At 40.8% G+C, this 108,563-nt stretch overlaps 2 protein-coding genes across 4 annotated transcripts; one reads left to right on the top strand and one right to left on the bottom strand.

Annotated features, from left to right (window-relative positions):
- Positions 1-45,656: 45,656 nt before the first annotated feature.
- LOC130563203 (uncharacterized) lies at positions 45,657-61,014 on the bottom strand. Its single transcript, XM_057348633.1, has 4 exons — positions 60,871-61,014; positions 56,481-56,529; positions 54,511-54,567; positions 45,657-47,340 (listed from the first exon to the last, which is right to left on the bottom strand). Exon 4 carries the CDS (start codon positions 46,881-46,883, stop codon positions 45,657-45,659), a length of 1,227 nt encoding a protein of 408 aa, XP_057204616.1. The 5' UTR covers positions 46,884-47,340; positions 54,511-54,567; positions 56,481-56,529; positions 60,871-61,014.
- A 2,293-nt stretch (positions 61,015-63,307) lies between these two features.
- On the top strand, positions 63,308-106,687 carry cmc2 (C-x(9)-C motif containing 2). 3 transcript variants are annotated; one of them, XM_057347548.1, is made up of 5 exons: positions 63,308-63,424; positions 63,577-63,655; positions 63,898-63,964; positions 104,656-104,805; positions 105,114-106,687. In XM_057347548.1, the coding sequence occupies exons 4-5, from the start codon at positions 104,725-104,727 to the stop codon at positions 105,207-105,209; spliced, it is 177 nt and encodes a 58-aa protein (XP_057203531.1). In that variant the 5' UTR covers positions 63,308-63,424; positions 63,577-63,655; positions 63,898-63,964; positions 104,656-104,724; the 3' UTR covers positions 105,210-106,687. The 3 variants fall into 3 exon arrangements, with proteins under 3 accessions (XP_057203531.1, XP_057203530.1, XP_057203529.1); XM_057347547.1 differs by having other exon boundaries at positions 63,898-64,019; XM_057347546.1 differs by lacking the exon at positions 63,898-63,964.
- Positions 106,688-108,563: the final 1,876 nt, after the last annotated feature.

Here is a 108,563-nt window from a genome sequence, read left to right as displayed (position 1 = left end):
CCAGCATATGCTGGTTTTTTCAACAGGGAAGCTGGCAGTCCGACAGTATATCTCTATAGCATTTATGAAATCTTTTGAAAAAAGTGGAGAAGAGGAAATAAAGCTCAGTCACCTGAAGTCATTGTGCTGAAAACTGCCCGGCTCACAGACGCCAGGTAAGCGGGGTCGGAGGAGGCCGGGCTCATCTCGTTGAAGGTGTCTGTGTTGTAAATGTGATCTGTTCCGAACTCTTTAACGACCTGAGATAAGAAAAGAGCTCCGATGCGCTGGAAGAGGGGGTCTCGAGGGTCCAGCATGTGAGCGCAGGAGTAGCTACAGTTAAAATGACTCCAGGGACTCAACTTGGTCACGTTTGCTTTGGGAAATAACCTGAAAGACATTACAGCAAATAACTGAAAGAACATACTGAGTTACAATAAAAGTGAATCTACACTCACCTAAAGGATTATTAGGAACACCATACTAATACGGTGTTTGACCCCCTTTCGCCTTCAGAACTGCCTTAATTCTACGTGGCATTGATTCAACAAGGTGCTGAAAGCATTCTTTAGAAATGTTGGCCCATATTGATAGGATAGCATCTTGCAGTTGATGGAGATTTGTGGGATGCACATCCAGGGCACGAAGCTCCCGTTCCACCACATCCCAAAGATGTTCTATCGGGTTGAGATCTGGTGACTGTGGGGGCCATTCTAGTACAGTGAACTCATTGTCATGTTCAAGAAACCAATTTGAAATGATTCGAGCTTTGTGACATGGTGCATTATCCTGCTGGAAGTAGCCATTAGAGGATGGGTACATGGTGGTCATAAAGGGATGGACATGGTCAGAAACAATGCTCAGGTAGGCCGTGGCATTTAAACGATGCCCAATTGGCACTAAGGGGCCTAAAGTGTGCCAAGAAAACATCCCCCACACCATTACACCACCACCACCAGCCTGCACAGTGGTAACAAGGCATGATGGATCCATGTTCTCATTCTGTTTACGCCAAATTCTGACTCTACCATTTGAATGTCTCAACAGAAATCGAGACTCATCAGACCAGGCAACATTTTTCCAGTCTTCAACTGTCCAATTTTGGTGAGCTCGTGCAAATTGTAGCCTCTTTTTCCTATTTGTAGTGGAGATGAGTGGTACCCGGTGGGGTCTTCTGCTGTTGTAGCCCATCTGCCTCAAGGTTGTGCGTGTTGTGGCTTCACAAATGCTTTGCTGCATACCTCGGTTGTAACGAGTGGTTATTTCAGTCAAAGTTGCTCTTCTATCAGCTTGAATCAGTCGGCCCATTCTCCTCTGACCTCTAGCATCAACAAGGCATTTTCGCCCACAGGACTGCCGCATACTGGATGTTTTTCCCTTTTCACACCATTCTTTGTAAACCCTAGAAATGGTTGTGCGTGAAAATCCCAGTAACTGAGCAGATTGTGAAATACTCAGACCGGCCCGTCTGGCACCAACAACCATGCCACGCTCAAAATTGCTTAAATCACCTTTCTTTCCCATTCTGACATTCAGTTTGGAGTTCAGGAGATTGTCTTGACCAGGACCACACCCCTAAATGCATTGAAGCAACTGCCATGTGATTGGTTGATTAGATAATTGCATTAATGAGAAATTGAACAGGTGTTCCTAATAATCCTTTAGGTGAGTGTATGTGTGTATATATATATATATATATACACACATAAAAGATATGATCTTTTATCAGGCCATTTATTTTATATTTTGATATCCACAGTAGGCTCTGTGGCTTTAGGGGAATGCACTCTTAATGGAAGTCTGATAATTAATATTTGTAAATAAAAAAAACTACTGACAACATACAAACAACAAATGTAATGTAATTAAAACGAAAATGCTCTCATCATAAACAGAAAACTAATTTACTTACTAAATTAGCCTTTTCCATGCCATTCATACCAGAACTACTTCTATCTTTAAATAGTTTCCCAATTAGAACGTTGTTCATTACAAAATGTGACCCTGCTTGTGAAAACCCAGCAAAAGTCTTTCAACTGTTTTCTAAATAAAATCATCCTACAGAATATTCTGTGAAAATATAACAACAATGTCTTCAATGTTGACTGAATAATGCCATTTTAAAGATTGAAATCTTAGTTAAATTAATGCTAGAAATTAATCTTTAATCTTGTAATCTAATATTTAATTAGATTATGAGACTTTAGCGTGGGTTTCACAGGGTCACAAATGTTTACATGCTGATCAATAATGCTAATGCTAAATGTAGATAAAAACGTTATGGTTCATAAAATATCACAAATCTGGTGTAAAGGTTGGAGACATATAGCAAACAGTAAACAGACTGACAGATACAAATACTTTAAAATTTCTGCATTTTGTTTACTGTTGTGGCCATTTACATGCTCTGCGTGTCTGCACTACTGTTGTTAAAATAAGCACGTGTCTGCTGCTCTTCATGTGGCACGTCTTTGGCGGGAGAGAAGCAGCGTGCGTGGAGCGGAAAGGGTTAAAACGAAGCGCATTTGGCCGCTTGGCGCTAGGTAAAGATATTCTAGGATATAGCGACAAAAGATCAATTACATACATGTTCCTGAGAGCGCATGTGATCTGATTCTCCGCTGTGTAGATGCACGTCTTAATTTAAACAACCGAAATATTCAAATGTTTTAAATGGTTTATTAGGCTGTCTCGCGGTCTGGATGAAACGAAGCAAAGGTCCGGGTCCGGCGCGGTCCGCCAATTGAGGATGACTGGTCTAAATGCTGTAAACATATAAATGCTGCAGAGACCTTCTTTGGCTTTAATATATTTATAATTATTATTATTAATAATAATTATAATAATTATTCATTAGTAAATCTCAGTGAATTTCGTGTGGCCATTTGTGATTTCGTTACGGAGATAAAGGATGGGATCAGGGGTTTTCGGAAGTTTTACATCATTAGGGCCCGAACACGGAGGAGCAAGCCACCGACTTGCACCGTAGTGCAGAGCCCTTTTGTTTCTGTGTTGTTTATTATTATTATTATTAGGGCCCGAGCACGGAGGAGCAAGCCACCGGCTTGCACCGTAGTGCAGAGCCCTTTTGTTTCTGTGTTGTTTATTATTAGGGCCCGAGCACGGAGGATCAAGCCACCGGCTTGCACCGTAGTGCAGAGCCCTTTTGTTTCTGTGTTGTTTATTCTTCTTCTTCTTCTTCTTCTTCTTCTCCCTCTTTGATCGCTAATTTGAAGGCCTAAACATACTCAAAAACTCCCAATAATTTGCACACGCATCAGACCTTGCAAAAATTTACGTCTGATATGGGATTTAAAATTAGGCGTGGCAAAATGGCTCGCTAGCGCCACCTAGAACTGCCCAGGCCACTACGCAAAACGTACATGCACCAAATTTGGTGGACTGATAGAACACCCCGAATCATGAAGAAAAGTCTCTTGGAGCATATCTCTAAACTCAACAGGAAGTCCGTTATTTTTGATTTCCTGTGCAATTTTGTAATTTGTTTCAATTTCCAGTCGTCGTACTTTAACGAACTCCTCCTAGAGTTTTAATCCGATCAACATCATCTTCATGTCATTCTAATCTTGAGGTCTTTGCGAAATCTAAATTGCGGAGATCTTGACTTTTCGTGGGGAAACGTGACCCTGGCGGCCTACCAAATTTTGACGTTTGCCATGAACAGGAAGTTGTTGTAACTCATTCATTCAATGTCCAACAGGCCCCAGACTTCACCCAGACGTCACACATTTGATAAAAGTCCTGGCCTGAAGACATCTACATCGTAATTTTCAGATACAGTTATAGCGCCACCTGCAGGAAACAGGAAGTGACATGTTTTAAACTGTGATTAACTCCTCATACAGATTAAAACAGGTCAGAATCATATTTTGCCAGTATGATCTTCAGACCTTTGTGACGATACATGGCAAGTTGCTGACTTTTCGTTGAGGGGCGTGTCTGTGGCGGCCTGACACAGTTTCATGTTTCGCCATGAAACAGGAAGCTATAGTAACTCAGGCACACAATGTCTGAACAGCCTCACACTTGACATGTTTGATAAGAGTCCTGTCCTGTACACATATCCATGTCAGTGTTCACTCATAGCAATAGCGCCACCAGCTGGCAAAAGGGAATATGGTAAATTAAGTTATAACAGTTATAATAAGTGTGCAGCGATCAGAAGTTATAACCATATTTTCATATAACTGTGATGTTTTTTTCTGCTGTTTGCGCATAGTGGGCCTCATGTTAAAATTGAATGTAGCGCAGATCCGATGCCTCACCCCAAGATTTTGCGACATGGATCAACGTAATCTGGCCAAAAAGAGGAACTTTTACGGTGTGACGAGAGCCGTGGGAGGAACCCCCCCCGGCAAGGCCGGGACGCGATTGATAATGAGTGTCAGCTGGGTGTCATTCCGGCCTCGTATCTCTCACAGAGGAGCTCAGAAGCATGAAAGGACAAGCGGCAGGAGAATACGGCGAGAGAGGACCGGGCCCGGACAGTTAAGTTTTGTTTACGTTCGTGTGGCCGGCAGTCGTCCATGAGGGGCTGCCGGCCTGTTTTTGCTGCTGTTTATTGTTTATTTATTTTTGATTAAAGTGTTTAAATGTTCGCCGGTTCCCGCCTCCTTCCTTCCCGTTTCGGCACCACTGTAATAAACTCAACAAACGGAAGGAAGGAGGCGGGAACCGGCAAACATTTAAACACTTTAATCAAAAATATATCTACATATCACTCTGTTCCACGAGCAGCTTTAGGACTCTCTGATCACTGTTTGGTTCATCTTATCCCGTCCTACAGGCAGAAACTTAAATCTGCAAAACCTGTATTAAGAACTGTTAAAAGATGGACTATTGAAACAGAGCCTGTTTCTCTTTCACTGATTGGACTGTTTTTGAAGCTGTTGCCACCGATCTGGACGAGCTGACAGAAACTGTAACTTCATATATCAGTTTCTGTGAGGATATGTGCATCCCTACCAAGTCTTATCTAATTTACAACAACGACAAACCGTGGTTCACGGCAAAACTCAGACAGCTCCATCAGGCCAAAGAAGATGCTTACAGGAAAGGGAACAAAGTCTTGTATAAACAGGCCAAATTCACACTGGAAAATGAGATCAGAGGGGCAAAGAGGAATTATTCTGACAACTTAAGGAACAAATTCTCTTCCAGTGATCCTGATTCAGTGTGGAAAGGTCTGAAAGATATCACCAGTTACAAGACACCATCCCCCAGCACTTTAGAGAACCAACAACTAGCTGACGACTTGAACAAGTTTTATTGCCTCTCCACACAACCATTCACACCTTCAGCAACCCCCCTCTCTCCCACACCTACAATTCAGATCACTGAAGAAGATGTGCGCCAGGTCTTCAGAAAGAACAAAAGCAGGAAAGCACCAGGCCCAGACGGTGTGTCACCAGCCTGCCTAAAAATATGTGCTGACCAGCTGGCCCCCATCTTCACACAGATCTTCAACAGATCACTGGAGCTGTGCGAAGTCCCCTCATGCTTCAAATGCTCCACCATCATCCCAGTCCCAAAGAAACCCAAAATTACTGGACTTAATTACTACAGACCTGTGGCTCTAACGTCTGTGGCAATGAAATCATTTGAAAGACTGGTTTTGGCCTATCTGAAGGACATCACTGGTCCCTTACTGGACCCCCTGCAGTTTGCCTACAGAGCAAACAGGTCTATGGATGATGCTGTCAACATGGGACTGCACTTCATCCTTCAGCATCTGGACAGACCAGGGACCTATGCGAGGATCCTGTTTGTGGACTTCAGCTCCGCTTTTAACACCATCATCACGGACACCCTTCAGAATAAACTGGCACAGCTCTCCGTCCCCACCCCTGTCTGTCAGTGGATCAACAGCTTCTTGACAGACAGGCAGCAGTTAGTAAAGCTTGGTAAATTCAAATCCAACACCTGCACCATCAGCACTGGAGCTCCTCAGGGCTGTGTTCTCTCCCCACTGCTCTTCTCCCTTTTCACGAATGATTGCACATCTAAAGACCCCTCTGTCAAGCTCCTGAAGTTTGCAGACGACACCACACTGATCGGCCTCATTCAGGATGGTGACGAGTCTGCTTACAGACAGGTGGTCAAGGAGCTGGCTGTCTGGTGCAGTCTTAACAACCTGGAGCTTAACACGCTTAAAACTGTGGAGATGATCATGGACTTCAGGAGAAAGCCCCCTGTTCTCCCCAAACTCACCATCATGAACAGCACTGTGACTGCAGTGGAGTCATTCAGATTCCTGGGCACCACAATTTCTCAGGATCTGAAGTGGGACACTCACATTGACTCTATTGTTAAAAAGGCCCAGCAGAGGCTGTACTTCCTTCGCCAGCTGAGGAAGTTCAACCTGCCACAGGAGTTGCTGAAACAGTTCTACTCTGCCATCATCGAATCCATCCTCTGCACTTCTATAACTGTCTGGTTCAGCTCAGCTACCAAATCTGATCTCAGAAGACTATGGAGGGTAGTCCGGACTGCTGAGCGTATCATTGGTACAACCATCCCCACTCTCCAAGAACTGTACTCATCCAGAATGAGCAAAAGGGCTGGTAAAATCACTCTGGACCCCTCACACCCAGCACACTCCCTTTTTGAACTGTTACCGTCTGGTCGACGCTACAGAGCACTGAGCACCAGAGCGACCAGACACAGGAACAGTTTCTTCCCTCAGGCAATCCATCTTACGAACACTTGACATTAAACGCGGAACACACAACTCTATTTTACATTATTTATTCACCAAATTTGCACATATCAGACCTGTACATACATAATTGTCTATATTGTATATTGTGTTTTTGCTGTTTTGTACATTGCCTATTTCTATATTATTGTATATTGTTTTTTTTTTATCATCTGTGTTCTGTCCTGTTGCCGTCTTTCTGTTGCACTGTGGAGCTTCTGTCACTATAACAAATTCCTTGTATGTGGAAACATACTTGGCCAATAAAGCTCATTCTATTCTATTCTATAGCATTTATTATATTAATAGCATAAGTAATGAGCATGTCAATGTCACAGTCTTGGTTTGGTCGGGGTGTTTTCTGCATGTGGGTTGTGTTGTTGTTGTTGTTGTCGTCGAGCACGGGGAGAGCCTTTGGCTGACCGCGTGCTCGGTGTTTGCGTTTGTTACCCCGCCCTCGTGTCTCCTTAGGCTTCCCCGCACTGGTGATTTTCAACCCCGCACCTACACGCCTGTTGACACATTACTCGTTAAGCACTCCTTCCCGTAATTACCTCTCACCTGCCAATCCTTTCCATCTCGTTATGTTCTCCCTTATATTCCCTCAGTGTCTCTCGTCTGTTCGTTGCTTGTTTGTAGCCAGTTTCAGACTGCCCCAGACGTAGCTGCGGCTCGGCTGTAGAAGTTTAGTTTCGCTGTATCTTGTCATAGTCTTGTCTCGTCAAGTGAAGTTTCTCTCTCTACTGTTACCTCGTCCGTCTTCCTGTTTCCCGGCAGCTCTCGTTGGCGTTCACCACCACCCTCTACCCATCGCTGGCAGCTACCCGCAGGCGGAGTCCGGATTCCAGATTCCATTTCTGGTCGTGGTCGACCCCCAGATTCTCAGCACGGGTTTCAGGCCGAGTGAGGTCCCCAGGCACTTCCCTCCATGTCTTATTGTCGGAGACCTATCTTCAGCCCGAGTCGCCGTGTTTATCCTTCGAGGACTCCAGCTCTCACCACCGCGGACAGCACGTTCGCGGTTGGGTTTTGTTATTTGACTGCTGCCTGTTTGTTCAATAAACTCCTTCGGATTTCACCGCACTTGGGTAGTCCTGTATTTCTGTCATGACAGTCAAGGGCATTTTACTGTGAATCATGTTTTAATTGGAAAAAATATTTCGAATCAGTTCTAGTATGAATGCCATGGAAAAGCTGTTAGTAACTTTGTAAATACTCCTGCTCATGATTTTTTTTTCAGTTGTTACAGTTTGTTGTCAGTAGTTTTTTTAAATATTAAAATAGACCACTGGGACTTCACTTCAGCACCAGAGCCTACAACACATTTTCTCAGTTACCAGACCTTCTATGTTTCATACAGACTGTGGCTATATAGAATATAAAGTAATCGGTCTGATAAAACATTAATTACTTTTTTAAATAAATGTTAAATCAATCATTGTCCGGACCCCCCCCCATCATTTAAATGCTTTAAATTACAAGGTTAACGCGTGCTTTGGTGTACAAAACTTTAATGAAATTTTAGGCTATTTCTAAGATAATTTACGACAGTTAAAATGCACAGTTAAAAGTAAAACATTTAATAAATTACAATAGGCCTAATCCATATATTTATAAGCAATGGGTTAGTTTACCTATTTGCAAGATGATAGCTTCTTTGTTTGACAAATATCCATTCTAATAAAAACACACAAAACGCATGATTTCAATTTTCTTTTTTTGTGAGATGTTCGCTTCGGGGTGGACGCACTGGGTCACAGCTCAAGATTGCCTGGCTTTGTGTGGCAGGCTCCGGACCGGTTTGTGGGCACCCGGGGCAGAAGATCGCTGGTCCTGCCTCTGACAGATCTGAAAGAGAGAAAAAATAAATGAAGCAAACATAAAACTGCGTGTGGTTTATTTAAGTAGCCTGAAATCTCCTCCACCACAGACCATTTTCTCTTCACCTAAATGATTTCTTTAATAAAAAAAAATGTACACATTTAATACACATTTAATTGCACCGCAAAAATTATCAGTATGGCTTAATTTACACCTACAATCTCAAAAAGTAATTTAAAGCAACAACAATACTTTCCGTGTAAAAATAATAATGAAACAATAATAATTATTTGCGGGGTAATTTTTACAAAACATAAATATCTAATAAAAAATACAAACCTCAGCTGGAGTTCGGTTCACTGTTGCCCACAGCACTGATCTCTTTACAAACTGTTTTTCACTTCTGATTTCGCATTTCAAGGTTAAAGTTTACATATCTAAATCGTAAAAGTTACTCCTTTTGGCCGGATTACGTTTCTCCATGTCGCAAAATCTAGGGGCGAGGCGTCTACACCCTGAATTTATAGGGGCGTGATATGTAAATTACGATCGAATTCAGCCTCCGCATTTATCAAGGTCAGTGTTGCCAGATTGGGCGTGTTTCCGCCCAATTGGGTGGTTTTGAATTTGATTGTGCGGGTAATAATTGGCTTGGGCGGGTGGACAAAAATTGGGCGGATTTTGGGCTCAGTTTGGCGGGTTTGAAAAATGTACATTGTATAGGCTTATTAATTAACAAAACCCAAGTGTGCGTGTACTCCATCCAATTAGTAATCGTGACGTTACTAAACACGCCCACTGACGAGATCGCAGGCAGCTCGCAGGCTAGCCCGGCTTTTAGCCAATCACGAGTGATAGTTTGCCACCGCCAAAGACAGTTTTGCAACCGCCAAAAAAGAAGCAGCAGCCAGCACTCAGCGGGAAATATAAACAGTCAATATGCCGAAGTCTAAGTGGGCAAAATATTAAAAAAATGTTACACAAAGGAGTGGGAGAGTGATTCTGAAAAGTTGCGTTCAGCTGTGTTCTTCTGCATCCTGTCAAGTTACAACCGACACCCTGTTACTGTTCTGCATTTAAAGGTAGGCTTAAGATCTCCCTCCCTCTCTCTGTCTGTCTGTCTCGCTCTTACTTACACACCTGTTTATAATGAGTAAAATGTAGTAATAATAATAGTTAAAATAATAATATTTGAAGTATAAAATATAATTTCAATACACATTGTTGAACTCGTTATTAACGAATTGGGTATGTGAATGAACTAAATCTACACTGTAAAAGTGCATTGTGTGTGGTGTGAGGGCGGGGCCATGGGATATAGATGTGAACGTCTTATGTTGTCATTTTGTTACTGTGGTTCTATTGCTGCTGGTGTATGTCGCTAGCCATAGCATGGTACATTAATTGTGGCATTTAAAATAGCTAAATATTAATAAAATTTAACCAAATATTAATCAAATATTTTGGGCAGTTTTGTGTGCGTTTGGGCGGGTTTTGGACCGTTTTGGGGCTGGAAACCTTCAACTCTATCTGGCAACACTGATCAAGGTACGATCATTCGTACGATGAGATTGGCGGCATACAAATGTTTGATGAATCACAGGTGAACCCTGTGGTAAGATGATTTCTGCGCACGGATCTGCGCTCATTTCTACGTTAAATTGATAAATGAGACCCATTAGGCTAAGTGCTGATTACGTTCTGGTTGAACAACTTAATGTTTCGCCCCTCTATCATATTAAACATTTGATTAATAGCGTGATCAGATGTCTTTTCCCCGGGCCAATTCTGTATTTCAGCTCTATTTATAGCGTCCCGACTTGTCATTAAATTTGTTTTGTCCTGCATTTCATTGCTCATGGAGGCCACGCTGACATCACGCAGTTTTGTGCAAGTATTGCACTCCAATAAGGTAAATCTGAAGAAGAGTAGTATATTATTTAGATCATTATTCAGTGCTTACATTATAGCTTTCCTGTAGCTCAGTGGTAAGAGTATAGCCCTAGCAACGCCAAGGTCGTGGGTTCGATCTCAGGCGATGTGTAGGATAATGCAATGTAAGTCACTTTGGATAAAAGCGTCTGCCAAATGCATAAAAGTAATTTAAATGTATTATGTGTAATATTAAATATGCATTGTGTAATATTAAATGCGCATTGTGAGTTTAGGAAAAACATTGCAGTTTCAAGTTACACCAGTAGGTGGCGGTGAAGTTGTATCGGTTAGAAACTGAACTATCACGTGAGTTTGAGATCGAGAGTTTGTGCGTTACATCCATGAGTGCCGCTACTAAAACTGTTAATTCATATTTTTCAAGTGACCTGGTGGAAATGCGTGACACTATTGTACAAGGTATATAAGTTTGTGTGTATATTTATTGAGGTGTTTTGTACACTGTGCAAAGCAAGTTTCAGTTGTTTTAACCATATTATATTTATGGGGTTTGCATACGTGTTACAATGTGTTTATATGGAGATACACATTAGTGATGGTCGAGGGTCGTCTCCTCAGGTAATCCACGGGTCGGGTTGAGGCGGGTAAAGAAATTGTCACTTTATTTGCGGGGTGGGTCATTAAAAACAAAATTTTAAAAACTTGCATGTTGCATGCAATTCCATATAGCCTATATTAAATATTGGGAATATATATGGTCATATTTTATTAGGTTCTTTGATAAGGTTACAATACGTAGGCCTACATAGAAACGTAATTTGTGTGATGTCCCCAAACCAAAACACGTCACAAAAGCGCCAAGCAGCTCCCGCCGCCAGCCACAAAAACAAAACAAACAGAGAAATAAAAGTGAAGATGGAAGACGAGGTGCACAAGAAATTAAGGTTGTGAATTTACATCATTAAAAGAAAAGAAGGTCAAGCTGCTAAATCTAATGTTTGGGACCGGTTCTCAGAAATTGTTGCAGCAGGAGACAACTGCAGTATATCGGCTACGTGAAGTGCAAGTTTCTATGGTTCATAAGCATATGCTGTTGCTAGTTTACAGGGCGATGTAATCTAATGGCTGTTTCCAAGCACTTTTAGGCTGAAATAAAGTCTGTTTTAATTTACATTACAATGCCTAGTATGTCTATTTAATGGTCACGGGTGCGGGGCGGGTTGTAAAAATAGATACAGTGGTGCAGGGCGGGCCAAATAATTTCAGAACAGCGGGACCTGTGGGTTGGAAAAAACCCTGATCACTACCAGATACATTAAAAAATGTCACCAGTAGGGGTGGGAATCGCAGGGTACCTCCCGATATGATTCGATACGCGATACAGGGCTCATGATACCGATAATATCACAATGCGCCGATTCTGCGATAATTGATATATCGCTTGGCAATTCTATAACAATACATCACGACATCTGTAAATGAAGGGAAAAAAGGATCTATTAGATGAGCATTTTTAGTGTGTTGCGACACTCTGTCTTTAGGTATGTTTATTCTTGCGCTTGTCTTTGGACTGTGAGTCTCTGGTGACTCCACACGCATCTCCCAAAACTGGGGTTTGCGGCGCGTCACGTCAAAGTGCTCACGCCATGAGGATCATCGTGCATTTCAACGCAAGATTCGCCTCGGCTCGCCTAAAGTTGAACTTTATAAAAACTATTAAAGCTTTACAAAACAATCTGACTTCTGATATACGTGAGAATGAGCTTTTTTAATATGCACACGCAGATACTTGCACCCCTGCACGAGCACTGAAGGTGAGAGAGAATGCTCCGGACTGGAGCGAATCACGAAACTACAGACTGAAAGAAGGTCAAAAGAGTATTCCCAACTTGCAGAGCGCTGAGTTAACCACGCCTACTTATTTACATTCACTACGAAATCCAAAGTGTGCCCAAACTTTTGATTTAAAAGACGCTGGCGCATCTCTTATTTATTGTTGGTCCGCCATTATGCTCGTATTTCTTCTCCGCTGTGAATTACAATTTCCGTTCATCTGACCATCCGTAATCTAGGAGCGGCACCACAAGAAATATGTGGGTAGTTCCGTTCTGGTAAGCACAGTGTAGGTATGAATTTAGATCTTTTGTATTTGGAAAAAATCGATACTTTGTGCCAGAGTATCGATAACGTCTCACGGGCTGAAATGTCGCGATAAATCCCCATATCGAGTTTTTTTCCCACCCCTAGTCACCAGATACTGCTAGCAACCCTGTCATCTCTAGGAATCTCAGGCACTCCTCTCCGCTGGTTCAAATCCTACCTCTCCGGCAGATCCTTCAGGGTGTCCTTGAGGGGCTCGCTGTCCACTGCTCACCACATGATCACTGGGGATCTGTGCTTGGACCGCTGCTTTTTTCCACCTACACGACATCCTTGGGACCCATCATACGGGCACACGGCTTCTCCTATCACTGTTATGCTGACGACACCCAGATTTACATCTCATTTCACCCAGACGATACCACTGTAGCAGCTCGCATTACAGCCTGCCTAGAAGACATCTCAGCTTGGATGAAAGAGCATCACCTCCAGCTGAACCCTACCAAGACAGAACTACTCGTATTTCGGGCACAACCCACGGTGCAACAAGATCTCACCATCCAATTTGGCAATACCACACCATCCAATTTGGCAATACCACACCATCCAACTTGGCAATACCACAATCACTCCTTCCAAAATAGCCAGGAACCTCGGAGTCATATTTGATGAGCAGCTGTCCTTCAATGATCACATTGCAAAGACAAAGCGGTCATGCTGATATGCCTTATTCAATATTAGAAAGGTTAGACCCTATCTCACTGAGCATGTGGCATAACTCCTTGTCCACGCCCTGGTAATCTCAAGGTTGGACTACTGCAATGCTCTCCTTGCTGGTCTTCCTGCAAAGGCTATCAAACCACTCCAACTGGTTCAGAATGCAGCAGCATGCCTCAACTTCCAAGCCCGTATCATATTCAAGTCACTAATGCTTGCCTACAGGACTATCACTGGATCTGCACCGGCATACTTTCACACCCTCATACACCCCATCAAGAACCCTGCGTTCAGCAAACGAGCAGCGTCTTGTATTGCCTTCTCAAAAGGGCAGTAAATCTCTTTCCCGCTCATTCTCCTTCACAACTCCTTCCTGGTGGAACATTCTTCCTAACTCAGTCCGTTCAACCACATCTGTTACAATATTCAAAAAACTACTTAAAACCCATCTCTTCTGTGAATACTTGACAGACAAATGAGAAAAAAAGAAAGAAAAAAAACTAACCCTCTCTCTTTCTCTCAACAAGTATTGGTCTGGCTGTTGTTGAAACTAGTAACTTTGTATTAGAACCTATTGTATTATTGCTCCTGTGTGACATATCGCTTATTGCTCCCTGAACTCTCTGTAAGTCGCTTTGGATAAAATCATCTGTTAAATGAATAAATGCAAGGGAAGTTTGTAGTCCATTGTGTTGCACACTTCTTGCACACAGCAGGCTTTCGAGAAAAAGTGATTGAAAATATGATGGAGGCCTATGCCCCAGTAGAGCTTTAGGTCTAGCAACTGTTGTGGTTCTTTTTTTGCAGTGAAGAATCACTCTCAAACTGTGCCAAAAGAAGACTTTAATATGGAAGATACAATCAAAGATTGTAACTATATATATTGCGGTCTAAAAATATTAACAAGATTAACAAACTATACATCGTTTGAAAATGATTTACTGTCAGTTTATGGTCTCTGTTTTGCAATATAGATGCTTCAGCAACAGTAATAAAGTAATGTGTGACAGAAGTGCAAAAAATGTCCCCTTTCACACATACATACATACATACGTACTGGTAAATTGCCAAAAAATTGCAGTTAACAGATCAGGTGTGAACAGGACCTTTCCGGTAAATCAGTACTCCCAATTTTCCAATATTAGAAATTGTAAAATAACCAGCAAATTGACAGTATGAGGCACTGTGTGAATAAAGAATGAGGATTACCAGTAAGAGCAAATACAACGCATGATGCACTGACTGCTTTGCAGTCTAGTATTATTGGATGCTTGGTGCCTGGATCAAGGTCTTCTGCTCTACGGAGCCATCTTCCGACTCAGATTACACCAAGTATGTCATTGTATTCAGGGGAAAGTGAAGCTAAGCGGCTCTGAGCAGCTACTGGTTCCCTTTCTGTCGGTCTCTCAACGTTGTGTCGAACCGACAGAATGGGGTTTGTCTTGAGAACCTATTATCTTCTGAGTATTTAGAAAAGGCCAATGAAAATTGGTGAATGAAATTTGCATGCCGGACTCCTCCCCGGATGTCCGGGTATAAGAGGGAAGCCGGCGTGCTCATTCATTCACCTTTTGTTCTTCAGAACCTACGCATCTGATGAGCTTCTCTACGATCTTTGGTGATCATTTTTCTGCTGGAATCTACGACACGGACAGCGGACGGTCCCTTCCTGCAGTGACTCTCCCCTGGGCATCTCGGCAGTTCCGGAGGATTACTGTGAGCGATAATCTGCCAGCCACTGGCTCACGGACCGTTCACACCTCGTCTCACTCGTCTGACCGTTCCCCAGGTTGACGGTCCGCCGTCTTATTCCTCAATCATGTATTCGGACGCGATGCGTGATGAGATGTCTCTTGCAGCATCGGGGGGTGACGTACTGCCATCCGACTCCGAAGATTCCTCGGGCTCCCTCCCTCGGGGGGTCGAGCCCAGGAAGAAGCGGACGTTGAAATGTCAGCCATGCTTTCCCGGGTCGCCGTGAGTGTTGGGTTGCAGTGGCACTGCCTCTCCCGGCGCTCGCGGCTGGCTACATGGCGCCTCGGGTTTGAGTGCCCGCCCCCAGTGCCGTGTTTACCGGAAGTGCATGAGGAACTTAGTAAGACCTGGAATGCCCCCTTTCCGGCACGATTCACGTCAAACAAAGTTCTGTCACCCTCTCTTCCCTCGAGGTTGAGACAGCTGGAGGATACGTCGTTCTCCCCCAGGTGGAGTATGCCACCTGGGGGGGGGGGGCTCCACCTAGACTTCCGTCTAAAGCATGTGGGGTCTCAGTATCTCTGGTGTCGAGAGCTTACATTGCGGCGGACCAAGCTGCCTCCTCTCTCCACGCTATGGCTCCTGCCAGGCCAGGGCGTTGAGAGAGCTCCACGAGGGTAAGACCGATCCAGCGCTTATGCAGGAACTCCGCGCCGCCACCGACCTCGCTCTACGGGCGACCAAGGTGACCATGCGGGCCCTGGGTCGGACGATGTCCACACTTGTGGTCCATGAGAAACTCCTCTGGCCGATCCTTGCGTGGATGAGTAACGCCGAGAAGGTTCGCTTTCTCGACGCACACATCTCGCAAGGGGGGGCTGGTTGGTGTTACTGTCGAGCCGCAGCGGCCCTGCTCATCCCCCGCCCGTCGGGGGGCGCGAGACCCGCACGCGGCCTCCTCCGGAGGGTTCTTGACATTAAAGAAGCAGTCCTCCGTGCCGCGACTCGGCCGCCTCGGCCGTTGAGTCCCGTGCACTGTCTGCTTCCCAGCAGCCCTGGTCCTCTTCGACGCCCTCCAGCTCTGGCGCCCCCCACTCAGGCGGCCCCCCCTGGAGGAGACAGCGAAGAGGAGCCCATCGCCCCATCAGCAGCCGCGGTGAAGCGGCCCTCATGGGAAGACCTCAGGGGGATCGAGGCTACCATTTATCCCGACCCCAGCCACATCGCTGGGAAATCGGATAGGGACGGATCCTGCCCCGTCTCTCCATCTGCTGGCCCCCTCCTGGGGGCTAGCACCCACTTACTCTCAAAAAGAGAGTTTCCTCTCTCTCTGGGTTATCACAGCCGCTTCCACCCTCTGTACGACGGTGAACGGCAAACTCGACGTTGCGTCATGGCGAAGCGCAATGTTGAGTATAAACACCAGCCCTCAGCACTCTCAGTCAGACAGTGCGTTGAGCTGCGCAGTCGCCAGGCAGGAAAAACAGACTCTTCCTCTGGAGTCAGCAGGTGATCAGTTCCCTGCAAGCCACACACATCCCAGGCGTCCTGAACCAGACAGCCGATGCGCTCTCGCAGAGAGTGGCGACTCCATCCCCGCGCAGCCGGCTCATTTGGGAGCAGTTCGGCCAGGCACAGGTGGTCCTGTTGCCTCCCCGGACTCCACCCATTGTCCGCTTTGGTACTCCCTGTCCGAGGCAACCCTTGGCACGGATGCCCTTGCGCACAGCTGGCCGCTGGACAAGCGGAAGTACGCTTTCCCCAGTGAGCCTCATTGCACAGGTCCTGTGCAAGGCCAGGGAAGAGGAGCATCAAGTGGTACTAGTTACACCCCTTTGGCCTAACCAGGACTTGGTTCTCGGAGCTAAGGCTCTGACAACAACTCCCCCCTGGCCGCTCCCCCTGGCGAATTGCTTCCCCAGGGGAAGGGGCACGTTACGGCATCCTAGGCAGAACCTGGTCTCCAAGTCTGGACGGGACGAGGAGATCCTGAGTCACCCACCCCCGGTCTGGTTGGGGCGTCACTCAGGCTAGGGCTTCGGCCACTGGGCGGCTATACGCCCATAGGTGGTGCCTCTTCTCGTCCTGGTGCTCTTCTCGGCGAGAAGACCCGCGGAGTTGCTCGGTCGGGTACAAGCTGTCCCTTCCTCAAGAGAGACTGGGGAGTAACCTCTCCCCCTCCACACTGGGAATGTATGTAGCCGCTACGGCCGCTCATCATGACCCAAGTGCTGGGTAGCCTCAGGGACAGCACGACCTGGTCATTAGGTTCCTAAGGGGCGCGAGAGGGTGACCACCTTATCCGCGCTCCGTACCCTCTTGCAACCTAGGTGGCGGGCCTCAAGAGGCCCCGCCCCCTTCGAGCCTCCCGTCTTGATAAAGACGGCTTTCCTGATGGCGCTCACCTCCAAGAGGGTAGGGGATCTGCAAGCACCCTCCGTGTCCACAGATTGCCTAGAACTCGGGGACGGGATTCTCACGTTATCTTGAGACCCCGCCCCGGCTAAGTGCTCAAGTTTCCACCACTCTTCCGAGAGACCAGGTGGTGAACCTGCAGGCGCTCCCCACCGGGGAGGAAGACCCAACCTTTCCGTGTTGTGTCCAGTACGCGCACTGTGCCTCTACTTGGACCGCACGCAGAGCCCAGAAGCTCTGAGCAGCTCTTTGTCTGTTTTAGAGGTCAGCAGAAGGGAGGGCTGTCTCCAAACAGAGGCTGGCGCACTGGATCATGGATGCCCTCGTTAGGGCATACCGATCTCAATTCGCCCCTGCCTGTTGGGAGTGAGGCACACTCCTCATGGGCACTGGCTCAAGGCGCCTCTCTAGCAGACATCTGCAGAGCTGCGGGTTGAGCTATGCCCAATGACTCCGTGAGGGTCTAATACCTACGCACGGAACCGGTGTCAGCCCGCATCCTGGCAAGGTGTAGGACTGGCAGCCGGTAGGGCGTACGCCTGCGAAAGCCCTTCCCCCTTCCTTAGGGGGATCAGCGGCTATTACGCCTCCCCTCTTTCCCCCACTGGGTAAAGAACAGGCATTTTATCCATCACTAGCACCTTCCTCGGGGCAGGCTGGGCAGAGCAGCCCTGCCCCCTTAGGCCGGGGAACAGTTGAGTTATCTCCCACATAGCTCTAACCGGACCTAGTGCTCCAGACGTTGTAACCCCCCCTCCGTGGGATGTTCCGTCTGATGTATCCTCATGAATGGTTCCCACCTCGGCAACCCATGACCTCCCTAGGTGGACTCCCACCTTGCGGTTAACTCCTGCAGTCCGCACATTTTCCCATGAGTTCTCCCCTGTTGGTGAGACCATGTGGTGTCTCCACTAATTCCTCCCTACGGTAGGTAGTGGTCTCTGCAGCGTTTTTCCCCTGGGGGAGAATAATGCTTACCCAGTGGCCCTTACGGTGCCAGGCGGCTTCTCGCAATTTAGAGAACTAGGCCTCCGCCCGTGACGGCCGGTGGCAGGGGCTTCCCAACTTTGTGGTAAAGCTCTGGGTCCCCCTTCCTCTCCACTGGATGGTTATAATTTTGCGTTAGCGTCTTCGTCTGACTCACCCAGGCCAGTCAACGTCGCTCTGCTAGAGATTGTGACGTGGCTCAGTGCTGTGGCGTCTTACATAGGAACCCCATTCTGTCGGTTCGACACAACGTTGAGAGACCAACAGAAAGGGAATGTCTTGGTTACGGATGTAACCTCGGTTCCCTGATGGAGGGAACGAGACGTTGTGTCCCTCATGCCACAACACTGGCCGCCCACCCCAGCGGTCGGGGGAGGATGCTTAAGGCTCCTCAGACCAAAGGTGAATGAATGAGCATGCTGGCTTCCCTCTCATACCCGGACATCCGGGGGGGAGTCCGGCATGCAAATTTCATTCGCCAATTTTCATTGGCCTTTTCTAAATACTCAGAAGATAATAGGTTCTCAAGACAAACCCCATTCTGTCGGTTCGACACAACGTCTCGTTCCCTCCATCAGGGAACCGAGGTTATATCCGTAACCAAGACGTTTTCCCATGCATTTACCTCCTTCGGAAAGCTGTCATTCTGGGCTTGTTTTAACAGATGCAATTCAGCCACTATGATACAGTATCTGCTGCAGTCATGTCAGCAGGCGTATCCACCACCCCGTGAAGGGACTGGTGAGTTGCTTTCAGCAATTCTCTCCAATGTTTAATGTGTGAAATATCAGGTTGGGGCTCAGCAATACATGTATTCCCACAAAATTGCTTTCGTAACTCATTCCTATCCTCACCTGTGGTTGATTCTGGTAGTGATGGCCAAGTATCTGGATGTTGTCGAAGGAACGATGGTCCCTGACTCCAGCGCTGAGGTTTGCTCAAATCTTGCAAAGTCTTCCCCCTAGTCAGATCCTCTGCTGGGTTATCAGTCGTATTTACATACCGCCAGTTCATCACTAAAGTCAGATCCTGAATCTCAGCAATGCGAGTCCCAAAAAAGACTTTATATCAACAGGAATTTGATCTCAGCCAGTTTAATACTGTTGTTGAATCAGTCCACAGAGTTATGTCTGTTGAAGAAATGGAAAGCTCTCTGCTGAGTAACTTTGCCAGCTGTGCTCATTTGAGAGCTGTGCAAAGCTCCAAGCAGGGTATAGAGATCTGTTTGCGAGGAGCCACTCTGGATCTTGCAATTACAAATGCTATGTGGATCTGTTTCGTTTTATCTTGGGTATGAAGGTAGGCGACTAAACCATATGCTCGTTCTGAGGCATCGCAAAATGTGTGGATTGTTCTCTTGTTGCCATCTGTGTCAGCACATGGTGGTATGTATGCTCTGGGTATTTCCACAGTGTGCAAGTTGACCAGTTCAGACTTCCAGGCTTGCCATTGTAACAACAAGTGTTCGGGTTTAATAATGTCTTCCCTGCCGATTTTGAGTTTGCAGAGATCCTGAAAGAGCACTTTTACTTTGGTGGAAAAGGGTATAAGATATCCCAAAGGGTCATATTGCGTAGGAGACCGGGTTGGTCCTCCTGGCAATCCTGAATGGGCCAATGTAACGGGGAGCCAACTTGCAGGATTCCACCTTTAGCGGAAGATCTCGGGTAGAGAGCCACACTCTTTGTCCCGTGCGGAGTGTGGGTCCGGCTGTCTGAAGCTTGTTAGCCTGTCTCTGTTGTAGTTTGGAAGCGTTAATGAGGGCGGACCGAGCTCTCTGCCAGGAGCATTGGCACCCTCGGACAAACTGCGTGGCCGCTGGGTCCTCAGCCTGTGGCTCTTGTCCAGGGAACAGAGGGGGAGGGAACCCATACAGGCACTCAAAGGGAGACATGTGTAGGGAGGAATGGAACAGGGTGTTATGGGCAAACTCGGCCCACATGAGTTTAGAGGTCCAGGTTGCCTGATTATTGGAGACCAGACACATCAAAGTCCTCTCAATGTCCTGATTCACTCTCTCGGTCTGGCCATTAGAATGGAAATGGAACCCAGATGACAGACTGACAGATGCCCCAATAAGCTTCCCAAACGCCTTCCAGAAACGGGAAGCAAACTGGGGTCCGCGATCGGAGACCATGTCCTGGGGAAAACCGTGGATTCTGAAAACATGTCTCATCATGATCTCAGCCATTTCCTTGGCTGTCGGGAGTTTGGGTAGAGGTATGAGGCGACATGTCTTGGAGAACCTGTCCACCACCACTAAGATAGTGGTGTTCCCCTGCGACTGATGTATCCCTGTGACGAAGTCCAGAGAAATGTGGGACCACGGACATCTCGGGATCAGTAGTGGGTGCAGCAGGCCTTGAGGATGGCTCCTTGTTCTGTGCACTCACGCCGCAGGTGGAAACGAAGGACCTGATGTTTCTCTGCACTCTGGGCCACCAAAACCTCCTCTGGACCAGTTCGCAGGTTCTAGTAGCCCCCGGGTGTCCTGAGGAGGGTTTAGCATGTGCCCACTGTAACACCTTGGGACGCATACACTCGGGAACAAAGAGGCATCCCCTAGGGCCATTACCTGGGTCAGGCTGGTGCAATTGGGCTTTCCTGACAGCTGTCTCTAGATCCCATAGGATAGGGGCTAGTACCCTGGAAGTGGGGAGGATGGTCTCTGGGTGGGAATCCTTCTCGGAAGGTTAAAATTGTCTAGAGAGGGCACCTGGCTTGAGATTCTTGAAGCCTGGGCGGTAAGAGAGAGTGAAATTAAAGCGGTTAAAAAAGAGGGCCCAACGGGTTTGTCAAGAATTTAACCTCTTGGCATCTCTGATGTAGATGAGGTTTCGATGGTCCGTCCAGATGAGAAACGGGTGTTTGGCCCCCTCCAGCCAGTGTCTCCACTCTTCCAACGCCATCTTGACGGCCAGTAACTCTCGGTTCCCGATGTTGTAGTTTCTCTGGGCAGGGCTAAGCAGGCGGGAAAAAAAGGCACAGGGGTGAAGCTTGTGAGTGTTCTTACTTCTCTGTGATAGAACGGCTCCCACGCCCACGTCTGAGGCGTCTACCTCCAGACACGAAGAGCAACTCTGCTACCCAACATCAGTTTTTCTACTTATTAGAAATAAAGTTTCTATAGGCATTTGAAGTGGAAAATGTGTATTTCTCCAAAATTCTACAGTAAAATAATTCCATATATGGTGTGCATATAGTGTGGGATGGCCCCTACAAAAATCCATCATCCGTTTTTTCTACTTATTAGAAATAATGTTTCTATAGGCTTTCAAAGTTGAAAAATGTGTATTTCTCCAAAATGCTACAGTAAAATAAGTCCATATATGGTGTGCATATAGTGTGGGATGGCCCCTACAGAAATCCATAATCAGTTTTTTCTACTTATTAGAAATAAAGTTTCTGTAGGCATTTGAAGTGGAAAAATGTGTATTTCTCCAAAATGCTACAGTAAAATAAGTCCATATATGGTGTGCATATAGTGTGGGATGGCCCCTACAGAAACCGACCATCAGTTTTTTCTACTTATTAGAAATAATGTTTGTATATGCATTTGAAGTGGAAAAATGTGTATTTCTCCAAAACGCCACAGTAAAATAAGTCCATACAGTATATGGTGTGCATATAGAGTGGGATGGCCCCTATAGAAACCCACCATCAGTTTTTTTCTACTTATTAGAAATATAGTTTCTATAGGCATTTGAAGTAGATTATATTGTATTTCTCCAAAACGTTACAGTGAAATAAATCCATATTGTGTGCATATAGTGGGGTATGGCTCCTACTTAAACCCACCATCATATTTTTCTACTTATGAGAAATAATGTTTGTATAGTCAATTATATTGGAATAATATTTTTCAAACAAAATGCTTTCAAAAAACATACTGTAATTAAATCTGTTCAAATCCATGGGTACTGTAATTGCACACTGCATAAACAGTTTTATTTGCAGGACAAAGGTCTAGAAGGCATTAAAATAATACATATTTAAGATACAGACAGAGACATTGGTTTCACAATATAACGTTACAGCAATCATAATGCAAACATTCGGAGAAAAACCCCTGCATAAATTACGACAAAAACGAGATGTGAGACTGTCAGCTGCTCCCCGTCAAGTAAAATGGAGAAGTACTTTAAACTATACTTTTAAAAATACATGGACAGCTTGGATGCTATTGCTATTAGCATGTAATGTTAAAGGTACAATGCGGGATGTTTTGTATGATCTATTAACAGAAATGCAATATAACATACAAAACTGTGTCTTTAGATGTGTATAAAAACCTTACGTAATGAAAAGTTATGTTTTTATTACCTTAGAATAAACCAGTTGTATCTACATAGGGAGCGGGCCTATCTACATGGAATTTGTTATGTTGCGCAGCCATGTTTTGTACAGTAAGCTCTAATGGACAAACAGCTCTACAGGGCGCGTTTCGTATATATTTTGGTCTTCTTCGTGTGTTTTTTTAGACGCAGCTTGCGTCATCACTGAGTTGAAGACGCACAAAGTAGTAAGTCGTAGTATGGAGAGAAGGAGGAGTAGTCATCGTCTAGCTGAAGCAATTGATTGTTCTGTCTTAGAAGCTTTGATAAAATGGAGGACCATGCGTATTGTGCACAAGAGCCGACAGAGTGTGACTCTCCATCGTCAAAGAAGCGCAAACGTGATGCTGCCAGACGAATTAGAGACACACGGCAGAAGAAATCCAGGATAAACATCGGTGTATCTATTACCAGATGTAAGGCACTGTTGAAAGACAAATGTTTTCAAGGCGACGCCGAAGTTGCCTGTTTTCTGCTAGACTGGTAAGATAATTCAACATTTTCAATGTTTCCACTTTTTCAATGTTTACCAAACAACTGTTTTGTTGAAATGGTAACGTTAGCATTTTATACAAATGGCCATATAACCTCCGAATAATAATGTTTTTCCGTCCCTGCGGTACGTACTCCGGTTGTTCCTGACTTTACAAAGGGGGAGACAAACGTCTACTAACTTACACCTAACTGCCTATGTCGCTGTCAGATCAAACGCTTTGAACAGCGTTGCTATTTACGATTAGCTAACTTTAGTTACTTCACTACTCTCAGCGTGTACTAGACAGCACGCAAGAAATATATCTAATTATAGAATTGTAACAGTAACTTTCGCAATAGAATACATGTTAAATGATTAATTACGTTAATATATTGCCTTTGTAAAGAAACATCATTGCTTGTATCACTGCTATCCACTGTCTCAGTAGACGACATCTTTTTTTACTGTTGCGGCCACCGTCGTACATCGAAAGGGAGGGGTGAGCAAATGACTCAGAGATTCGTTGCAAAACTATAATACAACGCTAGTGGCCGCTGATTTTCAAGAACTGCGCCTTTAAGGCTGGATAACACTGAATTACATCATCTTTACACCGAGTTTATCAACGATTTTCAGCCCTTAAATACCTTTACCTTTAGTCTGACCAGATATCAATAACACAGTTCCCGGTAAGACACATCTGTAATATGGCTCTAATATGCAGGTTTGCTGTAGAGAAACAGACATCACTTGGCTTTTAAAAGGTATAAATATTGTTTAAATACTGAATCATTTTTTAATTTGTTGTGTTACACAATTCACCTTAAGTTGATGACATTGATTTTTTTTATAAATTATAATGTTCTCACTTACCTCCCATTGTTATGTTAAGAGTGTGATTTTCAAATCATTAATACTAGGCTATATGTATTTTCTCAGCTCCCAGTCAGAATCAGATGACGGGAGATCAGGGAGAGGACGTCAGAGAAGACACAAAGTTTAGGAGCAGGACACACCAAAGGATAGCTGTGACCTAAAGCTTCAATTTATTGTGTAAATTTTGTGAAGTTTTCCAAGGATCACACACAAAGTTGTACTGTTAACCACAAAAAAATATGAGAAATGGTTAAGAGCCGGGATAACATGAGAAGAACAGGGACATCTTTTGAAATAGTGGTGAGCATTTTTACTGTGTATTGTGAGAATTTCATATAGTCCGTTCATTTTAATAATTTTAAATGTTTTACTTTAGAGTATTCCAATATGAAACCTTATTTAAATCAAAAACATTTGTTTGACGTATTTTATAGTTTTTGTATTTGCATTTTACCTGACAATTTCTCTATATCAGTTATTGTATACAAGCTTACATTAATGGATCACATTTTGATAATAGAATATCTTTATTGTCATGTCACAGCTGCATACAAAGACATTTTAGTTACACACAAAAAAGTACACACTAAGAACTAAGATATGCATGACTGCACAAGCACATATAATGCATATTATGTAAAGAAACAAATATGTACAGTACAGAAATGTCTTAAGTATATATTTACGTTATTTTTATTTACATTACAATTTGTACAAATAAGACCAAATTAACGCATCCACAGTGTTACGTTTATTCTTTAGCATTAGCTAACACTAGTGCTTTCACCAATAGACCATTTGATCTTCAGTAGCTGACGCGCTGTGGCTCAATCACATCTGCACTCTTAAAGTGATGACTACAAACTGTAGTACCAGTTAAGGTATAAATCCTTACGTGTAATAAAGTAAATCCATGCTCGGAACATTATTAAATCTCTGTGAAGCTTCATAAAACGGGACACAGCCATGCCTGACGGAACCACGGTCAAGTGTGTATTTAAACGCTGCAGGTCATGACTAAACTAAAGTTTTGTATTATAGCACCGTTACATGTTTAATATATAGTATTTTAACAATACGATGTATTTCACTAATCCATACTACACGTTAATTCTCCCCAAAATGAGCGCAGGTAAAGCACATTTGCTATGGGTGAATACAACCCGGACGCTTTCCCGCCTCCTGAGATTTTACCGGAAATACGTAGGCAGCACTCCATGCATTGCGGCCTCCAGTATTGCAGTCGGATAATATTGGCATCGAGGGCACAAAGGAGGCTTTCGCGAGCAGACTTCTGAGCACAAAAAGATAATTGGGAAACCGTACGGCAGGGCTAGTCAACTGGCGGCCCGTCCATCATCTTTACCTGGCCCGCCTTAACATTTAAAATAAGTGGAGAGACTTTAAGAACGGTGTGCTTTAAATGCACGTCCTCCTGAGACGCCACATCTTTAAATGCCCAAAACGCTGCTACATTCAAAACGAAAGTAATTCATGCGGCTCATAATGATTTACGTCTTATAAAGCGATTTGATGGGTCAGTCCGAGAAACTTAATGTTATTTACAACGTTATAATCAGCAATGCATTGCACAGCCACAGGCAATCGGTTTGCGCACGCGATTGTTCACATCTAAAACGTGTTTTGTGCCCTTGAAAGTAGGCTAACTGTAGGAAGGATACACCACGTGAACGGTTGTCTCAGATAAGGGGAAAACGGTATTGTTTTTATTACTGCATTCATTATGAATAATGGCTATATTTACGAAAAACAGCTGTTCATCTCCCCCAGAACTCGCACTCTACAAAGGATCTGCCCTATAAGTGCGTGGGGCACATGAATGCGATTGGATTTCACCCGAAGATGTGATAATAGCGTTCAGTATCTTGCACAGATCAATTGACTCGCTTTATAAGACGCTTATTTAACGTCACAAGAGGCAAGGATTACTTTTGTGTTGAATGTATTTGCGTTTTTTACTTATTGATTTAACTTTAATTATTTCAACCAAATATCTACAGAAATATCTTTTTGAAAAAACAATGCCACCCACTTCTTGGATGTACTGGAGAACTGTGGGTGAGTAAATTAGTAGCAATTTTTGGGTAAAGTAATGCATTAAGGAATATACAGAAAATACAGTTAAAAAGACAATTTCCCTTTTAATTTAATATCATGAAAAGGCACAAATACTGGATGCAATATTTGTGTGCATGTTTTAATATATGGCCTATAAGTAACAGCAACAAAAACAGTATAAAAGGAACAAAACAAAATAAATAACAGAAATACAAAATAACAGAAGAAATGAGGATATGGTAAAAAAAAACTGGCCCGCGTATTTATACTTTTGGAGTCTGGCCCTCAAAGAAAAGTAGTTGAAGACCCATGCCCTACGGACTGCGAGCACGCGCCATTTAAGTCCACAAGACCTCAAGTCCACATAAAGTGCGCCTGGGGACGGGGCCAAAGTTGCTGGCTGTCTGAACGGGGATTTAAGTGTAGTGACGAACTTCCGATATTGAAGTGCCATGGTTCTGCCCCACCTTGTCTTGCTTCTCTTGACCTAGTGGCAGAACCATGATAGAACCTCTTGTTTTATGTGGAGAGTGACGTTTTGTCCCTGTTGGTCTTCCACTCTCCGGTGTGGTGTCTCTGTTCCCGCCCTTTCGTCTCCTCGTTATTGTTTGTTAATTAGTTCATGTCCTGCACCTGTCCCCTCTTGATTTATCCCCTTTATAATGCCCTTGTGTCTTCTGTCTCGTGCTGGTTCATTGTACTGTGTCGTGTTTGTGTAATGTGGTGAGTTCCTGTCTTTGAGTTAGTTTAGTTTATTTTGTAGTTGTGATGTGTTTTAGTCTAGTCCTGTTAGTTTAGTTAGTCTTGTTCCTGTTTCCATGTTTGTTACTTTACCCCCACGTGGGTCTTTGTTTTGTTGCTTATTATTTATTAAAGTTTGTGTTAAACCCTTACCCGCTGTCTGCACTTGGGTCCTCTGTCCTTGTCTCTCACCACCCACCATTCATGACATTGAAGTATACAGTATACAAAGCTAAGGTTTTTTTAAGGATAGAAAGAGTAGAGAAGAAATAGAAGTCAGAACAAATCGGTCAGGTGTTGACGGAAGAGATGTGTTTTCAGCCAATTCTTAAAGATGGCTAAATAATCTGCTGATCTTGTAGCAGCGGACAGATCATTCCACAAATGTGGAACAGATCCGTGAGAGTGATTTTTTTCCCCTTTTTGGGATGGCAGTACAAGACGTCGTTCGTTTGCAGAGCGTAGGGATCTGGCGGGTACCGCCCATTATAAGGAACTTTATAAGGAATATCTTAACCTGAACGACCAGGGAAAACGAAATCATTAAAAATTATTGAGCCAATAAAATTAGACAAAAAATGACAAAAAAAAAACCCAAAAACTGCCAAGCAGTCCTTAATGTGCATGAATGCTGCTGTAGTGATTGGTTATCAGGCCCGTTTTTTTAAGGTTGCACAAAAAGGCTGGTCCAATGTGTTGCAAAATTCAAAACATTCTCTGGTTATCACCAATATCAAACATCGGCATGATATCAGAAAGTTTTATGTTCTCAGTTTGCGCTGCCTTGAGCTGAGCTGTCTATTATTCATCTAATCAGTGAAATAACAACTTGTTCTTTTGACAACAGCTAGTGTTTATTACAAGTCAAATTTAGCTCTCCCTGGTCATTTAGGTAAGTTAAGTCATTTTAGAAATTAAACCGGAAACTGATATCCCGACTTCGGAAGTTCGTCACTACACTTATGCACAGAGTTCATTGGCGACCTTAAATATCCTTTTTCATACCTTTTATTGCATATCTTTTGTGCCGGTGTTTGCTTTGTGAGGTTCATTGAGCCAATAAAATTTTGTGTGGCAGCATTTAGTGACTAGGTATTGATAGCAACACAAAACTTTTGCACAACCTGCTTTTTCATTTTATGCAATGGTTCAAGTTATGCAATGGTCTTGCATAATATAATTACAAATAATTGTTTTATTAATGATGATATTATGGTTGAAGCTATTACTATTGTTGCATTTTTGCTACAGTTGCATCAATGTATCTTATTTAACTTCATATGGGACATAATTAGTGATGCACGATATTGGATTTTTGCCGATATCCGATAATTTCCACCTCAATTATGCCGATAGTCGATACCGATATATGCTGTCTATCCACCGGGCGTTTTTACGCAGCTAAAAGCACCAGGCACTGGACAGCATTTTTTCAACCAAGGTGCTTTGGTCGCAATTATAAGCTGCATGGGAAAAAAATAAGCGCCAGCACTGAGCCCGTGAAAAAAAACAAGGGGGCATAGCCCGGTCACTTCAGTGACTGTGCCTTTTCACAGGGCTTGACATTAAGCATTGTCATGTGGTTGTCCTTCGGAAAAGTAAACTTGTCATTCACTTGTCCGAGTACAAAAATTACTTGTCCAACGATAAAAAAATGATATTTCATTTGAATTCTCAATATAATTGTTCCAGATCTAGATTGGTAAAGTTTGCTTCTAAGCATTTTAACTAGTGTCCGCTTTGGCTGCCTGAATTTGGTTATAGGCCTACTCGCCGTGACTGCTATAAAACAAAGGCAAGCAGTAATTATTATTAGTGTTAAGGCTGTAGGTTAAGTTTTTTTGCACATAGCACTGGTGCTAGAAAGGTTTAAAGTTTGGTAGCACAGGCCAAACTGTAGGAGTATAAATCGTCTGTCGTCATCATTTTAAGAAAAATATGCAAGTGCAGTTCATCATGAATAGACAGGTAACTGACAAAAGACATTAATGTTACATACAGATGAATAAATTAGGGCCGTATCATTTTTAGATTACCTAAATTTGTTTGAATATTTCTCAGTTGTGTATTTTTCCTTTTTAACTATACAACAGTGGTATATTTGTCCACATAAATTACTGTAGTATACTATAATAAACTGCATTAAAATTCTTAGATACTATAGTGTTTTTGAACTTTACTATAGTATACAGTGTTTATCAATTCACTACAAGGGCACTACAATTTTCAAAAGCAAATACTATAGTACAACACAGTATTTTTTTGTCTGAGTGTTCAATTTAACGGGACTTTTATTTTGATGAGCCTTCGGGAAGACGCTTGTTTTGATAGCTTGATAGCTTCACTCAAACAGTAAAACGCTCGTAAAATAAACTCACAGAGCAACTCTGACTGGAGATGAAGTTCATGTGTTCACATCCTCATACAGTGCAGACGCAGATAAAATACTCGACCATCACTCGTGTTGTATGTTAAACTGTGCACGTAATTCACTCAGAAACGCAGAACAGCCAGATGACATTTAAATAACAGGATTCCGCGTCCGCATGTAGTTACATGGACTCAGTGCGATGCGCCATTGATTATTGTCACACACAACAAGCACCACCAGGAGAAACGCACTACACACAAACACACAGCTCTGTTTAATGCACATATTCTTATTATTCTACATATATGTCGCACTGTTGTTATTTTATTTTCAAGTTACTTGTCCAGTCGGGCAACTAAAGTTATCTCTGACTTGCCAGATGTTATTACAATACAGATAGTACTCGACTCAGTTTTTGAAATAAATACTTTGAGAGTTAATAGATTGAACAATTAAATTAGCAGAGTGTAGCAAGATAAACAAACTGTAATACCCCAGAAATAACAGTACATGCTAATGATAGCGTTATATGCATTAGCTAAACACAGACATAAGGTACACAAATATTTCTTGAAGTTAAGACAAAAATAAATAGTCACACTTACAGGTTGTGATTCGGTGGAGCTAACAGGTCCAAATAAGGTTGGTATTGCCCCCTCTTTCAAGGATAGTCGTTTCACATATCCTGCAGTGAACGTGCCAAGATTATTCAAGCAATCTTCGGTGAAATGACGCGCGCGCAGTAAAACCCTGGTGTTATACTCCTTTGGTATCGTTTGAAAAATGAATTGTAACCATTGTTCCCTCAGAAGTTCTTCCTTTGGTAGTTGAAATAAGACGGACTTAGTTTCACAATGTAGAACACGTAGAAAACGTAGGTTCTAGACATGATACACACACATCACGAACGAGCGACAGTGTTTTGGGGGAGGAGAGACTAGTAGTTAAGTTTTCACGGCAGTCCCAGCAAAACGTAGGCGGGGACTATGTGTAGTGACGTAGATACGCGGCGGTTAGAGACTCGGACTAGCTCATGTCTTGTTTGCATGATTCAGAGTCGACTCCCATTTTTACAAGCCAATAACTTTGTTATTTATTCACCTTCGGACTTACAACTTGGCAGACAGCTTACTTTCAAACACGGCAACATAACACACTGCATGAAATGTAATTTTCATGATCTCATGCTACTTACTCTTTAAGCTCACTTTACATTGCTGGCTATAAAGTAGGAGGGTAGGAGGAAGGGGTGCCTTCTGGCTATTCATGGGAGGAGGGCATACCTTCTAAGCTAAACATTCTTTATCTGACTTGCTATACCTTATTTGGTCATTCTGTGAACCCCTGGACATATGTAACCTGCCAGATGTCTTTTGGCACCGTATATAAAGACTTGTAGTTTCTAGAATAAATGAGTTCAAAAGCTTGATGCCTCTCTGTGTCTTGTTTTTGTGCTCCCAGATCTGCAGAAGAATTCTCTCACAACATCCAACCTATTTCTGATTTGATTTTACTGGTGATCCAAAACACAGAAAGAAACTTAGTGTTCGTAAGGAACCAGAGATTTAACACAAACGTTTAATCCTGGAGAAATACAAAACAGTTTCAAGTGGTGTTGAAAACATTTACACAGGGTCACAAATAGATATTGGAGGAAGTTTTTATAGTAAATTTGGACAAACATCAAACTGTCAGAATAAGTAAATCATACTGTAACACAGTTCAATGTAGGGAAGGAAGGAGGCGGGAACCGGCATCATTCAAACAATAAACTTTTAATCGTGAAAGTAAATAAACAATAATAAAACAGGCCGGCAGTCGGCCGCGGCCAAACAAACTGACTCCACTTAACTTCCGGGCCCGGGTCCTCTCTCTCGATGGTCCGGTCGCTCGTCCTCTTATGCTCCCGAGCTCCCCCGTGAGGCATGCGGGGACCGGCGGTCGCACAGCTGACACTCGTTGCCACTTACGCCGCCGGCCCCGCCTTACTCGCCCCACGGCTCTCGCCCCGCCTTCCTCGCTACACATACCATAAGTAAAAACATACTACAAAAAAGTCAATGAGTCTGTGGCAAATATGCAATGTAGTAACGTTAGATAAAGGACTAAATCTGCCATCATTATACATTGTGGCAATGTGAATACAGAGTATACTGTTAGAAAACAAGTTACAAGTTGCAATGCTAACTTAAATGTAAGTCTTATAACTTCCATCATTAAATCAGCAAAACAAGTCACCAGTTTAAAGTAATGGACAATTTTTCTTTCACAAATGATGTAAATGTTTAACTGCACGTGATTGTTACTGTAAGAGTTAGAAAATAAAAAGTCCCCTATTTTGTTATGTTTTAAGTGCCTGTGGTTTATGGGACTTTTAGGTTGAAGGAGAGAAAAGTAGAGGGGGAATCAGCGGAATAGTGATGGGAAGTCCGGCTCTTTTCTGCGAACCGGTTCTTTTGGACAGTTCGTTTCAATGAACCAGTTCAAAAGACCGGTTCACCGATTCTCTGACGTAATGACGTCACTCGACCTGACGAAACGCGTCAAGTCTAGACTCTAGTATCATCCCGACCGGCTGGGACTCAAATGTAAACCAAAACCAGTAATCATAACTTCTGTCAGTTAATACATCACGTCATGATCTGACACGTTTCTTACATATACGTTTTGCAACTAAAGCACCCAAATAGGCACAGTGAAGTGCAGCAAACTATGACATTTTAAGTCTTAAAGATAAAAAGTGAATAATTAATCTTCATCAGCATTTTACAGAAACTATATGACCATGCATAATTCAATACGATTCATGTGTTATTAAATAAACTTACGCTTTGCCAGATTGCTTCATATATTTTAAGTCCTCAGTTCACGTGCGCTCGTAACATTAGCACAGCATCAGTTGTCCACACTGTTCTGTAGCCTCACGGTGAATCACGCATGCTCACTATCTTTAGCTCATCGGTTCTCACTCTCACTTTAGCTCAAGCGGCTCTTCGGCTCGTGTACTGCTGAATCGAAAGCTGTTGCAACCGGCTCTTGACTCGAGAACGAGAACCGCTCTAGCAGTGGCATGAATGTAAACGGCGCTGCAGATTGGTTTACTTACAGTAAAATTTACTTAAATTTAAGTCTTTATCTTTAAGACTTATATTTTTTATTTTATTATCTCGACTTCCTTGTCAGGTAGCTATCAATCAAAAACTCACTAGCCAATCAGCGTAAAGCGGCCATAAGTCCTGCCTACACGTGTGATTTGTGCCAGAAAGGCGAACGAAAAATTGAGAAGCGTAAACGAAAACTCGGAAAGCGCAAATGAAAAATCTAGCAGCGAATTCTAAACTATTATTTGCAAAAACGAAACTTAGAAAATTGTTAAGAAAAATAGCAGTTTATTTGAAAATCAAGTCACATTCTTGCAATTGAGTTTATTGTTTTCATTATCAAAGTGTTTTTTTTCTTTCTCATTGTATATTTTTGTTCGTTTTTTAAAAGTTTGCATTCATTTTTATTGGCACAAAAGGAATCCCATACTGGACCATCAATACTACTGAAACTAACTGACAGACATAACTTCATCGCGTATGTTCAAAATGAACCAGTGAAGGGCGCGAACAGCTCTAATTGGCCTGAATGACAGTAAGTTTAACCAATCGTGCTCAAAGCAGCACGGGGAGTCAACCAATGAAATCTGTTTACCAATAGCAAGTGTAGTAACAACAGCTATAGTTAAGATAGGTTGTTTTTAAAAGAAAATAAACGTAAAATAGTACTGCAGGCCTATATGAAAAGATCATTAGTAAATGTATTAACATTATGGTAACTTACAGCTCGATTTATTGTCCTAGAATCCTCTTGAATTTGAACAAATCTGTTAAGTCTGGCCACATTCTCCAAAGTTCTATACTGATTACGTTTGTTTTCATATGTTTATTTAACTGCAGTTTTAAATCAGTCCATTCTCCTGTCTTTAAGGTTTTTCTCTCTGAGCTAACCAGGTTTAAGTTATGGACTGTAGTGGTTAGGCCATAGCCATTCATGATATGGGAAAAGGTGAATTTATTAATGATTATCATTAATCATGTTTTTGTTGGCTAGACTATTGCAACTTTTGTCAGGTTATGTGCTTTCTCTCCCTGTTGAAAAAAACAGCATATGCTACTGTAGTTAGGTATGTTTTGAAGCATGGTAGCTGGTTTGAGCTGGTCATGTGCGGGGCCTGGTTGCATAAAGCACCTTAAGTTTTTCCCTTAAGTATGACACTTTAGAGGTGATTTCCCTTTACCGAAGACAATAGGAGAATAACTTTAGTAAAACTTAAGGTATACTTAAGGACACACTTAAGGCAGAATTACACTTAAGGTGCTTTATGCAACCGGCTGGTCCTCCGCTTAAACCAGCTACCATGCTTCAAAGCATACCTAACCAGCTGTTTTTTTCAATGGGGCTGTCATATCACTTTCAGGAAACATGAAAGCTCCAACCTCAAGAGTAGTGCAGCTTTGTAATTTTGACTGTGTATTGTTTAAAAGTACTGTAGCCTAACTAAACAGTTTGCTAAAAATTGTTAATGTAAAAATATGCATACACTAATAAAAAAACTAAGATCTGACTTTAAAAAAACGTTAAATTCTTTGTATAGAAATAAACCTTTATATAATGAGCAACAAATTTAATTACAGAAAATGATCATAATTTTACATAAATTTGTATGTTATTTAAGAAAGCAGTAAAAATACTCTATAAATATTACAGTTTTTTTCTCTACAAAAACAAAACATGTAATTTGTCATTATTATCTTAACACATAAAATAATATGTAGGTTATTAATTAACAGATAATTGTCCGTAATTTTAATAAAATTTGTATACAATTAAAAAAAAAGAAAAAATACAGTAAAATTTTAAGGTTTTTCCTGTTAAAATACAATCTTTTTTACAGTGTAGAAAGCAAACCATTTACAGAGTCAAATGTTAATATAACAAATGTAAATATAACAACAACAATAAAAGTGCATTTCTATTGTGCCATTCTTATAAGATAATAGATGCCGTACAAATCAGCAAAAGCAAGTATACGGTATGTGTTTTAGATTAAATAATTGAAATAAAGTTATTCTTATCATCCATAATCACTTTTCTCTGTTCACGACTCACATCGATAACCATATCTGAACATGTCATATTAAAATAGAAAATGTTACATTTGACATTTTGATGGGTATCAATAGCTGTTTCAAAAGTTACATTTAAATGTACATATATAAGTGCAATGTTTTAAACAGGTCAAATATAACTTTATTAACAGCATCTGTGGCTAGAAATCAGCTGCCATACAACATCAACTCAATGTCAACTTAAATGTATATAAATAAATGTTATGTATTTTAAATACATTTTGTATTTTTATTTAATATAAATAAAATTGAATTTACTTTAATTTACTTACATTTTCTCAAATAAATTTGTCAGGCAAACTAGCAAAGTCTTAAAGTCCCAGTGAAACGCCTTGGAACACGCAGCATTATTTGATGAGTTGACATAATTTCAACTGGAAAATGCAGAGGGCACAAGACATTCTGTGTAGATTTGAAACAGGTACGTTTTGTTTTCTCAGCAGATTTGCGCATATGATCGATACATATCATCAGCTCTGTGCTATCATGTCTCTGAACCGGAGCACACGAAATTAAGACTGATGCGAAATTAAGACTTGAATAATAATGTTTACACTGTCTAGATCATTCCCTATCTTCCATCTAGTACATTATGTGCCATTCACCATGTAGGACATAATGCGAACAAGTGGCTGATTTGAGGCGCCGGCGCCGCTTCAGCAGCTCTCAGTGAAGGGAGCGGGACTCTTCCGATTCTAAGGTGGATTTGATTGGACAAGAACTTTGAGGAGAGGCTGAATGTCATGGAATTTCTAGATTTTTTTGAGCGCATGTGCCAGACTGTCAGTTTTGAATGCTTATAAAATGGGAATTTTGTCAGCGCGTAGAGCATATCAGTTTCAAGTTCTTAAGGCTAACATATTTTTAATAAAAGGAAAAAAACTTTCATTTTGATTTCACTGGGACTTAAACGGTCCCTCATTGGGCCAGAACTGGGACCACAACAAACTCCATGGTTTTTATTATCAGCATGGAAGGGATGTAAATTAATCCTTTTACATTGAGCACTGTAAATGTCATTGAGTAAAAAAGTTCGGTACTTGAAGAAAGTGAAAATCCTGTGCTCCTCAGAACCTCATATTGTTCCTCAGCATCAGTATGCCTGTTTTGCAGGCTTTAGAAATATTAATTCCAGGCAGCTTAAGTCACAGTGCAACCTGTAACTGTTTCAACTCATATGCTACCACTAATCAACCCGTTCTCATCAACCTGCGTATAAATAACACGACTTTACACTTTCAAACTGCGTATAATGCATACGCCAAAGTCCAATTTTGCGTGCATGGGACATGCCAATCCTTTCCATTAACTTCAGTGGGGAGCAGATGCGTTCAAATACCACGCTTCATCTTCAACGGCAGTGACGTCACTGCTCGGTTCGCCCAGTTCACCTTTAAACGGGTGAGTAAGGGCAACACACTTTGTAAATAAGGTTATTTGTAAGTAAATTATAATTAAGGTTAATTATTTTAGTGTTTCTGCATCACGTTACATGGTGCCATGTGTCAAAACGGCAGCGTGTGCGTTGAAGTTTGTTACTGTAACATCGCCCTGCTCAGTTCGCACAGCTGGTAACGTTAGCCTACCATTGACATTAGCCTACGATCAATTCTACTGTATATATCTCCTGTATATGTTGCAGTTTGAAATACACAAATAAATAAATATAATAATAAAATAATATAATTACTGTTATTAAATGTGGAATGAGATGTATGTATAAACTACATAAAAAACCTTAAACAACATACAAATAAAACAAATAGAAAGAAAATAATAACTTTAAGACGTTAAACTAATTGGTAATATTTAATTTTATACATAACATTATAATTACTATTTATTAAAAGTAGAATGAGAAATATATAGGCTACAATTAATTAAAATACAGAAGCACCATCAAGTCCACTATCTTCACTTCAGCATCATCTGAAAACAAAACAAAAAGGAAACGAGTAAGACGGATCTTAAACACTGTAGTTGAAGTGAATAATTATTATGTGAAATAGGTATTAAATGCAGTGTCGCCAATGACTGATGTTGATGGTTAATACTGCCTGCAATTAATTTACAATACAGGAATTTAGCAGAGGCTTTTCCTACTCAAAGCGACAGTACAATATGGAAAACGATAAAAATGATTTGGCAATAATATGAAGAGTTCTATACATAGTTACTTCGTTTATACAATGTTTGTACAATACGTTTTACTAAAAAAATCTAAACTGAAACTAAAACGGAAACTGACTAAACTTTTATAAAAAACGTCTTCAACATCACACCACTAGATGCCGCTGTTAGATTACAAATCTTTTCTAAACCTATTGGCCCGTCTTATAAAAAGTTAGAAAGTTGATTATCTATACTGATAATTTAAAAATGACATTGTTTACCATTTCAAATGTCTGTGTGGGGCATATTTTAAAACAAGAGAAATTTCGTCCTCCACATCAGTTGCCCTCAGATGCTTAAAGTTTTTTTGTGTTGCTCCTACAAAACAGAATGACAATCTCTGATCAGATAAATACTCCTTTTATGTTCAGACAGTAAAACAAAACTTTTTAATGACCCTAAAATGACACAAGTTAGGACAAAACTTGACTATTACTAAGTGGCATATTTGTAGGTCTTGGAAGGCCTGTTTATTATTCTTTCCTTTCAGACTGTAGGCCCCCAAGACCTCATTTGTGGCAATCTTGCGCAACATTTTGCGGACCGCAGCACCAGAATTTAAGCCCCCAAGGGATCGAAGGTAGTTCATCTGTAAAAAATATAATAAATAATTAATGCAATGAAAGCATTTCATTTAAAAAGTGAAGTGTGTTCAAATAACGTTCATAAACATTGATCTAGTTGTATTTATTGATCATGTGAGTTAAAATCTGCTTGTCAAGTTTTAACTGCCATTTACTGCAATGCTAAAGAATCAGATTATAGCAGATTCTGAAATATGTATATGTATATATATATATATATATATATATATATCTGATGAAAGCAGGGGATGAGAAGGGGAATAAGATGGACAGAAACACATGTATTGATCATTTATTGTATCAGTACCTCAAAAGGGTTGTAGACTAACAGATTGTAATAAATGAAACATTGTGTCCTGCAGGTTAAAAATTTTAGACGGGAAATTGCACTAAATTAAGAAACCACAAGCCTATCTTTCAACCCTATTTTTTAAATGCATTATACTTTGTAACAACCACGTGCTGGTAACTTTTTTATTAAATCGACACAGTGACAGTCAAAATAAACAAAAAAGTAACAAGAAACAAATAACTTAAACAACATTCCCTGATGCTCAAGAAGTCATCACCATACAGTATACCGTGCAAAAGTCTAGGTACGCTTTAGCATTTTTACCCCAACAAAATTTTTTAAGCCAGTTTTTTATATTTTGCTGTAGTGTGTCGGTAAATAATGTAAGTCTACATTTCCAAGCATTCCTTTTGTTATTATTTGTGATAATCCAGTGACATTTCTGTATGTACAGGGAGTCTGACAACAATATACTCCACACAGAGATGTGGTCTTGTCATCATCTAGACTGATATTATTACATTAAGTAGGAGAAAAAATGAGACAGACTAAATCCAGAAGACATGTGGCAATGTCTCCAAGACATTTGAAGAAACCGACCTGCAAAAATAAATTAATCTAGGACAAAAGCGACTTTAAACGCATAGGGCAGTCACACCAAATATTGATTTGATTTAGTTAATAGACGGTAATTGATAAATAAAATTGATTTATGACATTTTTATTATTAAGCATCCCTACTTTACAGATTACAGAAAAAAGTGCCCAATACTTCACTGTACTGTATGTTTGCAGGTGCTCCTTCAAGTGTCTTGGAGACATTGCCACAGGTCTTCTGGATTTAGTCTGTCTCATTTTTTATCCTTCTTAATGTAATAATATCAGTCAGTAGTTATCAGTAGTTTTACAGACTAGATGATGACAAGACGACATCTCTGTGTGGAGCATATATTGTTGTCAGACTCCCTGTACATACAAAAATCTCACTGGATTATCACAAATAATGACAAAAGGATTGCTTGGAATGTAAATTTACATTTCCTAAGGACACACTACAGCAAAATATAAATAACTGGCTTAAAACATTTTGTTGGTGTGAAAATGCTATAACGTGCCTAAGACTTTTGGCTTTTTTGTGACAGCAATGACAATGAACAAGCTGTTTGAATAAACAAATCAATAAACATCACAAAATGAGCTGCTAAAGTCCCAATAAAAACAGCAAATATAAAAGCAAATAAAAGCAAGACTGTTCATCTGCATAATATGTTCATGGCGCAGTACATGCTGGGAACCATAGATGAGTTTTGTTTTATGGTACCCAGCAAGCATTGTGACAAAGTTTTTCATTTGTTTTGAACCATCGTTAAGAAGTATTCATTGATTCTTGATGTCATTTAGTCTAAAGGATGCTGTAGTTTAAATCGTACATGTGCATAATGTGTAAAAATCCTTTGGAATATGCTAACCACAACACAGCTGGACTTTAAGCCATAGTTTTACAGGCCTAATATAATAAAAACAAAATAAAACATTGCATACATTATTAGATAGCAAAAATGGATAGGATCATGGAATGAGGCTACCACAGTATATGATGATACGGTATCATCCATAATTAACAAACATTTCTTGGTATAACAAATGTGCCTAATAAACAGAGATGTGTATGGCAGAAATAGTGTTTGTGGAGTTGTTTATTCCTTCTCTGCATGGTGAGACCTTGACAGATTGAATGTGTTTACCAGATATGTTGCAGTTGACTGTAAATCAGTATCCTGTTCATATTTTTGTCAGTGATTGTGCCTGTGCCTGTTATCTCATTAACACAACACTGCATAACTTTTACTCTTCCTACTTTGCGCAAATATTAACACTAGGCAATGTTTTTGAAAAAAAAAATGCTGGGTTGTTTTTAACCCATGGCTGGATCAATGTTGCACAAAACACATGGTTGGGTTATATTAACCCAAATGCTGGGTTGTTGTTACCCAACAACAACCCAGAACAAGCCAACATTTGGGTTGAAATAACCCAACCATGTGTTCTGTCCAATATTGACCCAGCCATGGGTTAAAAAAAACCCAGCATTTTTTAGATGGGGATTTATTTTAACAGTGATAAACAGTAAATATAAACTGTAAATTATCCATCTACACAAAACAAGTTAATTTCACTTCAGATACAAGTGTATGCTCTTTGTGCTTAGTTAGAAAAGTTATGTTAAGTCAAAACTGATCAGGATATTGTATATTGATGTTGAATTATTTATTACTTTTCGTGTTTTTAATATTCAGAAAGATTTGTAAGTCTTTGCCATAGTTTCTGTTATCTGGGTTTTTGTGGATCACCATTATGCAAAAGAGTAAAGACTGTGGTTATGCAAAGGCTGGGCTGCATATTATTGATACTTTGCTGGATTTTGTTTGATTTAAATTATTGTGTACCTGTTGTTGCTAATGCAGCCATAATCACTTGCTGTACTACAGAAAGTGATGTTTCTTTTTAAATTATTACACATTGTAAGTGAATAATAATAAATTCTGTCATCATTTACTCACACTCTTATCATTTGAAACCTGTATGACTTTCTTTCTTCTACAGAACACAAAAGAAGATATTTTGAAGGATGTTGGTAACCAAACAATGGCAGTATCCATTCACTTCCAGTGTGTGGACACAAAACCAATGTCAAGTCAATGAATACCGCCATTGTTTGGTTACCAACATTCTTCAAAATAACAACATTTTTGTGTGTTCTGTAGAAGAAAGTCGTACAGGTTTGAAATGATAAGAGGGTAAGTAAATGAATAAGAATTTAGCATTTTTGGGTGAACTATCACATAATTACAGTATATTTATATTATGTTAAAAATGTTATAATTAAAAAAAACTTCCTATGTAGTACAGCAAGAGATGCATTAATGACAGGAGGGTGAGTAGGCCTAGTATTTGAAGTTTAATGTTATGTTAAGAATTATTATTAGTGGACTATATAAAATAAGTTCAGGGCTGTGTTTCCCGATAACCTGTCTTTTAACGCGCTACGAACACTCTAAAGGTACACCTTAACTACAGGTATACCTTCTCTAGTTGTGTTCCCCGAACTAGGAGGTGACTTACGTGGCACGTTACCAGGTACTGTCCATGTGTTGCTGAATCGACAATCTTTTTGTACTCTATACAGGGACTGCTTTACTGCGTTATGTGAGATAGCAGCATTCTTTATAAAAGAAGCACTTTAGAAATAGTTGAAGTTGCATTTATTAGGACTCATAGGATGAAAATAAACCAAATTGCAAACTAAATCCAGACATGTTTTTATTTAATTGTGAAATGAGTGTGCGAACCTGCAATCTCATGCCAACATGTATCAACCCGCTACACTAACTGGCAGTAAGGTAATTTATATCACAGGTTCTCAAACTTTGGGTCATGAGGAGAGTCACGCAAAGCCACTTGATGTTGCTGTGCATTAAAAAAAGTTTATTCCAGCAACCAAGAATTATACTTGTATAGTTCACGTGTTTATTTTGCTTGGACACTGGATGATTTTCTCAGATTAAACAGTGATAAATTAGATCTAAGAGCGCTCCAGACCAACCTTGACTTCTGAACGTATGACTTACAGAAGGTACTTAACTATGAAGGTTTCGGGAACGACTTGGCGATAAGAAGGTTTCGGGAAACGCGGCCCAACACTGTATGAATAGTGAATCACTGTAGGAATCCAGTTTAATGCTACAACAGCGGCTGCCAGCTGATTTTTTAAATGTACAATTAACATTCTTGCGTATTTACCATCTTGATTCGTTTGTCCTTGTGGGCAAGTTCAGTGTCCAGCTGCTGGAGTTCTTCCACTGTCTGACACGGCCCATTATCAAGCAGGTCTCCTCCATCCTCTGACACCGTCACAGCTGTAGAAGCCAGCAATTGTCGCTGCATGGCCAGGATTTCTTGTTGGTTTTCAACAATGTCTTGCAACTTTTGCAAGACTTTTGTGAGATAGTCTGTAAAGCATTTTGAACATTATTGAATATGCTTTATTTTAATCTGAAAAATAAAAAATGGACTTACTCTTTGTTGCTGCTTCAGACGAAGACTGGGGCTCTCCTAAAAGGAGCTGTGAGGCAACTGTTGCAAAATAAAGCAATAAGCCCCAAGAAGCACGGCTTAGAAACTGGATCAAAATCAAGGACCAGAACTGACCCTTTCATAAAAATATTTTTAAGTTTTAAAAGTATTAAAAGTAATTAATTAATGATAAATATACACTAATTTAAATAGTCAATAAATACAATAATGCAATTAAATTTTGCACAACCTTGAAGATTGTCAGACACACTTTGCTGTGGGTACGTCTGCAGTGATTCTTCTGCTGCAGAAAAAATAACCAAATACACTATAAAATGGTGCCTTCCTGATAAAGTTTCAGGTATGAACATTAAACAAGAAAAAAATATGCTTATAATTCACAGAACAACCACTTGAAATGACATTGTTGTCTGTTAGAAGTCAAAACGCAAGAGAGAAAAAGAAAGTCATATACTGCATGTCTAGTACTAATACTTAAAAACATATTTTTATATTGTAAGAACCCATGTCCAGAGGAGTCTTGAGCAAGGGTGTGTCTGTAAATACATAAGAAAACTGAAAGAACATCAACACTGGATAACAATTATGTATTATATTTAATGCCACCAACTTACATTTAGGTGGAACAGGTTTATATATACTTTTTGTTGACTTCTTCTTTGATAAAACTCTGCCATCGTCTGAAAATAAGAACAAATTAAAGCTGCGAGCAGCGATGATCGGGCCCTCGCGCAAAAGTGCAACCGCAACCCTGTGCCATCACCACCCATTGGCCTCAGGAACAGTGAACGGTGGGCAAAGTGCATATAAGGAGTTACATTATAGATTTTTCCGTGCCATATTTCCTATTGCCAGCTGGTGGCGCTATTGCTATAAGTGAATACTGACATGGATATGTGTTCAGGCCAGGACTCTTATCAAACATGTGAAGTGTGAGGCCGGTCAGACATTGTGTGCCTGAGTTACTAGAGCTTCCTGTTTCATGGCAAAACATCAAACTTTGTCACGCCACCATGGACTCGCCCCTCAAGGAAAAGTCAGGAACTTGCAATGTATCGTCACAAAGGTCTAGGAAGTTATATTATAGAAAGACTTTAATTTATTTACATGTACCAGATTTCCTGTTATTTCTTTAAATGTGTCACATTCCCTTTTGCCAGCTGGTTGCGCTATTGCCATAAGTGAACACTGACATGGATATGTGTAATCATAGGCGATAAAATTAATGCAGGCGATTTATAGTAGGATTTGTTATTTACTTAAATGTGTCACATTCCCTTTTGCATAGCTTCCTGTTTCATGGCGAAACATCAAACTGTGTCAGGCCGCCACGGACACGCCCCTCAAAGAAAAGTTAGGTTCTTGCAATGTATCGTCACAAAGGTCTGAAGATCATACTGGCCAAATATGATGCTGACTTATTTGAATCAGTATGAGGAGTAAATCACAGTTTAAAACATGCTACTTCCTGTTTCCTGCAGGTGGCGCTATAACAGTATCTGAAAATTACCATGTAGATGTCTTCAGGCCAGGTCTCTTATCAAACATGTGAAGTTTGGGGCTGGTCAGACATTGTGTACCTGAGTTACTATAGGTTCCTGTTTCATGGCGAAACATCAAACTTTATCAGGCCGCCACAGACACGCCCCTCAGCGAAAATCTTTCAATTTATCTTCACAAAGGTCTGAAGATCATACTGGCTGTGCTCTTCAAATATGATGCTGATCTGTTCAAATCTCTATGAGGAGTTAATCACAGTTTAAAACATGTCACTTCCTGTTTCGTGCAGGTGGCGCTATAACTGTATCTGAATATTACCATGTAGATGTCTTCAGGCCAGGACTTTTATCAAATGTGTGAAGTCTGGGTGAAGTCTGGGGCCTGTTGGACATTGTATGCCTGAGTTACAACAACTTCCTGTTCATGGCGAAACGCCAAACTTTGGCAGGCCGCCAGGGTCACGATCCCCCGAAAAGTCAAGATCTCCGCAATTTAGCTTCGCAATGGCCTTAAGATGAGAATGACATGAAGATGATGTTGATAGGATTAAAACTCTAGGAGGAGTTCGTTAAAGTACGACGACTGGAAATTGAAACAAATTACAAAATTGCACAGGAAATCAAAAATAACGGACTTCCTGTTGGGTTTAGAGATATGCTCCAAGAGACTTTTCTTCATGATTCGGGGTCTTCTATCAGCCCACCAAATTTGGTACATGTACGTATTGCGTAGTGGCCTGGGCAGTTCTAGGTGGCGCTAGCGAGCCATTTTGCCACGCCTAATTTTGAAACCCATATCAGACGTAAATTTTCGCCACGTCTGATGCGTGTGCAAGTTATTGTGAGTTTTTGAGCATGTTTAGGCCTTCAAATTAGCGATCAAAGAGGGAGAAGAACACAGAAACAATAGGGCTCTGCACTGCGGTGCAAGCCTGCGGCTTGCTCCTCCGTGCTCGGGCCCTAATAATAAACAACACAGAAACAAAAGGGCTCTGCACTACGGTGCAAGCCGGTGGCTTGCTCCTCCGTGCTCGGGCCCTAATTATGTCAAAATAAAACAGAGCAGGGCTAGTCAACTCGGCTCCTGGAGGGCCAGTGTCCTGCAGAGTTTAGTTCCAACCCTAATCAAATACAACTAACCAAGCTGATCAAAGTACACAGTAAAATCGCTAGTGTTAAAAAAGGTCAAATTAACACTCACAGTGTATATATAATCCACACTCTCAAAGTGAGAGTTAATTTGACCCTTTTTAACACTGGCGATTTTGCTGTGTATTCAGGACTATTTGAAAATTATGAACAGGTGTGTTGGATAAGGGTTGGAACTAACTATGCAGAACACTTGCCCTCCACGACTGGAACAGACTAGCCATAGCATAGAGTTCACAAATACAATGAAAATTGTATGTTAAATCTTATTATGTCAAATCTAAATATCTGAAACAAAGTAGCAAAATACAATTTGTCCAAAGAAACTTGTTTATATGGGACAATGACATTCTTTCCTTAAATACATATTTTTATTTTTAATCAAACAAATCACAAGTGGTTAAAGGTTTTATTTTAGGGTTATTGAGGTTCCCAAAATGTCACAACTTAAATTTTGTTCATTAATTTGTTTTCTCAGAATCATCTCAGAATAAATGAATAGAGCTTTATGTGAATATGTGCTTCAGGGAAAAAATATATTTAAATAGCATTTAGTAAACTAGAGAATGAGTGACAACAGTCATGCTGTTTATAGTTTTAAGAAATGTTTCAGTCTTTTTAAGAGTTGGAATGTCCACATTGTTGTCGGCGGAGCCGTAGCTCTGGTCAAACGCTTCAGGAGGACGCGCAGATGGGGGAAGCGAGTCGGCGCGCTTGTGAAGCTCAGACAGCGCGGATTTCGGACGGAGCAAAACGTTTGGCTGGGGCAAAACGTCAGAAAACTCAAAAACCGGTAAAAGATTTTGTGGTGTGTTCTGCCGAATGTTCAGCAGGTCATCCCTGATAAAACTGATCGTATTTGGGAAACAAAAAACAGGAAAAACAAACAAAAACTCTATCCCCTAATAGGGATAATGTACAGTCATCTGGTTATTGTGAAATAAAATCCTTCAGTGTGGTGCAAGCCTGATGACACTGTCGGAGTTTATTGTGCGATAACAACTTCCTGACTGTACTAGAATGTCTAATATCTTATTTGAATGACCTTAATGTTTGTCCTTGCTGTCTATGATGTCCTTAAATGAGACTTGTTTCACAGGAATGTAATGCCTATGGACTGTCCCCACGGAGATAATAAACCAGACATGTGTGTGTGTGTGTGTGTGTGTGTGTGTGTGTGTGCGTGCGTGCGTGCGTGCGTGCGTGCGTGCGTGTGTGTGCGCGCGCGTGCGTGTGCGTGTGTGTGTGTGTGTGTGAGAGAGAGAGAGAGAGAGAGAGAGAGAGAGAGAATCTTCCTGTGCTCAGTGCAGGACTGCCAAGAAAATCAACTCCTGGCCTTTTTCTATCATTATGGCAATTCTTGTCAGCTGGTGTTCTGGTATGAGCTTCATCACTGAATGTCTTGTTTGGACTTTAAAACATCCAAGTGTTCTTGAGTCTAGTGAATCTCTGAAAAGTGGTTCAGATCTTTCAAAACATCTGCACAATGTTCAGCACTTTCCTTCAGCAAGAGTAAATGCATTGTTGGGCCTTTTGGTTTTCGACTTGGAGGCCACCACAGAGAGAGGAGAAGTGGACATCTCTGTGAGACGTTTGACCAATTGAACAAGTGGCTTCCTTCCAGACCTTACAAGCCGTTTTAGCTTAGCGAGATAATTATCGAATATGAATGCACTGCATGCATCAAGGCTGCCAAAAGCCATTGCCTCTTCTGATAGATGTACCATTGAATGAATATTGTACACCAGAAAGTGGTCTCCATACAATTCTTTTGTTTTCTCAATGAAATATTGCATTAGCTCTTTGCTGTATCTGTTGTGTTCCCTTGCCAATGTTGGACAAAGCAGAAGACTCAAGGCAACACTAAATGCCATGAAATGGTCATAAAGTTGGTCACTCAAAATGCACTTCAGCACAATCTTGCCTGTATAAACAGCAAACTGGCGCAGTTCTGTTGCCTTCCACCTATCAATGTCCTCTAGATTCCGAGGTTTTCGGGCAAAACAGTTTGGAATGGCATTTCTGAGTGACAGCAGCCTTTGCGTCACCTCATTTATTTGCCCCGCAGACAGTCTTACTTTTCTGTCTCCTCTAACCCACTCTGTGATTAGCTTCTTCATAACACCCAGGCAGGCTTGGTGCATGTAGTCAATTGGAAATTGCTGTATCATATCCAATGGGAGCCTCAAAAAGGGAGACACTGGTGCAGTCTCATTCTCCTGACGTATGGTCATTTCAGCACGAAATGCTTCATTGGTGCGCAGAGTGAAATTGTCTACCTCTGGGTAAGTTACTTGCCCAGAGACCCATGTGCCTTTCTGAGTGCATTTGTCACAACCAAAATACCCGGAATACTGCTTAATCTTCTTCACCATTGCTCTTGCTGGTGCATCACACACAAAGCATCTGATCCTAATCTTTTTTCCATCCAGACCATTGTCGAGGAGCTCTTGGATGTCATTTATGGCTTCCTCAGCAAAATCCAGATCTTTTAGTTTGGTGGGTCCAAGTGTCAGTGTGACAGGAAAAACACTGATGGGGTTTAGGTGAAAAGCACAGAGGATGGGCCAAAGATGTGACCTGCTGCTTTTAAAAATAGGTAGGCCATCAATATTAAATGATAGCTCCAGTGTACTCACTCTTTCAATCATCTCTGTCGGATAACGTTTTAATTGCTCACTAAGGCTCTCTCTTAAATTAAAATGAACACACTCCATTCCTGACTTTTGTGCTGATATAACAGTCCTTGGAGTTTTCAGCAATGTCCTTGCTGTGGATGGGAGCTCTGGGTGTCCTTTTCTTTTAAGTCCTCTCAGGAGATCATCTAAAGCATTATGCGTGATGTTGTGCTTTATTGCCCATTCTTACAGAAATGTTGGGAGTGAAGTTGAGGCTGTTTCATTTTCACTCTCAGTTCCTGCAGTGCAGCTTTCCTCACTAAGCGCATTGTTCACACTCTCATGTCCAGAACTGCAACTCTCCCCACTGAAACCAACATCAACAGTACCAACAGAACTAGAGAAGTCATCATCAATGTCCATTCTTTCAGCATATCCTTCTTGAGGTGCTAATAGATGATCTAATCGTTCCTCCTCCACAGGACTTTCATCCAATGATCTTCGTGCATATTTCCACTGCCTTGTGTATCGCTGCCTTTTAGATTTTGAATCCATTCTAAAGCCAATATACTGGACTTAATTAAAATGTGGTCATAACATATTTCACAATAATTCATTAAACATCACAGTCATAAATTCATAATTTGGAATGCAGCCCTAACGTTGCCTTTTTAACAAAAAATGACACTTGGCAGATTATTGCTGACCAAAAAAGTAGTATTAGTTGTAAAAAAATAGTGATATACAGTTTGTCAAGATTAGATTAGAATTTAATAGTAAAAGTTTCAAGTAAACTTAAGTGTTCCACTGATGGAACAGGTTGAACAGGTTATGGTGCAATGTATACATTTTGTTTTGTGTTCCCTGCGCTGGAACTCACAGCCTTTTGTATTATTGAGCTACATGAAAACTTTAGGAACATTATTGATAGTGCACTGATGATGTGATAGAGAAAAATGTTGTACTATGATCTAAATAAGTATACTAAAAAAGTATGAACATATTAGCCCGGTTCTGTCAACATTGCACTGGTTACCTATAAAGCATCGCGTTAACTTTAAAATCTTACTTATTACCTATAAAGCCTTACATGGTTTAGCTCCTCAGTACTTGAATGAACTCCTTTTGTATTACAGTCCTTCACGTGCATTACGCTCTCAGGCGTCCTGTCAGTTGGTAATACCTAGAATTTCAAAATCAAGTGCAGGTGGTAGATCCTTTTCCTATCTAGCGCCTAAACTTTGGAATAGTCTTCCCTGCACTGTCCGGGAGGCAGACACACTCTGTCAGTTTAAATCTAGACTAAAGACGCATCTTTTTAATCTTGCATACACTACTCTTCCATAATATAAATCTTTAGAGGGTTTAGGCTGCATTAGTTAGATCAACCGGAACCAAAAACACAACTGATGTACTTGTTGCATCAAAGAGTACAGAACAGTACTCTACTCTCAGCCAGTCTTGTCTCATTGTTCCAAGGTTACCACAGCGAGCAGGATGCAGTTCATGGCCTGACCTGATGGTAGAGCGGAGAATGGGAAGTGGGGACCTGACAAGAGCTGAGATGATAGAGCTGGATAAAGAAGGACGCGGTCTCTTGACATGTCTTCACCACAAAACTTCAAATGCTATTAGATTATTAATGATAATCTTAAACTATAATTTATTTTATTATTAAGTTTATTTATTTTATTTAGCCTTGTTGTGCAAGTTCTCTGGAGCTTGTGCAGAGGCAGCAGCTTTTGCCAGAGGGGAACTGGAATCCCCTGGTTGGGCCTGGGTTCTCCTGAGGTTTTTTTTCTCGATTAGAGTTTTGGGTTCCTCGCCACCGTTTGCATACTGTTTTTGCACTATCTGCCTGACCGGGGGGGCTGCTTTAGAATTCTTAAAGTTTTACTTAATTAATATTGCATATAGGAATTTATTATCTGTTATATTTGACCTGTGCTTCTCTCTCCTTTATCCTAAATGTGTGCTCTCACTGAGCGTGTGTGTGTGTGCGTACTTGTCTGTGTACGTACGTGTGTGTGTGTGTGTGTGTGTGTGCGTGCGCATCGTGTGTGTGTGTGTCTCTGTGTCTGTGTGTGTTGGTGCGTGTGTGTGGAGTGTTTTGTGTGTGGGTGTGTCTGTCTTCTGTGTTTTCAACCTTTTCTTGTTTTTGCAGGTACAACTTTGATTGTTTTGCTTGTAGTCAATGTGTCTCATGTACAGCTGCTTTGTAACAATGAAAATTGTAAAAGCGCTATATAAATAAAGTTGAGTTGAGTTGAGTTAAATATTTGGGTTTACACACCAGAGGAAGACGAGTACCTCTACCTTAGTAACACTGCTCCTTTCTCAATGTTATACAAATAAAGTAATCTACTTTTCTTTGTTGTATATTGTATGTTGAATCCGTATTTCAATAACCTGTTACAAGTCAACCCAGCAGGTGGCGATATGCCCGTATGTATGCGAATCGCCAATAATAAACCAGAAGAAGAATCTTGTTCACCAGGTAGCATGAGCTCAGCTGTGGACAAAGCCACAAATGACATGATTTGGAGTCGTTTGGCGTTTTTGATGTGGGGTTAAAGGTAAGCGTTTATTATTATTATGTTTGTTTGAATTTGTTTTGAAATGCTCTTTCCATAGGTTCTTTCATATTGTGTAGTTGGTAGACTGTGGGAGTTTGGTAAACTGCATTGCCACCTGATGCGACAAAACCCTTTACCTTATTGTTAGTTATCAGTTTTAAAGAAAAAAACGTTTTGCTTGTTGCCAGAGCTTTATCAGAATTGCATAAATCCTAACACGAGTCTGCGCTCGCCTCCACGTCCGCTTACTGTAAACCACGAGAACGTACAGTATTTCGAATTGTTTTGGTCCACAACAAACATAGCTCTGATAATGCAGAAATAGGAATAGAATTTAGAATAGAAGAATAGAATAGAATAGAATGAGCTTTATTGGCCAAGTATGTTTCCACATACGAGGAATTTGTTATAGTGACAGAAGCTCCACAGTGCAACAGAAAGACAGCAACAGGACAGAACACAGATGATAAAAAATATATATATATATACAATAATATAGAAATAGGCAATGTACAAAACAGCAAAAACACAATATACAATATAGACAATTATGTATGTACAGGTCTGATATGTACAAATTTGGTGAATAAATAATGTAAAATAGAGTTGTGTGTTCCGCATATAATGTCAAGTGTTCATAAGATGGATTGCCTGAGGGAAGAAACTGTCCCTGTGTCTGGTCGTTCTGGTGCTCAGTGCTCTGTAGCGTCGACCAGACGGTAACAGTTCAAAAAGGGAGTGTGCTGGGTGTGAGGGGTCCAGAGTGATTTTATCAGCCCTTTTGCTCATTCTGGATGAGTACAGTTCTTGGAGAGTAGGGATGGTTGTACCAATGATACGCTCAGCAGTCCGGACTACCCTCCGTAGTCTTCTGAGATCAGATTTGGTAGCTGAGCCGAACCAGACAGTTATAGAAGTGCAGAGGATGGATTCGATGATGGCAGAGTAGAACTGTTTCAGCAACTTCTGTGGCAGGTTGAACTTCCTCAGCTGGCGAAGGAAGTACAGCCTCTGCTGGGCCTTTTTAACAATAGAGTCAATGTGAGTGTCCCACTTCAGATCCTGAGAAATTGTGGTGCCCAGGAATCTGAATGACTCCACTGCAGTCACAGTGCTGTTCATGATGGTGAGTTTGGGGAGAACAGGGGGCTTTCTCCTGAAGTCCACGATCATCTCCACAGTTTTAAGCGTGTTAAGCTCCAGGTTGTTAAGACTGCACCAGACAGCCAGCTCCTTGACCACCTGTCTGTAAGCAGACTCGTCACCATCCTGAATGAGGCCGATCAGTGTGGTGTCGTCTGCAAACTTCAGGAGCTTGACAGAGGGGTCTTTAGATGTGCAATCATTCGTGTAAAGGGAGAAGAGCAGTGGGGAGAGAACACAGCCCTGAGGAGCTCCAGTGCTGATGGTGCAGGTGTTGGATTTGAATTTACCAAGCTTTACTAACTGCTGCCTGTCTGTCAAGAAGCTGTTGATCCACTGACAGACAGGGGTGGGGACGGAGAGCTGTGCCAGTTTATTCTGAAGGGTGTCCGTGATGATGGTGTTAAAAGCGGAGCTGAAGTCCACAAACAGGATCCTCGCATAGGTCCCTGGTCTGTCCAGATGCTGAAGGATGAAGTGCAGTCCCATGTTGACAGCATCATCCACAGACCTGTTTGCTCTGTAGGCAAACTGCAGGGGGTCCAGTAAGGGACCAGTGATGTCCTTCAGATAGGCCAAAACCAGTCTTTCAAATGATTTCATGGCCACAGACGTTAGAGCCACAGGTCTGTAGTCATTAAGTCCAGTAATTTTGGGTTTCTTTGGGACTGGGATGATGGTGGAGCGTTTGAAGCATGAGGGGACTTCGCACAGCTCCAGTGATCTGTTGAAGATCTGTGTGAAGATGGGGGCCAGCTGGTCAGCACATATTTTTAGGCAGGCTGGTGACACACCGTCTGGGCCTGGTGCTTTCCTTCTTTTGTTCTTTCTGAAGACCTGGCGCACATCTTCTTCAGTGATCTGAATTGTAGGTGTGGGAGAGAGGGGGGTTGCTGAAGGTGTGAATGGTTGTGTGGAGAGGTGTTCAGGGCGGGTGTGGGGTGTTTTTTCAAACCGGCAATAAAACTTGTTCAAGTCGTCAGCTAGTTGTTGGTTCTCCAAAGTGCTGGGGGATGGTGTCTTGTAACTGGTGATATCTTTCAGACCTTTCCACACTGAAGCAGGATCACTGGAAGAGAATTTGTTCCTTAAGTTGTCAGAATAATTCCTCTTTGCCCCTCTGATCTCCTTTTCCAGTGTGAATTTGGCCTGTTTATACAAGACTTTGTCCCCTTTCCTGTAAGCATCTTCTTTGGCCTGACGGAGCTGTCTGAGTTTTGCCGTGAACCACGGTTTGTCGTTGTTGTAAGTTAGATAAGACTTGGTAGGGATGCACATATCCTCACAGAAACTGATATATGAAGTTACAGTTTCTGTCAGCTCGTCCAGATCGGTGGCAACAGCTTCAAAAACAGTCCAATCAGTGAGAGAGAAACAGGCTTGTAAATCCTGCTCTGTTTCAATAGTCCATCTTTTAACAGTTCTTAATACAGGTTTTGCAGATTTAAGTTTCTGCCTGTAGGACGGGATAAGATGAACCAAACAGTGATCAGAGAGTCCTAAAGCTGCTCGTGGAACAGAGTGATATGCATCCTTTATTGCTGTGTAACAGTGATCCAATATATTACTGTCTCTGGTGGGACATGTGATGTGCTGTCTGTATTTTGGCAGTTCGCGGGAGAGATTTGCTTTATTAAAGTCCCCGAGAATAATTAAAACAGAGTCCGGGTGTTGTTGTTCTGTGTCTGTGATCTGATCAGCGAGTTTCTGTAAAGCTGAGCTCACGTGCGCTTGCGGAGGAATGTAAACACTCACGAGAATGAACGAACAGAACTCCCGCGGCGAGTAGAACGGCTTGCAGTTAATGAAGAGTGTTTCTAGATCTGAACAGCACATCTTCTTTAACACGGTTACATCTGTACACCACCTCTCATTGATGTAAAAGCACGTCCCGCCGCCGCGCGATTTCCCCGTTGATTCCGCGTCGCGATCTGCTCTGATCAGCTGGAAGTTAGGAAGTTGTAACGCGCTGTCTGCAATGGCGCCGTTCAGCCAGGTTTCCGTGAAACACAGAGCAGCAGAGTTAGAAAAGTCCTTGTTAAACCGGGAAAGCAGAAGGAGTTCGTCCGTTTGTTGGGTAGAGAGCGGAGATTTGCCAGATGGATGCTAGGCAACGGCATTCGAAATCCACGCTGTCTGAGCTTCACAAGCGCGCCGGCTCACTTCTCCCGTCTGCGCGTCCTTCTGAAGCGTTTGACCAGAGCTACGGCTACGCCAACAACAATGTCCAGCAAAACGTCAGAAAACTCAAAAACCGGTAAAAGATTTTGTGGTGTGTTCTGCCGAATGTTCAGCAGGTCATCCCTGATAAAACGGATCGTATTTGAGAAACAAAAAACAGGAAAAACAAACAAAAACAGTACAAACACTGAAGAGCAAAGCACAGTAGCTGCCATCTGCGGCGCCATCTTGATTTTTAACCTTGAATTTTAATCCGTTTGAATAACTCTTACGGGGCTGTACACTGCAATATGTGTGCGTCCTTTGTTAGTTAACCTGCATGTGTGTTTTTTTCTTCAAAAATGATAAGAGACGTTTACACTTAAGCTACAATTGTTTGGCATGTACCACAAAACCTCTGTAGTACCAGTCTTATGTGCAAAAAAGTTAATGTATAGCCCTGGCGTTAAGTTTTTCTTGGTAAAACAGTTTTAATACATTATGAATTTATTACAATTACTGAAAAGTAGCTGAAAGACAATTGCTAAAATAGAACAAAGACTTCAGACTTGGACCTCAGAGACTTGTGAACATGTTTAAATAATGGTTCAAAGATCCTTAATATCATGTCCCAGGTGGTCCTTTGAGCAGCTGTTATTGAGGTGAATAAGTATGCAAACAAATGGATGTGACCAGATGGCTCTTTTCACCTTCTTAGGAACTTTAGCAATCATAATGTTTTAAAAACATGTCATTTATATAGCATTTAAACCTATTATGGCCTAAAAAAAAAAAAATCTTATAACAGCAGACATCAAAAGTAATTTAAGAAATGTGTTCTTTGTGGGTCTATTTGGTGTGTTATATAGTCCCCTTTTCTTTTAAGGACAAATATGTTCATAAGGGTTAAGAAAATCAAGCAGAAAGAACAGTTTGTTGATCTCAACAAGCTACAGGACAAACATGATGTGTTTTCTACCGAGTTTTGTGCTGACATCACTTTTTACATTTCAGCAAAGTTAAAAAGAACAAAAAACAAAAAAAAAATAATTACAAATTATAAAACTTTCAGGGCATAAAGTTAGGCCTATGTGTTTGTGTACTTATTGCTATGTTATCTGTTTGTAATACTTAAATGATATGTTTTAAACCGGTTATTTTTGCACTATATATGAGAACAGTTTTTGGTGCAGTGTTTTTTGTTCTTTTTAACTTTGATTACATTATTGTGGTTTTACTGTACATATTTATTGTTGAGAAACAAAATTGAAGTACTTTCAGTCATATATTATCATGACTAGCAGTATGCAAGATATATATTGCTGATAAAACATGAAATGCAGTTTCTACATCTAGTTGAAAATATAGTTGAAATGTTGTAAAAGTCACACCAAGGTGTTCATCTGACTTGGATTTATGCAGACCAGTTAAGTTCTTACACTGACTGAATCAATAATTTCTTTCTGAACCTTGCCCTTTACACAGAGGTATTGTCATGTTGGAAAAAGAAAATGGCCCTTCCCAAACTGTTGCTATAAAATTAGAAGCACACAATTCCATAGAATATCATTATATGCTGTAACGTTAAGATTGGTACCCACAGAAATGCCTAACGTAGTCAAACCTGTTTATTAGGAGGGGGCGAGCCAAAACCTTTGGCAATATAATGTATATAAGTAAAGCTTAATTTAGCTGTTTTATTTTTTTGTATTTAGGCTATAAACCATTAGTTTATGTAAAGCTTGTTTTAAGCCATCACGGTGTTATTTAAGACATTAATGAAATATCCTTTCATCAGACTTTCATTTCAGGTAACTTTGTATGAACCACAAAATGTATCAACTTACATTCTAAAACAAGGCCTAGGCCCTTTGTCGTCTTCAGTGGGAAAACGTTGGCGTCTTCTGAAATAAAAATGTTTATCATGCTTTAAATAAAAAGGATATAGTTTGCAAGTGAAAAAAGTACATGGGAAAAAAATGTGCTTGGTAAGATATCTATCTAACGGTTTTATTTTTTGTTGACTTGTGAAACCTTTTTATGCATCCCTGAAACAAGTGAGTGTTTCACAATATTTTTAATTTTTAATTTATCTTTTGTTTTTATTTTTATTTTCAAGTGCTTGGAGACTTTCTGTCTGTTGTCTGGGGATGGTCAATAATTGCCATTGAATATAACGTCAACTGGTAAGTTAACATCAATTAAATTAACAGAGGTTAGCTTTAGTTTAGTTAAAACTAGTTTAGTTAGTTTAGTGTTAGTTAAACAGTGAAACATATAAATAAAAATAAATTGTAAACAGTTTTTTGTCATATGTGAGCTCAATGAATGAATGACTTAATAAATTAATTCATATTTTAAAATGAAATATTTCATGTCTGTTTTGATGGACATGGAAATCTGAAATGTTACAAAATCAAAGCTAGATTGCTAGATTTTTTTTGACTAGACAGCAAAACATTATGATAATGTGTGAAAGAAAAACTACATAAATTATCTCTCAAGTTCCCCAGCTTGACACGTACATAACAGTTTATGATTAGACTAACTTAGGCAAGTAAATGCCTGGCAATGTTATTATAAATTAAATCAAATAAGAGCTGGTGAATTAAACCTTAAAATCTGAATAAATCCCCAGCAATCAACAGCAAAATCAGATGTGAACACACCTGCTGTACTGTATACAGTTCAGGTCAAAAGTTGACATACACTTTGCAGAATTTTAAATGTTTTGCACATTTTAGAAAAAATAAGAGGTATTTTGAAAATCACTGTTTATGTTTAATTAGGTACCGCCCTGAACAAGTAATTTTACATGTTTGCATATACTGTATGTATAGTCTATATCACAGAATAATAACAAATTTTACAAACATAAGCCAGTTCAAATGTTTACATACACCTGATTCTTACTACTATATGATGTTACCTAAACAATTAATGCAAGTTGTTATGTTTTGTAATAGCTATTGGCGAGTTTGGTATGAGCTATTAAACTGTGACCAGGGGCTGTATAATATTGAGATTCATCTTTTTACACAGGACAATCAAGAAACCCAAACCCAACTATTACAAAAGATACAAACTTTCAGAGATGCTCAAGAAGGTAACAATACATTTAAAGTCAGATGGGTGCAAACCTCAGAAAATTATAACTGGTGTCAATTGTTTATTATTTTGTTATATGGGAAACATCATGTATACATTTTGTTGCTTCTGGAGGGTGTTGTTAAATGATACAAGTTATTTTAACAACATAATAAAAATGAAAGCTGGTCACCTAAGTTTATACCCACCTGGCTTTTAATTGTATGGTGTTGATTTCTTGAGCATCAGCGAATGTTTGTAGCTTTTGTAATAGTTGTGTATGAGTCAGTTGTCCTCGGTGTAAAAAGATAAATCTCTATTATACAGTTACTGGTAAACAGGAGTCAAATACGCAGAATACTGGCAGTAATTGTTTAGGTAACATAATACAGTAGTAAGATCAGGTGCATGTAAACTTTTGAACAGGCTTATTTTTGAGGTTAAGTTAGTTATTCTGTGATGTTGACTATATGTAAACATATTTTATGTAAAATAACATATTCAGGACAGTACATAATAAAAAAAACTTTATTTTCAAAATGCCTCTTGTCTTTCCTAAATTTGCAACATTTTCCAGTATGTAAACTTTTAACCTTAACTGTATATGAGTATCAGTAAGTAACATTGAAGCAGAGTTGGATAGCCTATGTCTTAAGTCTATTAACAGCAGAAAACAATCATCATGTGAATGTAATTGACCTAAATTTGATTTAATTGCCAATATACTTACAATGCCAATGATGTTCTGTAAGGGGCACTTAAAACAGTTTATTTAGCTGCTGTTGACACAAGAAAAAGAGCAAACATGACAAAATATGAGTTTGAGATCCATTTAGTTTCATCAGTGATTACTGACTAAATATGTTTTGATTAACATGGCAAGCTAGCGATGCAGGATGCTAGAATGTTTGCTTAATAACAAAAATCTCCCTTAGGATATTACTGATAACTAACTTGCTGCATGACATTGCTTTAACTGATTTAAACCCAAATACAGAGAAGAGTGTCAGGGATGGTGCGTGGAAGAAGAGAACCCAAGCGCAGGCAGGCAGTGAAGGGGTTAACACAACAAGGCTTTATTAACACACGAAACAAAAACACCCACAATGGGGAAAACGAAACTGAGATATATATATATATATATAAAACAAACAACCCGTTCTCATCGATTTGCGTATAAATAACACGCTGATGCATTATCGTGAAATACGTACGCCAAAGTTTGATTTTGCGTGCATAAATACGCCAATGTATGCGTGCACCTCGCTGGAGAGCAGCCATTTTGAAACGTACATGAAGAGGAAACACTGAAATAATTAAAATAATACTGTTAGGTTTAGGGTTTGGGTTAGGGTAGAGGTTATAATATGCACGCACGCTAACATTAGGTTTAGGGTTTGAGTTAGGGGACAGGTTAATAAGACAAATTGCCGGTTAATATGCACGGGAAATGGAAGGCAGTGGTGATGTCTATTGTAGTGTCAATAGGAGTTTTCTTAGCTATATTGATTACCTGTGGATGTTGTTGTATTCCCTGTATTAGATCACTGTGCAATAGATTAATTGTTACAGCTATTGAAAAGAAAGAATCTCCACCCCCATACAGTATGCCTTTGTTATCAAGTGATCTAGCAGAAAATGAAGGAGAAGATGATGTGTGACCTCTTACGAATTGGTGACTGAGGTCAAGAGAGGGAATTGTGGGAATATTTTTTAGATAAAAGTATGATTTAAATATCATATAATCAATGGTGTTTTCTTTCATTTGTTTCATTGAGCTGTGTGTTTTTGTCATGTGCTTTCTGTTTCACTCGGTGGAGGGTTCCTGGGCAAACAAAGAAAGCGGAGAAGGTTGGGGGTTGGAGTCGTAAATGATCTAGATAAACACACACACATATAAAGAGTCACAAAGAAAAATAAATGTTATGAATCAATCCACTGTATATGTTCTAAGTATAATCATGAGTTGTGATGTGTTTTAATGAATCATAGGATTAAGAAACAACGCTACATAATTAAAAGCATTAGATGGTTGAGTGTTTTCTTTTTACTAAAGGAATGTGAAGAATGTTGGTGTGTTGTCCGGCCACAATAAACTGTTTTTAGGAGACCACTCCTTGGGGGAGGGAGAACATTCCTAAGGACTAGAGACCGACCACAGGATGTATGTTTTGAGAAGGTTTTATTTTTCAGGAACTACGCAGATAAACGTGGCGTATGGTGATTGGTGGAAAGGGAGCAAAAAGCAGAGGAGGAGTCAGAAGATAGAGCGACGTCACATACTTTATAAATATGGGTGTATTTGAATATTTTGGGTTGTTGGCTTGTGTTGGAGAGAGTGGTGATTTACTGGCAACCCAAAGCTTTGTTACCTTTTTACATCTGATAATAAACTTCTAATCGATTTTGAAGAACGTCTCAGTACAAATTTTTGAACATGCAGGACTGCCTTTAAAGTCCAACAGTTGTTACCCTTGTTCGTGTGCTCGTGTTGTTCCGTTGTTCTATCTTCGTGTTTGTTTCTGTTCGTTCTCTGTTGTTACTCTTGTTCCTGTTCTCTGCCTTGTCCATGATGTGAGTTTTGTGTGTTTGCCTGATTACCCTGCGTGTTTTTTTTGTAAGACGTTTGGTCGAGTTTTGAGTTAGGTTTTTTGCTTCTCTTGTTTTACCGTTTTGCCCGCCACGTGGGAAGTCTTTTGTTTCAGGGCATTCTCATGAATTGCGTATAAATAACACGCGCGTTGCATTATCGTGAAATACGTACGCCAAAGTTCGATTTTGCGTGCATAAATACGCCTATTTTTGCGTGCATATGATACGCCAATTTAGCGCGCNAAAACATATTTAGTCAGTAATCACTGATGAAACTAAATGGATCTCAAACTCATATTTTGTAATGTTTGCTCTTTTTTTGTGTGTGTCAACAGCAGCTACCTATACCCCAAAGGCTCTTTTAAGAGCCCTTTCACAGAGCATCTTTGGCTTTTTGTAAGTATATGTTTTGAGTGACTGTCAGACACCCTTCTGTCACGGTCCCACCGTCTTGTTTATGAAATTCTAGTCGTGTGGCGGGATCGGGGCAGAGTCCTTAGGTTTTATGTGAGAAAACCATGAGTTGTTTGTTTTTACTTCTCATGTGTTTTCTCGTGTCTCGTCATTGGCCCCGCTCCTCTCATTTCCTTGTTATCTTTCCCTGAGTGTTTGATTACCCACACCTGCCCTGTGTGTCGTTATCCCTCGTTTGTGTTGCCTATATATACCCTCTTGTCCTGGGCTCTTGTATTGATTGTACTACGTTTGGTGTGTACCTTGTTCGTGTGCTCGTGTTGTTACCCTTGTTCGTGTGCTCGTGTTGTTACCCTTGTTCGTGTGCTCGTGTTGTTACCCTTGTTCGTGTGCTCGTGTTGTGTGGGAATATTTTTTAGATAAAAGTATGATTTAAATATCATATAATCAATGTGTTTTCTTTCATTTGTTTCATTGAGCTGTGTGTTTTTGTCATGTGCTTTCTGTTTCACTCGGTGGAGGGTTCCTGGGCAAACAAAGAAAGCGGAGAAGGTTGGGGGTTGGAGTCGTAAATGATCTAGATAAACACACACACATATAAAGAGTCACAAAGAAAAATAAATGTTATGAATCAATCCACTGTATATGTTCTAAGTATAATCATGAGTTGTGATGTGTTTTAATGAATCATAGGATTAAGAAACAACGCTACATAATTAAAAGCATTAGATGGTTGAGTGTTTTCTTTTTACTAAAGGAATGTGAAGAATGTTGGTGTGTTGTCCGGCCACAATAAACTGTTTTTAGGAGACCACTCCTTGGGGGAGGGAGAACATTCCTAAGGACTAGAGACCGACCACAGGATGTATGTTTTGAGAAGGTTTTATTTTTCAGGAACTACGCAGATAAACGTGGCGTATGGTGATTGGTGGAAAGGGAGCAAAAAGCAGAGGAGGAGTCAGAAGATAGAGCGACGTCACATACTTTATAAATATGGGTGTATTTGAATATTTTGGTTGTTGGCTTGTGGTGGAGAGGTGGTGATTTACTGGCAACCCAAAGCTTTGTTACTCCTTTTTACATCTGATAATAAACTCTGCTAATTTTGAGAGAAACGTCTCTCAAATTTTTGAACATGCAGGACTGCCTTTAAAGTCCAACAAATGGTGACCCCGAGACGTGATTTGACGAGACGTGATTTGATGAGAGACGAAGGCATTTTCTGCCAATTTCGTTCGGAACGAATTCAGATTCAACACACAGGTCGACCTAAAAATAAAAGGTAAGCAGAAGCCTGTTTATTCAAAATTCTGCTATTGAATATACCTAAATTGCTGTGTTGAATTTGATGAACATTCCGAGTAAGTACAAGTAAATTATAAAAAAGAAGTTTTGAGAAATCAGATTTAAAAAGACATTACTGTAAGACGTTGCGTCACATAAGGAAATTGTGAGACGTTGCGTCCGGGTTTGAGGCCCTCGATTTTTAATAAATCGTAAATTCTACGGGTTTGAGGCCCTCGATTTTTAATAAATCGTAAATTCTACGGGTTTGAGGCCCTCGATTTTTAATAAATCGTAAATTCTACGGGTTTGAGGCCCTCGATTTTTAATAAATCGTAAATTCTACGGGTTTGAGGCCCTCGATTTTTAATAAATCGTAAATTCTACCGGGTTTGAGGCCCTCGATTTTTAATAAATCGTAAATTCTACGGGTTTGAGGCCCTCGATTTTTAATAAATCGTAAATTCTACGGGTTTGAGGCCCTCGATTTAAAGAAATCGTAAATTCTGTCGGGTTAGAGTCCCTCGAGTCGGCGAACTCGTAAAGGAATATTCCCAAATTGTTTGTTGTGTGTTGAGTTGAATGTTAAGAGTTGAATGTGAATACGGATAAAGGCGATTGAAGAAAAGACGTTGCGTCACAGAAACTCGTTGAGAAACTGAGGATGAACATGGCAAGCTAGCGATGCAGGATGCTAGAATGTTTGCTTAATAACAAAAATCTCCCTTAGGATATTACTGATAACTAACTTGCTGCATGACATTGCTTTAACTGATTTAAACCCAAATACAAAGAAGGGTGTCTGACAGTCACTCAAAACATATACTTACAAAAAGCCAAAGATGCTCTGTGAAAGGGCTCTTAAAAGAGCCTTTGGGGTATAGGTAGCTGCTGTTGACACACACAAAAAAAGAGCAAACATGACTAAATATCATGACTTAAAATATGTTATGAGGAACATGGCAAACAAGATATGCAGAGTAACTGCTATGTTTGTTACTTACTACAATCAGATGCCAATTGACTCTGGAAAAAAGAATAATTATTTTAATGGAATAAATTCACAGATTTATATGATTTATGAGTATGTACATTGCAATTTGTATGTGGTCCAACAATTGGAAGAATATTGCTGCAGGACCAGGATTGGGAAACACTGGGATAAAGTAAACATCTGTTAAGTATGTTTTTTAAAATATTTATGGCTGTAAAACACATGCTATGGCTTCACTAGATCTGAGAAAACTAACAGCTCACTTTTACTGTTCCATCAGCCAATGAGACGAGTTTTTGTAGGAGAGTCTAGCCCCACCCCATTATGCATTCCACGAGCTCAGAAAATCAAAGTGAGCCACGGTATTTGTGAGTGCGTGTCTAGTTTTGTGCAAGAGTAAAGGAAATTCGCGTGCTAGAGGAGACGTTGTCGTCTGTCTATGAGCACTTGGCGTGTGCGAAGGTCTCTTGCTCGCAGCCAAGTCTGTGAGGCGACGCTTTTCATACAAAAATGTGTATTTCTTTTCAAGTAACGTTACCATGTTAGGTGTAACTATGAAACAAATTGTTTTATCTTAATCCGTGCAAATTTGCCCCATTAGCACAATGTGACGTTAACGGAAAGAACGAGTGACTAGAAAAAGACGGAAAGCCGTGGTACTGACAGATGTGGTAGCTTCAGAGGTGGGTAGAGTAGCCAAAATCTTTACTCAAGTAAAAGTACAAGTAACTAGAGAAATTGTTACTCAAGTAAAAGTAAAAGTCACTATTTTAAAATTTACTTGAGTAAAAGTAAAAAAGTATGCAATGAAAAAACTACTCAAGTAGTTAGTTACTTAGTTACTTTGTATCTGATTATATAGACCTACTACATAAAATTAATATTAACGCCAATATTTTAATATTTTTTAATCAATATTTTTAATTATCATAAACAGATATCTTTGCAATATAGAGAGACTAAAGAATAGACAAACACAGAAGAGACAAGCATTTCTGTAAATTTCATCTAGTCCTGATGTCAATGTAGTTTACACAACTTATTTAGAATAATATACCATGTCAAACTAAAGCATTAACTAAACTCAAAGCATTTCCTAAGATGATCTAGAACATCTGCAGTGCTCTCTTAAATGAAATACACATTTTTGAACAAAGCTCATGTTTTCTCGTGTTGTGTCACGTGTGTGTTGTGAAACGCTCTTACTTGTAAACAAACAGTAAACAGTGAACCACACGCCCATCAACAAGTTTTCTTCCTTCTGTTATTCAAATGTGTATTTCTGAAAGCCCACGTCTCTGTGTCTGACAGGTTGCGTGCATGTTGCGGTGTCTGACGAACAGGTCGCGCGGGTGCGCGCATATGGCGGGCATTTATCATTGCTGGCAAACAATATGACACATTTGCAGTTTTGATTGTATAGATATAGATTAATATCTACTTCATCCTCTTTGTGTTCTGCGTGTTCTTAAATTTCACGCTACGAGGAGTGAGTAATCCGCCGCTTCAGCTGATTCAGATCGTGCTGCGAACTGAACAATTCATTTGAACTGATTCATGAGCCTATTCAAATGGTTTTGCCCATTGTTCAATTAATGCTTTCAAAAGAACCAACTCAAAAGAATCGACCACTCGGGAATGCCCGTAAAAAGAGACGACAACCTTGAAATAAACAACGCGTTTTAAAAAGCATATTTTAAAATGAAGGAACGTCACGCAATGTAAGTTATGTAACGAAGTAAAAGTACAGATTTTCTATTAGAAATTTATTCAAGTAAGAGTAAAAGTACACACTTTTAATTTTACTTAAAAAGTACATATTTTCCAAAATGTTACTCAAGTAAATGTAACGAAGTAAATGTAGCGCGTTACTACCCACCTCTGGGTAGCTTACTGTTACATGTACATGAAATGTAGGTAGGGAGTCAATTTTATGATAAGTTAGTTCAGTGGGTTTCATGTGAAAGCAGCAGTTGTTTAATTTGAAGTGGTGAAACCGATCTCCTTTTTCCTGCTGCACTAGGTGAAGATTTTTTCATATTTTTAAGTCTTTGGTAATTACAATCCCAAGGTATTTTATTCTAGATTTAACTGGTACACTGCAAGTATGTATGTATCTTGTCACTACTCCGAGATTTGATCTATAAAATATAGTTTTTCAGATGAACTGAGGAGGGCAGCAATACGCCTTAGAAAGCATCTAAACTGACGCAAATCCCACAAGAAGAAGATCACTTCTCCGAAGCAGAAGGGGGCGATAATGCACCAATACATTGCCAAACCGCCATAAAACACCAGAAGAAGAATGCCCAATACGCCAGATGCCAACCGCCGTAAAAACAAATAGGAAGAAGGCGCTACGGGAATACAGTTACGCAAGAGGATTTTAGGTTTGAACTGTCAGAATAAAACATTGGGTTGTGGCATTAATATAAAATATCAGTTAAGAGCTGAGCAAACTTAAATGTCCTTATTTTGAAGCAGTGCCCTTTTCCTGAAAGTCATGGTCACCACGTGGAATTTTTACCATCTTTTACCGCAGATCTGGGTCCTTTTTGGCATTGTGCATATCAACACACAGTTTGTAAAGTCTTCAAACATTCTGTAAGGCTGCTGTGCTGGTGAGTTGAATTCACAAAGGTTAACGTAAAGACACGATTGAGCAATGGAAGCGGTGTTTTGTTTTGATTACATGGTTTGTTTGTTTTTTAAAAGTGTGTTGTCATTATACATTGATTTTTGTAGTAATTAGAGGTATATTTTGCATAGCATTTATATAGAAATTTTATATAGAGTGTAAGATATAGAAAATGACGTAGGGAATAGACATGAAAATGCTACAAAAAGTTTTCTCTTGTTGCAGGTAAGTGTCCCAGAGGATTTCAGTATGAGTGATGGCATGGGATGGGGAGGCAGCAGTATCCTTAAGAGTTATGTGTCTTTTAAAATGATGTAAAAAATGAAACGACAACATAAACAAACTAGGTAAAGTGACCCTAAAGCAGTGGTTCCCAACCTTTTTTTGTCTGAGACCCCCTTTTTCCCAAGAAAATATTTTAGGGCCCCCTACACTGTAAAAAATGATTCTGTGTCGTAGTAGATTTCATGAAATTAATTGAGTAAACTTGACTTAATACAATTGTGTCCTTGTTTTTTTAACCAAAATTTAAGTTAAAATGATAGAAATATCTTGGAATTCTAAATGCACAAATAATTGAGTGAATTCAACTTAATTTTATCATGTTCAACCCACTTAAAGTTGGATAAAGGATCTTTATTTAATTATTTTGTGGTGGAACTACATGAATTATTTAAGTTAATTTCCCTAACTGAGCAGTGCATTTAGAGTTCCCAGCATGCTCTGCATGCGACAGCATTAGGAGAGTCATTTTTGTGAAAAAGTGCTATTTTATGTGCTATAGAATAAAATGAAAGACTTGATAGTGTTTATTGTTCAGTTGTCTTTAAGATTTAGAAGATATTCTGTTTGTATTTGTGAGTTTCGTGGTTACCATCTTTCGGAAGAGTGGCGCTTGTGCTTAGGTTGTGGGACAGCTCAAGCTGTTTGTTTTTTCACACAGTGAACAGTAATGCTGCTAATGTCAGTTCTGAGTCAACTCTCAGCTTACTTGTACATCATATATGTTATAAACAATAATAAATGTTAAACTGAAGTTAAAAAAGATCAAGAAGTTATCTCCAATGCTCAAATTAGTATTTCTTCTTGATTTTTTAAAGTTTATCATGTGACGTGCTTAAATATTTTAGGTAATTTTACTTGATTTATTTGTGGAATATTGCTTTAAAAATATGATTTAAAGTTCTTAAAAACATTTTGTGTACTACTGTTACCTTAATTTTTTTAAGTAAATAGCTGTGTCATTTTTTACAGTGTACACATATCTAATGATATTATCGCTCTTGTAAGCTTGCAGCAAGGATGACAAAAATTTTTTGTTTTCAAACAAACGGTATGTTTATTACTATAACCAGATATGGTTATGCACAAATAATAGCCTATATATAATATTTAAAATACAATAACCAAATCATCAGTAGACCAGGAGGCCATTTGTAATTCAAAAATGTAAGCCTAAAGGAGTAGCCTTTAAATTGGCCTTATTTGAAATGCAATATTAAAAATATAAGTATTCACATTGGTGTGTAAGAAAAAAAGAATGAATATAGGCTATTACAAAATGACTGCTGTCTGGCACCTCAATACTTGCATGTTATTTGTGGGGCTTTATCAATCAGTGTGAGGATTGCTGCTGTAGTGAGTAATAATTCGGTCAATGCTCATTTGATCTCATGGAATTATCCAAAGTTTCAAAAATATTGTTTGCAGTCGTCGTGGTACGGAGCTCTTTACAAAACAAAACAAATAACGAAAGTATGCATAGAGTTGTGCCATTTTTGACACGTCGGTAGACTCGTCTATTTGAAGTGCAAAGTTATTACCACGAAGTCGCACAGAAAGCTGACCCCTCACATCTTCTGACATTGTTGCGATTCGACGTTTGACCGTATTATTTGATAATGGTATCTTAGCCAATTGTTTTGATTCATCCTCTCCAAATAATTCCTTGACAATCTCTGTTGCGCATGGCAAAATCAGAGTTTCTGCAATTGTATGCCCATTCTTTGCTTTGGCGATTTTTTCAGCAACTGTATACGATATTTTTAAAAGTTTCTTGTCAGTAGCTGTGACTTCCCTCATCTCATTTTGGGAGTGTGTCAATTCTTTTGCCTTGCGCTCAAAATATGTCCTGGGCTTGTCGCGGTATTGAGGATGAGTTGTGTGTAAATGTCTCATTAGTTTGGACGGCCTCATGCATTCGTTAGCAAGGACTTCGGCGCAGATAATGCCGTAGTTCAGGTAACTATCTTGGTATTTCCGGCATTTTGTATTTCCAGTATTGCTAGCACTGCTAAAACTGCGACACGAATTGGTGGGAGCTTCCTCACCTGGGTCCAGTATGCCTGGGTCATTACTATCAGCTGCTGTAGGTGAAGGGTCCACTCGGTCGTTTTTGTGGAGGACGAATTACAAATTTGTCCATTTTTTGGTCAGCCAGGGGATCATGGATAAAATTAGCTAAAGTAATATGATCGTTCTCCTTAATGCTCACTGCTCAACACTTTTCAAAATATGACACGACCCCCCACAGAGCTCGCTGAGGCCCCCTTGTGGGCCGGGACCCCCCTGTTGGGAACCGATGCCCTAAAGAAAGGTCTGTGTACTTTAACAAGTTCTGTTAAGGGGGTCACACCAATGTTGCCACACTCAGCATATGCTGGTTTGGTATGTTTTGATGCTGGTTTAAACTGGTCATGTGCCGGTCCATAGCTGGTTTAAGCTGCTCAAACCAGCATCAAAACCTACCTAACCCAGCATGTGCTGTTTATTTCAACAGGGAGAGCCAACCATCTTTAAAAGCAGGGGGGGCATTTGTGTATGGCAGAATATTGTAGTTGCAATGCGCTAGCATTCAGACAAAACATTGGAAACCAAAGCCCTATTTGGACGGTGGTTGTTCCTCATAGGGCCTTAAGATATGTTCACAATTTACAGGGGTACGTTAGTGATTATTATTGCCATCCGAATTCAGAATGTCTGTGTTTTTCTCCCACCACCAGTGGAAAAATCCCCTGGCGAATTACCTACTTTTTTTGACAAAGGTTGTATGGTAATTTAATTGCCCTCCAAATCGACATATCTGAGTTTATAACAGGTGATAAGTCCAAAATATGTTTTGTAAGTCCGTTCTGACCACTTAGAAGCCCTGTAGAGTGTTGCTATTTAGGAGGTTAAGGGAATATAGTGTATGATGCATTAAAAATACCGTTAATGTCAGCATAATGGAATGGAAATGGAAAACCGTAAATGGCAGCATAAACAGCACAACATGACTTACATAACTTCACATCTCATGCACACCTGAAGGGCATTCTACCAGAAACGTACATTTATCGTGACGGGGCCTGACACTTTAGCTCATCCTCCTCAAAAAAAGCATAACAAAACTATGAAAGCTGTAGATCCAATTTGGCTGAGGACAAGGACAGGATTTGTTATTTTCAAAAGTGTTTTAAAGAAAAAAATATCTGAGAAACGAATGAATGACATATTCCTTTATAGAACAACTCACTGAAATCAAACATCAGTCAGTTTTAGACATTTTTTGGATGAAATACTTTTTGGATGAAATATTCACTGTAACAGTTCAAGGCCAGATAATGTAAGTTTCTGGTAGAATGTCCCCTGAAGCGCTTCTGTGAACGGAGAGAAACAGTTCACAGATGGCAGAAAGTGCATCCTTTTGGCTTTCTTTATTTGACAAAATGTTTTGTCGTAATCGTGTGTACGCAAATAAATGTAAAATAATAACGGCTTCGAATGATATCATACTTATCTGTATGATGACCAGATGATACAGAGTTTTATAAGTTTCGGCTGTTAATGTGATCGCATACTGTAGATGCACACACAACAAGTTCACATAATTTCTAGCTAACTTGACCAATAGATCAGGACCACTGCTTCACTACACAAATTGGAGATAAGAACAAAAATAAGAATGGGTTTGACTGATGCTTCCCCCGAAAAGGGAACGACATATGCCAATAAATTGGCAATTATTATGTTTTTTTTTTAAAAGTCACGCAAAAAAGTTAAATGTAAGATAGAAGTTGAGAGAGCGCTCTGATATGAACAATAACATGCTGATCAAAATCATTCTAGATGCCAGCAGTGTGCAAAGCTACATATGATTATTAGAATAAAATGTTTTTGTATAGGACTGTGCCCTTACCTTGTGTAAGTTTCAAATATTAGAATCATGTTTACCAATAAAATTGAGAATAACTTTTTTAAATGTACTTCAAAGCATAATTCCGTAACTTCAAATGTGCTTTAAAGCATTGACATATTTACAAAGCTCTACATGGGCACAGGCCTCCCATTACTTGACACTTTTTTCTTTTGACATATTCTTCTAAATTAATAATTTTCAATTATTAACGTCCACTGAATTTTATGTATGATTGTATTTCCAGTTTTTGCAAAACAAGATCTGCCATGCTCTCCTGCAAACTGACATTAAGAACCGTTTTCATTCATTTCAGTGTCTTTCAAAGGCCCTACAGTGTGCTTCAGTTGGCTATAAAAAACTCGAAATTGACATTGAGAACAGTTTAAACTTGTTCGTATTTATTTTCCGAAAGCAAGCATTAGTAAGTTGCAGATCCATTTTGTAAATTAATATACGGACAAAAATGATCAATATTAAACTTAGCCTGTGTTTACACTTGAATTCTTTTTCGAAGCTGCTAGCGTCTGTTTTACATTATAATCCTATGGAGTAAACCGTGTTTTCAAAAACGTCCTGAGCGCTTTTCTAAATGCCAGCTCCGGCGTCTTTTTCTGCAGCTCAGAGCGTCTTTTGAGGTTGAAAAAAGTTGGAAGGTTTTCGCCCACGTCAATCTCCTTTTCCCCAGCTAACCAATGACAGAGATCTGTCGTTTCCATAACAACATGCGAGGAACGTAATTGGTAGAGAAGGCTCCAGCTCGAAAAAATAAAATTGCGGCCGAAACGCCTATTGGAGCATAGTTTTGTATAAATGTAAGTTTAATTTTCACTTTCAACAACTTCTGATTGCATTTCTAGCGAGAAATTAATATTACTGTTTTTAAATATGTGATTAGTTATTGCAAAGACGCTCTCTGTTTGTAATTCAAATAGACATCCGTTACGCTTCCTATCTGTTTCTCTGTGCTGCCGTCGTGCACTGACGCTGACGATGAAGTCATGGCATTCGGCTGCTGTTTGTAACCAAACGCTGCCAGCGTTTTTTTTACTAAAAAAGCGCCTTGGTCAACTTTTTCTTCTCAAGTGTGAACACAGGCTTAAACTAGAGATTTATACTGGGGCAAGATGGAGTGGCGCTCCATAACACCAGTAGCCACTGCCGCGATGCAGAGTGAGGGCTCAGACCCGGACGTGTAATGTATATTGAAATATCGAAAATGTGTTTAAAAATTGTTATTGAATTATTGTCCAGCCCTAGCTCAAAGCCCAGTAGTAGCAATCTACACGGGTCCTTCCTCCCTCACTTACTGCCCAACAACGAGCATATGAATGTTCACTAAGAATACAGTGGATCTTAGGAAAACATAAAAAGCCCTTTACTGATGGGAAAATAGCAAAAGAGTGCATGGAGGCTTCTGTGAAACACTTTTAGAAGGAAAATAAAGACATAAACTAAAAGAAAATATTAAACAAACCCCCCTTTCAGCTGCACCAGCCACAAGAAGAGCTGAAATGTTATCAGAGGATGTTCAGTCACAACTTGATGCTTCTATATGTTAATCTCAGTTCATCAGAAAACAACACTTTAGTTTTCTTTTAAAGTTGTTAATGTTGAAATGAATGTATATTCAGTGCAGGTTTAGAGATTAGGGCATTTTGCACATTTTCCTTCATTATATTGTTGTCAGACATTGTAATGCCATCTTATAGATATAAAAAGACATATTTATTTCTTTGGTCTGCCAAAAACCATCAATTCATGTTTTTTGGTATTTAATTATCCGGACCTCAGCTGGTAAGCTTTTAAATTACGTACTGAACAAACATCTTATACGGTCTAATAAGGGATTGTGTTTTATATCATATTACATTTGATTAAAAAACAGTTAGAATAATCAGTGTAGGCATATGTTGCCTAAATCACGTATGACTACTTTAAAAAAGGAAATGACAGGAAGCTCTGTTGTGTTTTATATCATTCTATTTCATATTACTCAGTTTAAATATAAATTTACATGGAAATAAATATTGACTGGGATTGACAGGGTTCTGCTTCCTGCCAGTGGAAACGTGAGCCGGGTCAGAACACTGTAAAAAATAAAAAGTTGACTTAACTTAAAATTTCAAGGCAACTTGCTGCACAGGTTTTTTGAGTTTACTCAACTTTGGACCAAGTGGTTCACTCAATTCAAATCACTGAGTAAAGTCCCAGGTCACTTTTTTGTTCAGCGAACACAGTTTTGTTAGTTGAAAAGACTTCTAATTCTTTTCCAATGTTTCTCAATAAATTATGTCAAGTGAACTTTTTTCTGTGAGTTTTATAGACAAAGATGTTATGTTCTTGTGTTCTAGCAATGTTATAAAACAAAACTATAACTGCAGGTTTCAAGTTTTGTTTATTATCCTTAATGTTGAAAGAAATATAAATGAGGTCAAATAAAATCCATACTTCCTAACAGAACAAATGTTGAAAGAAATATAAACAAGGTAAAAAAAAACATACTTACTAACAAAAACAAAATGACAGTCAATAAAATAAAAAAAATCCTGGAAAATTTCAAAATCAATTTAAAACTAACGGAGGATAAATGAAGATTCACTTTTAACCTTTTAACATGCTTAGGCTTTGACTATTTCTTTGAATGCTTAAAACATTCAAACATTAAACAGTTTTTAGAACTGCAACTTTAAAACAAAGCAGTTCAACACTGGATGGTCTGCTCACCTTTCAGCAATGTAATATTGTCAACAATGTGAACATATAATCAGCATTAACATTTTCAAACAAACAATTAACTAAATAAAAAAAGAGAGTAAAAATACAAATTAAATTCAAATAAATTAACAAATAAAATGGCACAAAAAAGATTCTGAAAAAAATGAAAAATAAATGCACTATCAACAACAAAACAAAAATTTAATTAAAGTGACATTGTGAATTTGCATTTCAACAACAACAAATTTACGATAACTGGTAAATATAGCCAGGATTGCAAAACATGAAGTTAGATTTGTTAGATTGCATGTCATAAACAATATGCTTAATGGTCACACTGATGTTTTACAAACATTTTAACAATCTAATAAATATAATAAAATGAATAAAGATACTTACTTTAAACGATGAAGTTTGAAAAGATGAAGTTTGTCGTGATCTCCTGCCACATGGTGCTGTCATTCCATGTGAACTCCCAACGGCTTTTTCTGTGATGTAATAAACAACACAATTATATTTTGAGTTAAGTCTAACTTATAAGACAAATCGCACACTATGTCCGATAACTGTGATACATTTAGCCAGCATTGTAAAACATAAAGTTAGATTTACAAGAATATAGGCCTAAACCCCGGATTGCGACATTTTCTCCTTGATGAGAACGTTCATGCAAACTTACTTTAAAATAAGCTTGCCCAGTGACACTACATTACTTATGAATTTAGTTTCAAACCCAGGTCAAAACACACAACATACATTTTACTGGCATTCTAAACTCTAACGGTAACGTTAGATATTTGCATGTCGCGAACAATATGCTTAATGATCACACTTATGTTTTACAAACATTTTAACAATATAATAAATATAACTATATAACTCGTGTATTATTTTCATGTTTCTACGATATCCTCACTCGGAGCTACGACCCGTCAAAGTTGGGTGCAATGTTAAGTCAATGGAATTTTTCGGGTTTTTATTCGCCCCCCTATCGCACCCCCTCCACCCGATCGCTTCCAAAAGTCATCACACACCATTCCTCAATGGGCCGCTCGATTTGATGTAGTCATTCATGGGTCCAAAGCGAAAATAACGCGTGAATATATAGGTATCTAGGTTTTTAATGGGAGTCTATGGGCGCCATTATAAGTATACGGAAATTTTGGGAGGCTCTCACACCCCAGGGGTGCAACTTACAAAGTCCAAAGTCTCAGAAGTCAACTCAACGAGCGAGCAAGTGTTGAGCAGTTGCGAGAGCATAGAGAGAATCGCGCGCGTGCTCGTCAAAACCTCTGCTCGCGGACTGAGTTTTTGCTCGCGGAGCAGAAATGCGCCCGCGAGAGGATTCTTTTCCGCTTGCGGATACTGTTCTGCTCGCTCGCAGAGTTTAAATGCGCCCTCGCGGAGCAGCTTTCCGCGCGTGGTTATCATTATGAGCGTTTGCATCGCGCGTGCGCGCGCGGATTCCATGCGCGTGAGTTTAGGGTCCATTTAAACTCCATAAGCCTTTCCCCTATTTGGTTGTCGATAGCCTGAAGATTTCCCCTTTTTGGTTGTCGATGTATGATGTAGGGGTTGCACGATCTAGTCAACATTAATGCTCTGATGTGACATTTAAAGCTTGATGTCGCGGGTCATGTGAGTTTTTGACACTGTACCTTTAAGAAGACCGCTGACTGTTCCAAGTGACCTGCGCACGGGACGGATGTCATTCCCACTCGCTTCACACTCCTGCCAATTATATTTGTTATCTTGTCCTGCTTCCGCACGCATCATTCACAATGTGTCCCTTTTTTCGTCCGCAACATTCACGATTTGTTCTGCTGCCGTTTCAGTGAACTGGCTTCCACACGCAGATCTTTTTATATTATAGGCTATTTTTGTACTTGTTCCCCATTTAATAAAACATGAAACTCAACTCAACTTTATTTATATAGCGCTTTTACAATTTTCATTGTTACAAAGCAGCTGTACATGAGACACATTGACTACAAGCAAAACAATCAAAGTTGTACCTGCAAAAACAAGAAAAGGTTGAAAACACAGAAGACAGACACACCCACACACAAAACACTCCACACACACAACACGCACCAACACACACACCCACACACAAAACACTCCACACACACAACACGCACCAACACACACAGACACAGAGACACACACACACACGGATGCGCACGCACACACACACACACACAACACACACACACACGTACGTACACAGACAAGTACGCACACACACACACGCTCAGTGAGAGCACACAATTAGGATAAAGGAGAGAGAAGCACAGGTCAAATATAACAGATAATAAATTCCTATATGCAATATTAATTAAGTAAAACTTTAAGATTCTAAAGCAGCCCCCCGGTCAGGCAGATAGTGCAAAAACAGAAAGAAACGGAATAAATAAAAATGTTTCTCATATTGGCTGCTGTGTCACTGAGGTGCTGCGTTTGTAAGTCCGCTATGATAAAGCGTCTGCTGCACTAGGCTAATAAATATATTGACGTTGTTCTATATGCCATCACAAACAAACTCAACACATTTTTCTGTTGTTTCGTCTACTACTGCACTTGACACTTTCAGTTGACTTGTTGTAAATGTCAGGGAAGTTTGGTCTGTACATACGATCTGACTTTTACTGCATATTTCGCTACCAACGACCTCAGGCTTTAAAATAGTTTTATTTTAGTTTAGTTGTTGTTGCTCTTGTGCAGTAGATGAACTACAGTTTATTTGTATTTAGTTACTATATATTTAGAGACTATTTTGCGGGAGTCCCGCCATTCTCGCTCAGCCCGCCCGACGCACACACTGCTCACACCCATCAAATCTTTTTGCAAAACATTCCCTATGCTCTTATTTTATTAATTAATGAGGTCATCGACTAGTTGACGTCGACGTGACTTTTATCACATAATAGTCGACATCAAAATATCTAAGGTCGTTCAATACCTAGTAAGATGTAGTGTTTAGATAATTTTACTTGCATCGTTTCATGTTCCAGGTGCATCTTGAGTGAAAACGTCATTGTTCCCTATAGACGCTATGTGCACCGGATGTAACTGAGCGGACTGAGACAAAATGATCGTGCATAGTCTATTTCAACTCCATAAGGCCGGATTCACATTTCGCGTCTAAAACCGTGCGGAAAACGCGAACTGAACTGCGTTCTCCTTTTTTTCCAAAGCGACTGGACTTTGCACTCTCCTGGTGTCTGTCGTCGCTAAGCAACCATGGGCCATGATAGCCATTGAGACAAGGAGGTATAAACAAAGGATATATGTAGGGATGCACCGATACCATTTTTTAGACAGAGTTTTTTCTGGTACTCGCCGATACCGCTATCTATAACCGATGCCTGTATAATGTACAATTATGTTAATAAACCAGTATCTTACTGGTACATTTTTTTTTCTTTTGTTTTTAGGTACTATTTTTAAATTAAGTTAAATATTTTTATGATAAGTAGCACAATTTTACTAGCACATTTACTTCAGTTTGCTAAAGTAAACAATATACTCTGTGGTTGAATTATAAAAAATTCAAGGGGGGTGGTGTGGTAAAATGTGAGTGTATTATAACTTGTTCAAGTCAACCGGACTTTTATTTTGACGGGACGCCGCAAAGAGCGTTTGTTTAAGTTAACCAGACTTTTATTTTGACGGATCGCCGCAAATGGTGTTTGTTATGTGTTCGTGTTGTCATGCAGTGAAACACTGGCTCTGAAAGCTCCACAAGCACAATGCGTTCAGGTTTAGTACACGCAACCGCACCACACTTTCACACACAATCACGCAAAACAAGCAGAATACATATTTAAACAGTATCTGAATATTTCGTTAGCTGTTACGTTAGCGGTTCAGTGCTAATTTCTTGTTAGGAAATAATACATTTGCCAGATTCCGTGTCATTCCGTGTTGTACAGCAAATTCTGTTTTTATGCCTGGATTCCTCTATTCTGTTCTGCATTTTCCGCATTGCGGAAATCATAGGGCTCTATGTATGTCACGTGAGGTATCGGTCTTTGGTATCGGTGTGTCATTACGAGTACGAGTACGAGTACATGAGCTTGGTATCGGGCCGATACCCGATACTGGTATCGGTATCAGTGCATCCCTAGATATATGGATTATATGTGTAACGGTTTCAGCACCACCGGCCACGCCCCCATGTCGTCACCGCCAGCTCGCTTCACCCGTTCCCTCTCCCCGGAGTTCTGAACTCAGTTTCACAGCATGCACCGCACATCCACCATTTTTGATTAGTCCACACCTGCATCACATCATCAGGATTCTATTTAAGTTTGCACCTTTTTGTTCTTCCCTGTTCAGTCTTGTTGTCTTCACTGCAATTCTTTACCCCGATAAGTATACTTACCTGTTTTTGAAATACTTACCTGTTTTTGGATATTCCTGTTTTTGAAATACTTACCTGTTTTTGGATATTCCTGTTTTTGAAATACTTACCTGTTTTTGGATATTCCTGTTTTTTTAAATACCTGTTTTTGGATATTCCTGTTTTTGAAATAAACTCCTTTTTCTTATCTACCTCCGTGGTGTGCTCTCCGTCTACCAGAACCCTGACAATATGCACTGAAAATACCTTGCAATAACTCTGCTACTAGATTAAATTATGCTGTGATCGTCTGTCTCCATCTTCATTTAGCTTATCTATATTGGCTGGTTGGTTCTCGTCACATGACCTGACAAGCTTGCGGCTTTTTGAAAAGTTGAGATTTTTTCATCTCGATGCGGCGCAATTTAGAACTCAAACTTTAATTTAGAACTCTGTTTAGGCATATTTTGTGTGTCTTGACTTCCATCATCCTATCATTTATGCATTTGGCAGACGCTTTTATCCAAAGCGACTTACATTGCAATGTACTATACATTTGTTTCTGACTATGTGCAATTCCCTGGGATTGACCCCATGACCTTGGCATTGCTATCGCCATGCTCTAACCACTGAGCCACAGGCAAGCTATCAGATGTTGCAAATTCAAATTTGCTGCCACTTGTGACTCAACGGCTGTGAGTGACAGCAAAGTCAGTTTACAGAAATATCACGCCCATAAAAAATCTGCCTTGCCCTTAAACTTTACAACATGGAGAAATAGGGATGCTCATTTCGGTTAATTTCCCTAACCGAGAACCGACACTCGTTATCCGAACATTAACCATTAACCGATAAGATTCTAATAATAAATTGGAATTTAAAAAATACATGCTGCATCTCATTTCGAAGGCTGCGTCCTCCGGAGGTCGCGTTTGTCCGTCGCATACACCTTCGCATGCGACATCCGTAGGACGCAGACTTCGAAATGAGACACAGCTACAGTTGACGAGGGTCTGTGACACATTAAATATACAAACATTTTTTTCCCAGATTTATTTTAACATGCAAACAGCAGCATAACGAATACTCAACTCTCAACTCAACTTTATTTATATAGCGCTTTTTACAATTTTCATTGTTACAAAGCAGCTGTACATGAGACATATTGACTATAAGCAAAATAATTAAAGTTGTACCTGCAAAAACAAGAAAAAGTTGAAACACAGAAGACAGACATACCCACATACAAAACACTCCACACACACACAATATGCACACGTACTAACACACATAGGCAGAGACACACACACACACGTACGTACACAGACAAGTACGCACACACACACACACGCTCAGTGAGAGCACACATTTAAGATAAAGGAGAGAGAAGCACATGTCAAATATAACAGACTATAAATTCCTATATGCAATATTAAGTAAGTAAAACTTTAAAATTCTAAAGCAGCCCCCCCGGCCAGGCAAATAGTGCAAAAACAGTATGCAAACGGTGGCGAGGAACCCAAAACTCTAATCGAGAAAAAAAAACTCAGGAGAACCCAGGCCCAACCAGGGGATTCCAGTTCCACTCTGGCAAAAGCTGCTGCCTCTGCACAAGCTCCAGAGAGCTTGCACAACAAGGCTAAATAAAATAAATAAACTTACTAATAAAATAAATTATAGTTTAAGATTATCATTAATAATCTAATAGCATTTGAAATGTTGTGGTGAAGACATGTCAGGTCACCGCATCCTTCTTTATCCAGCTCTGTCATCTCAGGTCTTGTCAGGTCGCCGCTTCCCATTCTCCGCTCTACCATCAGGTCAGGCCATGAACTGCATCCTACTCGCTGTGGTAACCTTGGAACAATGAGACAAGACTGGCTGAGAGTAGAGTACTGTTCTGCACTCTTTGATGCAACAAGTACATCACTTGTGTTGTTGGTTCCGGTTGATCTAACTAATGCAGCCTAAGCCCTCAAAGGATTTATATTATGGAAGTGTAGTGTATGCAAGATTAAAAAGATGCGTCTTTACTGTAGTCTAGATTTAAATTGACAGAGTGTGTCTGCCTCCCGGACAGTGCAGGGAAGACTATTCCGAAGTTTAGGCGCTAGATAGGAAAAGGATCTACCACCTGCACTTGATTTTGAAATTCTAGGTATTACCAACTGACAGGACGCCTGAGATGCACGTGAATGCACGTGAAGGACTGTAATACAAAAGGAGTTCATTCAAGTATTGAGGAGCTAAACCATGTAGGGCTTTATAGGTAATAAGCAAGATTTTAAAGTTAACGCGATGCTTTATAGGTAACCAGTGCAAGGTTGACAGAACCGCGCTAATATGTTCATACTTTTTTGTACGTGTAAGAACTCGAGCTGCCGCGTTTTGGACCAGTTGGGAGTTTTTGTAATAAGCCTGCAGGGCAACCACCTAACAGTGCATTACAGTAATCTAGTCTTGATGTCATGAATGCATGAATTAACTTCTCTGCATCTGAGATTGACAGCATATGACGTAGTTTAGATATATTCTTATGATGGAAAAACGCAATTTTACAGGAGTTGGCGACGTGGCTCTCAAATGACAGATTACTATCGAATAGAACCCAAGATTCTTTGCTGACAATGAGGGTTTTATGGAACATCCGTCAATAGTTAAACAGTATTCTTGGTTGTTACTTATAGCAGTTTTCAGTCCAATAAGTAACACTTCTGTTTTGTCCGAGTTAAGTAATAAAAAGTTGTTACTCATCCAGTTTTTTATATCGACTATGCATTCCATTATTCGATGGAACTGCTGAGTTTCATGAGGCTTCAAGGAAATATAAAGTTGAGTATCGTCAGCATAACAGTGAAAGCTAACTCCGTGTCGCTTTATTATATCTCCTAGAGGTAACATGTATAATGCGAAGAGCAGAGGCACTAAGACTGAGCCCTGTGGTACACCGTACTGGACTTGCGATTTGCGTGACACCTCATTGTTTATTGCTACAAATTGAAAACGGTCAGATAAATAAGATTTAAACCATTTTAAAGCTATTCCTTTAATGCCGACGTAATTTTCGAGTCTGTGTAGGAGTGTGCTGTGGTCAATGGTATCGAATGCAGCACTAAGGTCTAGCAGCACCAATAACGAGATACAACCTCGGTCAGACGCCAATAGCAGATCATTTGTAACTCTGATCAAAGCAGTCTCTGTACTGTGACATGCTCTAAATCCAGACTGGAATTCTTCATTGATGTCATTACTTTGGAGGAAGGAGCATAATTGAGTTGAAACTACTTTTTCCAGAACTTTAGATATGAAAGGTAGATTCGATATAGGCCTGTAGTTCCTTAGTTCTCTAGGGTCGAGTTGGGGTTTTTTGACAAGGGGCCTTATAACAGCCACTTTATATGCTTTAGGCACATGTCCTAATGTTAGAGATGAGTTAATAATACCAAGAAGAGGATCTATAATTTCTGGGAGCATCTCTTTCAGTAGATTTGTAGGTATAGGGTCTAGAATGCATGTTGTTGATTTAGATGATCTAATAATTTTAGACAGCTCATCTTGATCTACGGTATAAAATAATTGCATTTTCTCCTTAAGGGCGCTGTAGTTAGTTTGTTCAGCGGGTTTCACTTCTGATTGCATTGTTATAATTTTTTCTCTAATATCTTGGATTTTATATGTGAAGTAGTTCATAAATTCATCACTGCTATGCTGATATACAGGATCAGAAGTCACTGACGATTTATTTTTTGTTAATTTAGCCACCGTGTTAAATAAAAACCTAGGGTTGTGCTGGTTTTCTTCTATTAGTGATGAAAAGTAGGCGGATCTAGAAGTTATTAGGGCTTTCCTGTATTTTCGAATACTATCCTTCCATGCTGTACGAAATACCTCTAATTTAGTTTTCTTAAAGTTGCGCTCCATTTTTCGGGCCGCTTTCTTTAGAGCCTGAGTGTGTTCATTATACCACGGTGTGGGGCTGCCATTTTTAATCTTCTTTAAACGTAGTGGAGCAACTTTGTCTAGCGTTACCGAGAAGGTGGAATTAAAATTTTCAGTGGTAATGTCAAGATCTTCAACGTTATTTCTCATGATTTGAGACAATTCGGGCAGATTATCGAGAAACGCATCTTTGGTAGTTGAAGTTATTGTTCTACCATATTTGTAACAATGAGTTTTATTTGCAGCCGTAGGCCAGTGAAGCAAACATAATACCAGATAATGATCCGAAATGTCTTCACTCTGCTGAAGGATTTTAACGTCGTCCACATTTATACCGTAAGACAGTATTAAATCTAAAGTATGATTACGAAGGTGAGTGGGTCCTGACACATGTTGACTAATGCCCATGGAGTTAAGAGTGTCTTTGAAAGCCATTCCTAAGGCATCTGTAACGTTATCTACGTGGATGTTAAAGTCACCAACGACAAGGAGTCTATCTGCGGCCAGTACTAGTTCTGATAAGAACCCACCAAATTCTTTAATAAAATCTGTGTGGTGCCCTGGAGGCCTATATACAATAGCTAGAATCAATTTAAAAAGTGTTTTATCTTTAGTATTAGGTGTTGAAACATGAAGAACCATGACTTCAAAAGAATTATATTTAGAGTTCGACTTCTGGGAAATGCTAAGAGAGTTATTGTAAAGTGCTGCGACACCTCCCCCTCTGCCTTTTAGACGAGGCTCGTGTTTATAATAATAATCTTGGGGGACAGATTCATTTAAAGCAATATAATCATCTGGTTTTAGCCATGTTTCTGTCAAACAGAGCATGTCTATTTTATGATCTGTTATCATATCGTTAACAAAAAGTGCTTTATTAGAGAGAGATCTAATATTTAGCAATCCGAGTCGTAACAGTTGATTATCTGTATTTTGTTCATGTTTAGTTTGTTTAACGTTTATTAAATTACTTTCAAGAGGTTTACGCATTATTTTATGTTTGCTAATCCGGGGGACAGACACAGTCTCTATTTTGTGATGTTTGGGAGAACGGATTACTACATGTTGTACATTTTGTGTATTCTGCGACGTGAGACGGCAAGCAGACAGTTGGTTAAGCCATACTGTCTGCTCCCTGACCTGGGCCCCAGCGAGTCAAGTTTTAGCATTAGCATTAAGACTTTTTGCCATATTTCTAGACAGGATGGAAGTCCCAGCCCAGGAGGGATGGAGACCATCTCGTTTCAACAGGTCAGGTCTGCCCTCAAAACTCTTCCAGTTATTTATAAAAACTATATCATTCTGCAGGCACCACTCAGACAACCAGCCATTTAGTGAATATAATCTGCTATAAATCTCATCACCACGATAAGCATTGAGGGGGCCAGAGAATATTACAGTGTCTGACATCATGCTTGCGAGCTCACACACCTCTTTAATGTTATCTTTTGTGATCTCCGATTGACGGAGTCGAACATCATTTGTGCCGACGTGAATGACAATCTTACTGAATTTACGATTAGCCTTAGCCAGCACATTTAAATTTGACTTGATGTCAGGCGCTCTGGCTCCCGGTAAACATTTGACTATGGTGGCTGGTGCCTCTATGTTAACGTTCCGAACAATAGAATCACCGATAACTAGGGCACTTTCAGCAGGTTTCTCAGTCGGTGCGTCACTGAGCGGGGCAAACCTGTTCGAGACTGTAATTGGAACGGTTGAGTGATGTTTTGGCCTGCGACTACGCCGTCTCACAGTCACGAAGTTTCCCAGCTGCGGGGGATTTTCGACCGGAACCGAGCTGTGTGCGCTAATGTTGCTCGCATCCAACGTGTTTTCTATCGTCGTTAAACTCTTACTATCCTCAGATAAAGATTGGATGCGAGACTCTAATTCTAAGATCTTCTCTGTCAGCCTAACTATTTCCCTGCATTTATCGCATATAAAACCCTCGCAGCTGACAGAGAAGGCTAAGCTAAACATGACATGAGGTGCAAGTAACAATAATAGGAATAGAAGCCATAACTCACCGGATTTGAAGTGCAATTCCAATTTACCAAGGTTGCTCGATGAATCATAGTATACTCGCTTAAAAAGAGAAACAGTTAGCACACAAGACAAACCAGAGGCAAGATGATATTCCACAGTGTGAACAGAAAGCAAGCTAACACGCTATTGCTATGCTAACGGCGTTAAGTTAACTATCACTTTTGGTTTAGAATCTTCAAGTAAATAACAAGAACAGGGTTATTGAGATATCAGGATAAGTTAGCAACGACAATAATAATTAACGATAATAAAATACACTAATATTAGAGCGAAGTGGTAAGCACACTGATACAAACAAGCCGTCGGCAGCGATGCAGGAAACAGGAAACAGGGAAAAGATCTCAATAACTCTTTTGTTGAATACATCAACAACAGCTCTGCATTCACATATTATCACATTTTCACGAACCTGCGGCGTTTTGGACAATGGAGAAAATCTAAAATAATATAAATGCAAAGCATAAAATAAACAGGCAAGAAAAAACTGAATTAAATAACAAATTATGACAAAACGAAAACACAGAAGAACCGGCCTATAAAAATAGCAGGCCTACCTCAATCCAAAGTTTGGATTTTTTATTTAATAAAGTGAATTATTAAATAAACGCATGTTTACGTGTTGTGGTGACAGTCTGGAGCTTGTTGACAATTAGACCCGTGGCAGAAAACACCCTTTCAGATGGCACCCAAATTGATGGCTAGCACCGAAATTCCCTTGCAGTAGCTCCGCTATTAGCTTTGCTGAGGATTTTAATCGGTCTCGAAAACGTTTCGGAGGGCATTTACACCTAGTTGCAGGCGTCTGCACGCTCCGTGAGTTAATGCTTAGCATATTTTTCTTTCACCATAAAGAAAACTAAAAACATGTACGATTTAATAGTCATTTAAAAATGTATTATGAAATTATTTTTATTATTAAAAAATATTATTAATATTATTAAACTTAAAATAAACATACCTTTTTGAATCGTTTAACTGATAGTATTAACCGGTCAAAATTTGAACGATCAATTAACGGTTAACCGGTCAATATGAGCATCCCTATGGAGAAATGTTACCCGGCCAAGAAAAACACACTAGCTCCAGATAAACAATGACTCTCAAAATGGCTCAGTTACTATAGCTAATAGTACAACATCAGTAGGGCTGGGCAAAAAAATCTATTAATCGTTTTTTTTTTTAATGTGGTCAATTCAATATCGATTCTCAAAAGCAGTGAATCGATTTTTTTTCTTTCATATTTCCACAAGCACTGAACATTCATTATCGTGAATGTTATTGCTACTACTATCCACTAGATATCACTTTTCCTTTTACAACGGGTGGATATTACAAAAGGGACTCAGGGAGCATATCATTCATTCAGGGCTCTAGACTAACTTTTTGCACTGGCTGCACTTGTGCGCCTAACTTTTTTTCTTAGGTGCACCAGCACAAAAGTTAGGTGCACCCAAATTTTCGACCGCATCACATTTAACACCGCAGTTTTACCAGTTCACTTTTTTTTAAATCGCTGTCCATATAGGCAAAATTGACTTGATTAACTAACAATCTGGTCAACATAAAGTTCTTTATTTGAAGCACAATTCTACAAGAAAGGTAACTTACTGAAAAAGTGTTGGTGCTTAAAGTGCTTCACTGAACTGAAACTTAAAACATCTTAAGATAAATGGACCAGGGCTTGACATAACCTGGGAGGTTGATGGCTCTGTGTCAGAGCATTGCTTATGATTTTCGGACGGATCAGGCCTTCTCACATTATTCACGAAAAAGTTGTCAATCGTTCTTTTCATCTTCTCTCATCGGCTACATCCACTCTGTTTAACTGACGGGCCTATAGGCTCCTCACCTCTCTGTCTGACTGCAGCTCACGCATTTTCACACGTACACACCAGAGGTTGCGCTAGACTTTTTTATTGTCCGTCATTTTGACTGACAGGCTCGTAAAAATCTGTCATAATCTATTATTACCCATCACTATGGTGCAAGGTGGCTTTAGGTGGTAATTAGTATGTTTGTGATGTCATCACGTTGTACTTGCATCTCGGAACTTGTTGTATTTTAATACAACTGAATGCCCAATAAAGCCGTTGTTGTTTATATTCATCTATATATTTAATGTTTATGTTCATATGTGATTCGATCTGGGAAAACCTAACACATGGTGCAAATTTATATATTACAGTTTTTGATACCACATTCCAGCCCTTTCCAAATCAGTTTTTATTTTGCTCATACCTTGTGTATGTAACAAAAGTTATGGCTGAGGTCGGCTGAAGCGCTATGATTTTCAGGAACGGAATTTGAAGGAAAACGGGTTTAAAGTTAAGTGATAAAAATAAAAGCACGTCAGTCCAGTATCACAAGTAAAAGTCACTTTACAGTGGTAAAAGACTAACTCTAATAACAATTTAATAAAAAAACATTTCCTAGTGTTGAAGTCTATAAAAATACTGTACAAAACCGTTTGAATAAAACGAAAGTAAGGAAAATGGTGCGGGCACACTTAAAGAACGAGAGCTCTACAACTAATAAGCAGTGAAGCAAGTTTTACGTTGTTTATCATGTGCATAGTGTCTGGACTTTTGATCATCCCTTGTATGTTTTGCGATCGGATAACTCCCGGTGCTGCAGACGGGGAGCTCTGTCATCTCAAAAACATTGTATGAAAAAACTTGCATGCGGTAGTTTACACAGGACTGGCGGGAAATGTGCATTTGATACTCCTTCATTCTTCATGTTATGTGGTTTACTTTGATAGGTGTCCCAGCTCGACATCAGACGGGTTTTCCCAGATCACATCACATATGTCTATTCAGTAACAATGACGGATGAAAACGTGCACGTCCCTTCGCGAGCATATCACGCTCTAATGAAGGGATACGGGGAGTTACAAATTGCCCTCATTGTAATCCGTCAAAATGACGGATGGCCTTCAGATTTTTCCGTCACTGGTAAAAAAAAAGAGAAATTTCGGTTAACGCGACCTTGTACACACACGTACAGGAAAATCTGGACCACGGCCAATCAGAGGGGGGTCCGCCCTTCACTATCTCTGATTGGTTTAGACCACGATATGGGCCTAATGTGTGTCTGTTGTTGAATCACAGGGAGACTTTCAGAGTTGCAGAGACTTTTTTTCCTCCCTCGAACGGCTGCTCGCACCTCAGATTTTTTTTAGTCGCACCATTGAGAAATAAGGTCGCATGTGCGACCAAATTGGTCGCACTCTAGAGCCCTGTTCATTCATTTACATTTATCTATTTGGCAGACGCTTCTTACATTGCATTATCCTATACATTTGTTTCTAAGTATGTGCAATTCCCTGGGATCGAACCCATGACCTTGGCGTTGTTAGCGCCATGCTCTTACCACTGAGCTACAGGAAAGCATGTAATCTGTCATGCAATGCTTAATTAACATGTTGTCGAATTTAACATCACCTTCACATAAAAGGCAGCAGTTCATATGATTGCAGCCTCTCTTTACGGCTAATTTTGTGAAATTGTGTTTGTTATACTGTATCCTAAATGTAAAATGACCTGATCCTGTTTGATCAAGGTATGCGACTGTTCTGTTTCAATATACTTAAGTGTGTTTAAAGTTTAATATACAGATTTGTGGATATAGATTTACATGGATTTAATGGGGGACATTTAAAGCTGCGAAGAAACTGATATCTGGACATTAAATCAGGTTTCCCCCCATTAAATCCATTATATGGAGGTAGATCCAGAAATGTTTTCCTCAACAACCTTGGATTAGTTTCTACAGAAGAAATAAAGACATGGACGTCTTGGATGACATGAGTAAATAAGCATAACATTTTAATTCTAAAGTGAACTATTCCTTTAATATTAATATTATTGGTTTTGAGTCCAGAGTTGAAGCGGAGCACTACCACCAGGCACCACATGGTGCAGCTGGTCTGTGTACAGTTACAGAAAACAACTCAACTCAACTCAACTCAACTTTATTTATATAGCGCTTTTACAATTTTCATTGTTACAAAGCAGCTGTACATGAGACACATTGACTACAAGCAAAACAATCAAAGTTGTACCTGCAAAAACAAGAAAAGGTTGAAAACACAGAAGACAGACACACCCACACACAAAACACTCCACACACACAACACGCACACACACCAACACACACAGACACACACACACACACACACACACACGTACGTACACAGACAAGTACGCACACACACACACGCTCAGTGAGAGCACACATTTAGGATAAAGGAGAGAGAAGCACAGGTCAAATATAACAGATAATAAATTCCTATATGCAATATTAATTAAGTAAAACTTTAAGATTCTAAAGCAGCCCCCCCGGTCAGGCAGATAGTGCAAAAACAGTATGCAAACGGTGGCGAGGAACCCAAAACTCTAATCGAGAAAAAAAACCTCAGGAGAACCCAGGCCCAACCAGGGGATTCCAGTTCCCCTCTGGCAAAAGCTGCTGCCTCTGCACAAGCTCCAGAGAACTTGCACAACAAGGCTAAATAAAATAAATAAACTTAATAATAAAATAAATTATAGTTTAAGATTATCATTAATAATCTAATAGCATTTGAAGTTTTGTGGTGAAGACATGTCAAGAGACCGCGTCCTTCTTTATCCAGCTCTATCATCTCAGCTCTTGTCAGGTCCCCACTTCCCATTCTCCGCTCTACCATCAGGTCAGGCCATGAACTGCATCCTGCTCGCTGTGGTAACCTTGGAACAATGAGACAAGACTGGCTGAGAGTAGAGTACTGTTCTGTACTCTTTGATGCAACAAGTACATCAGTTGTGTTTTTGGTTCCGGTTGATCTAACTAATGCAGCCTAAACCCTCTGAAGATTTATATTATGGAAGAGTAGTGTATGCAAGATTAAAAAGATGCGTCTTTAGTCTAGATTTAAACTGACAGAGTGTGTCTGCCTCCCGGACAGTGCAGGGAAGACTATTCCAAAGTTTAGGCGCTAGATAGGAAAAGGATCTACCACCTGCACTTGATTTTGAAATTCTAGGTATTACCAACTGACAGGACGCCTGAGAGCGTAATGCACGTGAAGGACTGTAATACAAAAGGAGTTCATTCAAGTACTGAGGAGCTAAACCATGTAAGGCTTTATAGGTAATAAGCAAGATTTTAAAGTTAACGCGATGCTTTATAGGTAACCAGTGCAAGGTTGACAGAACCGGGCTAATATGTTCATACTTTTTTGTACGTGTAAGAACTCGAGCTGCCGCGTTTTGGACCAATTGGAGTTTTTGTAATAAGCCTGCAGGGCAACCACCTAACAGTGCATTACAGTAATCTAGTCTTGATGTCATGAATGCATGAATTAACTTCTCTGCATCTGAGATTGACAGCATATGACGTAGTTTAGATATATTCTTAAGATGGAAAAACGCAATTTTACAGGTGTTGGCGACGTGGCTCTCAAATGACAGATTACTATCGAATAGAACGCCAAGATTCTTTGCTGACGACGAGGGTTTTATGGAACATCCGTCAATAGTTAAACAGTATTCTTGGTTGTTACTTATAGCAGTTTTCGGTCCAATAAGTAACACTTCCGTTTTGTCCGAGTTCAGTAATAAAAAGTTGTTACTCATCCAGTTTTTTATATCGACTATGCATTCCATTATTCGATGGAACTGCTGTGTTTCATGAGGCTTCGAGGAAATATAAAGTTGAGTATCATCAGCATAACAGTGAAAGCTAACTCCGTGTCGCTTTATTATATCTCCTAGAGGTAGCATGTATAATGCGAAGAGCAGAGGCCCTAAGACTGAGCCCTGTGGTACACCGTACTGGACTTGCGATTTGCGTGACACCTCATTGTTTATTGCTACAAATTGAAAACGGTCGGATAAATAAGATTTAAACCATTTCAAAGCTATTCCCTTAATGCCGACATAATTTTCGAGTCTATGTAGGAGTGTGCTGTGGTCAATGGTATCGAATGCAGCACTAAGGTCTAGCAGCACCAATAACGAGATACAACCTCGGTCAGACGCCAATAGCAGATCATTTGTAACTCTGATCAAAGCAGTCTCTGTACTGTGACATGCTCTAAATCCAGACTGGAATTCTTCATTGATGTCATTCCTTTGGAGGAAGGAGCATAATTGAGTTGAAACTACTTTTTCCAGAATTTTAGATATGAAAGGTAGATTCGATATAGGCCTGTAGTTCCTTAGTTCTCTAGGGTCGAGTTGGGGTTTTTTGACAAGGGGCCTTATAACAGCCACCTTATATGCTTTAGGCACATGTCCTAATGTCAGAGATGAGTTAATAATACCAAGAAGAGGATCTATAATTTCTGGGAGCATCTCTTTCAGTAGATTTGTAGGTATAGGGTCTAGTATGCATGTTGTTGATTTAGATGATCTAATAATTTTAGACAGCTCATCTTGATCTACGGTATAAAATAATTGCATTTTCTCCTTAAGGGCGCTGTAGTTAGTTTGTTCAGCGGGTTTCACTTCTGATTGCATTGTTATAATTTTTTCTCTAATATCTTGGATTTTATATGTGAAGTAGTTCATAAATTCATCACTGCTATGCTGATATACAGGATCAGAAGTCACTGACGATTTATTTTTTGTTAATTTAGCCACCGTGTTAAATAAAAACCTAGGGTTGTGCTGGTTTTCTTCTATTAGTGATGAAAAGTAGGCGGATCTAGAAGTTATTAGGGCTTTCCTGTATTTTCGAATACTATCCTTCCATGCTGTACGAAATACCTCTAATTTAGTTTTCTTAAAGTTGCGCTCCATTTTTCGGGCCGCTTTCTTTAGAGCCTGAGTGTGTTCATTATACCACGGTGTGGGGCTGCCATTTTTAATCTTCTTTAAACGTAGTGGAGCAACTTTGTCTAGCGTTACCGAGAAGGTGGAATTAAAATTTTCAGTGGTAATGTCAAGATCTTCAACGTTATTTCTCATGATTTGAGACAATTCGGGCAGATTATCGAGAAACGCATCTTTGGTAGTTGAAGTTATTGTTCTACCATATTTGTAACAATGAGTTTTATTTGCAGCCGTAGGCCAGTGAAGCAAACATAATACCAGATAATGATCCGAAATGTCTTCACTCTGCTGAAGGATTTTAACGTCGTCCACATTTATACTGTAAGACAGTATTAAATCTAAAGTATGATTACGAAGGTGAGTGGGTCCTGACACACGTTGACTAACGCCCATGGAGTTAAGAGTGTCTTTGAAAGCCATTCCTAAGGCATCTGTAACGTTATCTACATGGATGTTAAAGTCACCAACGACAAGGAGTCTATCTGCGGCCAGTACTAGTTCTGATAAGAACCCACCAAATTCTTTAATAAAATCTGTGTGGTGCCCTGGAGGCCTATATACAAAGCTAGAATCAATATACAATGAAGAAAACAATAAAGTTTTATTCATTAACCTTAGTTAACTACATTACTAGCATGACCAAAATACTTATACAACATTTATTCATCTTAATTAAAATAATACAGCTGTTATTTTTAAATTGTCTTTGATCACCATTTCTTATATATTCAATGCATTGTTTTTTCCTCAAAAATAAAATTATTCTTCAAAAATGATTCTAATGTTATGAGCAGATTACATACTGTAACATACTGTATTGAGATAGAGATTGAACGTAATTTTAAACAATAATGTCAATTTACCAGAGATGGAAACTCGAGTCTGCGACTTGGACTCGAGACGCACTTAAGTCACGAAAGCAGAGACTTGCGACTTGACTTTGACTCGTGCACAGCTGACTTGAGACTTGACTTGGACTCGCGACTCATAAGACTCGTAAAAAACGCAAGTCATTTTGGTATAACATTTAATTTACATTCTTCCTTTACTACCCCACATGACAGCATCATACACCACATTTTTCTGTTAATTCCCAATCTAATATGTTCAGCAGAAAATGTCACAACAATTCATCTAAACACACAAAGTCAGCATTATTATATAGCCTACACGCGCACCGCATCTGGGCGACGAGTGTGCATCATCAAAGAGTAACTTGGTTATATAAACGAATAAAATGTGGGCAAGTCTTACCTTATAGTAGCTTAGTAGCCTATTGTTATTTATGCACGTCATACCCTCTTGAACAGCAGAGCCTTCCTGACACCCGGTGACTCGTCCCGACCACATTTTGGAAGAAATTAAGAACATCTAAAACTCGTGGAAAATTTAGGATGCGCCGCTTTCCCACCATCTCCTGTTGCTCAGACTCATAAATTATAATTGCGAAATACAGAGAGCCGCGATTCCAGAAACGCGGCCAGTATAAAAATGCTTGGATGATGCTCGTTGCGCTTGCTTGTGCATCCAGAGCCCAAGCACAAAAACGCGTAAACCAATGAACAAGTGAAATATTTAGCCATAGAAATAAACTGTTTTAAATGTAATGCACCACAACACCCAAGTGACCTTCCCCAAATAACAGTTTGGGAACCACATGCTGTGAGAGCTGGAGTCGAAAAGCGGAGTAGCCAATGGACGGACCGCCCACAAGTATAAATGATAAATATTCCCAACGAGTTATTACAGAAACAACTGATTAAAGTATTGTTTTTTCGTCTTTGTCTACTCCCCACCACTTTTCAAAACAGGTTACGACACTGACACTACTGTCTGAGGTTCAATTGGTGGTACTGGTTCAGTGTTTCCCACAGAATTTTGTGAGACTATGGGGGCTAAACATATTTTCCTCTAGGGGGATCCGGGGGCATGCTCCCCCGTAAGAAAATTTAGCATATTTTAAAGGTAAATGCTGCAATCTGGTGCATTTTAAGAGCAAAATTAAGTGACTCAATCTATAAGAATACAATAGCTATAGTAGTAATTTAATCATTGGCACCATAGATATAAATGGGGATAACACATGATAAAATGAGAGTTCACAAACAAAAAAAGTCAAAAACATGTAGAGCATGAGCTATCAAAAAATGAAACAAAAAAAGTGTTTAACAGTTGAACTAATTTGTATATTACCATATATTAAAACGCAGGCTGGGCATCAGGCCTTTTTCACAGTGCCATTGTCCCACTCCACCGCATGGCAGTAGGCCTATCACTTTACTATCCGGACCAAAGCATTCATACATTATTATGATGCGGCGACTATTTAGAGTTAACCCGTAAGAAAAGCGCACACTCTCTCAGCACAACAGAGTAATGTTAAGTTTGTGATTTATTATGTTTTCAACTTTATGCGTGCGTTGCGCAGACCTAACACAAGAGCAATTAATGACAGACACTTTCTCCTGCGGTACACGCCTATCGGTCTGAGCAGCGCTGCTTGATGTCCAACAAACCAAATATATTGACAAGTTTTGGACACGGTGAAACACAGGGCAGCATGTAATCGTGTGTGGTGCGCCCCCGTATAATTTATTTTTCTTACGGCAACAGCTGAAGCTAAAGGAGGAGTTTAAGCAGACTCATGCCCATCATGCATTCAAATCATTAAAATTGGCGGTTGGCAATCAAACTACGTTCTGTGCCTGAGCAACAAACAAATATACTCAAAACATTTTTCTAACCTAATAAAGAAACAAAACGAAATATAACTGTTTATTTATTCTAAACTATTTTAACAGTTTAAACAGTGTCATTCACATCATTAATTCAAATTCGTGCTCCAGCACATTTGGCTATCAAACTATGCGTTCTGCACGTGAGCCACAAACAAAAAAATACTCCAAACATTTTTCTAAATCAACTTAATATCGAAATGAAACGAAACATGAATAATTTGCCATTAAAAACAAAACAGAACTATTTTGTCGATTTGGAAAAGGTTAAACGAAGTGCTTTTGGCGCTAAATAAGGACGGATATTAGAGATATAGCGCCAAGAGATAATCATTATAAATGTCATGGGTGCGCGTGCTGCGTACAGCTCCGTTGTGTAGACGCGCTGCTCATTTTAAACAACAGAAATGGTGTATGTCAAATGTCCCTATATGCAGACTGCAATTTTAGCTGGAAATAATATGATGCTGAAGCTGATGAAGCTGAACATAATGATGTTAACGCCATGAGGTAATGCTGTCTGTTTGCTTTGTTGTACACTGATAAAATCATGTTTGTACTGTGGATAACTGCAGTGAATACTGAAACATTAGATTTTACTTCCCTCAAACAATGTTGTATTCCGTATGGCTTGGCGACGTCTTAAATCCTGGCCAGTTCACGTGTCTGCGTTTCAACCGCGAAAACTGAAACAGTAGCGAGGGAGCGTGCGTTCGTATGTACAGTATGTGTCTGTGTGTGAAGCAACAGAGAGGGGGACGCATTTTTAGCCGTGAACAATGGCACAACAACGAAACAGCGGTGTAGAATTCAACGTTCCAAATAGTTGTTGTTGTAAGAAAAACAATTCGGCTCGTTTTAAGACTGTGGCGGAACAAAATATTCTACACCATAGTCTCGTCAATGAATGGGAAACACTGTGGTTGCAGTTGCACGGGACCAGATCTTTTTTCAGATACGCTCTTCCATATTTCACCACGCGTGGGGCGCTGTTGAGTTCGAGAGGGCAGCGGCCTTGTGAGCAACGAAGGATGTGTTAATTTGACATCCCAGCATCAGTGAGATGGCATCAACGAAACCCCCATTAATACTGACATTTGGTTACGAAAACGTCTTGGTTACGGCTGTAACCTCGGTTCCCTGATGGAGGGAACGAGACGTTGTGTCGAACCGACAGAATGGGGTTTGTCTTGAGAACCTATCATCTTCTGAGTATTTAGAAAAGGCCAATAAAAATTGGCGAATGAAATTTGCATGCCGGGCTCCTCCCCGGATGTCCGGGTATAAGAGGGAAGCCGGCGTGCTCATTCATTCACCTTTGGTCTGAGGAGCCTAAAGCATCCTCCCCCGACCGCTGGGGTGGGCGGCCAGTGTTGTGGCATGAGGGACACAACGTCTCGTTCCCTCCATCAGGGAACCGAGGTTACATCCGTAACCAAGACGTTCCCTTTCTGTCGGTCTCTCGACGTTGTGTCGAACCGACAGAATGGGGTTCCTATGGAAGACGCCACAGCACTGAGCCGCGTCACAATCTCTGCGGAGCGACGTTGACTGGCCTGGGCGAGTCAGACGAACACGCTAGCGCGAGATATGACCTTCCAGTGGAGAGGAAGGGGGACCCAGAGCTTTCCACAAAAAGTTGGGAAGCCCCCTAACGCCGGCCGTCACGGACGGAGGCCTGATTCTCTAAATGGCGAGAAGCCGCCCGGCACCGTACGGGCCACTGGGTAAGCATCATTCCCCCCTGGGGGAAAAACGCTGCAGAGGCCACTACCTACCGTAGGGAGGAATAGTGGAGACACCACATGGTCTCACCATCAGGGGAGAACTCATGGGAAAACGTGCGGACTGAAGGAGTTAACCGCAAGGTGGGAGTCCACCTGGGGAGGTCATGGGTTGCCAAGGTGGGAACCAACATGAGGATACATCAGACGGAACAGCCCACGGAGGGGGGGTTACCACGTCTGGAGCACTAGGTCCGGTTAGAGCTATGTGGAATAACTCAACTGTTCCCCGGCCTAAGGGGGCAGGGCTGCTCTGCCCAGCCTGTCCCCTGGAAGGGTGCTTAGTGATGGATGGAATGCCTATTCTTTACCCGAGGGGAAAGAAGTGAGGCTGGATCGCCACTGCTCCCCCCGAAGGGGGAAGGGCTTCCGCAGGCGTACGCCCAACGGCTGCCGGTCCTACCTGTTGCCCTGCAGGACGCGGGCTGACACCGGTTCAACGCGGAGGTTGTAGAACCTCGCGAAGGTATTGGGCGTAGCCCAACCCGCAGCTCTGCAAATGTCTGCCAGAGAGGCGCCCTGAGCCAGTGCCCACGAGGAGGCGACACCCCGAGTGGAGTGCGCCTTGACTCCTAAGGGGCAGGGGCGATTTTGCGACCGGTATGCCAAGGATATGGCATCCACGATCCAGTGCGCCAGTCTCTGTTTGGAGACAGCTCTCCCCTTCTGCTGACCTCCAAAACAGACAAAGAGCTGCTCAGAGCTTCTGAAGCCCTGCGTGCGGTCCAAGTAGAGGCGCAGAGCGCGTACTGGACACAACACGGAAGGGGTTGGGTCTTCCTCCCCGGTGGGGAGCGCCTGCAAGTTCACCACCTGGTCCCGGAAGGGAGTGGTGGGAACCTTGGGCACGTAGCCGGGCCGTGGTCTCAGGATAACGTGAGAGTCTCCAGGCCCGAATTCTAGGCAACCCGAGGACACAGAGAATGCTTGTAGGTCCCCTACCCTCTTGAAGGAGGCGAGCGCTACCAGGAGGGCCGTCTTTATCGACAGGCGAGAAAGATCGGCCTCTCCTAGGGGCTCGAAGGGGGGCCTCTGGAGGCCCTGCAGGACCACTTCGAGGTCCCAAGAGGGTACGGGGCGCGGGCGAGGCGGATTCAACCGTCTCGCGCCCCTCAGGAACCTGGTGACCAGGTCGTGCTGCCCTAGAGACTTACCAGCAACTGGGTCGTGATGTGCGGCTATAGCGGCAACATACACTTTCAGTGTGGAAGGGGAGAGGTTTTTCTCAAGTCTCTCCTGGAGAAAGGACAGTACGTACCTGATCGAGCATCTCTGCGGGTCTTCTCCGTGAGAAGAGCACCAAGACGAGAAGATGCGCCACTTGAAGGCATACAGTCTCCTAGTGGCCGGAGCCCTAGCCTGTATGAGGGTCTCTACCACCGCCGGGGGTAGGTCGCTCAGGATCTCCTCGTCCCGTCCAGGGGCCAGACATGGAGGCTCCAGAGGTCTGGCCTGGGATGCCAAAACGTGCCCTTCCCCTGAGAAAGGAGGTCCTTCCTCAAGGGAATCGGCCAGGGGGGAGTTGTTGTCAGGCTCACCAGCTCTGAGAACCAAGTCCGGTTGGGCCAATAGGGCGCAACTAGTAGCACTTGATGCTCCTCTTCCCTGACCTTGCACAGGGTCTGTGCAATGAGGCTCACTGGGGGGAAGGCGTACTTCCTCTTGTCCCGCGGCCAGCTGTGCGCAAGGGCATCCGTACCGAGGGGACCGTCGGATAGGGAGTACCAAAGCGGACAATGGGTGGAGTCCGGGGAGGCAAACAGGTCCACCTGCGCCCGACCGAACTGCTCCCATATGAGCTGAACCGCGTGAGGGTGGAGTCGCCACTCTCCGCGAGGTGACCACTGACGAGAGAGCCGGTCTGCTGTCTGGTTCAGGTCGCCCGGGATGTGTATGGCTCGCAGGGAGCTGATCACCTGCTGACTCCACAGGAGGAGGCGTCGGGCGAGTCGTGTTAGCTGCCGTGATCGAATACCACCCTGGTGGTTGATATACGCCACGGCAGCTGTGCTGTCCAACCGGACCAGCACGTGTCTGCCCTGCACGAAGGGTTGGAACCTCTTCAGCGCAAGTAGCACAGCCCACAACTCTAGGCAGTTGATGTGCCATCGCAGGCGGGGGCCCGTCCACCGCCCCGCTACTGCGTGCCCGTTGCACACAGCACCCCAGCCCTGAAGGGAGGCATCCGTCGTTACCACGACGTGTCTTGATACCTGCCCTAGGGGGACCCCCTCCCGTAGGAAGGCCATCGATGACCAAGGGGTCAGGGTGCGCCGACAGAAGGACGTGATGACCATACGCCTGCTGCCGGTGTGCCACGCTCTCCAAGGAACCCGACTCTGTAGCCAGTGTTGGAGCGGTCGCATGTGCATCAACCCGAGGGGGACCACCCCCGCCGAGGATGCCATGTGCCCCAGGAGCCTCTGAAAATGTTTCAGGGAGACCGCCGGCTGCCTGAAAACCTTCAGGCAGCGTAACACTGACCGGGCACGCTCTGTAGTCAGTCGTGCTGTCATGGAGACAGAGTCGAGTTCCATACCGAGAAAGGAGATGCTCTGCGCGGGGGAGAGCTTGCTCTTTTCCCAGTTGACCTGTAGCCCCAACCGATCTAGGTGCCGGAGCACCAGGTCCCTGTGTGTACACAACAGATCTCGCGAGTGAGCCAAGACGAGCCAGTCGTCGAGATAGTTGAGTACCCGCACACCTTCTTCCTTGAGGGGAAGAAGGGCGGCCTCCACGACCTTCGTAAAGACACGTGGAGACAGGGACAGACCGAAGGGGAGGACCCTGTACTGATATGCCTGTCCCTCGAACGCGAACCGCAGGAACGGCCGGTGTCGAGGGAGGATCGAGACATGAAAGTACGCATCCTTCAGGTCGATTGCCATGAACCAGTCCTGATGCCTGACTGACGCCAGGATGCGCTTCTGCGTGACCATCCTGAAAGGCAGCTTGTGTAGGTGCCTGTTCAGAACACGCAAATCCAAGATAGGGCGCAACCCCCCGCCTTTCTTGGGGACAATGAAGTACGGGCTGTAGAACCCGCTGAACATCTCGGCCAGTGGGACGGGCTCGATCGCTCCCTTCACCAGAAGGGAGGCGACCTCCGCCCGAAGCACGGGGGCATCCCTGCCTCTGACTGAGGTAAAGAGGACGCCCCGGAACTTGGGCGGACGTTTCGCAAACTGAATCGCGTAGCCGAGACGGATCGTCTTCCTCAGCCAACCTGACAGTCTGGGAAGCTGAGACCAGGCACCCAGAAACTGTGACAGGGGGACTAGAGGTTTGATCTGCTTCATCGTCCCCCCGGAGGGTGGTTCGATGGCTAGCAGTACGGATTCCTTGCCGAGGGAGGACCCCCGGGGAGGAGATCGGCTCTGCTGTTTTTCCTGCCTGGCGATTGTCTGGCTCGACGCACTGTCTGTCTGAGAGTGCTGAAGGCCAGTGTTTATACTCGACATTGCGCTTCGCCATGACGCAACGTCGAGTTGCCGTCCACCGTCGACCAGAGGGTGGGAACGGCTGTGAATACCCAGAGAGAGAGGAAGCTCCTTTCGTGAGGAAGTGGGCGCTGGCCCCCCGGGGGGGACCAGCTGATGGAAGGACGGGGCAGGAACCGTCCCTCTCCGATCCAGCGATGTGATGGCTGGAATCGGGCCCGATGGTACTCTCAATCTCCCTGGGGTCTCTCCGTCAGGGCCGCTTCTGCTTCCGCGACGGCTGCTGACGGGGAGGCGGTTTCCTCTTCGACGTCCTTCTCCGGGAGGCAGCCTGAGAAGGGGGCACTGGAGCCGGATCCGGAGTCGAAGAGGTCCGGGGCTGCCGGGAAGCAGACGCCGCTCGGGATCTCGGAGGCCTGACGACGGCCAAGTCACGGCGGGGCAAGATGTGCTTGATAGCCTCCGTCTGCTTCTTCACCGTTGAGAACTGCTGAGAGAAATCCTCAACGGTGTCACCAAACAGCCCTCCCTGCGAGATGGGGACGTCGAGAAAGCGAACCTTCTCAGCGTCCCGCATCTGCGCAAGGTTGAGCCAGAGGTGCCTCTCTTGGACCACCATGGTGGACATCGCCCGACCCAAGGCCCGTGCCGTCACCTTAGTCGCCCGTAGAGCGAGATCGGTGGCGGTACGGAGTTCCTGCATAACCGTTGGGTCGGTCTTACCCTCGTGGAGCTCCTTCAACGCCTTGGCCTGGTGGACCTGCAGGATGGCCATGGCGTGGAGGGAGGAGGCGGCCTGACCCGCAGCCATGTAAGCCTTCGACACCAGCGATGCCGAAAACTTACACGCCTTGGATGGGAGTCTAGGCAGAGCCCTCCAGGTGGCCGCTGTCTGCGGGCATAGGTGCACCGCGACAGCACGCTCCACCTGGGGGATCTCGACATAGCCCCTGGCCGCCCCACCATCGAGGGAAGTAAGGGCGACTGAGCCTTTCTGACTGGAACGAGCCGTGAGGGGCGTAACAGCACATTACATGGCTCTAAAAGAGAAGACGTGTCCAAGACTGGAGTCAGTTCTTCTGAGCTGTGACAGATTTACTGGATCACACACAGGAGAAAGGATCTGTGACAAATTTGAATTAATCTGTGACCGTTTTGGCATTAAACATAAAATAGATTATATTGTGTGTGATAATGCAGCAAATCTGAAAAAGGCCTTCAAGGTTTGTTTCCCTAACATAAATGAGGCTAATGACAATGAAGATTTGGATAACCCCGATCTATGGGAAGAACTACAAGAAGAGCACATTGCTGATATTGAGACAATTCACTCCAGCTGCCAGCAACAGCACTTGCAGTGCTTCGCCCATTCATTGCAACTGGTGATCAGAGATGGATTAAAGGAATCAAATAGTATAAACAGTGCAATGGCTAAAGTAACACCACTTTGCAGATTACTACATACTACCTGTCGACTGAAAGAAGCCTTTGAGGAAGAGTTTGGAGCCAATCGGTCTATTCCAGCTGCTGTACCTACTAGATGGAATTCTACCCAACGGCTTGTTAAAGCAGTAACCAGCCTGAATCTGCAAAGCCTCAATACATTGCTCGAAACCCAAGCACACAAGGTGCTCTGTTTTTTACCAAGGGAATGGAGCCAGCTTTTGGAGCTTGTGGACATTCTGGATCCTTTTCTTCAGGCAACTGACCTAACTCAGGGAGAAAAAGTGGTCACTGTCAGTGATGTTCTTCCGTGTGTGCTCACAGTCACTTGAAAAAAATGCTTAGCACAAGTCGTCACCTACGCAGTCTAGTTAGAGCACTGCAGCAGTCTCTCAAGCCTTGTTTTCAAGGTGTATTTGTTAATGTCAAAATGGATCACTCAGATGGAGCAGCAACACAACTTCCATTTGGAAACAAAATACACATGCTGGCTGCCCTGCTGGACCCATCCATTTGCCGGTTTTGGCTTGATGAAGATGTTCTCTGTCCAGACGAAGTCAAAGAGGATGTAAAGAAGAATCTAATCGGTAGGTACAATACCAAGTACCTTTGGTGTTATTTATGTGTGACTATTACTTTGTGTGAGTAATGAATACCGTTAATGTTATTGCTTGCTGCTAACCATAGTTCTATCATATACTTTCAGATCTCACTTGTGGCTGAAGCACAACAAGTTGTTGTTGCTGAAAGCAGCAATGAAGAAGATGAGGTGCCACCTGCCAAAATGTGTAAACTCTTTTCTAACTACTGGAGCAAAGCCAACAAAAAAAAGGAGATTAAACTTGTCTGTCCAAGCAGAGCTTATGTGCTACATTCAGACATCTTCCAATGAAGAAGCTGTTGATTGCCTGGAGTTTTGGAGAGTCCACGACACAGATTTTCCCAGGCTTAAACGGGTAGCTATGAGAGTGTTAGCAGTTCCTGCTTCCAGTTCCCCAGTGGAAAGGGTGTTTAGCCACGGTGGCCTCATTATGCGTCCTCATCGATACAGGCTTGGTGAAAAAACACTATCAAATTTGATCTTACTGAAATGTAACCAGCCTGCATAAAACGTTGTCTTTGAACACAGAAAGATCTTGCTCACTGTAAGAAAAAAGGACTGTGTTAAATGTTGGTTTTAGTATTTATATGCACATTTGTGCATTGAACTTCTATGAAAATGTAGAGTAAATGTTATTATTATCAGTTATGTTCTGTAAAGTGTTTTAGCTTGGATCTAATGTAACAATGTAAAAATGATTCTGTATGAAATTAAATTAATGATTTTAGTAAATGTTTGTGTGCTTTATTAGACAGTTTTGAATAAATGAACAAGACATTCTGTAAATTTGATTAGTTTTAATATTTCAAAACTGATTTAACTTCATACACTGTGAATTACAATAACTATCTGAGAGAACTATTGCTAAAAATAGAACATAGACATGAGATGTGACTTGGACTCCACCTCAGAGACTTGAGACTTGACTTGGACTCGACCTCAAAGACTTGAAACTTGACTGGTGATTACCAAGAAAAAATTAAACTACACGTCATGTCAAAAAGTTTGCCGACACCTGTACTAGACCATTGACAATACCATAAGATGATTAACACAGAGATGTTTTCAGGTTTATTTAATTTAAGATGGTAAACACTGAGATGTTTCTAGGTTTAAATAAGAGGCTGAAAGAGTTAAATGTGTCAGTTTAGAAAGATACGCTTTTAATTTAAGCATACAATGTTTAATTTACTTGAAAAGTTATTTATGTTGGTTATATGTTTTTAATTTACCTACTGAAAAACAACTTGTGAGACAAATGTTGCACGTAAAGGGATACTTCACCCAAAAATGATAATTCTGTCATCATTTACTCGCCTTTGAGTTGTTCCAAATCTGTATAAATTTTCTTAGTTCTGATTAACACAGAGAAAGATATTTGGAAGAATGCTTATACTCAACTTTATTTATATAGCGCTTTTTACAATTTTCATTGTTACAAAGCAGCTGTACATGGGACATATTGACTATAAGCAAAACAATTAAAGTTGTACCTGTAAAAACAAGAAAAAGGTGAAAACAGAAGACAGACATACCCACATACAAAACACTCCACACACACATACATTATGCACACCTACTAACACACATAGACATAGACACGCACACAGACACGCACGTACAGTGAAAGCACACATTTAAGATACAGGAAAGAGAAACACAGGTCAAATATTAAACAGACTATAAATTCCTATATGCAATATTAAGTAAAACTTTAAAATTCTAATTCTAAAGCAGCCCCCCGGCCGGCAAATAGTGCAAAACAGTATGCAAATGGTGGCGAGGAACCCAAAACTCCAATCAAGAAAAAAACCTCAGGAGAACCCAGTCCCAACCAGGGGATTCCAGTTCCCCTCTGGCAAAAGCTTGACAGTGTTTGCACAACAAGGCTAAATAAAAAACAAATAAACTTACTAATAAGGTAAACTAGATAGTACATTTTCTAAAGAAACTGAGTGATGCTTTAGTGGCAAACCGCGGAACTTTTTTCATCACTAGGGTGATGAAACTTTAAGTACTAATGAATCTAACCAACCCCCATGACTCTAAGATGTTCTGATAGAGATATAGGTCTTGCTAAACGGTTGCTAGGCTAATGTGTTTGGTTGCTATGGGCGTGGTTTAGCATCTGCACTTGATAGTACTCTAACCTATGAGTGATACGAACCAATTAGATATTCTAATTTGAAGGCCTAAACATGCTCAAAAACTCACAATAACTTGCACACGCATCAGATGTGGCGAAAATTTACGTCTGATAGGGGTTTCAAAATTAGGCGTGGCAAAATGGCTCGCTAGCGCCACCTAGAACTGCCCAGACCACTACGCAAAACGTACATGCACCAAATTTGGTGGACTCATAGAACACCCCGAATCATTAAGAAAAGTCTCTTGGAGCATATCTCTAAACCCAAGCCAGTACTCTGTGAGTTATTTTTAATTTCCTGTGCAATTTTGTAATTTGTTTCAATTTCCAGTCGTTGTACTTTAACGAACTCGTCCTAGAGTTTTAATCCGATCAACATCATCTTCGTGTCATTCTCATCTTAAGGCCTTTGCGAAGCTAAATTGCGGAGATCCTGACTTTTGATGGGGGAACGTGACCCTGGCGGCCTGCCAAAGTTTGGCTTTTCACCATGAACAGGAAGTTGTTGTAACTCAGGCATAACTCAAGTCCAACAGGCCCCAGACTTCACACATTTGATAAAAGTCCTGGCCAGAAGACATCTACATGGTAATATTCAGATACTGTTATAGCGCCACCTGCAGGAAACAGGAAGTGGCATGTTTTAAACTGTGATTAACTCCTCATAGAGATTTGAACAGGTCAGCAGCATATTTGGCCAGTAAGATCTTCAGACCTTTGTGACTTGAAAGTTCCTGACTTTTCATTGAGGGGCGTGTCCGTGGCGGCCTGACAAAGTTTGATGTTTCGCCATGAAACAGGAAGCTATAGTAACTCAGGCACACAATGTCTGACCAGCCTCACACTTCACATGTTTGATAATAGTCCTGGCCTGAACACATATCCATGTCAGTGTTCACTCATAGTAATAGCGCCACCAGCTGGCAAAAGAGAATGTGGCACATACAATATAAATAAATAACAATTCCTACTATAATTCGCCTGCATTAATTTTATCTCCTACCATTTACTGCTTTCCTTACGCAATCGTGCAGCGATTGCACTTAATTGTCTATCACCTCAATACCAAGAAAGAAATCTCTTGGACCCATGCTCTAAACCCACCGTGAAGTCATTTATTTTCACTTTCCACTGCACAGAACCAGTTTTTTCCGTTTCCAGGTGTCCTACTTTAACAAACTCCTCCTAGAGCTTTAATCAGATGAACATCATATTTTGTTAGTCTCACGTCAAGTTTTTTGTGATGCTAAATGGCCTTGACCTTGACCTTGAATGCTCATGTGCCGGTTTCGTGCACACATTTGTGCGTACGCATGCTTAGTGAATGAGACCCGTTGTCCAGTCTGCTCCAAACTTAACATGTTTGATAAGAGTCATGCCATGAAAAACGTGTTAAATATGTCAATATTAACCTACGGTATTGCGCCACGAACTGGCAGCTGGAAATCTGGTACATGTAAATAAATGGAAGTCTTTCTATAATATAACTTCCTATATGCGCATTGTCCACCGTTTGCTCTTCCTGAGACCGACGACTGGTGGTTGCACCGGGTTGCGGTGGCACTTTCCGCGAGGGCCCGAACATCGCTGCTCGCAGCTTTAATATTGATTGTTTCTGTTGCTAAGGGTTGTTGATAAGGATGCTGCACAGTGAGAATCAGAATCGAGGACTGGAAGTTTCCGTTTTATAATTAAAAATAATATAGTATACATTAAGAAAGTGTATTTATTATTATTATATTGTACAGTTCAGATTCAAAAGGGTGACTAATTCAAATGATTTATGACAAAAAAAATCACAAAATATGGAGATACGTGGTTTCAGAAGGACATCAGTGATACAGTATATTTTAACAGCAGAAAAGGTAGGCCTGATCTAATGCATATATCTTATTTAATAAAATATACTTCCCTTCCATAAATGAGGCCCAATGTGAAAATTATTGTTATATACAAATTTCATTTATGCTCTACTTTATGACACTGACTGTACTGTAATATACAGAATGTTACAAAGGGTACAGTAGGTAAAGATTTACTGGGAATAATTATTAGTACACAGAAGAAGATTTATACAGAACATTTATTTAGAAAGTAGAAATGTGTTACATGTAAACTGAAAAATTATCCATTTTAATTTTTAATGTTTTATACATGTTACAGTAAAAATTATACAGAACATAAATGACATCTACTTAACAAAACAAAACAAAACTTCTTAGTGGACATTTAATTGCACTTATTGGTCTGATCACGCAAATCGCAAGTCCAGTACGGTGTACCACAGGGCTCAGTCTTAGGGCCTCTGCTCTTCGCATTATACATGCTACCTCTAGGAGATATAATAAAGCGACACAGAGTTAGCTTTCACTGTTATGCTGATGATACTCAACTTTATATTTCCTCGAAGCCTCATGAAACACAGCAGTTCCATCGAATAATGGAATGCATAGTCGATATAAAAAACTGGATGAGTAACAACTTTTTATTACTGAACTCGGACAAAACGGAAGTGTTACTTATTGGACCGAAAACTGCTATAAGTAACAACCAAGAATACTGTTTAACTATTGACGGATGTTCCATAAAACCCTCGTCGTCAGCAAAGAATCTTGGCGTTCTATTCGATAGTAATCTGTCATTTGAGAGCCACGTCGCCAACACCTGTAAAATTGCGTTTTTCCATCTTAAGAATATATCTAAACTACGTCATATGCTGTCAATCTCAGATGCAGAGAAGTTAATTCATGCATTCATGACATCAAGACTAGATTACTGTAATGCACTGTTAGGTGGTTGCCCTGCAGGCTTATTACAAAAACTCCAATTGGTCCAAAACGCGGCAGCTCGAGTTCTTACACGTACAAAAAAGTATGAACATATTACCCCGGTTCTGTCAACCTTGCACTGGTTACCTATAAAGCATCGCGTTAACTTTAAAATCTTGCTTATTACCTATAAAGCCTTACATGGTTTAGCTCCTCAGTACTTGAATGAACTCCTTTTGTATTACAGTCCTTCACGTGCATTACGCTCTCAGGCGTCCTGTCAGTTGGTAATACCTAGAATTTCAAAATCAAGTGCAGGTGGTAGATCCTTTTCCTATCTAGCGCCTAAACTTTGGAATAGTCTTCCCTGCACTGTCCGGGAGGCAGACACACTCTGTCAGTTTAAATCTAGACTAAAGACGCATCTTTTTAATCTTGCATACACTACTCTTCCATAATATAAATCTTCAGAGGGTTTAGGCTGCATTAGTTAGATCAACCGGAACCAAAAACACAACTGATGTACTTGTTGCATCAAAGAGTACAGAACAGTACTCTACTCTCAGCCAGTCTTGTCTCATTGTTCCAAGGTTACCACAGCGAGCAGGATGCAGTTCATGGCCTGACCTGATGGTAGAGCGGAGAATGGGAAGTGGGGACCTGACAAGAGCTGAGATGATAGAGCTGGATAAAGAAGGACGCGGTCTCTTGACATGTCTTCACCACAAAACTTCAAATGCTATTAGATTATTAATGATAATCTTAAACTATAATTTATTTTATTATTAAGTTTATTTATTTTATTTAGCCTTGTTGTGCAAGTTCTCTGGAGCTTGTGCAGAGGCAGCAGCTTTTGCCAGAGGGGAACTGGAATCCCCTGGTTGGGCCTGGGTTCTCCTGAGGTTTTTTTTCTCGATTAGAGTTTTGGGTTCCTCGCCACCGTTTGCATACTGTTTTTGCACTATCTGCCTGACCGGGGGGGCTGCTTTAGAATCTTAAAGTTTTACTTAATTAATATTGCATATAGGAATTTATTATCTGTTATATTTGACCTGTGCTTCTCTCTCCTTTATCCTAAATGTGTGCTCTCACTGAGCGGTGTGTGTGTGCGTACTTGTCTGTGTACGTACGTGTGTGTGTGTGTGTGTGTGTGTGTGTGTGTGTGTGTGTGTGTGTCTCTGTGTCTGTGTGTGTTGGTGCGTGTGCGTGTTGTGTGTGTGGAGTGTTTTGTGTGTGGGTGTGTCTGTCTTCTGTGTTTTCAACCTTTTCTTGTTTTTGCAGGTACAACTTTAATTGTTTTGCATATAGTCAATGCTTATGTCTTATGTACAGCTGCTTTGTAACAATGAAAATTGTAAAAAGCGCTATATAAATAAAGTTGAGTTGAGTTGAGTTGATTGATTGTATTTAGTTTTTTATTTCAGTTGGCAGACAATTTGTCAATTTAGCAGACATTACAAACTTCCCATGTATTCACAGAATATACATGATACATTTTGATAAATGGATGATTTTGCATGCGATTGCTCACACGATGAAAGAAAGTTCAGAAGTTTTTAAGAGAATGACAGTTTCACTGAGAATCAGCTAATCAGTTTTGATCACACATGTGCCAAAACATATGCAATTTGCCTAAATCAATACGAAATTCAAGCCTGATGTAAACAAGAAACTAACTGTTAGAGACCCAAACTTATTGTTTTGAGAAAAAGAGAAAAACTGTATTGTTGAACTAAGATTCTGCAAGGGGTGTGTAAACTTTTGAGCACAAATGTATATGAATGGTGCTTGTGATTATCTGAAAAGGTCTTTTAACTCATGACTAAATGACTCACGAGCTTTACAGAAACATGAAAAATGATTTTGGGACTCACCTATACTGTTAGTGTAGGGCAGCTGGGGCACAAACCTTACACTGGGTGGTGGTGTAATGAATGAATGTATAACCAAAAGCCTTAAAAACTAAACAAAAAGATGGTTAAATGTTAAATTCTAAAGGACAATTTTTTGTACTTGACCCTAACAGTAATTGTCACAAGCAGTGCCAGGGATCACGTTCAGCCATACTCTGGTAGACATTCAGCTTTAACTCAAGATGCACCCAGATCTGTCTCCCCATCTTCATACTGATGACTGCAATACACTTATAACTCTTCTCAAGCAATGCCACAAGGAGGTATGAAAGCATGTGCAAATGCTTTTTTTTTTTAATTTTCACCTTAAATGTCCAATCCAAAAATGTGGTAGTCATGCACCCGATTCTGATTTAACATGTTTCTTTCATACACAGTAATTTTTTCCTGAAAGTGATTATGTTTTAATTGTAACCAAGTTTGTTACTGAATTACAGTATGTACACATTTATTGATACTGTTATTTCTGGTGAATGTCTTTTTTTATTATCTTTATATAATATAGTGCACCTATTGTGTATTGTTTTGAAGTATTGTATGATTTTCAAATAATGTATGGGTCTGTCCTCAGCACAATGTTCTCAGGTTCTTTGGCACATGTAATGATGTGGACCGTGCAATGCGTGATTGTCTCAAAAAAGAGGTGAGGATAACGCTAATGCTCTAATGCTGTTTATTCTCTTATAGCTCACCTTCAAAAAAGCCCTAAAAACTATAGGTTTGATGAACTGTCTGGTTTGTTCACTGAACAACAACTTGTAGATAACCAGTAAGGGGCTGTTCACGTCACATTTTTTAGAGAGTGATGCGGGTCGTGATGCAATTGCATTGTGGCACGCTTGTTTTCTTACATCTATGCCATAGCAAGGTATCTTGATGCACTATGCACTTAAACTATACACTATGTACTCTACCATCTAGTGTATTCATTTTAGATGGTATTTATCAATTATTACTTAGTATTGTCTTAAATGGAACACTTAACAGCTTTATTAGGGCTGGGTATTGCAACTAATTTGGCAATTCGATTAGATTTATATGGTTTCATTTCAATTCGATTACGATTTCGATTAGATTCAATGTTATGCAGCTTTCAATATTTCATTTAAAATGTTAGATTTGCAGACACGCAATTAATATTTAAATATAAAAACCCTCCAACTTAGCTATAATACTGAAATACATATTTACGTTAAAAAAGGCCCACACAATTATGTTTACAATTGTTGCATTTCCGCTATCATTTTGCCGTTGTGGGCCGCCACACCAAAAATCCTCCCCGCCCCGACTGCAGCTTCTCGGTGACGCAGTGTTTCCCATTTATTTAATTCAGTCATAGTTTCCCACCAGTGTTGTTAGGTTAGCAACTCTTTCACCTGATTTACCGACTTTTCTGACCCCTTTAGCAGTTTTTGTTTAGAAGAAGCACATAACAACAAACCTAGAGCCTTTTTGGATAAACCAAACCAGCTTTCTGTCACGGAACGTATAGACAGAACCCAATCGCAGACGGAAGAGTACGACAAAAATGTTTTTATTTAAACACAAAACAAAATCCCACGAGGGGGAATATACTTAGGAGTCAAAAATAATAAACGCTGTACACTAATACAAAAGGTAGAGACTAGGGAACCAGTGAAACATGAACAACTCAAGACTTACTAGAACAATTGACATGAAGGAGTTGACATGACTTATTCGACATGGAGTATTGACATGGAGTACTAGACATGAGGTATTAGACACGACGTAGTTGACAACAAACCGGCAAAAGACAGAGAACAAAGGGGCATTATGTAGGGAACACTAACAAAGGATAATTACATACGGGAGGTGACAGGCAGGTGACTGGGATTAACACTAAGGGCATGATTACGGGAGACAGGAAGGCGGGGCTAAGAGACAAGACAGGATGACACGCGGCGCAAAGTAACAACAAAAGCCACGTGTCTCCACACAAAACGCAACATAAACCCGCAAGACGTGGTACTGTCACGACTCTGTCCAGAGAGCATGAAAACTCGTAACAGGAAAGACAGAGTCCTGACACTTTCAATAGGTGCTTTTCCATAGGCGAGCTTATCATTGAGCCGGGCCAAGCCAGTAGCCTCAAACCTCCGGCTACGGGCCAAATTTAAGAAGCGTCGCCACTGTCAGGCCTAATATATATATATATATATATATATATATATATATNTCACTGAGCGTGTGTGTGTGCGTGCCTGCGTGTCTCTGTGCGTACTTGTCTGTGTACGTGTGTGTCAGGCTCTAGGTCTGACAGTATTATTCTAGCAGGTCCAGGTTCTGTTGTAAGCCGCGTTGAGTGGGAGACAGAACTAGATCATCTGCAGTTGTTTGTATCTGATGAAACTCAGTGGGCTGATGAGAGACGAACACACACAAACAAAAACATTTTTGAGTTCAACACAGTGAATGCATTTCTCAGACAGTGCACAAAGCGAGAGTTCTTGCTCTTATGTCAATGTAATGTACAATGGCAAAAACCAGGTTTGTGTATTTTTGATTGTTGGTCAATAATTCACTGTTTTGGTGTGGAACTGTCTTGGGACCCGTTTCAATAAGGAGGTTCAACCAACTCTAGGTTAAACCTTGAACTCAGAGTTGGTTTACTTAGAAATGAGAAACTTTGAGTTTTTGGTTTCAGAACAGCTGATTTTAGTTAGTTCAATTTACTCTGGATAAGCTTACCCTGGGTTAAGTGTGTGCACCACGACTATAAAAAGCCATCATCAATGGAGCGCCGATATTACGATTCACCATGGCAACGGCGCCAAAAAAGCAACATGGCGGCAGAAAGCACTTGAGAGTGAGGCACACTTTCCGCTCTGCATACAGTGGATTTACTGATGTGCTGAAAATGACTTAAGTTTAAATTAATAAATGTACCAATAAACAAACAAATTAATCGTTAAATGAATGAAACAACAGAAATAAGACAGAAATAATAAAAAATTGTATGTTTTCACTCGCCATAAATGCTCTAGTTACGCAAGTGAGACTTCATGGTGTATAGGACATCTGTAAGGCGTCAGACTGTCGTGCAAAGTTAGACTGATCGCCGGTTCGAACCCTGTTCTGAGTTGGAATGGCTGCACGTCAAAATTACTTATTACCTTTATCGCTTCATTTCTGCATGTATGTCTGTATTTATTAATTTCTTTATTTATGCACTTTATTTATACCCTTTATTAAGTAGTTTCTCATCGTCCATAGAAAATTATGCTCTGATGCAATACACATACAGTGGCTGATGTTATTGATGTAAGGATGGATGAGATATACTTTGATATATCTAATTCACTGTAAAGAAAAACTGTAAAGTTTTAATAAAAATGCACAGGGAAATGACAAAATTGCTCTCCTGAAATCTAAGTACATCCCAATGAATGAATATGCAGCCTCTTCATGAGTCCTCTATAAAAGCACATATGACATATAAGTCACTGAGATGGTCTCTGTGTGATCATAATGTGTGCCATGAATGACTGTATTAATGAATGAATGAATGAGGTACACCACTTGTGCTTTAAAAGGGGGAGGAGATGGAAATAAACTCTGGGTTTACCAAAGAAAACCTGCTCCCGACCAGGTAAGGTTCACAGAGTAAGTTACTATGGTTACTGACTCTGAGTATAAGTGACCTCTCCTTTAGAAACGGGCTTGAGTTACCCCGCTTTCTCGGGTTTGACATACCTCACATTCTGAAACGGAAAACGTCTTGGTTACGGATGTAACCTCGGTTCCCTGATGGAGGGAACGAGACGTTGTGTCGAACCGACAGAATGGGGTTTGTCTTGAGAACCTATCATCTTCTGAGGATTTAGAAAAGGCCAATGAAAATTGGCAAATGAAATTTGCATGCCGGGCTCCTCCCCGGATGTCCGGGTATAAGAGGGAAGCCGGCGTGCTCATTCATTCACCTTTGGTCTGAGGAGCCTAAAGCATCCTCCCCCGACAGCTGGGGTGAGCGGCCAGTGTTGTGGCATGAGGGACACAACGT

This window comes from Triplophysa rosa, linkage group LG12 (assembly GCF_024868665.1).
Source record: "Triplophysa rosa linkage group LG12, Trosa_1v2, whole genome shotgun sequence".
NCBI lineage: Eukaryota > Metazoa > Chordata > Actinopteri > Cypriniformes > Nemacheilidae > Triplophysa > Triplophysa rosa.
The sequence above is the reverse complement of the archived record's forward strand: the minus strand, read 5'-3'. Positions and strand labels throughout refer to the sequence as shown.

Bases quoted from the DNA above. Each gene is read 5' to 3' on its own strand.
- LOC130563203 (XM_057348633.1), bottom strand. From the start codon at position 46,883: ATGGAGTGTGTTCATTTTAATTTAAGAGAGAGCCTTAGTGAGCAATTA.
- cmc2 (XM_057347546.1), top strand. From the start codon at position 104,725: ATGCACCCAGATCTGTCTCCCCATCTTCATACTGATGACTGCAATACA. The intron at 104,806-105,113 runs GTATGAAAGCAT...GTCTGTCCTCAG, and splicing joins TCAAGCAATGCCACAAGGAG to CACAATGTTCTCAGGTTCTT.